We start from the raw sequence: 126,401 nt of genomic DNA, 5'->3' as shown, positions 1-126,401 counted from the left end.
TACCACCTCCCCCTCGGGGTTGTTTAGAAACACCTTTGCCTGAATCCATGTAGCACGGTTCTTAAGATCCACGGAGGGAACATGCGTCGCACTTGCGCTGTCCCCAACATCTGCTTTCTTCTGCAAATTTTTCAAGGCAACAACAACATTTACCCCGACGACCATCTCTCCTCGTTCAATAGCGACCACATTCCCATCGAAGACAGTCTCTACTGATACAGCAGCATTGCCTTGCCCAAGCCTTTGACAGTGTATAACAAAGTTCCGATCTATAGACACAAGGGTCCCTTTTGCAACTCTCTTCCCACCATTCAAAATGTAAACCTTTTCCCCAACCCTGAAGGCCATTCTGAAAGTGCAGAAAAGAAGTTAAGACCATACAAAAAATGATTGGAGAATGGCCTAAATCATAACATACCAAATAGCATGAGGCCACATGCCATTATTCAAACATGTTATTGACACCCACGTGAAATTTCGCATTCACAAAATTGGCATGAGGCCTCATGCCATCTTGATATACACACAGCTGCAAGCAAGTAAAAACATACATGACAATACGCTAGCCATGAAATTGCAAGGGCCCAAGATGGCATGTGGCCTCATGCCATTTCTAAATGTGGTCCTAAGCCATTCCATGGTGAACATACCAGGAAGCACAAGTGCCGAATATCAAGAGGAAGCGGTAGCCACACCAAAGACAGTGCCGCTCACAACACCGCAACTACTCGTAGCGCCGCTCGCAACACTGCAACTGCTCGTTTTGCCGCTCGCACAAACTGCCATTCGCATAAACTGCTGCTCGCAATGGCGCTCGCAATGCCGCAACCGCTTGTAGACGCATAAACCACAGCTCACAACGCCGCTTACACAAGCAGCGCTCACTGCGCTCAGCGGAACCAAGAACACGGCGCACAAAAATGATAGACCTAGGAATGAGTTCGAGAATTCAAAAATAACACACGCTTGAATGTCACATCAAATCCTCTGACAAACCAGATCTTATGATTCCTCTGACAAATTTCAAACTGAGTAGCTTCTAGACTTTGCTGTCGGAGGTTGAACTTTGTCACATCATGTCCTTGCCTCGATCCAGCTGTGCCATGTCAGTGATTCGAATTTTGCCATGCCGTGTCAGCGATCCGCGCCAAGATTATTCGCCGTATAAAGGAATAATTATGCTGTGTGTGTACGTCCATTTATGGCAATATAAAGCCACACACCATTCAAAGAATAATGCTAGTCGAGCATTTTTTGGTGCATTTTTGGGTTCAAAATTGCATGAGCCCACACGCTATAAAGTTTACCTGTACCAAAAATAGAAACAGCTTTATTTACTTGGGAATTTAAGTGGTTGAGGCATTTTTAAACTTACAAACACATGCCCTACTTACATTCCTTTGGTTGCTTAAAATTCAAAAATATTATAAACCTTTCTTTTTGCATTTTCAATGTTTTCAATTATGGTTTTTGATTTTCGCAGGACCAGCCTAGTAATCTATTTGCATCCCGTCATGTTTATAGCTAGCTTTCATTTGTCCCCTTCGCTAGCCTGAGATACATCTGCTCGGCATCTGCCTCTTACAGCATTTGCCCAGAAAGGGCATCTTTCTTCACGCAGCATTTGCCGCATGTTTAGGGTTTAGGGTTTAGGGTTTAGCAATTCAGTAGCTTGATAAACATGCAAATACAGAACTTGATGCAAAATCCTTTGATATGTCACAATGCCCCTAGGACCATAAACACATTTCAATAGAGAGGGTCCTTTCATTTCATAACTCCTTACGTAGATCTAGGTGAAACCAGAGTTAGTGAAGTTAGTTTCTTGTGATCCCACATCTGATTGTGATGTCCCTTTGCAGTGTCGATGGAAAGGTCAATGCACACCAAACTGTAAAATCTTGGAGCAAAATAACGGTCGGATCTATGGCAAATGCCCCTGAAACATTGTAAGGCTTGTGTGGTCTCATGTTTTGTCCGATCGAGATGCTTCTTTGCAGGGTCATCAACAAGGACATTGTATACCATTCTGTAAAATTTAGTTGCGATCTAACGGTTGGATCTCCAGAAAACTCAAAAACATCTCGCACATGTCAGAATATCCTAGGAATATACTCCTATGTGCCCCTGAAAATGGCATGCGGCCCCATGCCATTCAAGAGATAACACCAGATGATGCCGAGCATTTTTTGGTGCATTTTTTGGGATCAAAATTGCATGAGCCCACACGCTTGAACGTCACATCAAATCCTCTGACAATTTATTTAGCTGAACATCTGGCATTTTTGGAAATACAAGATGCTTTGGAATATCCAATCATGCATGGTATAAATATAGCGAGGGTATTAAATGATATCCCAATCATGATCTTTCTTTTGGATTTTGCGTGCATGCAGTCCGAGGAATGATGACGTTGTGGATTTCTTTTGGATTTCACGCATGCGCGCGGCGATTCAGAAATTAATGGTGGCGCCCAAGTCCGAGGAATGATGACGTGGCGGGATTACCAACCGTCGTGACATTTCGCGCGTATGAGGTTAGGTTTTGCATTTTGCTTCGTACTCGCGCTCGCATCGCGCTCCCACTCGCGATCACGCTCACATTCGCGCTCATCTACCTTCTCTACAGGTTTCTCGTGTGCATCGGCGTCCACTCACGCTTGCATCACACTCGCGCTCGCATCGCGCTCGTGTGCATCGGCGTCCACTTCAAGACACACCCAGTTTGTAACTTCGCCGCCAACTCCGCCACCCACATGCAGCCCACTTGGCGTCCCAGGAGATTTCAGCACCACTCTCCAACTGTAAGTGGCAGAGTAGCCTAGCTGCTACGATCCGCTGCACACACAGTGCACATTCGCCAGCGAGTCCGGTTGTCACGCCTCCATTCGGCTTCAAATGGTAAGTCTTTTAGGCCAAGTAGAAAATGGCATGAGGCCACATGCCATTCAGTAGCAACATTGGCATGCACCGATTGGGCTCTCGAGTGCAGTCCGTGTGTTGCGGTGACAAACTCCATTGAAGAGGTGACTTCAATGGAGCATATAATTACAGTTGCCAAAGAAAAACAGTATCTTCTCTACGAACCTGGTGAGTACGCACTTTAAGTTTAAATGTTATCTCACAAGCTCTGTATGCAGGAGCGTGGCCACCCCCAGATGCTGAAACGGCGTTAATAGCTACTATTGAAGATACCCATGTTGGGCCGAGCTCACAACCTGCACAAGGTAAGGTCACGTGAGGCCTCACGCCATTTTGATTATAGATCGTTGTGAATATTCAGACACGAGGACTGAAAAGCGCACTGGTGGCGCGTCGAAGAAGGACAAACAGACAAGCAATAGGAAAAAAGAGGTACAAATTATATTTGCAATAGCGTGTGGTCTCATGCCATTCCTTGCAGGAGACACTTCTTCAAAGGCAAAATGGGCAAGCACCAGCCAAGCTCAAACTAACAGTGGTCATAAAAAGCGAAAGCACATTGGACAGTCGTCGGGATCAGAGGTGTTTGATTCGAAAAGGAAGAAGGGCAACGAAAAGATGATAGGTAATGCCTCGCGGTTATGGCGTGTGTGCTCATGCCATTCATTGCAGATCAAGGGCTGAGTGAAAGCAGGCAGTCACCACCTCCTGACTCAGATTCCTATGGCGGACTCCCCTTCCCCAATCTCAATGGAGAGGTACAATGGATGAGGGATGCTTTTCAAGTCAGGGCCACGTTTTTCTCATCTCGTCGTCTTCGAAGGGTGCAAGAATGTGCAGAAACCATGTTAAGACAGTCGGGTGAGGATACGATCCCAAGTCACGCACTAAAACAGGCTATGGATGTCTTGTATTTTGAGATGGAGACTCGGCCAGATGATTTTCCCAAGATGGTCCTGGAAGAACAAGCCATCCAGCCTGAGCAGCCTATGGAAGAAATGCAGGAGGGGGATGAGGAGCCAGAGAAAGATAATGAGCAGGAAGAGCAAAAGGACGAAGAGGAGGACAAAGAAGAGGAGGATGAAGAGGACTTGGATGGTCCTCACAATGGTGACGATCACAATAACGACAACGACGATGATGACAACGATGGCCAGCCTGAGGTGGCCAAAGAGCAGCGGAGGAAGGTCATACAAGACAAACCATCAGGTAAATAATAGTACATCCATTCCTAACCTTTTACCATTTCTAACATTGTCCATGTAGGTCGCAAAGCAAATGGTAAGTAGAGATTATTCAGTTGAATTTACAAACTCTAGCCTTTAGTGTCAAGGAAGGATAGTGCCAAGCAAGGGTCAAAACGTATGTCCAATCCTTCAGAATCAGCAGTGCGCCCAATTGATATTGGTCCTAGTTCCTCAATAGCAGTTGATGGTAAATACAGTATAGTCGATTCAATGTGCTAATGAGTTTGTTTTTAGTAGCACGGGAGGATACCATCTCAATCGAAGGGAGATATTTGGACATGCATATGGATCCGCCAGTGGACTCTACTTGCCTGCAAGAGTCATCAGAGCTGGTGGAGGCTACTATCCATATCAACGCCAAGCAAGCTGACCACGCTCCACTTGATGCTGCCCATACCACTGAGTCAATCTTGTCCACGTATCCAACTGACGGTGACCAGGCGCCATTGGACCCGCATGAGGCCGCCCCAGCCGCCGAGCTGGTCGTATCCTCATTTCCAACGGACTCAACGTGTGCCCAATCGTCTGACTATGCACTGTTGGAACCTCCCTACACCGCCCCTGCTGCCTGTTCGGTCATGTCCACTTTGCCAACGGAGGCACCAGCTGAAATGGCGTGTGATCACACGCCATCGGAACCACCCCATGCCACTGTTGAGCCAGTTGTACCAGAGTCTACAGCTGAAATGGCATGTGCCCACACGCCATCGGATGCGATTGACCCCACATTGCAGAGGAGAGTATTTCTGCCCTTCACGTTTCCTCGACCAAAACCCTCTCAACGACCATCGGGAGCACCATTCGCTAATATTGTAGATGGTAAAATTGACTTGTACCATTTTTTATGCTGACGCATTTCATTTTAGAGTCACGGCGAAGGTACTGTATCGTTTTTTATCTGAACGGTGTCCTTTTCTCCCATGAGCGTGGCTCGTCCTCGAATGTCACTACACCCTCCAAAGCCTGCGGTCACAAGTTGGTCAAAAGAGACAGATTCACATTAATCACACGGGAGAAACTGCGGGATCTAATAATGACCATGCGACACTTAAAACAGAGGGCCGGGTTCAATTTGCAATTGGGAGTTTGGACATCCATGATGCGCCACAATGCATTAATGTTGCTACAGATGATGCACGATCAGACGCGAGTAATATTACCATTTGACTTTCTCCTAACGCAGGAGGATTGCTTGACTATTGTCCATGTGAGGGGTAGCAAGCCCATCTTCGTCAAGCCAGAGGCTGTAGTGATGAACCGGACTGCTAGGTCAAGTGAAATCCTCATCATCGATGACTCGCCGATTAAAACTGCAGCGAACACGCACACATATGCAGTGCACCCCATCTCTTGCAGTATGGAAACTAGGGAGAAGAAACCGTATGTTCTAGGGGACCTTGCAAAACGGCTTGGAGCGATGGTGATAGAGAACCGGCCAGTCCAGGAGGTGGCTGCAGAAATCAACCAAATGGCAGATGGAACGGTATATCAGAAGCCATTTGATCGGACAAACACCAGTCATCATTTATGGCATGTATATTGTCTAGCCAAGCACTATCTGCATCTCCATAATCTGCTCAACCGGATGGGTTCTTCGACCACTGAACATAAGCGTGGACGTATTAGAGAAGAGATGGCATTACTATTGGGTTTAAATCCTGATAGTGTGGAGAGTGATGAAATTCCAAGATTACTGTATAGGCGTTGGAGGCAAAAAATAACAGTCTAAGATGGCATGTATTTATTTAAAAATGTAACTTATTATGGCATGGGGTTCCATGCCATTGAATTAATATTAAAAGACAATTCTTTGAGAGGATTTGCATTATACTAGAAGTGTTACAGCATGTTATTGGAAGTCTACGAAGTTGTTTTATTAATAAGGGGAAAGTAAAGATTGAATGGGGACTTGGGCTCCACCTAGACTCGGAGCAACTGAGCCAATATTAAAAGGATGGAAAGAAATTGGACGACGATGACAAAGAGAAGAGAGAGGTGAAGCAGTGGCAGGGGGAGGAGAAGTGATTGAGTAGATATTTCCTTGTTTAAAATAAAATGGCATGTGCCTCAATGCGGTTGAATTTTGTTATATTTATATACTATATAAAGGTTTGGAAACCTTATTTTACAAGTGGGATAATGACAATTCCCACTTTAACGAAATTGAGCTTACTATGGCATCACATTAACACAACTCATTTCCCTTAGGTGTTCTTTCCACATGGTCACCTTGACCAAGCCACACCATTATTAATAATTCAAATCAACACTTTAAACTAAGAATCTTATTCTTTAACCTTATAAGAACTTTATCCTTATTTTAGTCATAACATCACCTAGTGATTTATCCTTGACACTATAGCAAGTTTGCTAATAGACACTAAATCTTCTAGACTTTTAAATTGTTGACCATGACCTAGGGGCATCCCCCATATATGGCAATGTGCCCAAACCAGCCCTTTAGTTATTCTCCTCCCATCTAGAGGGTAGTTTTGCACTTTCTACCATGCCTTAGCAAGTATTCCTAGGGATGAATCTATTAAATAACTTAGAGAGTGGATTTTCAATTTGAATATGCTCATTGTGTAATCCCACACACTAGGATTAATGTTGTTATGCATGGGTCTGTTTATGCCCATTGTTAGCCATGCCAAAATCTCCTTTGGCTTAGTCTAATTCGGACAAATTAACTTCTTTCTTGAATGTTAAATAGCACTTTCTATCCATTATTCGCTAGGGACTTAGTCCCTTGGGCCTTATGTAATGCCCTCATGATACTAAACACCTCTTCCTAGTGTTTTAGAGTGTTTAAGTGTCCTAATGATGACCTTCATTCTCAATGAGCATTTCCTTTTTCAACATTAACTTACTATACTACAATATAAGTAATTTATTGTAAGGAACCAACTCCCCGAGGTGTCAAAAACTAAAGGATCCCTAAAAGCATGATGAAAATAATAAAGAGTTCATCGAATGAGACCGAGTCCGAGACTAACTTGAAGAATAAGTTCATGACCAAGTTCGAGATCAAGTCTAAGACTGACTCCGAGGCCAAGTTTGAGACTGATTCCGAGGCCGAGTCTGAGACCGAGTTCGAGACCGAGTCCGAGATTTGAGGTCAGGTACAAGATCGAGCAAGATCAAGTTCTAGACTGAGTCTGAATACTAATACAGGTCATGTGTGTCTCCCGAGGGGGGGAGGGGGGGGGTGGCTATAGGGGGTTCCAAAAGTATAGTAGGGATAATGAGGTCTAAGAACCAATCTTGAAGGAACTCTCTAGTGGTGCTTCCAAATTGACTTGAAGTTGAAACTAGGGCTAAGGGGCCTTGGGTGGGAGTGAGCATGAACTCAGGTGGTGCCAAATGGGGCACCCAAGGAAGTGCTCAAGAGTAGCTCCCACTCCCAGAAGGGAAACTGACTATAGTGCTCCCGACTCATGTGGAATGGTGCCCCACTTGAGTACTTTGTGACTCATTGGTCCTCGCCCTTCCTAGGAGCTTGAGCCTTTCCTTCGGGATGGAAGTGGGGGAGTAAGGGTACCTATATTGGGCTGTTAGGCCACAATGTTTCCCCCTGATGTCTTGAAGCAAGTGTTGCACCCAAGGCTTGGGATTTAGAGGGTCCCATTATCAAGTCTTGTTGTACCAATGGATGCTAGGAATCTGGAGGCTTGGTGTGCTTGGCTGCTTGTACCTGTAGGGAGTGTAGCCGAACCTTAAGTCTAGTCTAACTTGGGAGGGGAATTGAGAGAGAATTTGGGAATTCGTGGATGGATGGCTAATACTCCATTGTTCGTGCAATAAGTTATTGAGACTAAGTAGGACCAAGTAGAAGTTGGTACAATACGTGGGAACCTTGACGAGGAAACTTAACTAAGGCCAAGGCCATGGTGGTCGGGTAGACAAGGTAAGCTAGTAAATTGGAAAGGAAAAAATTGTGGGTTACAATTTGGTATCGAAGCTTTTTCCTTAGTTCTAGGGAAGGATATGCTGGGAGATGGCAAAGGCAGGGTATAAAAGAACCAAGGCGGAGATGGAACCTCCTCCAGAGCTGGAGCCTTCGATTGAACAAAAGGCTAGGGATGAGGAATCCTTATATGAAAAGGACTCTAGTGAGGAAACTTCCAAATAGGAGTTTAGTGGTGAGGTTCGGTCGTTCAATATTTGATTAGATGTTCTAGAAGAAAAAGTGGCACAAACCAATGCCCTGTTGGAGATTCTCATACGTAAATTAAAGCGTGACAAGAAGCGGAAGAAAAAACAAAAGACTGTAGATCCTGGTAGTGTAGAAGGCATGGACCCTTTGGAGGGGACTGAGGTGAAATTGAACAAGGTTAAGCATACCGAAGTGGAATCAATCCCTCAAGCAGTTCCCAAGTACAAACCAAAGCCCCCACCGGTTCTCAAGGGAATGAATGACTATAATATGGTGAAGGATTGGTTTTATGATATGGAGGAATACTTCTGAGCATTGCAGTTACCAAGCTCAAAGAAGGTCCTATATGCAAAACTATACTTGGCAAATAATGCTAAGTCTTTGTGGAGAACAACAGAGGCCAACAAAGGACCAGTGACCACTTGGGAAATGATGAAGGTGAGGATCTACACAACCTACGATCCTCCAAATGCTACTATTCACCTAAGGGATGAGCTGAGTAGGTTGAAGCAATCTGGAACCATTCACGAGTATGTGAATGCATTTATGGCAAAGAGGATACTTGTCACAGACAAGGGTGATATGGATGTGTTCCATGCCTTCATATTAGGCTTGCAAACCTAGGCTCGTAGTGAGGTGATGCGTTAGAACCCAACCAACTTCAAGGAAGTGTTAAATGTAGCTATCAAGGTGCATTTCAATGATAACCTACGAAAGGGGAACATGACGGGGTTAGGATCCACATTTAGAAAAGGGGCCAAACCAAGGGCATATATGGCAAAGGGTCTCTAAAAATGAGTCTTTGGAGTTCCAAAATGGCAGATCTAAGGGCTAGCAAGCAAGTACATGGGGGAGTTAAGCGAAATGGGACAAACCCACGGATAAGAAGGTCAAGTCTGCTATTAGTATGGGAACAACATATACTTCAACTGCGGTGAAGCGGGACACTTTTCGAGGGAATGTCTCTACCCAAAGAAGGCTAGAGCTATGATGAAATCCAAACTAAAGTATGTGATCTAGTCCCTAGCTCAAAGTTACTCATTATACGAGGAACTTTAGTAGAGAGTCATTTGCAACATCTACTAGCCCTCCAAGGGAAGCTCAGAGGTAGCTTTCTTAAGATCTTTATTAACACGGGTGCTTTGGATGATTTTGTAGCTGTAGACATAATCTGGCAAGCCAGACTAATGGTGTAATGGTTGGGTGAGCCAAGAACTATAGAGTTTGTTTAAGGTAGCCAAAGCATCGATAAAGTACTTTGACAAACAAGAGTCAAAGTAGGGACATGGAAAGTAGATATGGATTTTATTGTATTGGACATAGTGGGATTTGATGTAATCTTTAGGATGGATTAATTCAATCGATTCATGGTAGTTCTACATGGACAAGATAAAAACCTTATGGTACTAGTGAATGCCCGAGGAGAACAATCCAAGGTGGAGGCCTAGGAACTAAGTTAGGGCAATGTAAGGCCAAAGACTCCTACTTGAACCTGGTGTCCACGAGAGGATAAGTCACTAAAGGAACCAAGGTAGCATTTTTGTACTTACTCTCGGTGAGAAGTGACAAAAAGACGGGAACAATAAAAATACCTTTAGTTATCCAGCAGGTGTTAAACGAATTCCATGATACCATGCCGGAGGAGCTACCAGCGGGGTTACCCCTTGAATATAAGATAGATAGAACATATGATCGAGCTGGTTGAGGGTGCTAAGGCAGTGGTTTGTCCTTCTTATTGGTTGAATGAAAAGGAACTCAAAGAGCTCAAACACCAACTTGAGGAGTTTGAGCAAGTCACTATATGGTGCACTAGTGTTATTTGTGTAAAAGAGAGATGGATCTATGTACATGTGCATAGACTACTAGTTGCTCAACAAGTATACAAAGAACAACAAATACACTTTACCAAGGATTAAGGACTTGTTTAATAGTGGGAAAGGCAAAATACTTCTCAAGGATTGACCTAAGGTCAAGATACTACTAAATCAAGGTAGTAGAGGAAGATGGTGAGAAGACAACCTGTCGGACAAGGTATGGGAGATTTGAGTTTTTGGTGATGCCCTTTGGGCTATGCAATATGCTGGCAACATTTTTGGCATTGATGAACCACATCTTTGTACCCTATTTGGATCACTTTGTGGTCATCTATATTGACAACATCTTGATCTATAGCGAAATGCTAGAAGAGCATACCAAACACTTGACAAAGGTGTTTGAAAAACTAAGGGAACACAAGGTATATGCTAAAGAGAGCAAATGTGACTTTGCTCAACAAAAGGTAAAGTTTCTCAAGCATGTGATGGGCAAGGACGGGCTCAAGGTGGACCCCGAGAAGGTCCAAGAATGGGCGCAACCATCGAATGTACATGAGTTGAGGGCGTTCTTGAGGCTATGCAACTACTATCAAAAGTTTATCAAACACTATTGGAGAGTAGCCCTACCCTTAACAGACCAAATGGGTAAAGGGAAGATAGTATAGACAGCGGAATGTGAGGTGGCATTTGTCCACATCAAAGAAAAGTTGAGGAAGACTCCTGTGTTAGCATTACCAAACTTTGATACAGACTTTGAGGTAGAAACGAATGCTTCAGACTTTGCGTTGAGCACAGTTTGAAGTAAGATAACCATCTAGTGGCATTCTTCTCGAAGAAGTTGGACAAGGGTCAGCAAAAGTGGCCTGCTCACGAGAAGGAATTATTTGCAGTGGTCAAGGCGCTCAAGGAGTGGTGACACTATGTTGGGAGGCACTTCAAAATTTACACGGATAATGTGGCAACGAAACACTTCTTGTCGCAGCCCAACCTAAGAGGGAAACAAGGTCAGTGGGCCAATGCATTGGCTGAGTTTGATTGCGAGATTCTGTATAAACCTGGGAAGAGCAACATCGTGGCAGATGCTCTAAGTCAAAAGCAAGCTTAAAATTGGTGATATGTAGCATAACAGCAACATTTTGGGATGATGTGCGGACAGCATATAAGAATGATAGTCTAGCACAAGAAGTGTTGCTGAGGAACCAAGAGGCACAAGAAGCTCATCAGAGAGGTGGGCTGCCAATAGAAGAGAAAACAAGTTATGTGGAACGCAATGGACTCATCTAAAAAAAAATGAGAATGTATGTTCCAGAAGGGGAACTAAGGAAGATATCCTTAGAAGAGTCTCATGACAGACCTCTTGTGGGACATGGCAGAGTGCCCAAGACGATGGGTTTACTAAGGAAGAAGTATCATTAGCCAAATATGGCTAAGGACGTCGAAGACTATGTAAAGACATGTCTAACATGTCAATAGGTCAAAGCCGTGACTAAGACTAATCGGGGCTTGTTACAAAGCATCTCAATCAAAATCATCCATACAAATACTTATGATGGACTTCATCACGGGACTCCCCCCAAGTGAGGGGATTGATGTGATATTCGTGGTGGTGGACTGATTTTCAAAGATGGCACATTTCATACCCACTATAATGGAAGTGGATGCGGAAGGTGGCAAATCTATTCTTTGAAGGCCAAAAGAGATTATCTTATATCAAGATAAGATCTTCACCAGTAGGCTCTGGAGAACTCTCTTGGAATAGTATTGCACCAAGTTAAAATTCAACACAGCCTATCACCAAGGAGAACAAAAAGAGGAAAAAATAAGTTGAGGCAACTAAACCAACTAAACCTAAACAACTGGACTTCTCTTCAAGTTTTAAGGACGATGAAGTTCTTCAACCACCCCTTGTTGCATGAGTTTCAAAGTTCAAACCTTCAAAACCACCTAATTTCAGAGGCATGTGGGACTATCAGGTTTTGGAAGATTGAGTCTACGATATGGAAAACTATTTCATAGTGGTAAATGTAGATGATCGTACGAAATTTGTGTGCACACAATCCTTTTTAGCCAATCATGCCAAAACTAGGTGGCACCAGGTGTGTGCTGAAAAAGGGCAAACTAGACAACTTAAGAGGTCTGAAAAACCTATTACCTATTGGCAAACCTGTTAAGGTGTCAAGATAAAATCATTATGTGATCTTATGGCTAAATAAGGACAAAGTCCTTGAATAAGGTTCCTAGTTTAAAGTGTTGATTTAAACTATTGATAATGGTGTGGCTTGGTCGAAGTGACCAAGTGGGAAGAACACCTAAAGGGAAATCAGTTGTGCCAATACAATAGTAACCTCTAGAAAAGACCCATGGGAGGGTTGCAAAGATGGGCTGTCAATAGAGCCCGATGCTAAAGAGATCTACTAGGGGTGAACACCCTCTAGACTTGGCAAAATAGAACCTTAGCCATGTAACCAAAAAGATATCTCAAGAATGGAGGTAGTGATTCTATGTTGCTTGGTGCAACAATCGACTGATGAGAGTAAAAGACTAGTGGCCAAGTGTGGGCCATGGAATTCATTAAAAGGAATCCAAATGGCAAAGTTAGGCAAGGAACACTAATGTGTTGGATGCTAATGAATTGCGGGAAAGGAAGTGTGTTTCCAAAGATGGATTCCCAAATGCTCCAATTTGGCAAGGGTGAAAGCTCCAATTTGGCAAGGGTGAAAGGGTGAAAAGTATAGTAGGGGGAGGACTCTAGTGGAGGCAATTTGGCCAAGAAAGCCCAGTTTGGCCTAGGAAAGCTGTACCCAGGTGTAGGGTGATGGGATAACCACTGGGAAGTCCAAGGCTAGAGTGAATATGAATCGACAAATGGGGTAACTTGGTGAAGTGTTCAAGAGCTAGTTTTGGTTCCCCCAGAAGATTGAATGGCTGATGCTCCTAGTCCAAGTGTGGGTGGCACTACCTACTTGGATATTTGGCATGGCTCCACGGAACCTCACTCTAAGCCCATGGCTAGAGCACCCAAAGGCAGAAGGCAGGGAGAGTACACATAAAGCTCGTGTAGGGCCACGGTGTTTCAAAATGTTGTCCCAAAGTCCCAAATTGTGGAAAGAAAGAGGAAAAGTCCTCCCCCTACTATATTTTTGGAGCTTATCAAACCTACCAAGAGATGATCACTATGGGCTTTCATCCTCAGCCTCGGAATTAGACTTGGACTCGGACTCGGACTTGGTCTCAATCTCAATTTTAGTCCCAGACTTAGTCTCAGTTCGAGTCTCTATCTTGGTCCCGATCTCGGTCTTGGTCCCTATCTCAGACTCCCTCTTGGACTTCATCTTGGACTCCACCTCAGACTCCATCTCAAACTCCATCTTAGACTCCATCTCAGATTCAATCTCAATCTCAATCTCGGTCTTCGTCTCAGTCTTAGTCCCAATCTTGGTCCCCACCTTGAAGTCCTTCTTGGACTCCTTCTCAGACTCCTTCTTAGACTCCATCTCAGACTTCATCTAAAAGTCCTTCTCGGACTCCATCTCGAACTCCATCTTAGATTCCTTCTTGACTCCTTCTTGAACTCTTTCTCAAACTTAGATTCAACACTTCTATATGTCATAACAATTGCCATATATCAGTGCTTCTCATGTCCCTTTTCTAGAGCCTTGCTTATTGATCTCTTCATGCTTGTTCCTTAAGCACTTCATTGGGAGTTCCACTCCCACTCTCGACTTTTTGAGTCAAAGATTGTAGTCCAAACATGGTATGCTCATTTGGTTTTTGCTTTAGCCACTACCATGTGACACCCCCTTGGCTCCACTTTGGGCTTAGAGATTTGTGTCTCACACTTCCCTTGGAGGGGTAGTTGATGTTACAAATGACTCTCTACCAAAGTTGCTCATGTAATAAGTAACTTTGATTTAGGGATTGGATCATGTACCTCAATTTGGACTTTACCTAACTTGATAGCCATATTGACTTTAGCCTTCTTTAGGTAGAGACATTCTTTAAAAAAGTGTCCCACTTCACTACAATTGTAGTATATATTATTTCCCACACCACTAACAGACTTGGCTTTTTTATCAATGGGTTTGTCCTTTTTTGCCTAACTCCCCATATACTTGCTCACTAGCCACTGGATCTACCTTTCCAAAACTCTGAAAACTCATTTTTAGAGAAACTTTTCTGAAATTTCTCTTTGCCATATGTCCCTCTTGGTTTGGCCCCTTTGTTAAATGTGGACCCTGACCCTATCATGTTCCCCTTTTGTAGGTTATTATGAAAATACACTTTAATAGCTACGTCCAATACTTCCTTCTAGTTGGGTTTCAACCCATCACATCACCTCGAGCCCTAGTTTGTAAGACTATTATGAAGGTATGGACTGATATGAACGCATTCATATCACCCATATCTATGACAAGGATCCTCTTGGTTATAAACCCATTCATATACCTTTTAATAGTTCCTATTTTCTTTAGCCTACTCAACTCATCTCTTAGGTGTAGAGTAGCATTTAGAGGAATATAAGTTACATGGATTTTTGCCTTCATCACTACCCAAGTGGCCACCATTCCTTTGTTGGCCTCTATTGTTTTCCACCAAGACTTAATGTTATTTGCAAAGTATGGTTTTAGACATGGGATTTTTTCCAAATTTGGTAACCACAATACTCAAAAATAATCCTCCATATTATAAAAACAATCTTCTACAACTTTATAGTCATTCACTCCCTTAAAGACTAGTGGGAGCTTTGGAACTACTTAAAGGATTGATTTTACTTCTATTTGTTCAACCTTATTTAGTTCTACCTCGATATTTGCAAAATGGTCTGCACCTTCTACACTGCTAGCATTTGCAATTTTTTTGCCTTTTTTCTTGCTTCTCATCACACTTTGGCTTGTGTACAAGGTTCTCTAGTAGGGCATTGGTCTGTGCCAATTATCCTTCTAGAACATCCAATCAAACTTTAAACAACTAAACCTCTGTTTAAAAGTTTTCTCACTAGAGTCCTCTTCATACAAGGATTCCTCATCTATAACTTCTTGTTTGACTAAAGGCTCTAATTCCGAAGGAGGTTCCATCTTTGCTTTGGTTCTTTTATGCTCTATTTAAGTCATCTCCTAGCAATTTGCTTTTATCCTTCACTAAAATTGAGAAAAAGGCTTTGATACCAAATTGTAAGTTATAAATTTGTTTTTTCCAATTTGCCAGCTTACTTTGTTTATCCGACCACCATTAGCTTAGCCTTTGTTAAGGTCCCTTACCAAGATTCCAACCTATTGCACTAGTTTCTACTTGGTCTCGATCATAAGAGAAGTTATGAATAAGGATAGGCTTCACATCACTATAATACTTTAAGTCTTGAGCAAGATGTTCTATTTAAATGAGTTTGTGCTTGGGCTCCTATGTGAGGCATATTAGCAACTTAAAGTTACATTTTGAGTTGGCAAGATTAATTTTAGCCTATAGGGATTAGACTATTGTTTCAAGTAGTCATTACCGCATTCTCTCATAAATTTTTTTTGGATTGAATTGAAAGCAATGCAAAAGCAAACTTGAGGTTTAGTTAAAGTAGAAGTCTGGAAAGAGAGTTGTCAGGGACAAAGGATCAAACATGTAAATCATCTTCTTTTTTTTTAAAGATGATTTGCAACATGTGAACGCATGAACTTGAGTGGAGAGCCATGTCCTCTCGACATGCTACTCCTCAAGGATAGGCCCACTCCTAGGACCTTCCAATGCCAACATCAATGGTGATATACTTGAGCACCAATAAAAGTCAGACTAAGGAACAGCTCCGATACCAAGTTGTAAATGACTAATTTTTCCATTCTACTTTAGTCACTTAACCACACCTCCGACCACTTAGAGGAGTCTCATTCACAACCTCCATCAGTCCAATTCAGGACTTGGGACTTGCTAGCCCCAAGAATGGCATCTATGCCACTCAACACTTGCACCTGGTCCAAGTGCTCCTCGTGTCCGGTCCCAAGACCGACACCCAAAGGTACCACTGACATATCGGCCCGTTACGCTAAGGCCATGCCCATTCACCTTTGCCGCACTAGTGGTCCAATACCACTTGCATCACAATCTCGTCTCTCCAAGACTGGGCCATCCGTCCACGAGTGGTCATCCTAGATCCACTCCTTAGCATCCTTAGAATGCCCACAAACCTGGGGAATAACCTTCCCCAAAGTCCCTTTGTCAGTTCCTACCAAGTCCCTTTTCTGTCCAGGGCTATGTTCGCCAACACTACCACTCGATCCAGGCCCATAGGCCTGACCACTAAGTCCCACGGTCCTCTGACTTAGAGTGAGGTTCCATTGAGCCACACCAAATATCCAAGTAGGTAGTGCCACCCACACTTGAATTGGCTCCACTAGAGTCCTCCCCCTTACTATACTTTTGGAGCTCACCAAACCCCCTAGGTCTGGGAGACAAACGCTTTGGGCTTTCACCCTCTCAGACTTGAACTCGAACTCGGACTCGGACTCAGACTCAGGCTCAGTCTCGGGCTCGGTCCGGTCCCAGTCCCGGTCCCGGTCTTAGTCTCGGTCTCGACTTCAGACTCCATCTCGGGTCCTTCTCGGACTCCATCCTTGATTCTATCTCGGGTCCATCTCGGACTCCATCTTGGGTCCATCTCAGACTCCGTCTCGAGTCCATCTCGGACTCCATCTCAGTCCATCTCGGACTCCATCTCAGTCCATCTCGGACTCCATCTCAGTCCATCTCGGACTCCATCTCAGTCCATCTCAGACTCCATCTCAGTCTATCTTGGACTCCATCTCGGGTCCATCTCAGACTCAATCTCGGGTGAACCCCTTTGCATGCTGGAGGTCCAGGACTCCCAAGGCTTTGACTAGCACTGTCCAATTCTTTCTCTCTCTCCCCTAAATGGTTTCCAGTGAATCTCGCTGGTCACTCAAACCCTCCACCATGTTGAAGTCTCCTACCACAAGACACTCATTTGCCACTCCTTGAGTGCTTTGCTAGATGTCTGTCCACATTTGTGCATGCTCCCTTCTTCGAGTGGGTGCATATACGTTGACAACCCCAACACGCCCAAAGTGTAGGTGTATTACCAATAGCTGTGCTTTCCCTGGGACCAGCACCCTGTGGTCACATACCTGCCTTGACCACTTGGTAGAGACGATGATCACTATTCCTCCTCCACAATGTATTCTCACTTGTGTGGTTAGATTCCATCAAATCCTCCTGCGCATGCCCAGGTTGAAGTCTGGAGCCTTCACCATCTTGTGCTCTTGAATGCACAGTATGTCGATCCTCCCCTCTAGGCCAATCTCCCGGATGTGGGACTTGAGCTGTAGTCTCTTGTTGAGTCTGCTGTCATCGGAGCTCAGTCCCCGACAGTTCCAAGTGAGCACTATGAGTGTAGTCATGGAGCAATGTATTTCCAAGAGAAAACCGTGTTGCTAGGCCTAGCCGTCCATTCTGTGGAGATGGTCTATACTACAGTGAGCCTCCCCTTGTACTTGGTCCAGAAGAAGCCCCGCACTGCATAGTCTGTAAAGCCTGTCCACTCTGTGATGGCACATTCCATTCGGGTCTGGTAATCACCAAGCATGATGACGTCTGGGAAAGCCATGTGTCCTCAGTACATCAGCCAGTCTCCCGCCTCTATGGTTGTCAGTTCTCTCCTGGGTGGGATCCATCTGACTGCCATGTTCACAGTCCGAGGAAGAACCTGCTGAAAGCCTTCTCCATATTTTTCAGCAATCGGGCTCTTGAACATTCTGGGCTGTGAATCAGGTCTAGAGAAAGGTGGTGCGCTTGGGAACCGGATGTGTGGAGCCTGCTTTGGAGGATGCTGCTTCAGTTACTTCTCCACGGCCTCCGGGAGTTCATAGGGATGTCCTGGAGCAAGCTTGGGCCGTTTGGTCATGCACACGTTCTCGCTGTGCCCGGACTGTAGGCAAAAACCACAGCGTGGTGCTGTGTTTTCCACCTGTATGCGAACGTACTGTCCCAGGACTGCTATCTCCGTAGGGAGTTCTACTGGGGATGAGACAAAGACCTTAAGTCTGACAGGGTCCAGAATGCCCTCTGCATCCACAGTGTCTAGGCCCAAGGCAATCTGCCCAATGCTTCCCTCAACAAGCTCTCTTATCACCTCTTTTATCCTCATCTCTATTGGGATGTCCCACAATGCCACGTTAAGTGGGACACTTCCCCCCTTCAGCCGTGCCTGGTCATCTGCCGTGAACCTTGGAATCCACGGGTGAAAGGACATTGCCCAGCTATCATCAATGAGTCCATGTAGCTCCTCTGCTCGAGCCCGTGCCTCCTCTGTCTCAAACACCACTGTGTAGCATCCACGTCCATGTGGGAGCAGGTTCTTGATTGTGATCTCCTGCTCTAGCGTAGCATTCAGCCAGTCCATGGCCATGCGGCCAATGGGAAACTTTCCCTTGAATACTGCAATCACTGCTCTATGTCGTAGTTCTTCTTCTCTGGCTGCCACCTCGTGGCTGAGTGCCTCGCCCAGCTTGACTGCCTTTGCCATCACCTTGGCATCTACCGCTATTCCAGCTTGTTTCCCTGACTCTCCAGTGCAAGGCTCCGTCTTAGAGGCTTCTGAGTGCAGGATTTCCTTTACCACCTTTCCTTGTGTAGAGCAGCCTTCTTGTTCTCACTCAACTCCCAAGTCACCTTGCTCCCTTGGGTTCTCCGGGCCTTGGTGTTGTGTGGTCCGACACTTGTCTTCCACCTTTTCCCACCCACGTCCTACTGAGGTTCCTTGTGCTTTTCCTTTAGTTGCACTATCCTTCTGCTGTTCCTGGTCCTCCTCAGAGCGCATTTCCTCCTCGTGGAGGAACTCCTCCACCTCTTTTGCCCATGCAAGGGCCTCCTTTGAGCTACTTTGGGTCTTTAACTTCCTGCGCGCCACCTTGCGTTCTTTCTTTTTCTCCATCTTATTCTTTTTGGCCTCTCTTTCCCTTTCCTGTCCCATTCGCTTCATCTCCTCCTCCTGTTCTTCCAGCAGTAGTGCCAGTGGCTTCACTCTTTTCCCCAGAATCAATTCCTCCTTTTGCTTCTCCACCTTTTTGCTAGCTTCCGGGATCTCCTTGTCTTGGTCCCTTTGTTGTTCCATTTCCTGCTCCTCTTGTTCCTTCCACGTGCTTGTCACTTCCTTTTGCACTTTAGTTTGTTGGGCCTCCTGACTGTTTGGGTACTCTTGCTCTTTTGGTGCGACTAGTGCCTCTGTCGCAAGATCGAGGGCTTCCCTAAGAGTGGGGCCAAGAGTTCGGTCTTCTCCCTTGGGGTGTGTCTCCTGGTGCCATACTTTAGCAGTGAGTATGTCTTGGTGGAGCTGTACTTCGTCTTGAGTGGCCTCCCGCAGAGCCTTTGCAAAGGTTCTGGGATCCCATTGCAGCAGTCCTTCTCCTGTCTGGCATGGCATACATTGTTGCAGCGCTGATAGCTGGGGCTCACAGTCAGGCTGATGACTGGGAGACGTCCTGCTCTTAAGTCGAGATCCCACCAACTTCACCGGAGAGCCTGGTAGAGACGTTCTCACTTTGTTGGTCAAATCCAAGAGGCATCTACGAGCAAAATTTTGGCTGAGTGACCCTCTCTTGGATTGGCCCTGGCTTTCACTTGTGGCCCTAGTGAGGCAGCGGCTCTCCTCTTCCCCTTGGACCTGCTCCTTTACCTCGGTCCTGTGTACCTTCGGCATTTCCCTGTGCCCTCTCATCTGGTCATTTGGCGTCCCCGAGCCCTTCTCTTCTTCTGGATCCGTCCTTGACTCTTGTGCATGACGACCTATTGGTATCTCCACAACCGTGGCTGCCCTCATCGCTGCTGCCACTGCCCTAGTGGTGACGCCGCTCCTGTTCTTACTTGGATTGGGGCATGTTTTGCCTTTGGTTTTTCCAGAGGCCGTCTTCCCCATGTTGAGAGCCACTCTAAGTCCCGTGCGCTCAGTGATGGGGGTGAGGAAGTTCAAATCCAGAGCTCTGCTTATGGCCACCTCTTCACGTGGTCCGTCACCATTGACTAGATCACCCGAGCCTAGGAATCCACTTGCTTCCTATACTTCCCTGTTCAGCACACAGCTTTGCTGTACGGGGGAACCCTGCTGTGTGGGTGGTGAGGCTGGTTGAGAAGTCCCTAGCCCAGGTCCCTATGCCCTTGAAGGCTTCTGCTCTCCTGCTCTATCACTGTTCCTGCGTAGCTCTTCTTCTAGTGACTTGTGCATCGTCACTCCTGCATTTCCAGGCAGGATCACCTTGTCCAGTGTCTCTTCCTCTCCCTGTTGGTTCCCAAGACGTCCTGAACCGGGCTCAAGGATTGTATCTGGTGTTGGTGACTCCTCTTTGGTGGCCAAGCTACCTTTGTGTGCACCACCATCCTGTTCCAGTGAGGCTAGCTTTTCCAGCTTATCCTTTGGTGTGTCCACCAGTTCTTTGAGAATTTGACAAGTGTGATGAGCCCTGATCATCATCTCCTTGGTTCCCTGCATGACCTCTTCATGAAGGTCCATGGCTGCACACTCTGCAAGGTAGTCACTTTCTGTGTGGTGTGATTTCTGCCTCGAGCCTGCTTGATCGCTGACAGTGTGCTCACTACTTCCTGCCGTGCCACTCGAACCTAGCTTCTCACTGTCCCCTGGAGAGCCCAGCGATGCCCTCCTTCCAGTGATTGGGGTTTTGTTGTTGGCGGCTCTTCCTTGTAGCATCCCTCCTTGGGGCAGTCGGATGCTAAGGCTGCGGCCTCTAGTGCCTCTTCCAAACGCAAATGGCTGAGGCTTGGTTCTTCCTCCACTACTGCTGGTTGCTGGACAACATTCCATCCTGGACACAGCAGTATAAAACAAAAAATAGAGAGATTTTAAAGTGATTCTTCCCTGAATCTTGCGGCGGATGCCCTCGGCATCGGTAGCAAGGGTGGGGAGATTGGGTGCTCTCCCCTTTGCACTCTCCCTCCTTTGGCTGTGCCTCCAATCATGGCAGCCATGGTGCTGGATGCTGTGCTCCTCCACGCCCTAACATGCCAATCATTTTTTTTTTTAGGTCCCCTAAAGTCCAGGATTGAGTCTGTGTGGCCAACTCCGAGACCGAGTTTGAGACCGAGTTCAAGACTGAGTTCGAGACAGAGTCCAAGATCCGAGATTGGGTTCGAAACCGAGTCCAAGATCAGGTCCGAGGTCGAGTCCAAGATCAGCTCCGAGGTCAAATCCAAGATCGGGTCCGAGGTCGAGTCCGAGATCGAGTCTGAGATTGAGTCCAAAGTCTAGTCTAAGATCGAGTCCAAGACCGAGTTCAAATACTAATACAGGTCATGGGGTGAAAGCCCAAAGCATGTGTCTCCCAGGGGGAGGGGGGGGGGGGGGGGTGGCTATAGGGGGTTCCAAAAGTATAGTAGGGATAGTGAGGTCTAGGAATCAATCTTGAATGAACTCTCCAATGGTGCTTCCAAATTACTCAAGGTTGAGACTAGGGCTAAGGGGCCTTGGGTGGGAGTGAGCGTGGACTCGGGTGGTGCCAGAAGGGCCAACTAAGGAAGTGCTCAAGAGCAGCTTCTACTCTTGGAAGGGAAATTGACTACGGTGCTTTTGGCTCATGTGGAGTGGTGCCCTACTTGAGTACCTTGTAGCTCATTAGTCCTCGCCCTTCCTAGGGGCTTGAGCCTTCCTTTTTGGATGGAATTGGGGAAATAGAAATACTTATATTGAGCCATTAGGCCATAGTGTTTCTCCCCAGTGTCTCAAAGCAAGTGTTGCACCCAAAGCTTAGGATTTAGAGGGTTCTATAATCAAATCTTATTGTACCAATGGATGTTAGGAATCTGGAGGTTTGGTGTGCTTGGCTGCTTGTGCTTATGGGGAGTGTAGCTGAACCTTAAGTCCAATCTAACCCCGGGAGGGGGATTGAGAGAGAATTTGGGAATTCGTGGATGGATGGTTAATACTCCGTTGCTCGTGTAGTGAATTGCTAAGACCAAGTAGGACCAAGTAAGAGTTGGTACAATAGGTGAGAACCTTGGCGAGGGACCATAGCTAAAGCCAAGGCTGTGGTAGTCAGATAAACGAGGTAAGCTAGCAAGTTGGGAAGGAAAATTTTGTGGTTTACACAATGTAAACATTAGTCCATTGATGTTTGTTAGAATTGAAAGCTGAGCAGATGTAACCTAAACACTTCTAATTTGTGGAAGGTGGGCAAGTAGCCAAGAAATTTATGAGTGATTATAAGCAACTAAAGAGAATAATTTAAGAGACGGTCCATAAAGGTTAAATATAAAGGGAAAGGGCTTATGAACAAAAGTGCATTTACGTTTTTAATTGGTTAAAATTTTTTGGATTTTGTGGGTTTGAGTAATACTAAACAAAGTGAACTCCTAGGAAGTCCAAACTCACAAACTTACATTTGATATCAAAGAAATCTTGGGTTTATGAAGGCATAAATTTGTAGGAAAGTATACTAGATTGTAAGCAACTAAAGAAAACAACTTGAAATTCTAATTTAAGAGTTTATAATGATGTTCTGATAAAGATATCCAAATGGAAAGAAAGATGAGATTTGGTAGTGTTAAAGATACTAGACTTTTAGATGGTATTTGGTATGAATTTCTTCAACAAGTATATTGAAGGAATATATAGTGTTAGATAAAGTCCTATCATTTTGAGGGTAACGGAGCAATGGACACATCATACTGTCACTCCCATTGAAGGGACTTTCAGGTGAGCCATCCACTCTTCAAACTATTTGTGACTTGAGCTGCTCTCGCAATTAAGAACTTAGTATCCCAAAACCCTTCATGAGTGCTTTTGCAACCAAAAGGACATATCAAGACATCAAAAAGTCACTAAGAATTAATGTTGAACCTTTGGGTTTAAGTGATGAAAGTTGAGGACCTAGTTCAAATCAATGATAGGGTCAATATTTCTCTCAAGAAACATTAATAAGTTATTAGCAAAGAATCAAAATATCCTTCTGAAGGATTTATTACTAACTGTGAGATCAGTTTTAGGTTCTAAACAACCTACAAAAGCTCCATACTATTTGAATATTAAAGAGATGGTTAAGCAACTTAAAAAGCTTCTTGACAAAGGTTGTATCCAATCAAGTAAGTTGCTTTATAAAGTCCTTTTTATTATGAAAAAAGATGATACTATAAAGATGTTATATTAGACTTCTCAAGAAGTCATACAACCCAATACTATTAAAACCTAAGGACACTGAACCTTAAAATATCCTTACACCCTTAACCAATTGGAAAAGCAAGTGTATACTTATTCATGGGTATTTTCCTTTTATATTTGAATTCATTTTAGATTGTCTCTCGAGTTATTTCTTTTAGTTGCTTACAATCCACCACCCTTCTCTGCAAATTCACGCCCTCGTGAATGAAAGCTGAGAACCACAACTCTCTAACCAAAGCTAACTAAACCTGCCAGATGCTAAACATGTGGTGTTATTCTCCTAGCCAACCAATAGAGTTAGACCTAAGACCCTTCTATTACCAAATGTAAATTTTTCCCTCTATATTTGAACCCCATGGATCATCTTTTTGTAAATAACTAAATTTTCCATTTTACTTTAGTCACTTAACTACACGTTCAATCACTTGGAGAAATTTTTTCTCATAACCTCCATAAATCTTTTTCCCTACTTGAAGACATATTAACCCTGTGAATGGCATTTATGCCACTCAGTCTTTGCGCTTAGTCCAACTGCTCCATGTGTCCAATCCTATAATAGACACCCCAAATATACCATTGACATATCAGCCCATTATGCTAAAACCATGTCCATTTACCTATAGCCATTAACACAAAAGGGGTTAATAAAAGGATCTAATTGTACCAATTTTTTGCTATTATGATAGTAAGGAGAGAGTGTTTATAAAGATTTACTGACAAATATTTTTTGATACCCGAAATCACATTTATGACATACATCAATAGTTTCATATAAATAGATGCCCCAAGGCAATACACGATAGAAAAATATTGTGTCAAGACCATAAATTTGACATGGTGTGGGAAACTTACTAACTAGAGCTCTATAGGTGACTCCACATTGAAACATATATAGGAATTAGCTCTAGTCACCTCCACAAAATATGCTCCAAACAAATACAGCCCAACACATCTTGACTAACTCAATAACCAACATCTCTTAGTTTACCATTTGCATAAGAAACCACCCACTTTATCATGTTCTTAGGCTATGAAAGAATCTGCCAAAGAAGCACTTCAACATCCGCAAGAGTCTTCATTGGGTACAGTTCCTTTCTAGCCTATACTTTTAAGATAATGGTGCAATGTATAGATCTAATGAGATCCTGCATTTTGTAACCTTCTATTGATTTGGCATTTACCCATACAAGAGCCTCCTCATTCATTGACAAACTTCCCACTCATATAGCACTTGCCATGTGGGTCATCTATAAGACTGTGTCATCAATAGCACACAAAACAATCTCTTGCACTGCAAAATTGGTCCCCATTCATGGAAAATAGCCAGAGCATAAAATCATTGTCATAGTCCTCACTTACAAGACTGCATGCTGCTAATGATCATCAAAAGTGCCACTCACACCATTAAAAAGACACTGAAATGAAGTGCCACCCGGAAACCTAAACCCATCACTGTGTTAATGTTTAAAATGGCTATGGTGCATTACATTTTCCATGTAGCATTGTTTTTTTCATATGTGGCATGAAAAAGGGTGTGGACATGCATGACCATGCCAAAAAAATGGCTTCAAAACATGTCTATAAGTTTTGAAAACTTTCAATGAAAATTATACATTCACATGTGTTTTTTAAGATTTAACTTGTGCCCACAGGTGTGTGCCAAGCCTGATTCCTCCCTGCTGAACCTACTGCCACCCAGGTTCAGGCTAGGCCCACCGTTTTCCAGCACAAGAAAAATTCAGTAAAAAATAAAAATAATTCCTGCATATACAAAGTAAACACAAATCTTTGCTAGAAATCAAATGTTTATTGCTGAATGTGCTGCAAAGCACTCTTAAAAGCTTTTCTACCAAGTGTTTGATTCTAGCAGAGTAATAAACGTATTATATCTGGAGCTCAGAGTAAAAGGATCTGAAGACGAGAGCTGAAGGAATTGCTTAACCTCTCAAGGTTATTTACCTCTTTTTTTCTGTTTTCCAAACACAGGTTATTCTATCATGATCCAGGTTTCTAGAGTCAGTCCTGGATATGGAGCTTGGCTGTGTTTACGGCTCTATAAAAATGTTTGTAAAACGAATATTCTGTGCTGTGTTTGAGGCAGACTCTTCTAGAGCTTTTCTCCTAGACGATTTGAAAATAGTTATACTCTCTGCGGTGCTGGGGTTTCGGTGACACCATCATAGCTGCGTAAATTCGGAGCAATCCTTTTGGCGTGACGCTTCACTTGCCTCTTAGACAAAGCCACCCTGACGTGGCATGTCAAGCGCCAGGCTGGGCTGTGTTTAATAAGGTAAATTTGGAAACAAAGCCCTTCTAGACCTTTTCTAAGCGATAGGCTTCTCGACGAGTTGAAAATAGTTATACTCTCTGCAGTGCTGTTGCGTCTCGAGGTTTTGGTGACACCATCATAGCTGCGTACATCCGGAGCAAATCCTTCCGGAGTGACGCTTCACTTGCCTTTCGGACAAAGCCACCCTGACGTGGCATGTCAAGAGCCAGGGCCTTGTGGTACTTGTAACGCCTCCATGCAAGCTGGATGTTTACAGCTGCCCAGGTCCGCCATCCAGGCGAGTAGTACCGGGTAGTGTGCCTCAGCTTCTCGTTGATGAAGGTGTGCTGAAAGTTCTGCGTCACGTACTTCAAGTCTTCGGCTTCAAGGCCAAACGCCTCCACTGATTCCAGGCAGCTGATGGTGGCAATGGAAGGTGGCAAACTCGCAATTGTGTCGGATGACCTGTATAGGCACCACGGTAGAAGTTCTTCCCCACAAAAGTTGCCAGGGCCCAGTGTGACAATGCTCATTTTGCTCTTGCCCACTCGATACACGCTCTCAAGTTGCCCACGGACCATAAATAGCATGCGTAGCACGGGGTCGCCTTCTCTCATAATCTGACGTGCACATTTTCAGAGCAGCCGGCGTTAATAAAAACAAAGACTACAGCGGAGCTTCTTACGATTTCGTCCTTGATATAAAGGATTGGCTTTACGCGGTCACAAATGTTGTCTAAAACCACTTCGTCCATCTGTCCAAACAGTGGGACCTGCATAATTTAACAGTAGGAATGGATATTGACTAATCTTTATCATTGCAGTGCTTGCCTGTCGAACAAGGTCGAGACAGAGGTGCCTCTTGATGTCTCGTTTGATGCCATCTGGCAAGTCACAAACCATGGCATGCTCGTCTACACCCCGGGTGGAAGCCCATTTCTGCCGCTCGTAATGTCGGACACGGTGCCTGAGGCGAGTTGGAAGCTGACGCCTCTTCATCCAGTGCTCCAGGTCCCTCATCTTAAGCTGCATTTCTTCTTTCTTTGAAGTCATAGAATAGAGAAACATCTGCCGTTTGACATGGTCGCTGTTAGTCCTTAAACATCAAATAATATTCTCAACACCTGAATGTTTCCAATGAGAAGTGTGAAGAGCAATAGGCCACAGGTGATGACAATGATGCTGAATGCAACCTCTGGTACATGGTTGGTGGGCTCCAAGTTTCCAAATGAGCTGCACATTGGCCCTGATTCAAATGGCTTTAAGTGAAGAGGCTCTTACCTTAATGTCATGAGACCCCAAAAAATTGGGTAGCTTATCCGTTCCAGCCAGTTCCTGGTGAGGGCCAGAGGTATTGTTGGCTGGTAGATTCCGTAGCTAAAAGTGTTGGTATAGTTGGAAATGCATGAGATGAAGGCGGCCGAGTTAATGCTGAGAGGTGATGTAGTTGATCCTTTGACTGGGGCATGTCCAAACGAGATAGGTTTATGGCAACCTAGCCATGAGGATCGAAACCCCTTCTTTTCGAGCTGAACATGCATACATGTCTCAATACGCTGAAGACCCAGTAGATACCAGCAAGCTCCTGCGACCTGGACGATACAGACCAGAGTAAGTAAATGTGAATGTAGTGAGTGAAGCTTACATGCGAGGCAATGAAGTAGGCTGTGAGATTGAGGACAAATCCCCACCATGCGCTGCTAAAAATGTAGCCTGTCACATGTTGCATTCTTCGCATGAGAAGAACCAAGTGTGACACCTTAGGCAGGTACTGGAGAATAAAAACGAAGAGAACGAGGCTCATCATGTGAATTCCCTGGTTACGCTTTGTGATCATCCCTGGAACTATCAGCCAGATCAGAACCTGCAGAATGTGTAGTCAGTGTTCGAATGGATCTCGTTCATTTTCAATTACCTCCATGATCGGCAGCATAACCAGAACGTCGCAGAGGAAGCCCTCACGTTGCTGAATGTAATGCAATGCTACCTTCTTACCGTCCCACACCAGTTTTCCCCTCCCAACGACAAGGCTCTTCTTAGACACGAATGCAAGTTTGAGCTGCAGCCGGACATGCCACAGCAGCATGACATCGATCGCTGCCCGAAGAATGGTCACCAGTGCTGCAAACCACCCGTCAACATGAAGGCAGGTGGAGTCCTCATCGATCGAAACGACATACAGGAATAGGGGATCGATTGCTAAGCTGAGCCCACGAGATACAAGGAAGAGCCGGTTCCAAGCACGGATATACCTGCTTCTTGGGTCCAGGACTTGACCAAAGATCCAGCTGCGGCTCTCACTAGATCCAGGCTCGGGTTTGTTGCTCGCTTCTGGCTGTGCGCCGCTGCTACTGCCGCTGGTGGTTGACAATGGCCGTGTAGTAGGACCGGATGACAAGCTTAAGTCAAAGCGATCTCTAGGCTTGTCTCCCGGAATCCTTTTCCACAAGTTGAACAAAGCAGCTACTCTTTGCACCACGGAAGACATCCTGCATCAAAAGAAGGGTGAGGCGGGGAGAAGTCATTTCGATGTGATCAATTACTTAGCCAAGCTAGTGAATTTGAGAGCCACCGATCGAAGTCACAAGGATACAGAGGATGGCCAACATCAGATCATCCGTTTCCCTTGCCTCCTTTAATTCTTCTTCTCCATCCAATCGGGCCAACATAACGCCATGGCATTTGGTTCATAGAGCTAAAGAGTGAACACTGAGCATCGCAGGTACAAGTTCGAAAACTAGCATCTCAAATTTCTTTGTTCAGCGCAAGAAACATTCGCTTCGCATTTCAAGGAAGAAAACAAGATACAAGTGCACCCTTTGCTGTTTCTACAAGGCCATCTTTTGCATTTTCTCTCTGTCGCGACTATCGAATTTTTTATTTCTATTTTTCATTGACAGGAAATAAGTGGCCTGTGGCCATTTTTTTCTTATCATAGTACAAGGCAATGGTGTTGTGTACAACGATATTTATAACATCAGCGTTGATAGCGACATCAGAACTAAAACGTCATTTAAAGACTTTAGAAGTGTGGGTGAAAGTAACAGCACTCGTGGACAGGATCTCATTAATATCAGCCACATGGGAAATTCCAGTAGCTCCAGCAAGCACGGCAGCTTTTGCTTTTCTGTTCGAATTTCATAAATTTGGAAGCTTGAAGTTGTTACATGGTCCTTGAAGCTGATTTTCAGTTTAATGTAGAGTCCATATTAGTTCCGTGGCAGCTGAATCCTGGGTTTAACAGCTTGTGAGCACCAACCAAGAAGAAGGTGAAACCGAGGTGCCGCTAGGATTGATGGAGTTTAAAAGTACATGTAATATACTCAAGAGATCTACTGGGGAAAAAGGGACAAGCCAATGCTCAACATGACACCAAAATGTAGCCATTCAGATAAATGCCGAGCGCGCATGCTATAACTGTAGGTAGGTAAACATGTTCTTGTTATTCTTATTACCTAGCTACAGCCGACCGAAATTGTTACAGAAGGTACTCTGCGGGTCTTGGAATTGTCCTCCATGGCCTGGTTCGTTTCTTTGTCGAATGAACCACTGCTATGTAGGATGTTCTTTCTCGCGGGCTTGCCTCTGCGCTTCTTGCGCGTGATTGCAATGGCAATGTCGTTCGGAAAGAGTGTCCTCCACACAAACGCATGGACGAGAGTGAAGACAAACAAAAGGAAGACAACAGTGACCGCCACGAATGAAATTACTGTGGCCAGGCCTTGCGTAAACAAGCCGGGTTCTCTCACTGCGTAGTGAATCGAGGCAATGGCAACAGCCGTGAGAGGGAATGTGTATGCCCACCACGTCAAAGAGAACCTGTAGCACAGCACAGCCGTGTTAGAGCAAAATGATGGAGAGGGCTTTAAAGTAAGTACTTGAAGCCACGAAAGATACTGACGCGAACAACCTGCATGTAAAAGCGGAGCTAGATGTTAGCAACTTGAGACTAAGCTTGAGCTTTTCTACCAGCGAGAAGAGCAAGAAGAGGCCGAGAAAAAAAACGAGCTTGGAAACGTATCCAAAGTCGCTGGTGATCTTTTCCCAGGCAACACTAGCGGTGCTGGGAACCGCGAGAAAGAGGAAGTAGACAGGGTGCATGTCCCGCGTCAGCAGCTCGTTGGTTGGCAATCGTTGGTAGAGCGTGACGAAGACGACGACATAGTGCGCGATGCCCACGGCCCAGAAGAAGGTTGCGAGCTCCTTCCACTCGACTGTGGCGCCCAGCAGCGACCCCACAAAGTTGCCCACAATGGAGACGTGCGTGGCGGGGTTGGCCACCTTGGACAGCCTCCGCTCCCCTCCGGACAACCATTGGCCATAGATCTTAAGCTCCAGCACCACCAGGGGCGACATGAAGACGAGCCAGGCGGCGGGATGGATGGAGGCGGCGATGGTGGGGGGCACCCCGAGCGTGAGAAACATGCCGCACACCCAGGGAGCAAAGAAGAAGTTGATGCGCACCGGGTGGTAGAACTCACGCCTCACAGCCTCAAAGTAGAAGATGCACTTGCATACATAAGTGAGGGAAATGAGGGTGTAGGCGCACAAGGCGACACACCACAGGACGAAGTTAATGTGGAGGGGGATGTGAAGGAAGCGCATCGAAGGCATGAGGGACAGCTTCTTCCACAAGATGGTCTGGCTGCCTAGACCCAGCACGATACCGAACGAGTTGATGGGGAAGCGGAGCAAAAAGGGCCACGTCTGGTCCGTTGGGAGCAGCAAGTCTTCACTCTCCTGCGCGCACGTTTAAAATTCAGCTCATCACCTTTTACTCTAGTGTAAAGTTACCTTGAGAACTTCCAGCTCGGGTCCCTGAAGCGCATCAAGGTATCGACCCGCAGGGACATTTGCCTCGAGTGGTCGTGGTGAGGTGGGATCGCCATTAACAGCAGCAGCGGTGGTGGCGGCGGTGGCGGCAGCAGCAGCAGCGGCACTGGTGTCGCGGTTCCTTGAGTTGAAACTGAGCCTAGACATGGGAGACCTTGTCTGGAACATGGTGTACGTATCCGGAGTGCGCCTCTTCCACGGAGACAGGGGCTCCTCCCGTCGCATTACACCCGAGAAGCTTCTCCTCCATCGGTGCAAATCCGGATTGGGGGTGCTGCCGAGCTGCGAGCTGAAGCGCTGGTAGTTTTTGGACTGTTTGCTGCCGACCGGTTCGTGCACTTGATCCATGAGACGGGGATCATCGTTAAACGTGTCCTTGGCTTCCAACTCCAAGACACGAAACGAGTCGGAGCGATCGGAGTGAAGCTTCTCCTCAGCCATGACCAAAAACAGGCGAGCCGAGCACACAGATCACATCCAGAGTGGTCTATCATCATCTACTTATAGGCCAGGCACCAAATGCATGGAGTGCCCAAGCCACGGGGAGCTAAAGAGGAAAGGGAAGAGTGCTCCCCATCAACTTTTTGGTGATCGATCGAAGATACTCGTCGATCGATCACTCGAGAGATTCGATGCTCCCATAACAATCACCCAAGAAGCCGTGCTCTGACTGCCTTACCAGATGGTGCGGTTCTCTTCCACATTCATCCATCCATCCATCCACCAAACTAAAAGCTCTTTTGACATCGGAGAGCGACCGAATTTCTTTTCTGAAAGGATTGCTGCTCGATCGAAACGAGAGAGAGAAAGAGAGAGAGAGAGCCATACCGATCCCACGGCCGTGGATGAGCCACGTCACGCGGTCCTCTCCCAACGGCTAGTGACCCAAGCTTGTTCTAGGTCAGTGTGGGCGATGGGCTCTGGCGGCTCTGGGAATCATCCGGTAGAGGTGGTGGGTCGCATTCGCGAGCAGCCCGATCCTAAATCCTGTCCGGCCGCTCTGTCGGCGGTGGGGAATGGGTCGTGTGTGCGCGTCAAGACGGATCAGGGCTACCGCGACTTCCTACTCGACGGTGTCTCTTTCTCTGCGCACGAGAAGCTGCCCGCCTTCTACGCCAGGTATGTCGAGTCGAGAGTGGACGATGTGCGCTGCGGTGGCCGCTGCACGATCATGATGTATGGGCCGACGGGCGCGGGAAAGAGTCACACCATGTTTGGGTCGGCCAAGGAACCCGGTGTTGCCTACCTCGCCCTTCGTCACGTCATGAGCAAAACCGCTGCTCAGGAGGTTAGCGCCAACGTCCTCGAGATCTACAACGAAGATGTGTACGATCTTCTGGCCGGTGGCAACACTCCGCTCTCAAGCCCTGGCCCAAGATGTGCTAAGTCCATCTCTGGACGGGTAAACTTTGACAAGAATGGCTATGTTGCCGCCACTCACGCTCTCATGCATGCAGCCCAAGCTGGAGGTGCGGGGCAAGAAAGTCAGGAATGCTACCAGTATCTCGAGCATAGATCCCACCAAGCTTGTCCAGGAAATCGCTAGAGTTGAGAAACGACGTGTTGTGAAGAGCACCAACAGCAATGACAGGAGCTCCCGGAGTCACTGCATGGTGCGTCACTCGCTTTCCCCTTCTTTCCTCCTGCAGAGCTTGAAAGTTGCACCCGTAGGTCGTGCTGAACATCCTTGGTGTGGGCGGAAGGCTGGTGCTCGTGGACATGGCCGGTTCGGAGAACTCCGAGCAAGCTGGATCAGAGGCAAAGATGCAGGTATCGCCCGTCTGGTCTTTCATTGAGTGCATACCATTGTCTGTACGTCTGGCAGACCGGAAGAATCAACCAAGGCAACAGTGCTCTCAAGAGAGTTGTGGAGTGTATTGCAAATGGAAACCCGTATATTCCCTACCGGGACAGCAAGCTTACTATGCTCTTACAGGCAAGCGAGTGCTCTAGGAACGATATCGTCTTATATTCCTTTTCTCCAGGACTCATTTGAGGTCGATGGATCGAAGATATTGATGGTTTTGTGCGCCAGTCCAGATCCAAGAGACGTCTACAAAACGATATGCACGCTTGAGTACGGAGCCAAAGCCAAGTGCATTGTTCGGCTTCCAACTTCTCCCCCTAGAGACGGCAGCAGTCAGAATAGCAGCGAGGCTGCCCTACAGGCTCGTCTTGAGTTCAAAGACGAGTGCCTGGAGAGGCTGCGTGCGGACTACGAGCAGAAAGTGAAGGATCACGAGGAGGAGATGGAGAAGCTGGCAGACAGAGAGATGGAGCTTTCCAATCTGAGGACGAATTTGGAGAGGGTGGAAGCGGAGTGGTCTGGGAAAATGGCGGAGTTCAGAAAGGAAATGGGTCGTGCGATGGAGCTCAAGAGCCAGGAATTGCGCATAGCGCTCGAACTTGAGGTGCGAGAGAGGACTCCCGGGCTGGACGTGGGTTCGTCTTCGGAACAAGAACGTTTAACAGAGCTGGAGCGAGTTGTGGAAGATCAGAAGCAAGAAATTGGGCGGTTGCGTCTGAGGGCCGAGACTGCGGAGGCTGAGCTTGTTCGCTTGCAGCAGTCAACGCGAATGGTAGCAAAGTCCCGGGAGAGAGCGGAGGAGGGGCTGTTGTGTCTGGACACGAAGCAGCTGACACAGGTATCCGCAGTCGAGAGCTTGAACTCGTGGGCATCGCACGCCGCTTCTCCAAGGCTGCTGTCGTGTGCCGCTGACAACGGGCCTCCATCTTCGGCACAGACAAACGCTGACTTCAATTTCAGCTGCGCGTTCCAGCAGAAAGCTTCTTCATGTGGTCAAGTGTCAACGTGTCCGGCCAGCCCTACAAGCCCCACAGCTTCGGCTTCGCCCAGCGCTGCAGCCGCCAGGAGAGCCCGGATCGAGAACATCTTCCAGCTGTGCGGGGACGGTCGCGAGAGGTGCAAGACGGCCAACTCCCCCAAGCCGCCCAAGCCCCCCGGGAACAAGTCGAGCCGTCCGTTGCGGGCGGTGGAAAATCAAACCGCCGCAGTCAGTCCGCCGCCACCATGCAAGCTGCGCAGGCACGGTGAAAACTTAGCGCCATTCCCAGAGGTGCCCTAACCTGCAATGGCTTGTGCGGTGGTGACCGGAGGCAGAGGGTTCCTGGGACGGCACCTGGTGCACAAGCTGCTGGAATCCGGCAAATGGGAGGTGGTGCGGATCATGGATCTGGCGGCTGGCCTGGCGGTGGACGCGGATGAGGAGAAGGCGTTGAGCGCGGCTCTGGAGAGCGGCAGGGCGCAATACGCTGGGGTTGATCTCCGCAATCTCCCCCAGGTGATTCAAGGTTGTATGCCACGAAGCGCTTGCGTGGTTGGTTGACACGCTACGCTCTCCTCCTTTTGACTTGACAGCTCTCGAGCATGCCACCGTTGTCTTTCACATGGCTGCACCCGATTCCTCCATCAGCGACTGGAAGCTGCACCACTCGGTCAATGTGATTGGTAAGTGGCTGGCCATCCATCCAAGCAATCAGATCCCGAGTGTTGGGTGTTGCAAGGCACGCGCAATGTGATTGAGGCGTGCATCGAGCAGGGTGTGCACAAGCTCATCTACACCAGCTCACCCAGCGTTGTGTTTGACTACATCAATGGGGTCAAGGATGCGGATGAGAGCCTGGCGTACCCAGCCAAGGTGCACTCTGTCTCTCTCTTTCACCCTCTCTGGCTTGTGAACTTGAGGAGCTTGTCACCTGCAGCTCATGGATTCGTACTCCGAAACCAAGGCGCAAGCCGAAGCACTCGTCCTGGATGCCAACGGTAGGCATGGGCTGGCCACCTGCGCTATCCGCCCGAGTGGGCTGTTTGGGCCGGGTGACCGGCTGTTTTTACCGTCGATTGTGGCAGCAGCCAGAGCAGGCAAGCTCAAGGTGTGCGCTTCTGGTGTCGATGGCCGAGACTCACGTGTGCCTCGACTGCTTCAGTTTCAGATCGGGAGCGGCGACAACAAGTTCGACTGGACCTATGTTGAGAACGTGGTTCATGCTCACGTGTGTGCCGAGGAGGCATTGGTGGATGCAAGCGGTGTTGCTGCTGGCAAGGTAAGGCCATTGTGTTCCTCCCTTCCCTGGAGGTCAGGTCGCTTGCTCGCAGGCCTACTTCATCACCAACTGCGAGCCGGTCAAGTTCTGGGAGTTTCTGTCCGAGTTCCTGGAGCGATTGGGATACCCGCGGTACGTGGGGCAAGCGTTGCATCGAGTGTATGAGCTAACTCTGGCTTCCTTGTGCGTTGTTCCATGATGCAGGCCCCAGTACCAGCTGCCAGTCGCCTTGGTTCTGCCCCTGGCCTGCATTGCCGAGTGGGCTTGCAAGCAGCTTGCACCGCTGGGGGTCCCGATGACGCAGTTCACCCCCGCCAGGATACGCTACATGAGCTTGTGGCGAACGTTCAGCTGCGACCGAGCCGCGACTCTGCTCAAGTACAAGCCGCTCTACACAGTGGAGGAGGGCATCCAGCGGACGGTGACGTCGTTCCAGCACCTGCGGGCTTCCCCAGCCGCCGGCGGCGATGGCAAGTCAGCGGCACGTTGGTGGTGGATGGTCCTTGTAGCCGTCGTTTTGCTCGCGGTATTTTTCCAGAGATTCCTCCACGAGGTAGCCTAGACTAAAGAAAGAAACATTTTGGTGCGAAATAGGCAGAGATTTAGGTCGTGGTGATGGCGGCACTGGTGCTGGGCGGAGCGGTCGTGAGTCGGACAGAAAGGCTGGTGCCGCTGTCTTGCTACGGTGATGCAAGGCGGCGCCATGAGCGGCGGCGGCGGCGGCAGTGGGATGGCAAGACGCAGCAGCAGCAGCAGCAGCAGCAGCAGCAGCAGGAGGAGGAAGAGAGCAGGGTGAGCATCACGGTGGAGGATCTCGGCAGCAGCGCAAGGGATGCCCTTGTGCGGATGGCACGAAGGGGCGACGAGTGGCGAGCAAGCCTCGTGTCTATGACTTGCTCGGCTGCTGTGGCCGGGCGATCCGCGTCCGCAGCAGACTTGATGGGCTTGGGGGCGCTGTGCCTGCTTCTCGTGGCTCTGGCGACCAAGGCTGTCATGGCCTTGGCGGCCAGGGGAAAGAGGAAGCTAGTGGTGAGGAGAGATCGGAGCTTGGGCGGCAGGGAAGTCGTAGTTGCCGCGCACAACAAGATACAGAGCAGGCCCCTGATCCCTCTCCACGATTCCCCATCCAACCTTGAGAGGCGGCAGCAGCAGCAACGGCGGCCAAGGAAGGAGGAGGTGCCTGCATGGTGGCGCCCCGCATCATCACCATCCGCCGGTGATTCGTTTGCTCAAGCCGAGGCCAATGCGCTTGTGCGAGGTAAGGAATATTATGGAGTGGCACATATGCTCTTGCTTGAGCCTCAGGACTTGTGCAGCGGTTGTCAACAAGCGTTTGGGTGGCGTAGACTTCGACGAGGAGGACGCTGTACAGGTAGAAAACACATACACATAGACACACGCGCGCATTTGAGCTCAACTGTTTGGTAAGGCTGGCTGTGTTGTGTGCTTGTGTTCAGCTCAGACAGATTTGCAGACACTCTGGTGCAAGGGTTGATTTTGGCACCGAAAACACTCGTGATTCCTTCTTCCGAGCGGCCGTCGGATTCGTTTTGTCTGCCTGTTCCAGGTAGTAGCTATGTTCGTCTCCATGCTTAGCTTAAAGCTGTGGTTTCCAGGCTAATAAGCTCCGGTGACAGCGAGGTGGAATACGGCGGGGAAAGCATGGTGTCTTTCGTGTGCGGTTTGGCCGCAAATATAGGCTTGGAGCCTGCGAAGGCAGCTTCAATTGTGAATGCTGCTGTTGCTGCACGCACTCGTGCAGGATTTTTGCAGGCGTGGGTAAGTAAGAATTTCTGAGTCCATTGCTGCCACTGAGGGGTTGGTTGCAGGCGAACGTTGCCCAAGAGAAGATGAGCGACGCCATGTCCGACATCAGGCAGCTGGTGTGCATGCACCGGGTTTTCCCTCCCGAGCCCAACTCGGTAAGCGAAGTGTGTGCACGTATGAAGTTTCCAAAACTCGTTTCCCCACAGCCTCACATGGAGATGGTTGGCCGTGGCTTGGAAGCACACCTTACTCCCCAGGAGCGACTGGAGCTTCTGCAAATCTACTCCAAGCTATCGGCACAAGGGGCTCGTGTGGCAGAGGAAGCTCTGTCACTTCCTTCTTCCTGGATCAGCCTAGGTGACTGACTAATCGATCCATCTGGTAGGCGAACCAATCGACAAGAGCCAATCAAGAAAGCTGCATGCCGTGGCACCGAAGTTTGTTGTGTTGGACCGTCCTTATCGGGTTTGGTTTCGAGCAATATGAGCTAGCGAGAGTGCGAGAGAGTTTAAAACGCAGAGTGCCTTGCAAGCCACGACGGCAGACAGGCAGGATAATGATTTGTTTAGCTGCAAAACAGGAGCGTACGTTGTGCGAAAACACCGCGATCAAAACTCATTCTCTCTAGTTCGCTCTCTCTCCTGATTCTCTCTCTCTCTCTCTCTCTCTCTCGGACACGACGGATTCCGTGATTTGCTCCAGTTAGCCGAGAGCTGATTTGGAGGCGGATCTCACGGGCTCGAGAGAGCTCATCAAGGGCGCTGGATGTTCCGATCGCAGGGCATGGGCAAGGCGCAGGCTTAAGGAGACCAGCCATGAGCAGCAGCAGCGGCAGCAGAGGCAATGCAGCTGCAGGCATTGGGCGTTCTGCTGGAGGTGCTGCTGCTGCTGGTGGGGACTTTGGGGCAACTGGATGTGGTGCTCACGCGCCGGCCCCCGCCGGCAAGCTCCCACACCAACGTCTCGTTCCAGTTTGATGTCTTGGATGGGAAAGGGCGCCATCCCTGTGCCACATTACCATGCTCCATTCGCTGCAGGGTGGGTTTAAGGCTGTGCGTTTTCTGCCTCTTGATGGTTTGCTTTCCCTCCCCTTCAGCTGGACCAACTCGCGTCGGAGGATTGCTCGAGCCGCGCGGGAGTGTCTTACAGCAACCTGCGAGACGCCAGGCATACGTTTGAGGTGTCTGTCAACACGTCGACTGGGCTCCGCGCCTCTGCGCACTACTCGTGGATCGTAGGTATATATGGATCTAAGCATCTCTCCTATTGGCTGATCAGATGCGATATGACTTTCACAGACACGATCGCTCCCACAGCCGCCATAGTTCCCAGCCAGACGTTCACCAACGGCTTCCATGTCGCTGTGCGTTTTGTCTTCAGTGAACCCTGCATCGCGCCCAATGGTTTGCAGTTCTCGTGCGCAAGCGAGTCGAGCTGTCCCGTAAGTGGAGAAAGGGTGGTAATCATTTCAAGTGATTTTTGTCCATGGCTTACTCAGCTGGTGGTGCGTGGTCCGGGAGCTCTGCTGCCCTCATCGTTCAAAGTTATTCGTGACAACGTCGAGTACAGCTTGAGCGTCTCCCTCTCCAACTCCACCGCCAAGGGCCGGATCCTGCTGGTCATGGCCAAAGCTCTGTGCTCCGATGCAGCCGGTAACGTGTTCGTCAGAAGCAGCAACTCGGTTGTCATTGTCCGCTTTGGTAGGTGGATGAGCTCATTACGAGTCTGATATCATCTCTCTCAATTTGCAGATCGCGGTGCCGTATTCGTCAATCTGTGGACGCCCGTCGCCGACTCTCTCCTTCTTGTGAACAACGTGGCGAGGACAGTCGAGACCACCAACAGGGTGGAGGATCTCAAAATCTACCTGGATTTTACGGAGCCGGTGCTGAACACAACGCAGCAGCTGTCCGCGTTGCTGCGCCCCAACCTTGGGGTGCTTGAGCCTACCAGACGAAAGAGTCGAGGCAACCGAAGGTTTGCTTTCTTGGTGGGTGAATACAATACTAGACCATTTATGAATGACTCATGCTTTCTTTGCAGCTCACGAACATATCAACTACGAGTGCTGTCATCACCGTGGAGCTGCAGTCGAGCCTTGTTATCAGCAGAGCTGGCTCCCGTGTGCAGCCCGTAGCTCCAGCCAGCTTCTTGTTTGGTGCGGACGTAACTGATCATTACGTTGTTGTCGAGGTGCTCACAAGAGAATTGTCTCGTTTCAGATCAAGTGAGGCCTCAAGCTCTTGTTAGCACGCTCTGGACGTCGCCAGCTAAAACGAGGAACCGTCTGTTTCCAGTGCTGATCCAGTTCTCGGAGCCGGTCTTTCAGTTTACATCCGCAGCTGTGTCTACAGAAGGCGGAAGAGTTTCCAGGTACAAAGATCAATGAGGTCTCGAGGTTTGATGCGATTTTCTTGTGTTAGTTTCAAGGAGTTGTCTGAGGCGACATATTTCCTGGAGGTTGCAATTACTCGGGAAGATGATGTTGTCTCAGTTTTTGTTCCAGAGAATGCTACAACTGACGTTGCTGGGAACACAAACTTGGCATCCAACTTGTTGCGAGTGAGGCATTGTACGATGTTTGCACGCTGCGTCTTGAAAGGCCATGACTAAAGATTGTTTCCGTCCGGTGAGCAGACACTGTACCTCCCATATCCGGCGCACTCTATTCCTTGATTTCTGCTGGCTTGCTCGCAACAGCGGTGTTCTCTGCAGCCCTCTCCATCTCATGTGCAAGCTTAGCAGCAGCCGGAGCTCTAACCAGCAGCACCGTCAGTGCTATTGTCACAGATCCTTCACGAAATCTGCTGGTAAGAGCATAAAAAGTGCATCTATCTGCCGCCTAAAAAGCGATTCGATTCCCAGGGAATGGTCGGTCACCTCCAGGTATTTGCTCTGTCCGAGAGACTGACGGTTAGGAGCGTGCCGCTCGAGTATTCTGAAAGCGTGAGGGGACTACGATGGCTCATTCCACACGTCAAAGTCCCATGGGAGAAGGACCGACCGGTGTCTGATGCGTTTGATATCGACTCGCAGCCCCCTCCATCTTTGGTCGAGACAAGGTGGCGGAGGCTGGACGCTGCCATGCCATTGCATGGACGAAAGCTTGGCTCAAATTCGTCTACTTTCGGACCTCCTCTACGAGCTGCCGAATACCAGAGCTACTTTGAGGTTTTGTGGAATAGATTGTTAATCCAATGGCACCTTTTTTGACTGCTGCTTGCAGAAACCGCAAGCTACTTCTTCTCTTCAAGACTTGCTGAGGCGCAAGTACACGGGGTAAGCCATCTTCATTTTCAACATTTGCTTCATTCCGAGTGGGCTATGAAGGTGGCACGATTTTGAGAGGAATGTGTTTTGGTTGGCGGTGGCTGGACTGGCTCTCACACTTGTTCACCTGGCTACGTTGACGTTTCTGAGATGGCGAACCAAGACATCGGTGCGGGGAGCCCTCACGGTTCCTAGATTCGAGCTCTTCTTGGCCCTGCTTTCCTTGCCTTGCATCACGCAAGCTTGTGCATTCGTTATATCGGGTACGTGGCTCATGAAAAATGCTGTACCACGAATTTACTTAATTGTGGGTGGCAGGAGGCAGCGTTGCTGGGATTGTGGTAGGCGTGATACTTCTGGGATTGCCTGCCGCGTTCATGCTGTGCGTCTCTCTCTTCCTGGCCGCAGGGGTGGGCAATGCGGCATTTGTACAGTACCAAGAGGTGAGTTTAGTGGGGAGGAAGCAGGTCTCGTGTCATGAAGCAGTGTTAGCGTCCGTGGTTGGCAAGCGGACTTTTGGGAGGTGGGTGCGCAAGGCCGGGCTGTCGTCTACGTTTCTGCCCAGGTATGGGTTGCTGTTTGAAGACCGGAAAGGTCCTCCCAAAGTGGTGGTGGTGGATGCGGAGCAAGAGGCGACGGCATGGGTTGACAGTGGCTCCAACGGCATTGGAAGGATGAAAGGGATCAACTGGGAGGGCGAGCAGGCGGAGCACGCTGCCAAATGGAGCAGGAGATGGTCTGTGGGAGCAGCCAGGACGGCTTACATCGTTGTGGACATGCTCCGCCGGGCAGCCCTGGGGATCCTTTTTGGCGCGTACCCGGCTGCAATTGGTGGTGGAACAAGCCAGGTTCTGAGTGCGCTACTCATCACCGCGTCCCAGCTGCTCTACTTGATGCTGCTCAAGCCTTTGATTCGGCGGGGCGTCCACGCGGTGGAGGCGGTGTCGCTGGCGTGTGAAGCGGGAGTCTTCGCGACTGCTCTTGCTCTGTCATGGCATCGGTATGGCAAGGCTAGTGCATTTGTCATGCTGGCCTTTCTGCTCGTCACCTTCATAGCGCAGCTTGTGAATGAGTGGTATGCACTCATGGGACTGCTGCTCCGCCTGCCATCCGCGGAGCAGCCGTCGCTCAGCCTGGGGCTCAAGATGCTGCTGCGGGGCTTGCTGCTGCCGTTTGTCCCCCGTGCAAAGTGGTCCAAGTTCGTCACCCCGCACGCGAACAGGCAGCCGGCGACTGGCCTCGCCCCGGTGGTGCACTTCACCAGTCCGTCACCAGACTTCCAACAAGCACGGTCCATACGGCCGGATCAGGCCGGAGTGGGGGTTCCGGCACCGGATCCACAGCTGCCGCGGTCGCCAGCGGGAGGAAACAAGAAACAGACGTGGAATGAGTGGGTGAGATCGCTGTCCTTGTCGTCGTCGGCGCGGCCGCAGGAGGAGACACTCAAGGTGTTGCGGGAGCTCGCCAGAGCCAGCTTCCCGGGAGGAGATGAAGAGCGGGGCAAGCAAAAGATTGGCTGTGGGAGCAGTGCGGAGGAAACCACGTCGTCGTCGTCGTCGGGCGGTGCTGTTGCCCAGGAGAGATGAATCCTCAGAAAAAACGCAAAATGAAAAGTTTTAGCTAGGGTTTAACTAGGTCTGGCTTTGATGCTGCGCATGATGCAAAGGCACCTGTGTACGCCTGCAGCGATTCCGGCCCCGACACGCGGCGCCGCCTGCCTCGGTCTCTCATCCGCCCCTGCATCCGTCCGCATCTTCTCCCCACGACCAAGAGCACAGGCGCTGAGGGCCGTGTCCGATATGGCGTTCGAGCGGATCAAAGTCGATAATCCGATCGTGGAAATGGATGGTTCGATTTCGCACTTACCAGCTGGGTTGCCTGACCTCGCATTCCTGCTTCTCGACAGGTGATGAGATGGCCAGGGTGATCTGGAGCATGATCAAAGAAAAGGTACATGGATAGCACACAGCAGCGGCAAAGAGCAATCATTCCCTTCTTTTCTTGTAGCTTGTTGTGCCGTTTGTGGATGTGGATATCAAATACTATGATCTTGGCATTCTCAACCGAGATGCCACCGATGACAAAGTGACTGCTGAAAGTGCGCAGGCTACCCTCAGGTACGTAGGATTTTTGCTCCTCTATAGAGTTCCGGCGGCACCATATTGACTTGTCACAGGTACAACGTGGCCGTCAAGTGTGCAACCATCACTCCTGGTTTGTTTTTCCGTTTGCTTGCAACCCAGCCTCGGGCTTTCATTGTTGTCGCGCTGCAGATGAGACTCGGGTCAAAGAGTTTGGGCTTAAGAGAATGTGGAAAAGTCCCAACGGAACCATCAGGAACATCTTGAATGGTAGATCAGCTCAATGCATTCTATCTCTCATCTCCGCTTCAGGTACCGTGTTTCGGGAGCCTATCCTTTGCAAAAATATTCCAAGACTTGTGCCAGGTGATTGATTTACTAAAATGTAAGCTTGGTGCCGAAGCAGTCTTTTGCAGGATGGCAAAAGCCAATTTGCATTGGCAGGCATGCTTTTGGGGATCAGTACCGAGCAACAGACATGGTGATTCAAGGTCCTGGAAAGCTTAACCTGGTATACGGTATGTCATCGAATGTCATTTGTGGTATATACCCACTTATGTCTTTTAACAGTCCCTGACAATGGAAAGCCGGTGGAACTGGAAGTATATAACTTCAAGGGCGCGGGTGGCGTGGGACTGTCCATGTTTAACACAGACGAGGTCCTTATGCCCGTACTGTTTCCGAAGCAATGCCTGACATCTTTGTAAACGTCGTCTTGAAGTCGATTGCAGCTTTTGCGAAGTCGTCGATGATGATGGCCTATGACAAGAAATGGCCTCTATACTTGAGCACAAAGAACACAATCTTGAAGAAGTACGACGGCAGGTATGACTCTAAAGTTCTCAAAGGAAACGTCCACCTTGTAATGGTTGATCTCTTCGCCTCCAAGGTTCAAGGATATCTTCCAGGATGTATATGAAGCCGACTGGAAGTCAAAGTTTGAGGAAGCCGGAATCTGGTAAGCATACAGCCTATTGACTATATGTCCATGGACAATGCTGGCGCAGGTATGAGCACCGGCTTATTGATGATATGGTCGCGTACGCTCTGAAGAGTGAAGGTGGTTATGTATGGGCCTGCAAAAATTACGACGGCGATGTTCAGAGCGATTTTCTTGCTCAAGGTACGCCTCGGTGTACAACGTTGTCTCTCATTTATTTCGAGTACCCCCAGGTTTTGGTTCACTGGGTCTCATGACTTCAATTCTGGTAAGTCGAGGCAATTGGACGGCCTGTTTAATATGTGTTTGATGTAGAGATGTCCCGATGGGAAGACCATCGAAGCTGAAGCTGCTCATGGCACAGTGACACGGCACTTCAGGGTGCATCAGAAGGGAGGAGAAACTAGTACGAACAGTATAGCATCCATTTTTGCATGGAGCCGGGGACTTGGCCACAGGTAAGACGTCAGGCTTGTCTCTCGCTTTGGCTTTAGACCGTGAGTGCAGGGCTAAACTGGATGGTAACTTAAAACTACAAGAATTTGCTGAGAAGCTGGAAGCGGCTTGTGTTGGGACTGTCGAAGCTGGCAAGATGACTAAAGATCTTGCGATACTTCTCCATGGCCCGAAGTAAGTTGGCAACAACTTTCTTTGTTTGCTCACGTTTTCTGTTTGCTACAGGGCTCCTCGAAACATGTATCTTAGCACCGAAGAGTTTTTAGATTCGGTCGCAGGCGATCTCAAGCGGCGACTGTCCCCTGCTACTTCCAAACTGTAACCAGACTTACTTTTGTGTGCTCAGTCATTTATATTCATTCCATTTGATAACAGGGAGGAGCCACTTCTTCAAGGCCGCTGAGAATCAAAGCACAATAACTTGCTTCTCCAAGCAAGAAAAGTTTGTACAGAACGGAAATAAAGACTGCGCTTCTACACAAGCCTCTTTCACTTAACGTCTTCTTCATCAAATGCACCCAGGGCCTTCATGTCCTCCAGAAAGGCGGAATAGGAGTCGTCGATGCTTTGAGGCTTGACAGCTAGAACGGGAGGCCTCGGTGTTATGGCTGGGGCAGCAGCGTGAGTTACAGACGGCTTAGGCTTTGCTTTCGGTGCTGTTTCTCTTCGAACTCTCACAGACGCTGGCACCTGTCAAGGGAGTCGCAAAATGAAATAAATAGGTAACTTTCGAAGTTACGTACCATGGCAGTCAGGCCCGGAGTGTGCTGTGCCAGGGGTCGCTTTGTCGCTGTTGGGGCCGCAGACTTGACATAGAATGGCTTATTGGTGGTGGTGGTTTTAGGGGGGGCTTCTTGTGCTGTTGCTCTTGGTGCTACAGCTGCTGGAGGAACACTGCCGTAGGCCATGCCAACGTGAGGAAGACCTGGCGGTGGTGGAAACGTGAAATGTGGCTGTGATATACCAGCTGGTGGTGCAACCATTCCAGGAGGGGCCAGCGGCAACCTTGGAGGAACAGGGGGCGGAGGTCTCATTGCTGGCGGTGGTGGTGGTGGTGGTGGGAGTGGTGTCATTTGCATTGGCGTTACTAAGGGTGGCCGGACCACAGCAGATGACGTTGAAGCAGCTTTTTCTCGTTCAGAGTCGGAGTCGTCATCGTCGTCGTCGTCGTCATTATCATCGTCTCCAGAGTCTTGAGGTGGTGTATCTGCCAACTACATGCCAACGAAGGGTCAACACTATGACAAGAAGCACGCTATACGAACCTCTGCTCTCGCATCGTTCCCTGCTGAGGTAGAGGGCTCCCCGGAAGGTGGAATATACGTCATAGTCGAAGGCTTGGGTGGCAAGCGAGGAGCAGGAGGCGGCGGAGGAACGGGCACAGAGAGCGGGTCCAACTCACTCACTTCCCTGCTCACAGGCAAAGGTGGCGGAGGAGGTGGCGGCGGGAGAGGCACAGCTACATTCAGCTCGGGCGCTGAAATCACATGGACACCAACATTCGGGACCTAAGAGCTGATATCGAGCGATCGCGACATGTACCTGATCCTGTGAATGGTCTGTACATTGGCGGCTTCCCAGGTGGTGGAACTCCAGCGGGATTTAGCGTCGTATGGTCATACGCAGAGTCCTGGAACTTGTTGTAAGCACAAGTACAATGGAGTGCGGGACCGTGTCACCTGAGGTGTGTATGGCTTGTCGTCGTCTTCGTCGCCTGGAGCTTTTGCTCGAGGAGCAGGCAAGTGGCTGTCATCCAATAGACCTGTCAGATGGTTTGGCACAAAGGCATAAAACCTCTAGCAACAAACAGCTTACCTGAACATAACCGGATCTTCTCCTTTTTCTTTCATCTTGTCCACGTACTCCTGGTTGCACCCAGCGTTTATGATTGGTACACACAACCTGGGAGGTTTCAAGAGCATACCTTTCGCTTCTTGAGAACGAGGTTGAGAGTGTCCTCGAGCTGCCGCTTCTTGTGCCGCCTCGTCTTGTCCAGAGCTCCGTCTGCTTCTGTATCTAAAACGTTTGCCGCGCACTGTTTGTCAGTGTTGGCCTAGAAATGCATGCGCGCTTACTCTGGGTGTCGAGCTTCTTGATCTGGTCCTTGAGAGCCTCCGGGTCCTTTTTGAGAATGCCCACCTCCCTCACCTTCTTCCTCTCCTTTTTGTTCTGCAAACATGGAATTGAGCGACAGGAAGAGCAACAGCAAGCGCAACTCACTCGTTTCAACTCCTTCTTGCGCAGCTCCTTGCGGTATGCGTCCGTGGGATTCATCGCCTTGCCGCCCTTGCTCTTCATGGCTCCAGCCCTTGTGCCCTAGAAAATGATAGGGCAGACTATTATTTAAACAATAACGAGCCTAGAATCTGGTGGAGGATGGGATCCGGGTCATTCCCGAGGGCACAAATCCCCGCTTCTTCCTCAGGTAGAGCACCGGCGAGAACACCGCCAGCAACCCCAGCATGATTCCCTGCGACCAAACAAGCGTGATGGGATGACACTCGAAAACAAATTGGGTCGCCCACCTCGAAGCCGACAACGCTGAGCCTGTCCTCGGGAATGGACGGCACGCAGCTCCTGTAAATGTGGAAGATGTTGCTGCTGCTGTCTTGCTGCCTCGCGCTTGCCGCCTTGCGGGGGGCTTCCTCCTCGTCCTGTCGGGTGACGCTCACGCACTTGTACTGCATGTAGTAGCCCGTGGCGGAGCAGTGGTAGACGTCATCGTTTTCCTGCCATGGCGCCCGTGGGGCATTAGGCGCAAGCAAGAGATGGTGAAAGACAGTCCCTGGGAAACCTTTTGAGCGAGGGCGCAGGGCACGCAGCGCTGGGACGCGATGCATTCGAAGCTGGAATTCCCCTGTTGCTCCGATATCACCAGAGGCGAGGATGACGACGATGCCGTGCTGGAGATACAAGCACACATGAATCCATCCATCCATCCATCCACAGGCCGAGGGAAGCTTACCATTGATGCGCAACCACGAGCAAGAGGCCAAGTGCCAGCCACCGCTGCGCCATTGCGCAACCTAACCCTAAAATCGGGCACCACTCCATGGCGGAAGCGAGCATTGCGCGCGTGCTGCGCAGCGGGGCCGCCGATGGCGAGCACGCGGCTGCCGTGATGGTGATCAACGCCGTCGATACAACAGCCGGGTTGGGCATCTTCAGGCATTTTGTGGAATCGCTGGCTGCCAACCTTGCGTCGGGAGCGGCACAAGCGAAGTAAGTGTTTGCTTTCGTCTCTCTAGTTTGGAATCTAAACGCGCTCGCTTGCAAGCCACAGAGGATTGGTGTTGGTCGCATCGTCTTCTAGTCCGCAAACTTATTTCTCCGTGCTGAGAAATGTGTCATCGTCCTGGTAAGGACATTTTTCTTGCGCTGAACTCTTTGTGACTCGAGACTTCTGTAAAGCTTTCAGGTTCTGGACTGTTTTTCGGATCCCCTGGGGTGGGATAGGCTGATCTCGCCAAACACAACTAGTCTGGAGGAGATGAAAGCTATCGACGTGAGGAACCTCAGCTCTCTTTTCTCAAAAATTCACGAGGCTGGCAAAGGTAGTCTCCCCTTCTTTCTTTTGTCCTGCTTTAGCGATCAAGCGTGTGTGTTTGCCAGTGTTCGCCGATAAGCAACCTAAAGGAAGATTTGCTGTCGCGATTGACTCGGTACCAGTTGTCCTCCTATCTCTGCTTTCTGATCATTGATTGTGTCCTTTGTATATCGCAAAACCAGCTGACCTTTTTGATGCGGCACCACTCTTTGGCCGCAGTCTCGAGCTTTATTTGCCAGCTTCGGGCTCTCGGTACGACTTTGTAAGTTTGTATGTCTTCTAACAGGGGCGATAAATGTGCAGATAGCGTGTCTGCAATCCTGTGGTTCACGGATGGTGGTCTGCATCAGGCCAGGGTCGTGGACGCACTGGAGTATAATGCAACAGCCACCGCTTTTGTGGAGCCGCAGTTGGATTTTCTTGACGCGAGAGGTGTCGGAAGGCTACGAATCCGGCACAAGCGAAGAAACGGGCGGGTCTCAGAAAAGGTGCGTGCTCTGGCTATTCAATTGTGTGTGTGACAAGTCGAAATCGTTTCTTCAGGTGGATGAGTTCAGGGTGGAGGTTGGGAGGTTCAACTTCTTCCCCGTGGAGCTTGGCACCAAAGTAGACAATGTTGATGCGATTCACAAGGTAGTAGAGCTCTCATTTTTTTCCGAGGCACATGGTGTTGTGTGGCATGTTCAGGTTCAGTTTAGACTGCACCTGTCAGACAAGGAAGTGGAAGACAGATCCAGAGTGAGACTTCCCTTCGAACACCAAGGTAGGAGACTTCATGCCTCTTCCAAGGAGCTTAGCCTAGTCCGTTCTGTGTTTCAGGGGACGGACAGGAGGTGCGAATATATGACGGTCGCCAGTCAGAAGCTGGAGTCGAAACAAAATCTTCCAGCGGCAGCATTCACTACCTGCGGGATTCCGATGACGAAATGCCAGATTCCGACGAAGACCCCGACGATGACTTGGATATCTGAGCAGGAACTCTGGCCACTCAACCATTATACAACGAGTTTAAACTTTACACGGAGACTTGCGGATTTTCAAGCGAACATATTTCACCTGAGAAATGGTGTGGAAGAACGTCTTCTCAAGCACTTCGTCTGGAATTCCGGATCCAAACATGGACTGAGCAACGAACTAGAGTCCAGGGAGGTGGGAGTTGAGCGTGACGATGACTTTGGCGTTGGTCTTCCCCACGCTCATCTGCCAGTGGATGAGACCCTCATGACTTCGCCCTTGGTGATCACTCTGGCATACAGCCGGCTGTCCGAGGTGATGATAGCGGCGTGGACGCTGCCTTCTTCGACGTAGACGAGCTCCGAAGCTCGGGGATGGGTGTGCGGAACGATGATCCCACCCAGTGCGAAGTCGAGCCTGCCAATGGACAGGCCCAGCCCCGGGAAGAGTTGGACTGTTCCAAAGGTGGCACCAGCTCGGTCCACGTTGGTGAATTTGGAAGAATTGACGAGGCCGCAATAGATGAAGTGGGCGTTGATATTCAAGTCCATGGTGAGATTAGCGATGCAGAAGTCCTGGAGGGGGGTCCGGGTCGGACGAAACAGCCGAGCCGACGAAGAAAGCGAACAACACCAGAGTGCAGGAGAGTCATACATACGATCGGTCGATAAGCTTGTCGAAGGAGTGGGGGGATGGCTGGATTTGATCACCGATGCACGGGGAGTTGCGTTGTGCGCACGCAACTCGATTCGATTCAATTCAAAGCTGCAATTATCTCTTTGGTAAGGAGTCATGTCAATCCATCACACCGACACGGTCCCAGTAGGTAACTTATCACTAGGGGAGAGGAAAAAGTTTGCTTACAGCTTGTTACTTGTAGTATCCGATTTCCGGATCGGCTGCAACCGGAGACTTTACCTCTAGTCTCGACAAAACTTCTGGAGCTCCTGTTGGATCTCTTACAACCTGGGGCAAAAACGGCATCGTTTCAAACAAGTGAAACAAGAGCTACTCACCAGCACTTCTTCGTCCAAGTACGAGATAAGCAACAGCCTCTCGTAACTCAAGCCTCCACCTGATCAGATAAAACTTCCTAGTCAGGCTCACAGATGTACTTTAGGTGGTTTACCAAGTGGAAGCTTGAGGCCGCCAGAGACGCTATCCTTGACAGAGTCCGGAAGCCTATGAGCGGCAGCTACAAACTGGTCGTAAATTCCTTGAACTTGGGGTGGAATGCTGCCTTCCTTGACAAGCGGAGGAGCTATAACACCATCCACGTACTGCTCTTTAAGCCGCAATGGCCCTTGAGCTGAAATATTTGTTGTCAATATGAAGCTCGTCTCAATCTGCACCTCATCAAATGAAATGAGAGAGAAAGCAAAATAAAGTTGGCAATTGAGACCAGCAAACTTACCGAGTTCAAGAATTTGAGATTGAGAGTAGCTCTCGCCATTCCGTCCATTACTCGTAGCGTGACTCCTTCGATAGACAGCAATGCGGGGAACGTTCTACACATTACACAAGACACTGAAGTACTTTTTCCAACTTGCCTTTAGGACACGATGTACGTTATCAAAACCTTGGATGCCATCAACCGAGCTCCCGCCCACTCGAGATTCCAAAGGCCCTCGAGAAGAGGTGACCTGGGGACAAAACCAGACTTGTCTTTGTTAGTCGCATCATGCGTCCCGCTTACGTCGTTGGACGTGGAGTTGGATTCAAGCGCTCCACAGCGAGCAGCTTCTCACATATGTCGAGGACAGCAGCATCGTTGCTCGCGTTTAGGCCTCCCGCATCTTTCACCTAGTAGCAGCAAGGAGCAAACAAGAAAAATCGAGACTGAGGATAATGCATGGACTCACGGCGAAAAGTAGAGCCTCTTTTGCTGCGACGCGCTCCATTTCTTTTGCAAACAGAGCCGTGGATGGATTGGCGGCCCTGGTGACGAGACGGCGGCGCAGGCGCCTGGGAGCGGGAATCGCCGAGATTGTCGAGACCGCGAGCCGGAATTGGGCTCCAGGGATTGGAAAAGCTGGAGCCGGAGCCGCAGGCGCCCCTCCAACTCTGATACTCGCCATAGCAACACAAAGTAAATTAGGGCTTTAGTGCTCTGTTTTAGGGCTTTTCATTTGTTTTCCCGATCCACAAGATTATCGCCAGGCACAGTGGCACAACAGCGAATGCGGCGTCGCGAATGACTGCCTCGCTGCCTTTGGATAGCACACCGATTCGCGACCAGTCGCCACTATACCTGTGAAGCGACCATGTCAATGACAATACATGTACATAACAAACGCACCCGGCGTCAAGGAATCCCAGCGCGAACACTCCCACCGAGAGCTGCACGACCAGAGGAGGCGGGCTCTTGATCGCATTCGAGACAAGCGCCCTGCGACGGCGGCATTTGCTACGAGTAGTACGACTGCCTGGAAATGGCGCCAGCGTGACAAGAGACAGCTCCATGACGAAGAAAGTAACCCTATCTTTAAAAAATATACACGCGCTGCTGCAATGCAATGCTGGTGGAGGAAGAGATCACCGCCTCACTTTGCATTGGTTGGAGCGGAATGTTTTGGACGACACAACTTGGAGAATGAGCTTCTCGAACCTCTTGGCTCCCGGGCCGGGACGAAGGACGGACGAATCGCCCACCGTCAGGCAAGGGTCCTCGCCACTGTCGGACGATCCCAAACACCAGCCTCCGGGCACAAAGCGGCCGGGAACGCGTCTCAGGAGCTCCTTGTCGATCTTGTCCAGCACCGGATCCTCCCGCGCGAATTTCCTCGCGAACGGGGCGCCGCTGCTGGTCATGTTCTTGAAGAGCTTGGACGTGAGCGTGAGCGGGTGCTGCTTCGGGGGGTTGTCCCACGCGATGTAGTGCAAGTCGTGGTTGACGGTGGTGTTTCGAAACTCCGGCGAGTTGCAGATGACCGTGTGGAAGTATCCCTCGGGCGAGGATATAAAGTTGGTGTAGTACATGAGCAGTGTCCTGGGAAGATTGTCCCATCCCATGACGGTATAGTCCACAAACGCTCGAGACAATCCCACCCACGCCGACCCTGACCAGAAAACCACACAAACAAACGTTGAGAATCCTGAAACCTCTCTTGCTTTGCTCTTGTGTAGATACCTGTGAAGAGTTTGAATGCGGTAGGAAGAGACCTCCTCTGGGTGGCCCAAAAAACATCGCTCTTTTTGTTGAGGTACAATCCGGGATCAACAATGAGTGGCTTCGCCCTCTGGAACCTGGAACCCCAGCCGCCAGGCCATGTCAGTCAGCATATAGAGGTAACAAAAAGCAAAACGTACTCTTTCCACCCGATGTCGCTGGTGTGGTCTATGAAGTTGAGATCCTTGGGCAAGTACGACAAGACATGAAGCAAATCTGGAGAAACCAAAGCCTGGTTGTCAATCGCACACCAAAAGCATAGGAATCTTTCAAGCCACGTACCGTCCTGGGTAACGAGGGGGTAATCCGAGGCGCTGAGGTTGATAAACCAGTCCCAGTCGGGGCTCTGGCGAAGAAGGATGGCGGCGGCATGGAGCGTGCAGGACACCATGGTCGGGCCTCGGTAAGTCACCAGGTTGGCCTTGCCGATCACATGCACGTTCTTGACGTCGCCGAAAGTTGGATCCATCTTGACATATCGCGCCAGCTCCACTCGCTCCCGAGGCGGCGCCTCCAGGTCCAGGTGCAGCACGTACTGGTTCCGCGGGTGGTAGAGCGCCTGCAGAACCCTCCGCATGCGGTTGCCATCGCCTTTGGTTCCCGAGATCAAGTAGGCCAGGCGCGGAGGTGGCGGGAAGTCGGACGCAGGCAGCTGGCGGATGGGGTCGCTGCCGGATTGCTGGGCGCGCTGTGGCTGCTGCTGCTCCACGAACAAGTTGAGGTGGGAGAGATTGGCTCGCCCAAAGTTGATGGAGGTGGCCAGGAACAAGGCGATGGAGACCAAGGTGCTGGCCACCAGTGGTAGCAGCCACTTCCTCTCCACAGCCGCCACCATCGGAGGGGTTGCCTTCTTCATGTCCGGGGCCCTCGCCAAAAGCTCATATGATCCTGCCTAGTAGCCCGGATTAGAATTGGAGAGAGGATTCGCGTGCTTGCCGCGGGAGAGAGACTAGGAGTGGATCGACAATCCAAGCAAGATCTGGCTCCAGCTCCACTTCGAAACCCTGATCGAAGCCTAAATTCTTGCACTAACCGCCAAATGCAGCATGGACGGACGCATCACGGATCGAGGACGCGCACGGAGACCACCCCGAGACAAAGCAAAGGATCCGGCGCCTTGCATTTGTTGCCCCCCTCTGCTCTCTCGTCTCTCGCCCGTGCGCTCGCCATAGGCCCAGAGGTTGCTGCAAACAAAATCCGGCCGCACACGTGGCACGGGGGAATCGCTCGCAGCCGTGGATTGTCAGCAGGATTTGGGTGTTCTGGGAATCATCTTGCTTGCGGGGCGCGATGGGGATGTTTTACATCCGCTCCGCAATAGCACTTGGAGCGTGACAGCCACCAAACACTCTTGTTCTAATAGCTCTTTGCTGTTTCATCAGTGGCAACAGAAGAGAGCAACAGAGAAAGGATTGGAATGGCAGCGTGGTCAGATAATTGTAGTCTGATTCAGGTCACCACTACGATTCGCGTCTGAATCAATGTATCATCACCCCACACACAGGAGAAGCGAGAGAGAAGAAGGCGGCGCCCAAGAAACCCTAGAGCGGACACAAGTAAATCTGGTTTTAGGGTTGAGGGTTTTAGCTTTAGGGATGTCTGGGCGCGGGCGAGGAGCATTTAGCCGCGGGCGTGGGCGGGGTCGCGGAGGAGGGGGGCGTGCCGGGCCGATCATCCGCGACGAGACAGGCGGGATTCTCACCGCGAGGAAGCTCGAAGGGCCGCCTCCTCTCTTTCCGGTTCGTCCGCCTTCCTTGCGGTTTAAGACGTTGATAAATTAGTTTTAGGCGGTAGAGACACTACCCGAGAGGCCGGATATCACACAGGGAAACAATGCGTTCCTTGTGGAGCGGAGGAGAACTCTCCACACATTTTGGAACGAGTCGGCCTATTACATCGAGGCTGTCGACAAAGACACTTGTAAGCGAGATCCTTGGCTTGCTACACCACACTAAGTTCTTTGTTTCTCCAGCTAGCGTGCCTTCGGATGTCGAGCGTTGCTTGAGTAGATCCAAGCCTGGCCCTCAGACCAAGCGAAAGTCCTTGTCGCTCTACCTTCAGCTCAGCTCCATGTTCTTCCCTGCAGAGTTGCTAGGAAACCGTAAGCCTTTTTCGTTTTCATTCCTTGCTCACTGGTGTTTTTCGGTAGAGAGAAAGAAAAGGAGGGAGAATGACGAAGAAGGTATATGGAATCTGAAGGGGAGCAGCAAGAGTGGTGAGTGTGTCATCATGTCCTGGCCAGTGTTTACGCTCCCATTCTTTCAGATCTTGGTCGGTTGGACAAGCTAGCGTCCCTGGAGCAGAAAGTTGGACAGGTTTGGAGTTTGTTGATCTCGCTGCTGCGGATGAACAGAGAAACGTTATATATTCCAGAAAGGCGATAAGGAAGCTGGCGAGAACAAGGAAGGGGAAGGTGCAGAAGAAAACGAGGAGGACCAAGACATAGCTTTTGATGACGAGGATGAATTCGAGGACGACTATGGGAAGGTGCGTGTTGCTCCCACCGAATTTTTCATTTTGTTTCCTGACTGTTCATCTCCAGAACGAGGAGTTCGATGACGACGAAGAGTACGACTTTGATGATGGTGGTGGCGATGATGGTAAGGCGTACAACTCGTTGCTTCTCAACTCCTGAATGGTTTTGTGTTCAACAGAAGGCCCTACGTACTGAGGAAGGAACAAATGAATGCATGAGGAAGAGAAGAAGAAAAAAAAAAGGGAAAAGCTTCATGATTGAGTTACAATTTCAGGTGGCACAAAGGTATGCCTAGCAATCGCTTGGTTCTCAGCTTTCATTGATCGATTCATAGCTAAGCTATAAATATGCACGCAGGCGCAATATCTTTCAAGGATACAAAAGGTGGACATATCTGTGAGCTCGGATGAGAAACAGTGCGGGGACTTCTAGTTGACGCTGATATCTCCGCTCATGCCAACGCCCTGATGGGGTTCGCAGTAGAAGCCGTAGGTGCCTTTGGTCTGCAAAGTCACTTTGTAGCTCTCACCCGGTGCATTCAACAGGTCGGGGTGGGACAAGGCGTCGGCATTGACACCCGAGGGAACCGCGTCCTCGTCGAAGATAATGTTGTGCGGGAAGCCAGCGTTGTTTTCGAAGATGACGGTGTCGCCGGCGCCAATGCTGATGTTCTTGGGGATGAAGGCGAGGGAGCCATCGTCGCCTCCCATCTTGACGGTGACGGACGCTGCCAGAGCCGAGGATGCCCCCAGGAGAAGCCCCGCTGACACTCCCACCATCACTTTGCCGGCTCTCTTGGCCACGCCCTCCATGGACGAGACGCAGACGAGCGGAGCTTGGTGCTGCACTGGCCTTGCATTGCGTGCGATGCTCGGCTTCACCACTTCCCCGGCCTTGAGCCCCACGAATGTGGGAACTGCGAGCTTTGATGCTGCAACCGACGACGCCATCTGATTGATAGCAAGCAAGCAAAACCAGTTACTTCTTCTTCCTCCCTGGCTTACTTCTTCTTGTTCTTCCCTAGCTTACTAGCTACTGCTATGGAGTCGATAAAATGGGATGGCGTTACAGGTGGCGCAATCGGAGCCAGGCGAACTGGATAGAGAGTGCTCCAGTGCCTTGCTGCCACGTGTAAAGCGTATCCCGTGCCGCAAATGGGGCTTTGCCACGTAAGCAAAAGGCCCTTTAAAACCATTAAGCTTGTACGAAACAAAACCCCGAAGACCTTTAAGCTTGTTCGAATCTCCCAGAAGCATATTCAAGGTGGTTCGCCATCATAAACGTGTAGTTGCCAGACTCTCCGTTTCAAGGGATTTCTTGCGGGCGGGCAGAGAGATTCGCAAAGCAATGGGGTTCTGTGCGATCGTCGTCGCGCTAGTTTGCAGCAACTTGTTCATCATCGCAGGAGCGCAGAGATTCGATTTCTTCTACTTCGTTCTCCAGGCAAGTCCAATGCTAAAAACAGAGTATCTGTGACAGTAATTCGTTGCTGCGCAGTGGCCAGGAGCATACTGTGATCGGGGTCAAGCTGCATGCTGCTATCCAACAACAGGCAAGCCGGCCGAAGATTTTTCGATACACGGCCTGTGGCCTAACAAGGATGATGGAACTTGGCCCCAATTCTGCGACCCCTCCAATCCCTTTGAGCTGTCCCAGGTCAGTAGTACTCGATTGCAGTAACTATAAGCTAAGATCTCTTCGTCCATCAGATCTCGGATCTTCGTAGAGCTATGAACCGGGAATGGGGATCACTTGACTGTCCCAGCAGCAACTCCGTCGAGTTTTGGGAGCACGAGTGGGAGAAGCACGGCACCTGCGCCTTCAGGGACGAGCACCAATACTTTGAGAGATCGCTAGCGCTGCGGGAGCAAGTGGATCCCCTCGGCTACCTGGCCAGCGCTGGAATCCGCCCAAACAATCGCCTCTACAGCCTCCAGAGCATCCAGCTTGCGCTGGAAGACGGGCTGGGCCACACTATCGGGATCGAATGCAACCGGGATTCGTCGCGGACAGCGCAGCTCTACCAGCTCTACTTTTGCGTCGCCTCCGACGCGTCTACCATCATCGACTGCCCCGTCTTTCCCAACAGCAAGTGCACCACGCAGGTGGAATTCCCATCGTTTGGCCGAGGTATCAAACGTGATCACGATCATGAGATCGCCACCTTGTGACCAGCACCCGATGAAAGTGGAAATAAAAAGAAGCGAGAGGGGACCGTTTCTTGTCCCGCTCACGCAAAGGGGATGAATGAACGTAGCAAATCAATTCGGGGAGCATTTCTTTCGCTGCCTGAGAAAACTAATATTTCCAACCTGGCCATGAATAAACTATAATGCTTGAAGCGGTCAATGCGTGCATGCACACGCACACGCACCGCTAGCTCGATCCATCGTCATCGCCATGGGCCGCACTGCAATAGCGGCGATCGCGATGGTGTTTCTGGCGCGAGGGATTCAGGGCTTCGACATGTTTCTCCTTGTTCTCGAGGCAGGCCAAGTCAAAAGTATTCTGCAAAGATCCTCGTAAGCTTTTCTTTTTTGGACGCAGTGGCCAAACGCCTTTTGTAGCATCAACCAGTGCTGCTACCCGCCGGGATTCGCTGCCAATTTTACGCTCCACGGTCTGTCCAACGCCACGTCTCTTCCGGAGTACTGCGACTCCACGCCATACAACGCCTCCCACTCGTGCTCCCAGAAATCGTCGCCGTTGCTCTGCGGGCATGTGAGAGAGGGCCACCGCGAGCGAAGCTCGGGCATCAAGTCGGCAATCTGTGTTGCCAATCGATCTGGAAGTATCATGCAAGCGCTGATCTAATACCAGCAAGCCCACGGAAGCTGCGCCTTCGCGGACGATCACGACTACTTCGCCACGACGCTGCGGGTAATCCCTGCTCCCGCTGCTGCTGCACTCGAGAATCGTGCGCGTGTGCAGCGCGCGGAGCTTCGAGTCGGCGTCGTAGCTGCTCCCGTTGGGCACGATCCCGGCCGCGCCCAGATCCGCCAGCGGGTGGATCATGTCCCGCAGCCGCAGCTGTGGCGTCCCGGTCGACGCAGTAGTAGATCCGGCACCGGATTCGTGGATTGCCCAGCCGTCTCGTCGGAGGGGTGTTCTTCGCGCGTCTCGGTTCTAGGGCTCGCCACTGAATGATTCGAAGAATATCCGCCTCTTTTTATTTTATAATAATTAATCAGTCTTTGGAGCTCTTCATTGCCTTGCGCAGCTTGTAGTCCTCGAGCTCGTCGAAGTAAATGTCCCATACGCACCTCTCGCAGCCACTCCCGCAGCAATCGCCTGGAAGCGGCTTCTCTGGAGGCGGCCCAAGATCCTCCTCATCCTCCTCCTCCTCCTCCTCTTTCTTGGCCGGCGGCGGCTGCTCCTCTTTCGATCCAGCCCCATCTCCATCAGCCTTGTTTGGATGATTGTCCATACCGTTCCTCGATTTCCTGGATGATCTAGCTCGATCGCCGGAATCCCTGCCCTCGTTGTCGCCGCCGCGGCAAGGGGAGAAGCCGATCCGCCGCAAGAATGAAAGATGTGTCAGGAAGAGCATTGGAGTGACGCGCAGCATAAAACCTCCTGCTTCATCTAAGTGGTTTTGCCCTAGCCCTAAAATGCCAGGCAAGGCAAATGGAGACGAGGCAGAAGAGTCGCGAGGCGCGATTCGGATGGAAGAGCTACGCTCTTGCGGCGCTTGTCGCTGGAGTTGCTGTAAGCGATGTGATTCCTCGGCTGATCGATCGACGTTTGGTGTTCTCTTGACAGGCGACCAAGTTCCGGAGACTCAGACGGCCCTCTTCGTTTAACCAGGTATTGCTCGGGGAGCTTTTGTTTTTCCTTTCTTATTCAGCTAGTCTCTGGGTTTTTTACAAGGAAGCCAAATGGTACGCACCGGATGAGTCGGATCTCCGGCAGAGTCATTTGGATGAGCTAGAACGGAGAGTAAGAAGCTCGCCTTTCCTTCGTTCTGTGAGGGCTTTCTTACACCTTTTCCTTCAGGAGCGTGTTGCTCGAATGCAGGGTGCCTACGACAGTTTGAAGTCTAGCTACAGGAATGTCCGCACGGCTAGATATCAGAAGTGGGAAGAGCATCCCCAACGGAATGAGGAGAAAGTTGATGAGGCCAAAACTAAAGAGCAAGCTGCTTCCAAGCTTAAAGAACGATCCAGGCTGCGGCACCACTACGCAGTGCTCGGCCTTGACCCGTAAGTTCATGTCTAGCTTGAGGTTCTTTCGCATTGACGACTCGTTTCTATATATCCAGATTCAGAGACGAAGCATTTTCCGAAGAGGAAATCAAGGTGAGACAAGTGCTTTACGCGCTAAAAGCTAACCTTGGTTGGTTTGTCTCAAGATGGCCTTTCGAGAGCGAGCTTTGCAATTCCATCCAGACAAGAACCCCGACAAAGGTAAGAAAGAACTTCTTGGTAGATTAAATGTGACGAGTTCACTTTTGTACAGTCGAGGAGATGAGAGGAAAATTTAGAGAGCTGGTAGACTCTTACAAAACAATTAAATCCGAGAAGAAGATTATTTGATGCCAAAGGTTCTTCTTCTCTTTGTTTTTAATTGACAAAGTTTTGTCCTCCTTTTGCCATTTTTTCCGCGTGAAGTATTTGACCAGGTTATTCAAACAGGCAAAGAAAAATGCTGTGGGCAAGCCTGCTTACATAATCCACTGAAGAGAGCAAGTTAAATTTCAAAGATGGCGGTGACTTGGTAAGTATTCTCCTGGCGGAGTTTTATTATGAAGTTGATTCTTCTTCACATGCCGCAATCGAACATTTACAGGGTGAACGTTTTGTCTACGAATTTCAATTTAGAATCTTTTACTATTTGGCTACCTGGACTTGAGGTGCAGAGCTTCTCTTGTTTTGCCGAGCATGCTCAAGGCTGTGGCAGCAATGTGCGAGGATGTGAGTCCAGCCTCTGCCATTTGGTCCTGAGGTGATCCGTGGTCAATGTAACGGTCTGGAAGTACAATAGGCCTCCACTGCAAAGTCACAGAGTCACTTCGTAAGCTTTCCATAATTTTCGAAGCCAGCGTTACTTACTTTGAGCTTTCCATCCAAAAGACCGTCGAGCGCTAAGAAGTGAACAACATGAGATCCAAAACCACCAATCGATCCTTCTTCCACGGTGATGAGAACTTCGTGCTCCTTTGCGAGCTGCCTTACTAGCTGCTGGTCCAGAGGCTTGCAGAATCGGGCGTCTGCAACTGTGACAGATAAGCCGTGTTCTTGAAGCAGGTTACGGGCCCCCAGGCAGTTTTGTACCATGGTTCCGTAGCCCAGGAGAGCAACGCGGGATCCTTCAACCAGTATCCTTCCTTTTCCAATCTGGCGTAAACCTCAGGGGTCAGTTGGATGCTCTCGACTTGGATATGCGGCTTACCTCAACCGGTGTTCCTTTGTTTCCAGCCGGAAGTAACGCTCCAATACCGTTCCCGCGAGGATATCTGAAGCACGATGGTCTGTCGTCGATGGCCGCTGCTGTAGCAATCATATGCATGAGTTCGGCTTCGTCAGCGGGTGCCATGACCACCATGTTTGGAAGGCAAGCCATGTAAGTGACATCAAATGCACCGCAATGTGTCGGTCCGTCTGCTCCAACGAGTCCTGCCCTGTCCATTGCAAATCTGACTGGGAGTTTTTGAAGGTCGACGTCGTGAACCACCTGCAAACCAAGTTGTTAGATGGCTGGTCCATAAACTCGTCTGTAAGCACGCACCTGGTCGTATCCTCTTTGGAGGAATGAAGAGTAAATTGCGCAGAAAGGCTTGATTCCTTCGCTCGCAAGTCCAGCGGCAAAAGTTACTGCATGCTGCTCTGCAATGCCAACATCAAAGCATCGCTCTGGAAACTGCTTCTGGAAGATGTTGAGGCCCGTGCCTCCACCCATTGCTGCGTGGATTGCTACGATGCTCTCGTCCTTCTGTGCCTCTGCAACGAGGGACTCTGCAAAGTATGTGGTGTATGCCTTGGTTGCTGGCTTTCCTTTTTGCTGCTTGCCAGTTGCAGGATCAAACTTGACAACTCCTGGAGGGTAACTCCTGTGTGTAAGTTCTCTATCGATGCAATCCTTTAGCTTCAAAACTCACCATGATACTTGTCTGCAGCTCTCTCTGCGTAAGGATAGCCGTGCCCCTTCTCAGTGACAACGTGAATCAGGACCGGTCCAATTGTCTCAGCTGCCTTAACCTCTTTGAGGATGGTGATAAGATCGTCAATCCTGTGCCCGTCAACGGGACCGATGTAGTACAGGCCGAGTTCTTCAAAGAAAGTAGCTCCGGTACCACTGATCATTCCGCGAGCATATTCATCGACCTTGGCAGCAAGCTGGTGCATGTGTCCTCCGATTTGCTTGGTAACTCCCTGGTAAGGCGTAGGCGGTTTTCTTAGAAGTTAGATTCTGATTTTCGTACCTTTGCCACTTCGCGCAGCTCTCGAAGCTTTTTGCTCGACTGTAGCCTGCTCAGAGCACTGCTGAGAGCTCCAACTGGTGGAGCCGGGCCGTCCAGAGTTGCTGTTGGTAGGGAGACTTGCTTGTTGTCGTTAAGAATGACAATCATGTTTGTGTCCAGGTATCCCGCATTGTTCATCGCTTCGTATGCTTGTCCGGCCGTCATGGCGCCGTCTCCAATGACTGCAATCACGTTGTTCTTCTTGCCTTGGAGGTCTCTTGCAACAGCCATTCCTGCAACGCGTAAAGGTCTCCAATTAGTTTTCGTTCCATCTTTCTAAAATTGAAGTTTTGACTCTACCCAGGCCAGCGGAGATCGTTGTCGAGCTGTGTCCGGCACCAAATGGATCATATTCGCTTTCAGAACGCTTGGTGAAGCCACAAATGCCGTCGGTCTGCCGCAACGTGTGCATTCTGGACCTCCGTCCCGTGAGAATTTTGTGAGGATACGTCTGCAACCGCACCGCACTCGAGCGTGTCAGTCAGATATTGCTGCATAGTGAAGGGACTTTTCGGATTCGCACCTGGTGGCCGACATCCCACAGAATTTTATCTTCCGGCGTGTTGAACACATGGTGGAGCGCGACAGTGAGCTCCACTACTCCCAGGCTGGATCCCAAGTGACCGCCAGTCTTGGAAACAGAGAAGATGGTCTCGTTCCGGAGCTCCTCAGCCAGCTGCTCCAGATCCTGCTTGCCGGAAGAGACATCTCATTAGCTGGCTGCAGGAAAAACAGATCGCGACTTACAGAAACTCCCAAGTTTTTCATGTGAAGTGGATAGTTGATGGTGTCCAGCAGTGGCGTCGGAGGCTTCTCGGAGAAGTATTCAGGTGCCTCGGACAGCGCTGAAGCTCGAACCACGACGGTACTCTGCTTCAAAGGGGAGCAAGATCACGTCAGTCAGATGCAGATGCAGATGAGCAAAAGGGACGAGTACCTGAGAATGTGGAGCAGTTTTAGCAAGCTTGGCTGCAGAGCCAAACTCTCGGATGCTTCCGGAAACATTGGACTTGAATGCCAAAGCCGCGGAGCTGCTGCAAGCAGGAGAATTGAGCGAGTCTCGGCTAAGCTTGGCCGATACTTGCTGGGAGCAGATGGAAGCGCAAGCCATTTCGTTAAGCCGACAGAGTCCGAGAGAGAGAGTTGACACTGAGTCTTGGGAGAACTGGAAGTGGGGGGACCTCTTTTATATTCAGCGATACCGCTGGGATTCTTCGAGGAAAACGAACAAGTGAGTACAGTTAAATGGAGCAACAGACGGTCTAGTCGAGGGGAGGACCGGGCGCAATGAAACGAAGTGGCGGACGTGGTGCAGTCAATCCAATCCAAATCCTTTGGACGGTTGCAGCGAGAGAATGCTTCTTCCACTCACAGGAACATAAACACCAGCAAGAGGGGCGGCGATGGAACAAATCTCTTTCTTCCTGTTGGATACGTGGTAACGCGAGAGACAACAAAAGGAGCTTTTTGTTACTAGTGCTCGTCGCGTTGTCGAGATGTGAGCGGCAGGCACTAGACTAAACAATGGAGATAAAAGACTCGGGGCACAGCTCATGGCGACACGCATATAATTTATATTCGGAAGAAAGACGAGACACAACAGATGTTCTTCGCCAGTGATAGACTGGGGAGTTAACGCATGGTCGCCCATCCAAGAAAAAGCGGGAATATTGCGTGCTCCGTGTGTAGATGGCTTTGCAATGCGACTAAGTCGAGTCGCCTCATAATTCAATCGCTACTGATCGTTCAACGCAGGCCTACTGCACTGCACTGGTTGGTTGGCGGATGATTTTCGCGGGTGGTGGTGTTCTAAGCTTTGAATTTCTTGCATCGAGGACGAGCTACAACTCAACCTTCACATCAGAGAAATAGAGGTTTCCAAGTCTTGAGCCACGTCTCTTATCCTTCACGGCCCATGCATGGAACACCTTTTCGATAGAGCCAACCAAGAATGTTTTCCATGCGCCAAAGACTGTCCACGAGTATTAAGTGGCCATGTCTAAAGGGATGATTTTCGAGGGTGGTGGCCCTCTAAGCTTGGATTTCTTGCATTAAAGACGAGCTACATCTGCGACCTTGAACAGGAGCTAGTCTTCTTTTTGATAAACAGAGCTTATAAACCAAAAACGTTTTCAAAGACTGTCCACGAGAATATAGATAGACTAGAAAAGAAAAATACGTAAGTGGCCATGGCGGCCTTCCTCGCTCGATGCTTGGACAGCACCAGGTGAGTCGTGAGGTTTGAGTCCAGACGGGAGTGACTCAACGCATTGTGAGTCAGATCAGCGAGGAGCCTGGCGGATGAAGTTCGCATCGTGTTGACGAGGAACAAGCTTGGTCGGCGAGCAGTCCACCACATCCTTACGGCTTCCGAAAGAAAAGTGAGTCTTCTATCGGGTCTCCTCCTGGGGCCGAAACAAACTACTGAATGTTTTCGAAGGCATTCGAGATTGCAAAGAGAAATGCTCACCTGGTGCGCTCGGCTGGAGCTCGCAAGCAGCCCCTGGCCGACACTTACTACAAGTACTGCCAAGCGCTCCAGTGGCCTTACATTTTCATCCATCGGGTAACACTCGTGTCGTCGCCATTGCCACTCCCCCGGTTGTTTTGTCGCAGGACAGCATTGGTGGGGATAACCTGGTTGTCGTCGACTTGAGGACTTTGGGACTGTCCGAGGGCCGCCTGGAACAACTAGTGACCTTGGTGGTCGCAACTCTGGGACCTCTAAATGACGAGTGCTGGCATCAAACACTACAGACTACATCTGAGATTTTTGTTGGCTTGCCTACGAAAGAACCGGATGACAAGCCGTTAGAATCTGGCAATGAAGATCAAGTCATACCCAGTTTGAGGGGAATGTTGCGCTTCCAGGGGACCTTTGGCGAGACGAAAAATATGTGCCGAGCATCACTGGACATCTGCCATTCGTTTCTGGTAGACAATGGCATCGAACTCACAAAGCCATGGTGGACAGTAGACTGAAAAACAAGAGAAAAGGATGGCCTTGTGCCGAGGGGGTAGCAACAAGTTTTAAGCAGGAAAAAAAGGTACAGCTCACGTTCTACCTAGTTATCAGACCTTTCATCCTGATACGGGGCAAACAAAATTGACGAGTTATGTCCCCCAAATCCGAAAGAGTTCGAGAGCGCAACTTTCACATCAAATCGTTGCTTTTGGCTTCCCACAATGTAGTCCATATTCTGCAGCGAAATTCTTTCAGGCCAAACAAAACATGGAAAGCAAATGACGGACGAAAACGCACCACATCTTTCTCCGGATTCTCGATGTTTATGGTGGGATGCAGCCAACCTGTTTTGATAGCCTGCATTGCGGTTGCGTGTCAGAAGGAATACGCAACACACTGCTTTTGAAAAGAGTACCTGGATAGTGGCTATGGCATCTACCGCTCCTGCAGCTCCTAAAAGGTGACCCATCATCGATTTCGTTGAATTGACTCTCAACTGCAACCGCAAGATCTCATGACACGTCCAGATGAGTCCTTCAAATAAATACCTCAGTGTTGTCGCCAAGGGACTGCATTATGGCTTTGTACTCTTGAACATCTCCAGACCTTGTCGACGCGGCATGAGCATTAACATAGTTGACATCGTCCCGTCTCACGCCGGATTGGTCCAGCGCCTTTTCAATGCAAAGAAGCATTCCAGTGCCTAAAGACAGGAAGAAAAATGTCACTCTTTTCTTTCCACGAACCTTTGAATTTACCTTCCGGATGAGCTGCAGTCACATGATACGCATCACATGTAAGGCTTCCGCCGAGAAATTCAGCATAGATTTCTGCTCCTCGTCTCTGGGAAAACTCCAATCATGTTCTGGAAAGAGGCTTTGCATTGTCACCAACCTTTGCATGCTCCAGTTCCTCCAGAACAAGGGCGCCTGCACCTTCTCCAAGAACAAAGCCATCCCGATCCTGGACAATGAAACTCAGATAAGTGTCCTACACGAGACAGAGAGAGAAAGTTACCCGATCCCAGGGACGTGACGCTTTACTGGGATCGTCATTTCGCTGTGACAGTGCTCTGCAAGCGACAAATCCTCCAAGACCTGAGAAAGGTGTCAAGACATCAGCACAATTCAGCGCACGTAATACCAATTGGAATGATCGCCGCATCCGACCCGCCGGAGACCATGACGTCCTGAGTAAAGAAAACATAAGCAGACGAGCGACAAACTTCAACGCCAGAGGTGCTTACCGCTTCCCCTCGAATGATGTGGTTTGCAGCACTTAATATACACGAATTGCTGGTAGCACACGCCGTCGAGATTGCATAGTTTGGACCCATCCATCCCTGTGCGGTTTTCAAAAGCCACATTAGTCAACGACGCAACGTCAAAGTTACCAGATCCATGGCCAGCATTGCTGACCCCATGTTAGTCGTAGCAAATGGGACACAAAACGGGTTCATCTTGCGGTACGAGACCCTCAAAGCTTCGATGGCATCGTTAAAGACCTGGAATTTTCGGATATCCATCAACTCCAAACAAACAAATGCATCCAAAGGCAGGAATATGTGAGGGATGTACCTGCATGCCTCCCATGGCGGACCCCATGAGAACTCCACACTTGCTCTTGTCAAGCTCCACTGAGCCATCGCCAGCGATTCCAGCATTGGCCACCGCTTTTTTGCCAGCGGTAAGGAGGTAAAGCATGAACTTGTCCATGCGTCTCGAAAACTTTGGAGCAACCCAGCCATCAGCGGAGAAGTCCTTGATCTCTCCAGCAATCCGCTGCAAAGAAAGAAAACGAAGAAACTCTTAATTGACAAAGTCTCCGGAAGTGTCTGCCTACCGTGGGAAACTCCTGGCAGTCGAAGTTTTGGATCTCCGAGATCCCGCTGTTTCCTTCAAGCAGGTTGTCGTAGAAGGTATCTGGATCATTACCAAGAGAGGAAACAAGACCCATTCCTGTGATCACAACCCTTCTGTCTCGAACGGAGGTGCTGCTCCTACTCTCCTCGCCCGCATCCTTTTCGGGAGCCACGAGCCGATCTAGAAAACAGAGAAGAATCCGGCTAAGAAAAAAAAACACGAAAAAAAGAGAAGATTCCTATGCATGCATCCGCATGCAAGCGCTGCATGCCCCAGCAAAAGAAGAGCTAGAAGGAATCGAAGAACACCAATTCTACCTGTGATCGCAGCGGCGCATCTCGTCTTGCTTGCCCTCTTTCGCTGAGGGGAGCCAAGAATCCGCGCTTCTTCCTCCCACAAGAACGATGACCACTTGGCATTGCGATAGTGAGGGCAAGCCTCGAAAGAGAGGCACGCGACCATGCTGCTCCCCATGGTCCCCGCCGCTGCCACAATCCGCTGGTGCAGCATGGCGGCGCTGCGAGATCTGGCGCTCCGCCTTCCGGATCTCCTGCTACTGCTCACCCTGCCTGTCAAGCCTGCATTGGCGCCCGGCTGCTGCTCCATTCCAGAGATCCCCGCCATTGTTCTTGTGTAGCATGCCGCGAGCAGCCAGCTACACAGCGGCGCGGAGACGGTGAGAGGAGTGCTCATCGCAACGCCCCCTTCGCTGCGGGTTTAGGGTTTAAAGAGCGAGGGAGCCATGTATAAAAGCTTTCACTGGATTGCGATGGTCCGCCACGTCACCAGTTCCACGTCGGCACTTCCAGGTCATCCGGTTTTAGGGTTCTTGGGGGCTTTGGCGACAAGCCAATGGATTCCAAGGTCTCGCAGTACTTGGCGGCACTCAACAGCGAGGCAGAGGAAGCTCTCAAGGGATCCGAGACGGATTTAGGCGTGATCGTCGACGATCTATCGGGCTTTTGCAGTCAGCTGGTGTCCGATGAGGATTTCGCCTTCGCCGCCTCCGCCGTCTTCGACAGGGATACAGGGATTTTCTGCGTCGTCGACAGGCTCAGGATCTCTCGGGAGAGGAGCGTCCACAAGGCGCGGGAGAAGTGCCTGGTGTTTCTGGGGGAATTTGTGCGAAATGTCGGCCCGGAGCGAGCCTCCTTGTATTGTTCCTTGATCAAGGTACGACTTTTGGAATGCAGGCCACTCTCATCTTGTGTTTTTGTCTTCCAGGAGAATGCGCTGAGAATACTTCGCATTGACGAGACGCGATCGGTGCAAGCAGCTGCGCTGGCTCCGATCATTTCCTTGCTTGAGATCGGGGTTCTTCGGGCTGGCAACGCTACGAGCGACGGATTGATGGACTGGAAAGTTGCTGAAATGCTGCTTGCGGAGTTCCGGAAAGCTAAAACTTCTGGTTCTTGTAAGTGGGAACACTTACACCTTGTTTGCTTTTGCTCACTCGTCTTGATTGGTGATCTTTGCAGTGAGAGCAAATATACTCATCACACTTGGCTACTCAATCGAGCTCTTTCCATCTCTTTATGATGATGGCAATGTGAGCGCTGTTCTCCGCCTTTGTTTAAATACCCTGGAAGAACAGCTTAAGCAGTCCGGGAAAGATGTCACCTTCGTGCTCATTGCGGGTGCCGTCAAGTGCCTTGATTCGTTGCTTCAGTGGTTCGATGACACAGTGCCGGCTGGTGGTACGCGACTTAATTCTGTCGAGCATTACAATACGTTCTTGTCTCTGACTTCCTTTCTAGGAACTATTGAGAATTCGAAGAGAGCGTATGCTTATCTGGAGCAAGTTCTCTACTACAGGGAAGACATGAAACGATACGAAATGATTCGAGGTAACTTGGTCATTACTAGGTGCTGTGGTAGCCATGGCATTTTGCAGCTGGATTACGGCTTCTCGCAAGACATGCATGGCGTTTTCGACTTGCGCTTTTCAAGAACAGTGGAGATTTATTGAAGTGGCTGCAAATATATTGGTATGTTGCATTCTCTTTCTTTCTTTGTTAACATTTTCGTTTCTACTAGCCTACATGGCAATGCTAGTTTAAGATCGGCAGCCTTACCTGCATACGACCAGTTTGTATCACAGGTCTTGATTTTGCTCCCTTTTCCTATCAATGACGACGCTTTTGCTTTGCAGATCTCGAGCTGCTTGATATCTGATGATCGCCGAATAGAAGATCCGGACCGAACCTACAAGGTTACTCGTAACTTGCGTTTCCGATCACGGCTTTGATGAGCTTTTCCTGCAGGCATTAATGAAGCACATGCTTGACACACTTGAGTTCAGGCAAGATAACCCGAAGCTTGTAGCGCTGGCTATTCGGGGCATCGGAAAGCTTGCAGGACCTATCGTAAAATATTCTGGGAAATCTGATCTTGAGAAAGCCTTTCAAAGACTAGTCCCTTTTGTTGGAAGTTTCTCCAGGTTTATGCATTGTCTATCTCTTTTATGTTTGTCTAATGTCATCTATCTTTATGCAGAGGTGGTGATAGTCATGAAGAATTAGGATACGCGGTGACCGTAGTAGGTGCATTTGCGAATATCGTTGTATATATTGACCGGGTGGAAGATTTCATGGTTTCATTGATTACCGAGGTGGGTTTGTTTTGGTAATATGGTCATTCTTTATGGTTTCTTTTCTTCTTGTTTTGTGCAGGTTACTGGTCGTATATTTTTCCAGTACCCTTCCTTATTTCCTAAGCAACGGGTGGCAATTCATAGCACCATCAGCAGTCTTTTAAAGGCTTTGTATCCGAAGGGGAATCTTTTTGTCATGTTCCTGATGAATGTTGGTGAGTACGCTGTGTAAAAGCTGACGTGAATCGACTTGTGTTTTTATCCTTGCAGTATGGTCTTCTCTTGATCGTGCAACAGATACGGATCCGGCGTCAGATTTCTTGTGGAAGAGCTATTGTGACCTTTGGTGCCAGATCCTGACGAACATTTCCGAGCCATCACATACGGAAAACTTACAAGATGATGATGGCATTGTGGGCGTCGATCTCGCGGTGTTAAGCGTGAATGTTTCCGATCTTAAAACTACAATTTTCGACTCGTTAATCCGTAGTATTATGAAGCTGATGATGGAGCTCAACTTAAAGTATAGGGTCAAAGACCTGAACAAGGCAAATAGCTCGGAATTTTCAGGTACGCATGGTTGCCCGGCATTTCCTCAAAACTTATTAAGTAACAGGACAAGAGCCGGAAGCTGAAGCTCCTATAGAACCGTTGGACAAAAATCAGATGCTGAAATATCTGAACTTGGTATTGAACTACCTGGGAGGTTTTTTTGTCCCGCTGACTCTTGTTTCTTATTTCTTTGTAGGTGGATTTTGTTCTTCGTCTGTTCGCAAGGTATTTACTTACTTCCTCTGAGTTCCTGGCGTTTTATCTTTTTCTTATAGTGACCATGCGTCTTTGATGGAAAAGTGGATTTTTCCGTTCTGTCGATGTTTGATCGATCTCTCAAGGAAATATCCTCTTATAAGCGGATTCTACAAGCTTTTGGCTGCTGTGATTAGTATTGGTGATCAGAAAGGCTACTTCGAGAAAGACCAGGTACCGCTAAATCTCTGTTCTGGGCTTTATTCTCAGGTTATTTTCTGTGCAGTCTTCTCATGTAATGATCCAAGAATTCTTACACGAGGTCCTAATCACTAGCAGGCGCTATAAACTCGAGCTTCTTGGTTCTTGTCTTCATCTATGTCTCTCGTGCCCTCCGACCCTTCTAGATCTGGCATCAATAGTAAGGCCCTTGAAGCTGGCATTAAAAATTGGACTCAGATATCCTTTTTGAGAATTTTCTTTCGATCAGTCTTTTGTCCTTAACTTCCAGCCACATATCATCCTTTGGCAAATATTGCACTGGATTCTCTCCAGCGGTGGTATAACTTGCATCCAAAAGAACTACAAAAGCAGTTACAGGACATAGTCCCCTGTCTACGAGACTATTTGTTTGAAGTAGCGGACTCCAGAAAGAAGACCATGGATTCTAAAACACTGAAGCTTTTAGAAAAAGAGAAAACAAAGGTACTTGCTTCTTTGCATAGTCGAGATTTAATTTTTTTTGTAGGTTGTTACATTCGAAGATATTCAAGTTCGCGTTCAACGTTTTATTGGTCAAATAGGGGCATATGGTCATTTTCTTGTTCCTGACGCGAATCTTTTGCAATCTAGCGGGACGGGAGGATTGTCCTGGGACGTGGTGGATCGTATTAAGTTTACAGTACCTTTAAGAGATGAGAAGCTGGACATTTGGCTTGGTAAGAATAAAAATTACTGGGTATGTCATTAATTGTGCTCGTAGACTGTTTGCTTCCCAGGATTGTGGAATTGGCCAAATCTTCCAGCGACCGGAAAATTAAAGTACTCTCGTCTGAGTTGCTGCATGCAATGTGTTTGCTTATGCTGGGAAATGCTGCAAAAGGCCCATTACGAACCAGAAATGACGAGACAAATCTGGTAAGCGAACATAGTAAATCGTCTCTTTCCTTATCGAGTTTCTTGTTCAGGGAAACTATGTGCAACTTTATAGAAAGCTTTTTCCTTCTGTCCTTTGGCTTGCGACAGATGTTGAACCGGTAATAACTCTCTAGCTTGTATAGTTCGAAATTTAATCACGATATCGTTCCAGGTTACGCAACAACTTTTCAGTGAGTTCGCTATGCAGTTGATTCATTGGATGACAAGCAATACTCAAAAGGAAAATCCGGAAACTATGGCCCTCTTAGACGCTATACTTGAAGGACTTGTCGACGCTGAAAACGGTTCCTTGAGGTGTGTCAATAAGTGTTTTGCTTTTTCTTTTAATTCATATTGTCCTCCTTGCAGAGAATTATGCTCTCGATGTTTTAGCGAGTTCTTGCGTTGGTCAATTCGGCATGCTCCTCCAGAGGTTTGACAGTTTTTAGCAGTTTGAGACATGATTGTGTTTCGTTTGTTTCAGGCTAGTAACTTTGTGAATGTGACGTCTATGCTACGTCGCCTGTACAATCGCATGGACCATCCAAGTCCTTACCATCGACTTGGTGCATCTATGGCTGCCTATCAAATTTATCCTATCCTGCGGCAGAACTCATCCATTGTGGACCGCTATATTTTTGAGCTTGCATTTTTCCTCCTGAAATCTTTACGCGTGGGTGATACGGATGCTGAGCAGATTGGTAAGGGAAAAATAAGAGAAAGCCTAGTTTACTTTGCTTTTTGTGACAGGAACAATAAAGCAAGCATATAAAGCTCTGGATGGCATTGAGAAGCTTATTGTGCGAAATATTAGTTTGCTTCAGAAGAATAAGAAGGACAGAGTGCTATTCTGTACCTTGGAAGACTTCATGACGTGGCTGTTCGAGCAAACAAAACTTAGTCACGAGAGGTGTCGCACGAAATGTATGGCCTTGTTATCTGCGGTCTGTTCTGCCTTGCCGGGTATGTAACATTTGTTGTGAGTGTTTTGCTGAGACATCTTTAATGGCTTTGCAGGAGGATCGTGCGTGCACTGGTTTCGCGAGAGGTTCACTGGCACCCAGCGCCTTCATATGTTAGCAGGTTTATTCGAGAAACTGCCTTCGAATATATTCACTGCAAAGTCAATGCCTGAGCTTTCGACAGCTTTACATTCTCTACACTGGTACCTAGGAGCTCAAATGATAGGTTTGGAGGAGATTGAACCGCTCAGAACGCAGATATTTTCTCGGATCAACCAGTTTGTAGAAAAGCTCCCTGCAAGGTGCATTCCTCTGAAGGAAAATGATAGTGCAATTCTGCATCTGATGGCTCTTTTCAAGGACATTATACAGATGGGAACAGGGGCGAGCGAGCCTTCATCAGTTGAAACACCTTCTCGTGATGACAAAGAGAAGCTTCTAGCTGAGATCCTGCCGCTTCATTATGACAAGCTACAGCACCTATTATGCCTTTTGCTATTTAAGCCATCAGAAATGACGACTTTCACACCAGAGTCATCGGGTGCAGAAGAGCTTCGCATGCTTGTTTCGAGCGTTCTTTGGTCATTGACACGTATATCGCCTGGCTTCAAGGATGGTTTAGTACAAGTTCTTCGGGAGATGCTCAACACGTTCTCGGAGTTTGATATCTCAACGCTTGAACTTCATCAGATCACGGAAGGCAGACTCTCTCAAAGTATGAACCTCGTAAAAGCGTATCAGCATTTGCATACTGTGGGAGCCTTGGTTCCCACGCTGGGGAAGGAGAGGTCGGAGCAGCTAAGTGAACGGCTCTTGCATACAGTATACACCATCAGCAAAGAACCAGTATCACCGTTGGCCGAGCCACTTTACGTGGAGATTATACGACTGTCTGTAGCATTACGGGTAGTAGTGGACCAACTTCTTCGTATTGTGTTGGACAAGAACGGGGACACAGTCGACCGTGGCACCGACAGTGTAACTCCAGGAGGTAGATTTTATTTAAGCTTTCGAAAGGTGGTGATCCAGCAAGTGAAGTTCTTCTACAAGAAATGCCTACCCGTCCTGATGAAGGAGTCCGTGAGGAATGAAACGGCCAGGCTAATCCTTCATGCTGTTCTGGACGAGTATCAAGGTGAAACGATAACAAGAGGAAGCTTTGTGGGGGAATTTCTCTTGCACCTTACGGAACTGCGACCATGCTATTTGGATGGTAGCTCTGTCACGGACAAACAGTTTATTGCGGGTATTATTCACAAGCTCTTGGTGCTGGATAAAGCTTCAGTTGTCGGTGGCTCTCAACCGGCGTTCCAATTTATTCTGGAGGTGCTGTTCGCGTTTTTAAGTGCTACCACACTTGGAGTTTGGAGCGAGTGCGCAATGCTGAGGAAGAGTGCTCTATTGCTCGTCCCTTTTTTCCTGGAGGAGTCCATGGACTCAAGCCTCCGTACCCGGCTGATCGGTAGCTTGACATCTCTTGTAACCAGCCATCTTCTGGTAAGAGAAGCTGATCTTCCTGACGGTTCTATGGAGAGAACAGACTATCTGGGGACTCTCGACCTGCTGATCGGTGCGATAGTGTCGTCGAGAAACTTAGACGCTCTGGAGGTTCTATTTCCGCTTCTTCAGAACCCGACAGGCCTCACAACGCCACCACTTTCTGAAGCGCTGCGAGCTTATGCACAGAATATTGGAGACAAAAGAGTTACTGCGTTCAGCTATTGTATGGACGTTTTGAAAGATGCAACCAAACTTCCCAGGCTCAGAAAAGCAGTGCTGGACTACTTCTTCGTTCCTCTGATCTGCTTGTCTCCGGTTGACACGCTTACGGGCTGGTTCACGCCTCGTGTACCCGAGCTCATGGATTCTCTCGGTCGGACAGTAATGAGTCCAGACGTGGAAACGGAACAGGAGCTTTTACTTGCAAAGATATACAGCTATACACTTCTGGAGCTGCTGTTTACTCAAGTTGACAAGGAAAGGATCACATTCTCTTATCAGCAGTTGATGAAGTTTGCATCGAATGACACCCGTGGGAAGAACGATCCTAGAGTCTATCCGTTTCAAGAGAATGTGAGCGTTTGGCGTGATCTACACGTATCGGCATACACCTGCTTGGCGGCCGTGGTAATGTGCACGCAGAAAGACGAGAAGATCTTCAATCTGCTGTTCAAAGACGCTGGAAATCCTCTGTGGCAACACCTCGTCGACTGCAGCAAAGTTTACAGTTCTTTTCCCGTTCAAACGAGCACACTGGTTGAGAGCCATGCTATCGTGAAGGGAATCCGAGCCATGATCAAGGGACACGGGCTACGCCGTGGAACGTCTTCCATGACACTCTCGTCGCAGTATCTTGTTGGAATGAGCACGAGCCAAGAACCGACTGTGATCAGCAGCTTTGTCGGGGACAACAGTATGGCATCTTTACCAGAGACTGATGAAAACGTAGAGCAAGCAGCAAACGAACAAACGGAGGAACACGTCGAGTTTGTGGCTCTGGATCAAGACGATTTCGATCAGCATCCGTGCATGGGAGTTATCCTCAGGCTTATCGATCATTTGCATTCGAGATTTGGAAGTCCAAGCAGCCAACAGATGCCCGAGTGGATGAAATCTATCCATGCAACGCTGGAGAGCAGTTCAACTCATGCAAACGTTCGGTTGTTTTTGGGGAAGGTGGTGGTGAAGGCCAGGAAAGTCTTTGCCAGGTTCTCAGACACGTTCTTCCAGCCGCTAGTGAACGTCATTCTTCACGACCCGCCAACTACAGGAGGTTTCTCCTTTCACTACGTCCTTCGTGACATCTCAATCACAATTCTTCATTGGGATGTCAAGGAGCCGACGGATAGGCACACTGCTTCGAGGTTTATTGATCACTTGATGGCAGTAGCAGCGCACGAGTCAAGCCAGGTTTTAAGAGCGAATGTGGAGATCATCAAAGCATTTATACAGCTCTGGAAGGACCGCGTCAACATTGACGGAAGGCTGATTCTAAAGTATCTTCAAGCTGGAGGCAAAAGCACGAACACTTCAGACAGGCAGCTCGCTATTCAAAAGTCCGTGGGGCTGCAGCTGTTTGCGACAGTGGTGTCGTCCTCAGGATCAGTAAACCAAGGACTCGAGAGGCTCGCTGTTGGAAGCGAGGATGTCTATGAGACGCTTCTGAGCAATCTAAAGCTAAAAGCGAAGGAAGTGTTTGCGGCTTCCGCGGACGTGCTTGGGATGGTATTAAGAGACAAAAGCGAGGATACAGACTTATCCGCCGTCGAGAACAAGTTCAAGCAGTTTTTCATGTCAACCTTCAAGGAAAGAAACTACAGCAAGTGCCTCGTCATATTGGACCGCTTGACTTCCAAGTACCCTCCTTATGTTGGAGCTTACATTCATGTGCTGATCGACTTGCTGCCTCGATTGCATGGTCCTTCAAAGACAGTTGCGCTGGATATCCTACTTCGAGATCCGGCCACAGCCAACAGCTACTTCAACATGATCGTCTCTTTTCTCTCAAAGCTTCTTCGTCACCGCGATCCAAAAGGTCAGCTCCGGTCGCTACAACTTTTGGCGGAGGTGGTGAAAGGGGAGGCCGACCCGAATAGCACTCAAAAGGTCGTTTTGGAGACTTGTGATGCATTCGTGCATTACGAAACAGAGGAATGCCGCTTGCAGTTCTACCAGATGCTTATGTTTCTTTATGAAACCAAGAAGCTGCCGCACGATAGCAGGATCGCTCGATTTTTGGTTCTGGGATTGTGTGATGTGGCGGACGGCGTGCGACAGAGTCTACAATCGTTCTGGGATGCCCATCTTCCGGAAAACATGATGGAGCGTTTCAGTCACGTCCTCAACAACATGCACCTTCCGGATATCGAGAGCCACTGGACTCCGTTTACAAACGTTTTGCTGCTCAAGGTTTGTCATTTTGCCATTCGCGATCTTGTGACTAAACCTTTTCAAACTTGCAGCTGTGTCAGAGATCAGTGGACTACCGACGTCCTATCTTTAATGCTCCTCTCTCCGATTGTGAGTTTCAGGAGCGACAAATTGATTCCTCGGCGGTGGGGGGCAGCTTGCCAATGACTCCCCTATTCTCGGAAGCAGGATCACTTCGCTCTATGAAAGAAAGTCAGCTTGCCGAGGCTAATGCATCACTGGCCATTGTCAACCATGGTCGTGGAGGATTGATCCGAGCAACGGCATCATACACCCCGTCAATGACAATACTTGAGGGCAGTGACGAACCTGGACAGACTCAAAACGCAGCGGACGGATCTCAAAACGTGGCGGTCGTTGATCCTGTCACAAGGTTGAACCGGCGTTTGTACCACGTCAAGGAATCCCGCGCTGGAACGCTGAGAAACGTTTTTAATGCAACAAGGAAACGCAAGGCCTTGCAGTCAGCTGAAGCTTTTGAACGTGCCAACAAGGTCCAGATCATGAGGCAATACCGTACAGGTGCTTGAATCTTCGTGTTGTAACTTACTTCATTGTTCTTCCGTGTCTACAGGTGAACTTCCTGATATTGAGATTAAACACGAAGACATTATCGGCCCCATGGGGTCACTAGCTGAGCGGGACGCAACTTTTGCTAGACTTTTACTATCGACTATTTTCGGGGCCTTCTGGCAGAACGATGTTACGACAGTGAAGACTGAAATCAGGACAGGCTTTGAGAACGCGCTAGAACGAACTCACAGCGAGAGCACATTGGTCGGGACAATCCAGGATCTCTGTTTAAAAGATAGAGACGCCTGGATAAAGCCAGAAGTTGCCGGTTCCGCGAGCTACAACTCACAGAATTTCCATTCCGGCATTCTGCTTCTGGAAAAGCAAATTCTTCATGGGACAAGACCGAACCTCAACGCTGCAAAAAGACACAGAGGGCCATCGGGCCAAACCTCTCAAGATAATGCAGTTACAGAAGAAGCATGGCTGGAACTTGCACGTCTTTACAACGCGATTGGAGAGGACGATTATGTTTTATCGCTCTACCTGAACCGCCTCACGACGCAAAGTATCAGCCATCAGGCGCTGGAGTCCCAGGTTCGAGGAGATACTGATCGAGCTCTAGTGCTTTATGACAAGGCTATCAACGGTACGTTATGTTGTTGTTTCTCCTTTTTATATATATTTGCTTCGTATGCAGAGACTCCAGAAGGCACTGCTTCCAAAGTCGAGGAAGACTTGTGGTACAATCAACGACTGGCGTGCCTCGTCGACTTGACCCGCTGGGGCGAAATCATGGAAGACGCTTTACTGCAAGTGAAGAATGATGAGACCGATGAGTATGACCTGGAGAAGCTCTGGCATCCGAAGCTTCAAGACCCGTACTTGGGACTCTTCGTGAAAGGAGCGTTAAAAGTTCCTACACATCAATCTTTGCTGACGAAATTCCTGCAAACGTCTTTGGAGGATTCCACCAAAAGGGACGTCCTTCTGCAACGATTTGGCACACAAGTCGCGGCATCTGCGGTTTTCAACGACGAGATCGATCATGCTAGATGCTACTTGGCCGAATGTTACAAGACTTTCAGGAAAAGGTGGTCCGCTCTGCATCCTCTCGCGATTGGCGCTAGGCGACTGCAAGTTCGTATCCTACAAAGGGCTGTGGAACTGGAGGAGTTTGTCGATTTTTCTTCGAGACCAGACCGGTCGAACATTTCAAGGTATATTTCATTCCGTGATTTTCTGCTTGCTAAAATGTTTTGGCAGGCTATTGAGCAAATGGCGCCAGCGTTGGCCCTCAACCAAGAGAGATGACGTCGAAGCATGGGATGATATACTTCAAAACCGACTGGTGTTTCTACAGAAGCTCCAGGGCCTGTTTAATACTACACCAGAGGCTAAGGCTGACCAAGCCAGGCAGAACTTCACCAAACAGCTTGACGAGGAGCGTGCCTTTGGGTTTCTTCAGGCTTCCAGGGGAGTGATGAAACAGGGAGCCTACTGCGTTGCACAGGTGAGGAACTAATATACCTTTCGATTTTTGTCAAGTATGAATTCTGATCATGTTCTTCGTAGAAATATATGGACGAATACGTGGCCGTGGCAGAGAAAACAAGCTTCAATCCCACCGTTTTTAAACGGCTGGTCAAGCCTCGTTGTCTTCAAGCACTTCGCACGTCGGAAAGGGATCCAAAGAGCACCGCAGCAATGCTAGAACAGGTTCTTTGCTTTCTATCGAATTTTCTTTTAAAACGTTTTTTCTTTTGTGCACCAGGTGCTGGACTACGTTCGTAAGCAGGCAAGTAAGCCCAGCATATCGGGTTGTGATGACTGGCGCAGAGTCACTATGCTGGTGGAGAGCGACACTTCCGCGCAGCTCGGCCGAACGAAGCTGGACCTTTTGATTGACAAGGACTTGGATACGAACGCTCTAAGCCAGTCCATGGCTCTCCTTGGTTCTGCTTACAAGACGTACTCAGAGTTGCTCCGCAATGCCGACAGCGTGCCACCGTCTCGTGAAATGGCCAGGACATCGTTCAAGTTTGCATGCTTCTGCGATGATCTTCTCAACACGGCAGACGACTCCAAGTGGAAGAGTGAGGTCAGGAGGAGCATTCAAGACAGCAGGCAGTCGTTTGGAGTGACAAGCTTTTCGGTGTTTCGGGAAGCTATGGTGACGAACATGCTGCGGACATTGTCGATGGATGCTTCAGTCGGGCCTCAGCTTGCAGTAGCCAGGCTCATATCAATGGCTGGCCACCAAGAGATTCAGGCAATCTTCTCGGCCCGGATTGACAAGGTTCCAAGCTGGATCTTCCTAGGATGGTTGCCACAACTGCTGGCTTTGATGGACTCGAGAGAAGGCGGCCTTTTCATTGGGATACTGGAAAGCATTGCGCAACACTTTCCACAGGCTCTCTTCTTCCCGTTTCACGTCAGCAAAGATCAGTATGGAACTGTCGGCTTGGACAGGACTCGGAAGCTGGCAGCCACTCTGAAAAGTCCTCTCTTTGAAGGCCTTGTGAGAGCTCTCGAAGACCTTACCTTTCCCGAGAAGCGGCTGTTTGATGGTCTCTGCGAAGTGAAGAGCTGCCTCATGTCTGGCAATCGTACCAAAGCTCGGGAGACATTTCGAGCAGTCTTCGCGGACTGTTTGGACGTGGAAGCCATGCGCAATGAGACCAGACAGGCCGGAGAATACAACGTCAAGTTTGCGAGGGACTACTCCAAGCCGGTTGTGAAGGCTCTTGGCGAAGACGGTAGCAAGCTCCTACAGATGGACGAGAAGAAGTTTGCGACAGCCATCGCTGGAGTCCTGACGAGCTTGCAGAAAGCTATCAAGGACTTGCCCGGGGGGAAGTTAAGCCTGGCTTCCTTTTCAAAGTGGATGGCAAACTTCGATCAGCCAAGAGGACGCGGCAGCAGCAGCGATGACTTGATCGAGATACCTGGACAGTATGATGGTTTGCAGTGCCCCGACGTTTCATCGCACATCACACTAGTTGGATTCGACGAGACTCTGATCAGCTTGAGCTCCAAGCAACGCCCAAAGATCTTGACGATGCGGGGATCCGACGAGAAAGAGTACAAGTTCATCGTCAAGGGTGGCGAGGACTTGCGGCTGGACCAGCGCATCGAGCAGCTGTTTGCGAAGATGAACAGCGTTCTCAGGGAAGACGGCGCGTGTGCCAAGCGAGAGCTCTCGATGAGGACGTACGCCGTCATCCCCGTCTCCCAGCAGTGTGGGCTGCTCCAGTTCGTGGACAACACCTGCGTTCTCGACGACGTGATCAAGGATGGAGTGGCCCAGCAGCTGGCGGCCGCAAAGCGGAAGGAGAAAGCGGGCGATCTCCTGGTGGAGCTGAGGAACCAGTACCACCAGTGGGTGGAGAAGAAAGGCGGCTCCAAGAGCGTCCACGACTGCTACAAGAATCTCTACACCAAGGTGAAGGCGGGGGAGATGGAGGCGAGGATGAACGCGCTCGTAGCTCAGGTGCCGTGGGATGCTCTCAAGACGGGGCTGTACAAGCGGACGAGCAGCGCCGAGTCCTTCTTGGCGATGCGCTCCCAGTTTGCTCGAAGCCTTTCGGTGATGAGCATCTGCGGATACATTGCCGGAGTTGGCGACAGGCACCTGGCCAACACTCTGATCGACATGCAAACAGGCTCGCTCGTTCCCATCGACTTTGGCTACAGCTTTGGCACCGGAGTGATCCTCCTCCCCGTCCCGGAGCTCATCCCCTTCCGGCTCACGCCGCAGCTGACCAACGTTTTGCTGCCACTCGACTCGCTGGGACTGCTCAAGAACGACATGGTCCGGGTCTTGAGCGCGCTCCACAAGAGCCGGCAGATGATATGCGCGGTCATGGACGTGTTCGTGAGGGAGCCGCTGGTGGACTGGAAAAAGGAGGCGGCGAGAACCGCGAGCATCCGGGGTGGCGAGGAGGAGAGCCACGAGCAGCAGCACGTAGAGCTCAAGATCGAGAACGCGCAGAGGAAGCTCGACCTGTGGAACCCAGCGCATGTCACGCTCGGGGAGCTCCAGAGCTCGGTTCACGCCGGGACGCCGTGGATGCCTGCGATCGAGGCGGCGGTGCTGGGTGATCCAGTTAAGAACACGAGGCGGCGGATCGACAGGAAGATCTGCGCGTCGGTGGAGGAACAGGTGGATTGTTTGGTTGATCAAGCCACCGATCCAAATCTCCTGGGGCGCCTCTGGGTGGGATGGCAGCCATGGATGTAATATTCTCGACTGGTACATTTTGCCACATATAATGCAAGAATTGCTCTATCTCGGTAAAGGAGAGAGGTACGCATATGCTTTTAGGGCATGATAAACTGCCGTAGGAACGAGCATTGGGTCCGAAGGCCAAGGAAGCGAAGAAGCAAATCGGGAAGAGTGGCCGCAATGGGACGCGCTTGCTCTTGCTCTTGCTCTCTGGAAAAATATGTGATTAGACCAGAGATCCTAGTCCCAGCTTTGGATGTCTTCTAGGGCTTGGCATTTGCAGCAGAGCGAGGCTAGAGCCACTAAAGACACGAGTTCATGCACGGGAAGCTACTACATGCGGGTTTCATGTGCAAAAGAACAGCTCTCAATAAAACTCCCCAAAGAAGCACTTTATGTTCACTGAAACGTAGTTATGTAAGAAAACGGACAAAAACGGCCTCTTAGTTAGCTTAACCTGGAGAAATTCCAGGTGAGAGACGCATAGATATAAAGGAAGAATGCCTCTCCTCCATCCGACTCGCGAGCCAAGGATCAAGGATGCGACTCGCTCGGAACTGGGCAATTGAGAGTTTGGGAAGGATTGTGTCGTCTGCTCCTAAAACCTGGGAAGCCAAGGCACCTTTGATCGTCGTTGTGCGCTGAATCTCCCCCACGACTATCTTCCTGCTGCGCCATGGCTGCGTCGAGTGGCCTATCATCGCTCTCATCCCAACTCAAAAGCTAAAGAAAAACATAGCCAAGGTGGTCAAAAGTCCATTCACTACATAATTTTTCCCTTTCCTTTCTCAGAGACACCTCTTCATCTCTGCTTGCCCTATTCGCAGGATCTAAGCATAAAAAGAAAAATAAATTCATGATGAGTTTGTGGAACTCACGCTCCGTAAGGAGTTGGAAACCTTTGAGACAGGCGTGCTGTAAACGCTGTGATTACGGAGTTGGAACTGATCCTCTTCATCCGAGCTGCAGCATCGAAATCGCTGCGCGATCCAGTTTTTAGTTAAACTTAACATGGGAATCTTTTCAACTTGCCAAGGATATCCGTCTTTCGTACGCCTCCGTACTCTACTTGGTGTGCCACGCGGACTTGCCCTTTTCTACTTCGGTGTTTGCCCGAGGAGCGAGCGATGGCGCCGCGGCTGGCGATGTTAGGGTTGGCGGCAGCGGTGGAGCTGCTGCTGCTGCTTCACCTCCAATTCGCCACCGCCTTCTACCTCCCAGGCGTGGCGCCACAAGATTTCGCCCAGGTAAGTGGATGCTTTCTTGTGGCCCAGATCTGGGATCTCTGGCATTCTCTGGCCTAGATCCATGCTTGCATAGGGTGTGATTTGGTAAAGCTTGCCTCATGTATGCTACACAGGGTGCGGAGCTCCAAGTCAAGGTGAACAAGCTCACATCTATCAAAACTCTCCTTCCGTATGAGTACTATTCACTGGGCTACTGTCGGCCCGAGAAAATTCTCAACAGTGCCGAGAACTTGGGGGAAGTTCTTCGTGGGGATCGGATCGAGAACTCTGTTTATTCTGTAAGCATGTTTCCGCTGATAATATTTGTTTCTAAAAGTTTTTGCTTCGCAGTTTTCCATGAAGGAAGACAAGTCGTGCATTGTTGCTTGCAAAGGCGAAAAGCTGTCCGAAAAGAGTGCCAAGAATTTCAAAGAGAAGATTGACGAGGATTACCATGTTAACATGTAAGTCTGGTGGTAATAATGCTTTGAAGCTTTTAACATGTCATCGCCACAGGATTTTGGACAACCTTCCTGTAGCTATCGCTGCACCTGGTAACATGGACGGCAGTCATCTCAAACTTTACGAGCGAGGTTTTCCTGTAGGATTCAAGGTTAGTACCAGATTTCGTTTTTTTCTTTTTTTCCCTTCTTTCTTTCTAAACTCTAGTGACCTTAAAAAATTCGCAGAGTGATGATGGGAAGTATAACCTTTACAACCACCTCAAGTTTACGGTTTATTTTCACAAGGATCAGGATCCGGATGTCTCTCGCATCGTGGGCTTTGAGGTGTTCCCCTTGAGGTTTGTGGCTCATTTTTTATTTTGATTTGACTCGGAACTCGGAACCTGATACTGGTTTTTGTGGTTAGTGTGAAGCACACCTACGAATCATGGAACAAAAATAATCCGAAACTACAGACTTGTAACCCCGAAGGCAAACAGTTCGTTGAATCTTCAAAGACACCACAAGAAGTTGAAGTCGGGGAAGAGATCGTTTTCACTTACGACGTCAAATTCGAGGTAACTGTTACCTGCCTGTCTTTTATCCTTCTGTTCTCAACGTGCCTGTTTGTTTGCAGGAGAGCGCCACGAGATGGGCTTCCCGATGGGATATGTACCTTATGATGTCAGACGACCAAATCCACTGGTTTTCTATCATCAACTCCCTCATGATCGTTCTCTTCCTCACGGGAATGGTGGCCATGATCATGATGCGTACACTGCATCGCGATATATCCAAGTACAATCAACTGGAGACTCAGGAAGAAGCACAGGAAGAAACTGGGTGGAAGCTGGTGCACGGTGACGTTTTCAGAGCTCCGGAACACGCTGGAACGCTGTGTGTGTTCGTGGGAACAGGGGTGCAGTGCCTGGGCATGACAGTCGTCACCATGATCTTCGCACTGCTGGGATTCCTATCGCCCTCGAACCGTGGCGGGCTTATGACTGCTATGGTGCTGCTGTGGGTGTTCATGGGGCTGGTGGCCGGGTATGCCTCAGCGCGCCTCTACAAGTCTTTCAAAGGCAGTGACTGGAAGAAGATAACCATGAAGACGGCACTCATCTTCCCGGCCGTCGTCTTCTCCATTTTCTTCGTGCTCAATGCCATCATCTGGGGGGAGAAGTCGTCGGGGGCTGTGCCTTTCGGGACGATGTTCGCGCTGGTTTGCCTCTGGTTTGGCATCTCGGTGCCGCTGGTGTTCGTCGGCAGCTACTTGGGATACAAGAAACCAGCCATCGAGCCCCCGGTCCGGACCAACAAGATCCCGCGACAGGTCCCAGAGCAGGCGTGGTACATGCAGCCCATCTTCTCGGTGCTCATCGGCGGCATCCTTCCATTCGGCGCCGTTTTCATCGAGCTCTTCTTCATCCTCACCTCCATCTGGCTGCACCAGTTCTACTACATCTTCGGCTTCCTCTTCATCGTCTTCCTCATCCTCGTCGTCACCTGTGCCGAGATCACCATCGTCCTCTGCTACTTCCAGCTCTGCAGCGAGGACTACTACTGGTGGTGGAGAGCGTACCTCACGTCGGGCTCCTCGGCCATCTACTTGTTCCTCTACGCAACCTTCTACTTCTTCACCAAGCTGGAGATCACCAAGCTGGTGTCGGGGCTGCTCTACTTTGGCTACATGACCATCATCTCGATTGGCTTCTTCGTCCTCACTGGCACCATCGGGTTCTACGCATGCTTATGGTTTGTTCGCACCATTTACGCCTCGGTCAAGATCGATTGAGACGAAAAGAAGGAAAATTATCGTCGCCATCATCGGTTGCTGCTGCTGGTGCTGCTACTGTGAAAAGTTTTGATTGTTTTCTTAATGGCCGCATAGCAATAGCATAGCTAACTTAAAAATCTCTGGTGGGATTCCTGGCTCCACTTGAAACAAGGAAAGGCAAGGAAACGTAGCTGCTAGCTAGTAGATATTCACCGGTTGACTCGATCAGATCGATCTCCTCTGACGTAGAAAATCTCTTTTGCTTGAATGGCTGATTGACCATTCGGTCAAAGTTTAGTCAAACTAAAGTCAACTCCAGAACTAAGCTCGGAATGAGATTCGAACCTATCCTTCGTTTCTAGGGTTCTGCGCTAACCCTCTCTGCCTTGGCGGTGAAGCAAGCGTGCCTGAGCGAGAACAACGCCAAAACCATGGCGACGAGTAAGTTTTGGTTCATCTCTAGCTGATCGATCGACTGGGGCCTTGTTCCAGGGGCGCAGTTTGAGAACAGCAGTGACATTGGCGTCTTCTCCAAGCTCACTAATGCCTACTGCCTGGTAGCGATTGGAGGATCAGAGAATTTCTACAGGTGAGAGTTTTCGATCCGTTACTTGGATTGATCTTTGTGAATTCTTTGTCGCAGCACCTTCGAGTCGGAGCTAGCCGACCACATTCCCGTAGTAAAGGTGTCCATCTCTGGGACAAGAGTGATTGGAAGGATGTGTGTCGGTAAGAATTATCGATAGAGATCTAGGACTGAAAATGTATGTCTCATTTTGCACAGGAAACAAAAACGGCTTGCTACTCCCAAACTCGACGACTGATCAAGGTAAGTCTCGAGTTAAATTTTTCTCTTTTCTTCGTTTTCTGCCATAGCCGGAGGTGATTGTGTGATTTTCCAGAGCTTCTTCACATTCGGAACTCTCTTCCCGACCGTGTTGTGGTTCAAAGGGTGGAGGAAAGGTTGTCTGCTTTGGGAAACTGCATTGCAACGAATGACTACGTTTCTCTCGTTCACACGGACTTGGACAAGGTAGACGTTTTCTCCATCCAGTCTTTGTTTCTTTGAAGCAATCAATGTGTCTGTTCCTCCAGGAAACCGAAGAGCTCGTGGCCGATGTGCTTGGAGTTGAAGTTTTCAGGCAGACCATCGCCGGGAACGTCTTGGTTGGAAGCTACGGCGTCTTCTCAAACAGAGGTGGACTGGTAAGAAGATCCTTGTCTGGTCTTTCTCGTGAACTTTTTTGAGGAACTTTTCTGTTGTCACAGGTGCATCCTCACACATCGATCGAAGATCTGGACGAGCTATCGTCGCTGTTGCAAGTCCCGCTGGTTGCAGGCACTGTCAACCGCGGGAGCGACGTGATCGGCGCTGGGCTGATCGTGAACGACTGGACAGCCTTTTGCGGCCTCGACACCACCACCACCGAGCTCTCGGTTGTGGAGAGCGTTTTCAAGCTCCGAGAGTCTCAACCCAGTGCCATTGTCAACGAGATGAGAGCTTCGCTCATCGATACGCTTGCCTGAGAACTTAAAAAAATAAAATAAACAAAGCTTTGGTTTTCATGGGTTTTTTGCGCTTTGTTTGATCTTTTAGGTACTTGGAAAGCTAGCTATGGGTACTCTGGGCTGGGACGGCGCTTGGTTTTACAAGCAAAGGTTGGGTTTTGATAGGAAAAGCAGCAAAAGACGAGCAGGGAAGAACAGCAGCGGCAGCACTAGTAGTTCTAGCGGAAGATTTCCATTCAAGCAAGCTATGGTGGCTGGATCTTTAGCTTTGACAGGCGATACCATTGCTCAGCTTCGTGGGCGATGGAACCAGCACAAGAACAGCGACGCTTGGGAGGTAGGCTAGCAGTGTTGGCGTGGCTGTGATCTTCCTGTTCTTCCAGAGGGAGCTATGGAATCACGATTGGGTGAGGGCGTTGAGGATGGCCAGCTATGGGTTCTTGCTCTACGGGCCAGGATCGCAGGCTTGGTACGAGCTCCTCGATTGGTACTTCCCTGCCAAGACGATGAGAAATCTATCCATCAAGGTGAGATTCTTACGCCAAGTTTGTGTTGTTTGCTCACGAATCTCGCTGCGACGCGATAGATTGTTTTGAATCAGCTGGTGCTCGGCCCATGCGTGATTCTCGTAATCTTCGCGTGGAATAGCATCTGGCAAGGCCAAGCTCGCGAGCTCCCATCAATGTACAGGAACAAGGCATTGCCTACGCTCGTCGATGGTAGAATAGAAGAATCAAAATCTCTTCTTTTTCACCGATTTCTCGATTCTTTGGCAGGATGGAAGTTTTGGATTCCTGCCAGCGCGCTCAATTTCAGTGTCGTGCCTCTGGATGCTCGAGTTGGATTCATGTCGTGCTGCTCGATTTTTTGGAACTTCTACCTCTCCAATGCCATGGGAAAACGCTGAAGATCTTCCCTTGGCTCGTCAATAAACTTCTCTTTCACCGGCACGTGGCAGTGGGATACCGGCTCTGCCAGTAAAAGCCCGGGAAACTTAGGGCAGCGCCCTAGCTGGAAGAAGAGCAGTCATGGCGGCTACGGCTAGGGTTTGTGAGCGCCAGGATCAGCTCCCTTTTCTGGAGCGCCGGATCTTGTTCCATCCCGCCAAAGACACTGCATTGCTCGCGGCATTGCCTCCAGGTATCGAGCCGCTCAATCACGGATTCAATGCGGCGACTCCTCCTCCTCCTCCGAGCCTTTCCAAGTCGCCCGATGGCAAAGGGATCAAGCGATCGTGGGAGGAAGCGAATGGCGAGCCGCAGAAGGATTTTGGCGAGAATGTGCTACCCGAGCTGGGAGCTCCCCTCCGGATTGTGAGTTTTTGTAGGGGTTTTGGGAGGTTTACTCTAACTTTGTGCTTGATAGGGAGCCGGGCTTACAAATCTCGGTAACACTTGCTTCCTCAACTCTGTCTTGCAATGCCTTACGTACACGCAGCCCTTGGCGGAGTTTCTCAAAAGCGGCCAACACAAGCTCTTGTGTAAGTCTGTCTAGTAGTGTTTTCTCTTTACTGCAGTTTATCGCTTCTATTTGTCGCAGGTCGAAAGTCTGGATTTTGTGCAATGTGCGCTCTGGAAGGGCACGTCAAGAATGCGTTGCAGTCATGGGGAAAGGTGATAGCTCCCAATCATATGGTGAAAAACTTGCGCAGTAAGTCCTTATAGATTACCTATAGATTTCTCGCGTAAACTATTCGAATGCAGGCATATCACGTGCGTTTCAACCTTGGAGACAGGAAGATGCGCATGAGTTTTTAAGATATCTCATGGAGGCTTTGCAGAAAGACTGTCTTCCTAGCAAAACGCCGATGAACTCTCCGGAACAAGAAAAAACTCTTCTGTACAAAATCTTCGGTGGTCGTCTTCGAAGTCAGGTATTTGCCTAGTTACACTGTGTAGGAGCTGAATTACGAGCATTTTTTTGCAGGTGAAATGCAGTAATTGTCTGGAACGTTCAGAAACTGTTGATCCTTTTCTAGACCTGAGCTTGGACATCACACGGGCAGACTCGCTGGGCAAGGCCCTCGCATGGTTTACAGCCAATGAGATACTCGATGGTGATAACAAGTATCACTGCGAGAAATGCAAGAAGAAAGTGCGTGCCATAAAGCGGTTTACGATCGAAACCGCGCCAAACGTCCTAACAGTTCAGTTCAAGCGTTTCAGCAGCACTGGCTTACATGGGCAAAAGATAGACAAGAAGGTTCACTTTGGAAGAAAGCTAGACATCACTCCTTTTATGAGTAACGCCAGGGTAAGCCAGGGTAGCTGCTTCACATTTTATAGCTAACGCTGCCCAGCAGGATGGTGCGGTTTATGACTTGTATGGTGTGCTGGTGCACGCGGGGTGGTCAACCCGTTCTGGACACTACTATTGTTTTGTACGCACTTCCTCCGATATGTGGCACGTCTTAGATGACTCTCGGGTATGAGCGTCTTTACCTTGTGTGCTTATTAAAGCTATTTTACATGCAGGTTCAACAGCTGAGCGAACAAACTGTTCTGAACCAAAAGGCTTACATACTCTTCTATATTCGTAAGACGCCAACACAGAGACTCCCCTCGGCGCCTGCTACAGAGATTTCAGGAAAGAAGATTGCTACCACAAAGACTCTTCATATGCCGGATGCTGTGCCAGCTGCTAAAATCGAGGAAAGGGAAACAAGTTTACGAGAGCAGGAAGTCCCCGCTGCTGGTATAACCAAGGAAAGAGAAGAAAATTCGCCAGATAAAGTTGTTACAGCCAAAGCAAAGGAAACTGTGCCAGCTGCTACGGATGAGGAGGGAAAAGCAATTTCGGAAGAGGACATCTGTTCTCCTCTCTCCCCTGTAGCTCCTTCCGCGGAAAAGCGTGCTAGTCCTGAGCCAGAATTGAAAAAGGAGGTAACATTTTGAGTCATTGTTTCTGTTTATGTTGCTTACTGTGTTGTCTACAGGGAACTGTCCCGGCAAGCAGAATCGAGCCCGAAAATCAAGCGCCTTCGATGGTGGACAAGGGGTCAACTAAAAAGCTGGACAAACGTGATCCGGAAAAACCTGAGAGAGAATTACCGAAAGGCCAAATCTCCCTCAGGAAGTTCGACACGGATCCGCCAAGAAGACCTGAGAAGGGCTACCTGAAGTTACTTAAAGCTATGCCCAAGAACAGGCGCTTGTTGATGGAAAAGGCTCTTGAAGGTGGAATTGCTGAAGGGACGGCTGCCTCCAAAAGCAAAAAGCTCGTGGAGAACGACGATCCCAAGAAGAAAAAGAAGTGCAGTCCGAATGAGCTGTTTGGAACTGGAGGTAAGTACTTTTCTCCAATTTCTGTACAAACAGCGAGTGACTCTGTCCTGCAGTTGCACGATGGGAGGGCGTCGACGGGAAAGAAGTCGATGGCTTTCTCAGCCAAGAACACAAGGTCTCAACAAAGAGACCCGATGAGTGGTATGAGAATTTAGTTCTCTATCTGTCTTACATCTCTTTTGTTTTCCAGGGATGAAGAGTATGACCGTGGTAGACTTAAAAAGCTCCGACGAAGTGCCGGAGGTGGAAGGCTCACTCCTCTGAAAAGCTGCGAGAACGCGAATCCATTCCAAGTTCTTACTTCCAAAAAGAAGAGCTGAAGTTTCTTCATAACCGCGAGTGTAAACTAAAGAGGTATGGAAGTGTCACAGCACAAATAAGTGGTGAAACTCCGACACGTTTTTCAGGGAAGAATCTAAAATTTTTTAAAATCTACTGCGCGCGAGAAAGATATGCCACCGCAGGACGGAATATACGACCACAGTGGAGCCATCTCGTACAGTCGTGGTGGCGGCTTCCGCGAGAGAGGAATAAAATTACAATGGCGACGATGGAAAGTTCTATCCCAGGGCTTGGAGGCTGGAGTGGCCAGCAAGTTTAAGAACCAGATGGTCCAATCTCCTCTGGCAAACGCGAGTTCTTGGCGATGGCGGCGGCGCGGCTCAAATGCGTGACCCTGGATGTCACTGGCACGCTCATGGCGTACAAGGGCGAGCTCGGCGACTACTATTGCATGTCCGCCAAGGCGCTGGGGCTGCCGTGCCCGGATTACAAGCGCGTCCACGAGGGATTCAAGGCTGCCTACGCGGAGATGAGCAAGAAATTCCCATGCTTCGGCTATGGCCATCTCTCGGATGTGGAGTGGTGGAGGCGGTGCGTGCGCGATTCTTTCATCAGGGTACGTGCTATAGCTCCTCTCTCGATGCATTGGTCTCATGTTTAATCGGCCAGGCGGGCTATTCCTTCGATCCGGACACCGGGGAGCAGATTTTCAATCGAATCCATGCGATGTTTGGATCCACGGCGCCATACACGATCTTCCCGGACGCGCAGCCATTCCTCCGCTGGGCTCGCGCGAGTGGATTGAGCGTTGGGATCGTGAGCAATGCAGAGTCGCGCTACCGGGATGTGATTCTCCCGGCCCTGGGTCTCAATCAGGTATCAAAAGTATCGATCTTTCGATTTTCCTGCCAATGGGGCTCACGATCGATCATGGTGTCGCCAGGGATCGGAGTGGGACTTTGGTGTCTTCTCGGGCCTCGAGGGCGTGGAGAAGCCCGACCCAGGAATCTACAAGCTCGCATTGGAGAAGGCGGGCAATGTTCCTCCCAGCATGGCGCTCCACATCGGGGATAGCTTGAGGAAGGACTATCTCCCGGCGCAGAGCCTCGGGATCCATGCGATACTCCTCGATCGATTCAAGACGGCCGAGGCCGCGCGATTGAAAGAGAGTGGAGTGATCGTTCTGCCCGATCTCTCCGCCGCGCAGCAATGGATTCTCCACAACTGTAGCGTCCAGCAAATAACGAAAGGGCTTGATTAACCTAGCGTACGAAAGTGTGTTGCCGTACATTTCCGCGTTAGGTGTCCGTGACCGTACATTGTCAAATTTAGGGTTCTAGAGCAAAATAGTTTTTGGCCGGCGGCGGCAATCTCTCCGTTCTCGTGCACGCTGGAGGTGCGGCGTTGTAGCCGGCTCCTGTCCATGGCGCGGCGATGCTAGATTGCTGCTAGGATTCTCTGCTGATCAATCCGAGGCGGAGAAGGAGAAGAACAAGAAGCACGGGGATCACTCTGCTAAAGACTAAGTCAAGAACAAGGAGCAGTGCTCAAATAACCAGTCGGCGCGGCTTGTGATGGCGGTGCTGGTGAAGCGAGCAATCTCGGCCAAAGGTGAGCGTCTAGTGCTTTCAATTCGCACCCTGGCGACCAGAACCATAGAAGAATTTGGCGCAGTGGCTTGTCTTTAGTGCTGGAACTCCTCCTTCCTGTGCTGCGTGTGTGTGTGGAGACGTTAGCAAACTTATTTATATCTCGAGCGCGAGTGTTTTTTCATTTCCGTCCTGCCAGCTATGGCAGGAGGTAGCGATTCAAGATCTCTAGAGTTAACTCCTACATGATCGTGTGTACGTTGTTCGTTGTTGTTTCACTGATAGGAGAGAGACCATCTCGGACAAGTAATTCTTTCCGGTTATCTTTCATTCTCTAATAACCTTATCGGACTTGGCTTGGCAGTGGCTATCCAGAACAAAGAGGAAACCACTCTATGGTTTGTTTGTTCAAGCTGATGCAATGGCAAATGCTTGTTTCAGAGTTGATGTCCATCTCTCTCCCCATCACCATAACTACGTCTTACGTCAAATCGTCCTTTTTTAGATAAGCAACGCATGCCTTTGTCACCTCCCATCCTCCGGGAAAGGGCCTGTAAGTCAGTTGCCAAATTCGTCAAGGTGTTCTTTTATTTGACAAGTGTACTTTGGCAGCATGCCAGTTCTCATTCTCTCAACCTCGAAAATGTTGCATATCTCGAAACTGGAGTTCAATGGCGCATATCGAGCAGCCAAATGGTAGGATTCTTAACGATCATCCGCGCTATTGCAAAGTAAGGAGAACTCAGTCAGCTCTCACCTAGCCACGTGACCCATCCAGAATTGAGCGCCACGATAAACATCGCGATCGCGAACTGCCAGGTAATTAAGCATTGCTTCTCAAAGTTCCCCGGAAGAACACTGAGCTTTGTTTTTCGTGCTTACTTTCCCTGTCACTCTGATTTGTGGCGAGAGCATTGACGATCCGGCCAAAGTAGTACATGTTGATCGGAAGGACGAGGCTGTGCACGATGGCTGCCAAGCTTCCGGTTGCCATGAGCAAGCAATCGAGGCACCTGCATTTCTTTTGGATGGAATGGGTGGGAGCTTTAAAGTGACACACTAATAAGAATTTAAAAGAGCATCATTGGGACATTAAAACACAAGCTCTGCGTTACAGGTTTGTGCTAGGCTGATTTTGTCACAGTTAGACAAATGGTGGGACGAAAGAAGATGGTGGATATCATCCAAGAATGTCCATTCCGACAACAGTGAACTATCTCGAAAATCCGCCGCTGAACTTTAACAATAAGGTTTGTTTGCACGTAAACTATTTTATTCGTTATTAAAGTTCTTCCAGATATAATTATAGCTTATGGTTTTTACTTTTTTATATTACGCATTGTGTGGCCATTTTACAAGTCAATTGCTGGTATGGATCTCCACACATTTGGCGAGTCCCATCCTCAAAGAAACTGGAAGAAAGAGCTCTCTCGGCACTCCATCTCTCCTCCGGCTCCCAAACCAGCATGTTGTCCAGGAGCTCAAGAATATCTTCGTCGCCAATCTCCCTGTGGAGCCTCTCCTTGATCTCCTCCACCACCCTGTAAAGCTCTCTGGCGGCGTGGCTCTCGCGTACAACGCTGAAAGGGTTGTACCCTAGAACCAGCTCCGCGAGGATCACTCCAGCGCCCCACACGTCCACGCCACTTCCCAGCTCTTGGGTGTCGCCCAGGATGATCTCCGGCGCGTTGTAGGCCAGCGTTCCAATCGTTTCTGGGTCTCTTGGGGGCGTCGTCACCCTTCTCGCGTGATCAAAGTCGCACAGCTTCACCTTGGTGCCCTCCTTGTTGATCAGGACGTTGGCGGTCTTGATGTCCTGATGAACGATGCCATGCTCGTGCATGTAGGCTAGGGCTTGAAGGATCTGCTCGATGATCGTCTTGATCTCCTCCCTGTTGAGGGTTCTCTTCATAAGCATGCCCAATCTCTTCTTGAACTTGTAGAGATCCCCAAACATGTGCTCGAACACCATGTACGTTTTACCTCCAATCGAGCCCACGTCCAGAAGCTTGACGATGTTTTCATGTTGACATTCTTGCAGAAGACCATAGACCAGCTTCGTTTCCTCGTGTAGATTTAGATGCTCTACCATCTCTTTGATGGCGACCTTCTCCATAGTGTCGAGATTTATCCCCTCTCTCACCGTTCCACCGGTACCACGCCCCAGCCTTGTCGAGTAATCGATTGAGTATCGCGTCATCTCTCTTACTTCGTTGTGACGATAAAAATTAAGGGTGAGCTCATTAGCACGACGCTTTAGTACAAAGTTTTCCCTTTTTGACTAACTAAATGAAGCCCTCCTTTTTTTGTTAAAGAATATATTTAAATTACTTATTAAAAGTTAACAGATATCTTGAATATCTCCACCTTGTCAGGCCTTTGTGTTACTTGTAACTCGCTCTCTACTCTGGCACTGCTCGTAGCTCCTGTCCAAAAGAAGCAATCGTGCTGCGGTCTATGGTGCTCATGTCCATCACGCTGCTGTGATCTTTGTTTCTCTTCTTTGCTGCCTTCTTCCAGTTGTGAATCGAGTCCACTATGTGTTCTTGAAATATCGCTCTCTTGTAGTTGGACCCCATCTACGTACAAGCATTGTCGTCAGTATACATGCGCTGAGATTTAAAACTTTGCTTACCTGTGTCACAAGAGCATAGAGAGGTAACGCATAGTATTTGCACCAAGAACCTGATCACCAGACAATGTTACCGCTACCTGATTCACGCAAAACTTTCAAACTTACCCGGTGACAACTCGCAAATACGAGAAGATCCTATTTTGCATCAAGCAGGAGTCCCAACCGAATTGCTACTGAAAATGCATTCCAGGATTAATTAACGTCCTTACAACATTTCATTATAACTTACCCAACCCAAAGAAAAGTGGCCAATTCAAAAGCGTCCTGTAAAAACGCAAGAGATGTCACTGTGGTGCCAATTCAAGCCAAACCAAACCTGGAAGAGAATGAAATGGATCAGATGTAGCATCAATCGTGGTTTGTTGAACCAAAACAGTGTGTCTCGAGGTTTTAAACCTGCTATCCGTGGTCCAGACCCAGAATCTTCCAAAGCCAACTTGGCGATTCCATACTGGAGTTTCGCTCCGACCACTAATGGCAAAGTTTAGAAGAGATAAATTAAAACTAAAGAAAGAAAAGAAAAGAAAAACACCATACCACGATGGGAACAAGTGACATCCAGAAAAATAAGTTGACACCTGAAAAAGATTATGTTACAAACAAGAAGCGGAAAGAGAAAAACTGCTAACCATGAACATCGAAAAAGAAAAAACAAACAACAAACTTCCAGAAAATGATGTTGCAAGGAGCAAAAAAACAAAGAAGAACGTGGCATTAGCATTTTACCAACCACAACTAAATACCTTATTCCAACTATATCTTTGTACTCATCCTCCAACGATCAAATCATGTCTGAGGCGTGTCTCATGCTTCTGCAACAACTCAGCGTTATTTTTTGTGATCAACTTACCGTCACAAAGCCCATATGCAAGGCCAAATAGTCGGATTTGGTTACCGACTGGCCAAATTGAAGGAAGAATCAGAGGAGTTTATCAAGAACTGCTCGCTCCATGATCAGAGAATACTAACCACACCAAGCAAGAGGCTGTTCCTGCTCCACAAGGTCGATGCGCAAATGTTGGTTTTCAAAGTTTTAGTTAAAGAGGTTCAAACCGTAAGTAAAACTACGAGGTTCATTGACGATCCTTCAGAATAGCGAAGAGCATAGTCAGACACGAGTATAAAATGGAAACCATGGAAAGAACATATCAGTTCCAATCGAATCTTCTCAGTAAGAAGCAACTCCCCAACTTGTTTAGAGATAGTTTCGTCAGTAGCTTTACAAGGACAGATATCAGATTAGAGGACTTATACATTGAAATGCCTTGACAACGTGTGGAGACGCAGGGTCCGCCAGGCATGGTGCTTCCTGCATTGAAAAGTTTCTTCTGAAAGCTCTGGTATGCAGGTTTTGGATTTGCTGCTCTGCGATGCAGTGAGTGGTATTGAAACCTGTAACCTTGAAGACGTCGACGTTGGTTTTCCTAAGTAGAGCTGTTTCAAAAGCCTGGAACTGTGGTTATGTCCTGTTCCAAGGAAGTGGGAAGGTTTGAAGACGGAGCGAGTGATAGTAGCTGGATAAAGCTCGTCTGTATGATACGCTATTAGAAGCATGTCACTTATTATAAGTATTTAATAATTGATTCAATCCTAATATAGATCAAATCGAAACAAAACTAGGAAAGGCCATCAATTGATAATGTGGATAAAAAAAAACAACAGAGGAAACAATTAAACAAAAAAAAAACGAAACAAACAAACAAACAAGAAAAAGCATGAAACAATTGTTAAGCTTATGATCATACTTACTGGCAAACACCCGAACGAAACGAACTAAACTGATGCGAACCTGTTCAAACGTGGTACTTTTGATTGCAAAGAAACCCTAAAAAAACCCTAAATATATGTAAAAGACCACATGGTTTCCATTGCAAAACTTGCAGGTCCAATAGCCTTGCTCGTAAGTTACACTGCAAATAATGAATCAATCCCACAAGGAGTTTCATTTTTTCCTTGGACAATCAGAAGAGGTGGCTCGGCAAGCCATTGCACCAGCAATTGCCTCCCACCCACGGAAAGAAACATAAAGATTGTAAAAGACTCTGGTTTAACTTGGAATATGGCAACCCTCTGCAAATGGAACGCAAATACGTATGCAAGGTTTTTACAAAACAAACACATTTTCCAGTAAGTATGCTTATAATCTTAGTCACCTGCTTAAAATTACAGGAAACAGTGAGAATACACCTGTTAAAAATGTCCATCAAGCAAAAGAAATTTTTGTATCTTGCAGATTGGGATCTCCATTGTCTTGTGGTCATATTGTGACAATTCTTTACCCAGGAGAAGGCCATGCTGGTCCGATGGTGTCAAGCAGGGCTTCTCAATCACCTTCACTAGGCCAGCTATTTAACATGTCCGAATCAGCCGGTCTAGATATCAAGCTCAAGCTTGTTAGTAGTGTTGCCCTTCCTTGAAAAAGCTATAGCAGAAAATATGTATGCACAAACGTACTGGGAACCCTGAAAACGCTTGTCAAAGAGATATTAGAGACATACTTGATCTTTTGCATTTTAGAGTTGTCAAAAAACTCTGAAAGATGCCACAGTGGTATTTACAACCAGGATTCAGGTTGCAGGACCTCCTTGATACACATCGTAGCATGGTAGCGCATCCTTTAATGATATTTTAGCTAGGAATGTGGCTCCTGGAAAAAAAAAGGAAAAGAAATAAAAAGACACTTTGGGGATCAAGGAGGTTTTTTGGACACACGTCCACCTCTACTGGTTCAATAATGACTAACATTGGATCAGTGACCTTATTGACAATGGGGTACTTCTGCCTAAGTTTTTCAACCTTCTTATCAAAGCAGTCAATTTCATCCCCATTATAACCTGTCAAAAAGTCTACAATTTAACTTTCTAAGAAAAGAAACAATCCCTGAGCTACAAAGTTTAAGAATGGTTACCTTTTTAACAAATGACAAGTCCAAGGTTCGAATCCTAAGAAGCTCTGACAACTTTGGCTTTTTCATGGTTCCGGAATGCTTGTGAGTTCGTTCTAAGTATGAAATCCTCAATTATGTATTCACTCCAGTGACAAGGATATTTCATGTCCTTTTGAAGGTCTTCAAGAATCTTAGAAAGCCTAGTAAAAAAAATGTCAAATGAAAAATAAATACCCGAGCATTTCTTGAATGGTCCAAGACTGGATTTTTACAAGAGGGATGGGTATTTTGACTTACTAACCATCCTTTTCATTGATGGTGGCTGAACTAGAAAAATTTTCAACCAATTCATTAAAATTATTATTAAACATTATTTCAATAATTCCTCCATAGATAATATAGCATGCTCAAAACATACTTTGAATTGCACCATATTTTTTGGAACAACTATTACTGAAACCCTAAAGTGAATATTTATTTAGGGTTTAAAGTGAATGTTGTCATGCACAATGTAGCGTTTAAAAATGGACCGTGGACAAGAATGACTCTTAGGTGAAACAAGGATGACAACCCAAGAATTTAACCTCATCTCAGATTGAGCATGAACACCCCATGCGCACAGAGCACCAGCCCTCTCTCAATCCTCACGTTCACTACTCGTCAATCCCCCCAAAACACTTGTCAAGAATCCCCTCTTTCCAAGGACCCCTACTATGTCATCTCCTTGCTGCTTAACCTACTTGGTAAAGTCCATGAGTACGAGTACAGGTGAAATAAACAAGAGAGCAAACCCTAGGCCAACCTCCCAACCCTTAAGGCGTTACAGCCTTAAATCCCACAGGCCATAGAATATTCTCAGAATATTCCCATGGTTCATGTCATTCTCCCCTCCCTCATGACCCAGCCACATACGGCAGCCTCGAGAAGCCAAACAAGCCTCACATGAAGGGAGTCCAAGGCAATACGGCCATGGAGAAAAGATGTGCAAACGGCAACACCAACGTCGCGACAAATGGCCACGAAAGAAAGAAAGCAATACGGCTTTCTCACATGATAATACGGTCATGGAAACAAGAGAATGAGAATAGAACAAATGGCTCAAATCATATAGCAATATGGCTATAGAACTCAATTCTCCCCTTCCTCAGGAATGTCATCCAAGTCATAACCAAAACTTGGAAACACTCTTTTCACGTCATCCTCAGTTTCCCATGTAGCTTCGTCCATGGAATAACCATTCCACTGAACTAACAACTCCCTAGTTGTTTTCCAGTGTGTTTTCACCAATCTTTGAGCAAGAATATTGGCCGGACCAGCATTTTCTGCATCAATCTCTGGAACCTGGATGATGGACTGATCCACGATATCACCAGAGTGCAAACACGCTTTAAGCTTGCTCACATGGAATGTTGGATGAATCTGTAAGGAACCGACTCCCCGAGATGTCGTAGGCTAAAGGATCCCCAAAAGCTTGATCGAAATGACAAAGAGTTCATCGGATGGGACCGAGTTGAAGATCGAGTCCAAGACCGACTCTGAGACCGAGTTCGAGATAGAGTCCAGGATCGAGCTGAGGCCGAATCGGAGACCGAGATCGAGACCGAGTTCGAGACGGAGTCCGAGACCCAAATCGGGTCCGAGACCGAGTTCGAGGTCGAGTCCGAAGTCAAGTCCGAGATCGGGTCCGAGATCGAGTCTGAGATCGAGTCCGAGACCAAGTCCGAAGTCGGGTCCGAGATCAAGTCTGAGATTGATTCTAAGACTAAGTCGAGATTGAGTCCGAGATTGATTCTAAGACTAAGTCCACATACTAATACAGCTCAAGGGGTGAAAGCCCAAAGCGTGTGTCTCCCAGGGGGGGGGGGGGCTGCAAGGGGTTCCAAAAGTATAGTAGGGATAGTGAGGTCCAGGAACCAGTCTTGAAGGAACTCTCCAGTGGGGCTTCCAAACTGACTTGAGGTTGAGACTGGGGCCGAGGGGCCTGGGGTGGGAGTGAGAATGGGCTTAAGTGGTGCCGGAGGGGCCACCCAGGGAAGTGCTCAAGAGCAGCTCCCACTCCTGAAAGGGAAACCGACTGCAGTGCTCCCAGCTCATGTGGAGTGGTGCCCCACTTGAGTACCTTGTGGCTCATTGGTCCTCGCCCCTCCTAGGGGCTTGGGCCTTCCCTTCAGGATGGAAGAGTGGGGGGGGGGGGTAGAGGTACCCATACCGGGCCGTTAGGCTATGCCCCGATGTCCCGAAGCAAGTGTTGCACCCAAGGCTTGGGATTTAGAGGGTCCCATGATCAAGTCTTGTGGTACCAAGGGGTGTTAGGAATCTAGAGGCTTGGTGTGCTTGGCTGTTTGTGCCTGCGGGGAGTGTAGCCAAACCTTAAGTCTAGTCTAACCCGGGGAGGGGGATTAGGAGAGATTTGGGAATCCGTAGATGGATGGCTAACACTCCGTTGCTCGTGCAGTGAGTAGCTGAAACCAAGTAGGACCAAGTAGGAGCTGGTACCATAGGCGAGAACCTTGGCGAGGGAACTTAGCAAAAGCCAAGGCAGTGTTGGACGGATAGACGAGGTAGGCTGGCAAATTGGAAAGGAAAAATTTGTGGCTTACAATTTGGTATCGGAGCCTCTTCCTCAGTTCTAGCGAAGGATAGAGGCGGATTGCTGGGAGATGGCAAGGGCAGGGCGTAAGCGAACCCAGGTGGAGACGGAACCTCCGCCAGAGCTGGAGCCTCCGGTCGAACAAGAGGCTATGGATGAGGAATCCTTGCATGAGGAGGACTCTAGTGAGGAAACTTCCAAACAGGAGTCCGGTGGCGAGGTTCGGTCGTCCAAGGCTCGATTGGACGTTCTAGAAGGTCAATTGGCGCAGACCAATGCCCTGCTGGAGACTCTCGTACGCAAGCTAAAGCGTGACGAGAAGCGGAAGAAAAGGCGAAAGACTGCGGATGCTGGCAGCGCAGAAGGTGCGGACCCTTCGGCAGGGACTGAGGCAAAACCAGACAAGGTCGAACAGACTGAAGTGGAATCAGTCCCTTAGGCAGTTCCCAAGTACAAACCAAAGCCCCCACCGGTCTTCAAGGGAGTGAATGACTATAAGGTGGTGGAGGATTGGTTTTACGATATGGATGACTACTTCCGAGCGTTGCGGTTACCAAGCTCGGAGAAGGTCCCATGTGCAAAACCATACTTGGCAAATAATGCCAAGTCTTGGTGGAGAACAACGGAGGCCAACGAAGGACCGGTGGTCACTTGGGACATGATGAAGGCGGGGATCCGCGCAACATATGTTCTTCCGAATGCCACTCTGCATCTGAGGGATGAACTGAGTAGGCTGAAGCAGACTGGAACCATCCAGGAATATGTGAATGGGTTCATGGCAAAGAGGATACTTGTTACGGACATGGGGGATATGGATGCGTTCCATGCCTTCATATCAGGTTTGCAAACCTGGGCTCGCGGTGAGGTGATGCGCTGGAACCCGACCAACTACAAGGAAGCGTTGGATGCGGCCATCAAGGTGCATTTCAACGATAACCTGCGAAAGGGGAACACGACGGGGTCGGGATCCACGTTTAGCAAAGGGGCCAAACCAAGGGGAACATATAGCAGGGGGAAATTCAAGAAGAGTTTCTCTAAGAATGAGTCCTCGGGGTTCCGGAAAGGCAAATCCGGTGGCCAGCGAGCAAGTACGTGGGGGAGTCAAGCGAAAAGAGACAAACCCACGGATAAGAAGGTCAAGTCGTATAGCAGCGTGGGAAACAACGTATGCTACAACTGCGGTGAAGCGGGACACTTTTCGAGGGAATGTCCCTACCCGAAGAAGGCCAGAGCCAATATGGCCATCAAGTCGGGTGAAGTCCAAAATGAGGTATGTGATCCAGTCCCTAACTCAAAGTTACTCATTACACGAGCAACTTTGGTAGAGAGTCGTTCGCGACATCTACTAGCCCTCCGAGGGAAGCTCGGAGGTAGCTTTGTTAAGATCCTTATTGACACAGGTGCTTCGGATAATTTTGTGGCTGCAGACATAGTCCGGCAAGCCGGACTAACGGTGCAGCGGCTAGGCGAACCAAGGACTATAGAGTTTGTTCAAGGTAGCCAAAGCACCGATGAGGTACTTCGACAAGCGAAAGTCGAAGTAGGGACTTGGAAGGTAGACATGGATTTCACTGTGTTGGACATGGCGGGATTTGACGTGATCTTCAGAATGGATTGGTTCAATCGGTTCGTGGTAGCCCTACGTGGGTCACCTGCTTCCGACTCCAAGGGCAAATGCGTTGTCGAGTACAACTGCGGCGGACTATTCTTTCGAGCCGCACTACTCAAGGGTGTCCCGTGTGTTGCGGTGACAAACTCCATTGAAGAGGTGACTTCAATGGAGCATATAATTACAGTTGCCAAAGAAAAACAGTATCTTCTCTGCGAACCTGGTGAGTACGCACTTTAAGTTTAAATGTTATCTCACAAGCTCTGTATGCAGGAGCGTGGCCACCCCCAGATGCTGAAACGGCGTTAACAGCTACTGTTGAAGATACCCATGTTGGGCCGAGCTCACAACCTGCACAAGGTAAGGTCACGTGAGGCCTCACGCCATTTTGATTATAGATCGTTGTGAATATTCATACATGAGGACTGAAAAGCGCACTGGTGGCGCATCGAAGAAGGACAAACAGAAAAGCAATAGGAAAAAAGGAGGTACAAATTATATTTGCAATGGCGTGTGGTCTCATGCCATTCCTTGCAGGAGAAACTTCTTCAAAGGCAAAACAGGCAAGCACCAGCCAAGCTCAAACTGACAGTGGTCATAAAAAGCGAAAGCACGTTGGACAGTCGTCGAGATCAGAGGCGTTTGATTCGAAAAGGAAGAAGGGCAACGAAAAGATGATAGGTAATGCCTCGCGGTTATGGCGTGTGTGCTCATGCCATTCATTGCAGATCAAGGGCTGAGTGAAAGCAGGCAGTCACCACCTCATGACTCAGATTCCTATGGCGGACTCCCCTTCCCCAATCTCAATGGAGAGGTACAATGGATGAGGGAAGCTTTTCAAGGCAGGGCCACGTTTTTCTCATCTCGTCGTCTTCGAAGGGTGCAAGAACGTGCAGAAACCATGTTAAGACAGTCGGGTGAGGATACGATCCTAGGTCACGCACTAAAACAGGCTATGGATGTCTTGTATTTTGAGATGGAGACTCGGCCAGATGATTTTCCCAAGATGGTCCTGGAAGAACAAGCCATCCAGCCTGAGCAGCCTATGGAAGAAATGCAAGAGGGGGATGAGGAGCCAGAGAAAGATAATGAGCAGGAAGAGCAAAATGACGAAGAGGAGGACAAAGAAGAGGAGGACGAAGAAGAGGAGGACGAAGAGGACTTGGATGGTCCTCACAATGGTGACGATCACAATAACGACGACGACGATGATGACGACGATGGCCAGCCTGAGGTGGCCAAAGAGCGGCGGAGGAAGGTCATACAAGACAAACCATCAGGTAAATAATAATACATCCATTCCTAACCTTTTACCATTTCTAACATTGTCCATGTAGGTCGCAGAGCAAATGGTAAGTAGAGATTATTCAGTTGAATTTACAAACTCTAGCCTTTAGTGTCGAGGAAGGATAGTGCCAAGCAAGGGTCGAAACGTATGTCCAATCCTTCAGAATCAGCAGTGCGCTCAAGTGATATCGGTCCTAGTTCCTCAATAGCAGTTGATGGTAAATACAGTATAGTCGATTCAATGTGCTAATGAGTTTGTTTTTAGTAGCACGGGAGGATACCATCTCAATCGAAGGGAGATATTTGGACATGCATATGGATCCGCCAGTGGACTCTACTTGGCTGCAAGAGTCATCAGAGCTGGTGGAGGCTACTATCCATATCAACGCCAAGCAAGCTGACCACGCTCCACTTGATGCTGCCCATACCACTGAGTCAATCTTGTCCACGTATCCAACTGACGGTGACCAGGCGCCATTGGACCCACATGAGGCCGCCCCAGCCGCCGAGCCGGTCGTATCCTCATTTCCAACGGACTCAACGTGTGCCCAATCGTCTGACTACGCACCGTTGGAACCTCCCTACACCGCCCCTGCTGCCTGTTCGGTCATGTCCATTTTGCCAACGGAGGCACCAGCTGAAATGGCGTGTGATCACACGCCATCGGAACCACCCCATGCCACTGTTGAGCCAGTTGTACCAGAGTCTACAGCTGAAATGGCATGTGCCCACACGCCATCGGATGCGATTGACCCCACATTGCAGAGGAGAGTATTTCCGCCCTTCACGTTTCCTCGACCAAAACCCTCTCAACGACCATCGGGAGCAACATTCGCTAATATTGTAGATGGTAAAATTGACTTGTACCATTTTTTATGCTGACGCATTTCATTTCAAGGTCACGACGAAGGTACTGTATCGTTTTTGATCTGAACGGTGTCCTTTTCTCCCATGAGCGTGGCTCGTCCTCGAATGTCATTGCACCCTCCAAAGCCTGCGGTCGCAAGTTGGTCAAAAGAGACAGATTCACATTAATCACACGGGAGAAACTGCGGGATCTAATAATGACCATGCGACACTTAAAACAGAGGGCCGAGTTCAATTTGCAATTGGGAGTTTGGACACCCATGATGCACCACAATGCATTAACGTTGCTACAGATGATGCACAATCAGACGTGAGTAATATTACCATTTGACTTTCTCCTAACGCAGGAGGATTGCTTGACTATGGTCCATGTGAGGGGTAGCAAGCCCATCTTCGTCAAGCCAGAGGCTGTAGTGATGAACCGGACTGCTAGCTCAAGTGAAATCCTCATCATCGATGACTCGCCGATTAAAACTGCAGCGAACACGCACACATATGCAGTGCACCCCATCTCTTGCAGTATGGAAACTAGGGAGAAGAAACCGTATGTTCTGGGGGACCTTGCAAAACGGCTTGGAGCGATGGTGATAGAGAACCGGCCAGTCCAGGAGGTGGCTGCAGAAATCAACCAAATGGCAGATGGAACGGTATATCAGAAGCCATTTGATCGGACAGACACCAGTCATCATTTATGGCATGTATATTGTCTAGCCAAGCACTATCCGCATCTCCATAATCTGCTCAACCGGATGGGTTCTTCGACCACTGAACATGAGCGTGGACGTATTAGAGAAGAGATGGCATTACTATTGGGTTTAAATCCTGATAGTGTGGAGAGTGATGAAATTCCAAGATTATTGTATAGGCGTTGGAGGCAAAAAATAACAGTCTGAGATGGCATGTATTTATTTAAAAATGTAACTTATTATGGCATGGGGTTCCATGCCATTGTATTAATATTAAAAGACAATTCTTTGAGAGGATTTGCATTATACTAGAAGTGTTACAACATGTTATTGGAAGTCTACGAAGTTGTTTTATTAATAATGGGAAAGTAAAGATTGAATGGGGACTTGGGCTCCACCTAGACTCGGAGCAACTGAGCCAATATTAAAAGGATGGAAAGAAATTGGACGACGATGACAAGGAGAAGAGAGAGGTGAAGCAGTGGCAGGGGGAGGAGAAGTGATTGAGTAGACATTTCCTTGTTTAAAATAAAATGGCATGTGCCTCAATGCAGTTGAATTTTGTTATATTTATATACTATATAAAGGTTTGGAAACCTTATTTTACAAGTGGGATAATGACAATTCCCACTTTAACGAAATAGAGCTTACATGGACAAGGTAGAAACCTTGTGGTACTGGCGAATGCCCAAGGAAGAAGATCTAGGGTGGAAGCCCAGGATCTAAAGGTAGGGCAAAGCAAGGCCAAAGAATCCTGCTTAAACCTGGTGTCCACGAGAGGACAACTCACTAAAGGAACTAAGGCAGCTTTTTTGTGCTTACTCTCGGTGAAGAGTGACAAAAAGGCGAGAACGGAAGAAGTGCCTTTAGTGATCCAGTGAGTGTTGGACCAATTCCAGGATACCATGCCGGAGGAGCTACCGGCGGGGTTGCCCCCTGCACGACCGATAGAACATAAGATTGAGCTGGTTGAGGGCACTGAGGCGGTGGTTCGTCCACCCTATCGTTTGAACAAAAAGGAACTCAAGGAGCTCAAGTGCCAACTAGAGGTGTTGGTGGACAAAGGGTATGTTAGGTTGAGCAAGTCGCCGTATGGGGCGCCGGTATTATTTGTGAAAAAGAAAGATGGATCTATGCGCATGTGCATAGATTACCGGTTGCTCAACAAGTATACCAAGAAGAACAAGTACCCTTTGCCAAGGATTGAGGACCTGTTCGATAGGTTGGGAAAGGCAAAATACTTCTCGAGGATTGACCTAAGGTCAGGATACTACCAGATCAGGGTAGCTGAGGAAGATGTCGAGAAGACAACCTGTCGAACGAGGTATGGGAGCTTCGAGTTTCTAGTGATGCCCTTTGGGCTGTGCAATGCACCGGCAACGTTTTCGGCGTTGATGAACCACATCTTTGTACCCTATCTGGATCACTTCGTGGTCGTCTATATTGACGACATCCTGATCTATAGCGAGACGCTAGAGGAGCATGCCGAACACTTGGCGAAGGTGTTTGAGAAACTAAGGGAACACAAACTGTATGCTAAAGAGAGCAAATGTGACTTTGCTCAACAAGAGGTAAAGTTTCTCGAGCATGTGGTGGGCCAGGACGGGCTCAAGGTGGACCCGGAGAAGGTCCAAGCGATCCAGGAATGGGAGCGACCATCGAATGTACATGAGTTGAGGGCGTTCCTGGGGCTATGCAACTACTATCGAAAGTTTATCAGACACTATTCGAGAGTAGCTTTGCCCTTAACGGACCAAACAGGAAAAGGGAAGATGGTATGGACAGCAGAATGCGAGGCGGCATTCGTCCACCTCAAAGGGAAGTTGAGGAAGGCTCCCATATTGGCATTACCAGACTTTGGTAAGGACTTTGAGGTAGAAACGGATGCTTCAGACTTTGCGTTGGGCGCAGTTCTGAAGCAAGACAACCATCCGGTAGCGTTCTTCTTGAAGAAGCTGGACAAGGCTCAACGGAAGTGGCCTGCCCACGAGAAGGAATTGTTTGCGGTGGTCAAGGCACTCAAGGAGTGGCGACACTACCTTGGGAGACACTTCAAGGTTTACACGGACAATGTGGCAACGAAACACTTCTTGTCACAGCCCGACCTAAGAGGGAAACAAGGTCGGTGGGCCAATGCCTTGGCCGAGTTTGATTGCGAAATTCTGTACAAGCCTGGGAAGAGCAACATCGTGGCGGATGCGCTAAGTCGAAAAGCAAGCTTGAAGTTGGCAATATCCAGCGCAACAGCAACCTTCTGGGACGATGTGCGGACAACATATGAGAACGATGGTCTAGCACAGGAAGTGTTGCTGAGGAATCTAAAGGCACGGGAAGCTCACCAGAGAGGTGAGCTGCCAACGGAAGAGAAAACGGGCTATGCAGAACGCAACGGACTCATTTATTACAAGCAAACGAGGGTGTATGTTCCAGAAGGGGAACTAAGGAAGGTGGCCTTAGAAGAGTGTCATGACGGACCTCTTGCGGGACACGGTGGAGTGCCCAAGACGATGGGCTTACTCAAAAGGAAGTACCATTGGCCAGATATGGCTAAGGACGTCCAAGACTATGTAAAGACATGTCCAACATGTCAGCAGGTAAAAGCCGTGACCAAGGCTAGTGGGGGCTTGTTGCAAAGCATCCCAATTCCAGATCGCCCGTGGAAATGTCTTACGATGGACTTCATCACGGGACTCCCCCCCAAGTGAGGGGTTTGATGCGATATTTGTGGTGGTGTACCGATTTTCGAAAATGGCACACTTCATACCCACCACAACAGAGGTGGATGCGGAAGGTGTGGCAAAGCTGTTCTTCGAACAAGTGGTTCGAGTGCGGGGAAGACCGGAAGAGATCATCTCAGATCGAGATAAGATCTTCACCAGTAGGTTCTGGAGGACTCTTCTGGAACAGTATCACACCAAGTTGAAATTCAGCACAGCCTATCACCCACAGACAGGTATGGGGTATTGAGTCAAGTTGTTGGCACTAACACTTCTTGACAGACGGACAAACGGAAAGGGTGAATAGGCAGCTGGAGGATTATTTGCGATGCTATGTCTCGAGAGACCAGACCGATTGGGTAAGTCATTTGGGACTTGCGGAAATGTGTTATAACAACTCACCACATTCGAGTATCGGGGTGAGTCCATGGGAAGTCATCAATGGGCGAGCTATTTGTAAGCAACCAAAGGGAACGACTTGAGAGACGGTCCATGGGGTTCAAATATAGAGGGAAAGGGCCCATGAACAAGAGTGCACCCCCTTTTCCAAACGGTTAAGGGTCTTGGGATACTTGGGGTTAAGCGTCCTTGGGTTTGAATAGTACTGGGCTGGGTGACCTCCCGGGAAGTCCAAACTCAGGAGCCTTACATTTGGTATCAGAGGGTCTCGGGTCCGACTCTGTTGGTTGGCTAAGGGAATCACACCACATGTTGATTGACATCTGGCTGGTCCAGTTTGCTCCCGCTGGGCTCGACCCGAGGGGTAGGGTGTCAAGATGGCTGGTCCAGTTTGCTCCCGCTGGGCTCGACCCGAGGGGTAGGGTGTCAAGAGAGCGGGGCTCTCGGGAGAGCTGCGGCTCTCAGCTTCCGTTCACGAGGGCGTGAACTTGCAGGGAAGCGTGGTGGATTGTAAGCAACCAAAGGGAACGACGTGAGAGACGGTCCATGGGGTTCAAATATAGAGGGAAAGGGCCCATGAACAAGAGTGCACCCCCTTTTCCAAACGGTTAAGGGTCTTGGGATACTTGGGGTTAAGCGTCCTTGGGTTTGAATAGTACTGGGCTGGGTGACCTCCCGGGAAGTCCAAACTCAGGAGCCTTACACTATTGAAGGTCCTGTGGAACTCGGCGTGGCCGAGTATCATGGAGAGTTGCCCGCAGTGGAGGCATTCACGGCGGAAAGACTCAACATTTGGAATCTAGTGAGGGATTCCTTGGAACGGGCTCAACAAAGGCAAACCAAATACGCGAACCAGAAGCGTCGGGATGTAGAGTTCCAAGCTGGGGAGAAGGTGTGGCTGAACACCAAGAACCTCAGACTACCAAGTGGGATCAGCCGGAAGTTGACCCAAAGGTAAAAATGCATGTATTCCTGTAAATGAATTGATCTTGAGTTCCTTAAGCAGGTTCGCGGGGCCTTACGAGATTGAGGCACGAATCGGTAAAGTGGCTTACCGACTCCGACTTCCTCGAGAGATGGGGAAATGCACCCAGTGTTCCACATGAACTTACTTAAGCTGTACTTTGAGGATCCACTTCGCAAGGACCAAGTAAGACCTTTACCTGAGGTTATCCAAGGGGAAGAGGAATACGAAGTCGAGGCCATCCTCAATGTGCGCAAGAGCAAGCAACAAGGACGCGAGGTGAGAGAGTTCCATGTGAAGTGGAAAGGATTTCCACACTGCGAAGCAACATGGGAACTGGAGGAGAACCTAGCGAACGCGCGAGATCTAGTGGAGGAATTTCTGCAAGGCAGAACTCTATGTACTTATGCAAAGTTCAATTAAAAATATCAATTTGCAAAGTTGAGCACGTGGCATATGTTAGGACCCGAAGGTGCGCCAAAGGTAAGCTAATTAGCATGGGTTGGATAGGTCGACCAGGCGTAGGGCACTACGCCCGACTCCCCGCGGGGATGTCGAATCCGTAGACGTATTCTACGGAGGTTGGGTTCGAGTCCCAACCCCCTAGTAAAGCAAGGCTGGGTTCAAGTCCCGACCCTATACTAGGGCGTGGTGAGGTGAGGAGTATAGGGACACCTATATTCCGTTGTCATGGGCTCTTGGCCGGGGAGGCTAACTTAGGCACACCGCTAAGTGGGGGGATGCCCCCGGAGACATGGACAACAAGTCGTAGGATAAAACGAGACGTTCGATGTGGGCATCGAACTTCTTCTATGGGTGGTGGAGTTGTAAGGAACCGACTACCCGAGATGTCGTAGGCTAAAGGATCCCTAAAAGCTTGACCGAAATGACAAAGAGTTCATCGGATGGGACCAAGTCGAGGATTGAGTCCAAGATCGACTCTAGGACCGAGTTAGAGATAGAGTCTGGAATCGAGTCCGAGACCGACTCGGGGACCGAGTTCGAGTCCGAGTTCGAGACCGAGTTCGAGATGGAGTCCGAGATCCGAAATCGGGTCCGAGACCGAGTCCGAGGTCGAGTCCGAGGTCAGGTCCGAGATCGGGTCCGAGATCAAGTCCGTGATCGAGTCCGAACCCGAATCCGAAGTCGGATCCGAAATCGGGTCCGAGATCGAGCCAGAGACTAAGTCCAAATACTAATACGGGTCAAGGGGTGAAAGCCCAAAGCATGCGTCTCCCAGGGGGGGGGGGCTGCAGGGGGTTCCAAAAGTATAGTAGGGATAGTGAGGTCCAGGAACCAGTTTTGAAGGGACTCTCCAGTTGGGCTTCCAAACCGACTTGAGGTTGAGACTGGGACCGAGGGGCCTTGGGTGGGAGTGAGCATGGACTTGGCTGGTGCCGGAGGGGCCATCCAAGGAAGTGCTCAAGAGCAGCTCCCACTCCCGAAAGGGAAACCGACTGCGGTGCTCCCGACTCATGTGGAGTGGTGCCCCACTTGAGTACCATGCGGCTCATTGGTCCTCGCCCTTCCTAGGGGCTTGGGCCTTCCTTCGGGATGGAAGTGGGGGGCGAGAGGTACCCATACCGGACCGCTAGGCCACGGTGTTTCGCCCCGGCATCCCGAAGCAAGTGTTGCACTCAAGACTTGGGATTTAGAGGGTCCCATGATCAAGTCTTGTGGTACCAAGGGATGTTAGGAACCTGGAAGCTTGGTGTGCTTGGCTGCTTGTGCTTGCGGGGAGTGTAGCCGAACCTTAAGTCCAGTCTAACCCGGGGAGGGGGATTGGGAGTGATTTGGGAATCCGTGGAAGGATGGCTAACACTCCGTTGCTCGTGCAGTGAGTAGCTGAAACCAAGTAGGAGCTGGTACCATAGGCGAGAACCTTGGCGAGGGAACTTAGCAAAAGCCAAGGCAGTGTTGGACGGATAGACAAGGTAGGCTGGCAAATTGGAAAGGAAAAATTTGTGGCTTACAGAATCCTTGCATGAGGAAGACTCCAGTGAGGCAACTTCCAAACAAGAGTCTTCGGTCGTCCAAGGCTCGATTGGACGTTCTAGAAGGACAATTGGCACAAACTAATGCCCTGCTAGAGACTGTCGTACGCAAGTTAAAGCGTGACGAGAAGCGGAAGAAAAAGCAAAAGACTACGGATGCTGGCAGCGCAGAGGGTGCGGACCCTTCGGTAGAGTCTGAGGCAGAACCAAACAAAGTCGAACAGACTGAAGTGGAATCAATCCCTCAGGCAGTTCCCAAGTACAAACCAAAGCCCCCACCGGTCTTCAAGGGAGTGAATGACTATAAAGTGGTGGAGGATTGGTTTTATGATATGGAGGACTACTTCCGAGCGTTGCGGTTACCAAGCTTGGAGAAGGTCCCATGTGCAAAACCATACTTGGCAGATAATGCCAAGTCTTGGTGGAGAACGACAGAGGCCAATGAAGGACCGGTGGCCACTTGGGAAATGATGAAGGTGAGGATCCGCGCGACTTACGTTCCTCCGAATGCTACTTTGCATCTAAGAGACGAGCTGAGTAGGTTGAAGCAGACCGGAACCATTCAGGAGTATGTGAATGGGTTTATGGCAAAGAGGATATTTGTCATGAACATGGGGGATATGGACGCGTTCCATGCCTTCATATCAGGTTTGCAAACCTGGGCTCGTGGTGAGGTGATGCGGTGGAACCCGACCAACTATAAGGAAGCATTGGATGCAGCCATCAAGGTGCATTTCAATGATAACTTGCGAAAGGGGAACACGACGGGGTTGGGATCCACGTTTAGCAAAGGGGCCAAACCAAGGGGAACATTTAGCAGAGGGAAATTCAAGAAGAGTTTCTCTAAGAATGAGTCCTCGGGGTTCCAGAAAGGCAAATCTGGTGGCCAGCGAGCGAGTACGTGGGGGAGTCAAGCGAAAAGAGACAAACCCACGGATAAGAAGGTCAAGTTGTATAGTAGCGTGGGAAACAACGTATGCTACAACTGCGGTGCAGCGGGACACTTTTTGAGGGAATGTCCCTACCCGAAGAAGGCCAGAGCTAATATGGCCATCAAGTCGGGTGAAGTCCAAATTGAGGTATGTGATTCAGTCCCTAACTCAAAGTTACTCATTACACGAGCAACTTTAGTAGAGAGTCGTTCACGACATCTACTAGCCCTCCAGGGGAAGCTCGGAGGTAGCTTTGTTAAGATCCTTATTGACACGGGTGCTTTGGATAATTTTGTGGCTGCAGACATAGTCCAGCAAGCCGGACTAACGGTGTAGCGGCTAGGCGAACCAAGGACTATAGAGTTTGTTCAAGGTAGCCAAAGCACCGATGAGGTACTTCGACAAGCGAGAGTCGAAGTAGGGACATGGAAAGTGGACATGGATTTCACCGTGATAGACATGGCGGGATTTGACGTGATCTTCGGAATGGACTAGTTCAACGGTTCGTGGTAGCCCTACATGGACAAGGTAGAAACCTTGTGGTACTGGCGAATGCCCAAGGAAGAAGGTCCAGGGTGGAGGCCCAGGATCTAAAGGTAGAGCAAAGCAAGGCCAAAGAATCTTGCTTAAACCTGGTGTCCACGAGAGGACAACTCACTAAAGGAACTAAGGTAGCATTTTTGTGCTTACTCTCGGTGAAGAGTAAAAAAAAGACAGGAACGGAAGAAGTACCTTTAGTGATCCAACGGGTGTTGGACCAATTCCAGGATACCATGCCTGAGGAGTTACCGGCGGGGTTGCCCCCCGCACGACTGATAGAACATAAGATTGAGCTGGTCGAGGGTGCTGAGGCGGTGGTTCGTCCCCCCTATCGTTTGAACGAGAAACAACTCGAGGAGCTCAAGCGCCAACTAGAGGAGTTGGTGGACAAAGGGTATGTTAGGTTGAGCAAGTCGCCATATGGGGTGCCGGTGTTATTTGTGAAAAATAAAGATGGATCTATGCGCATGTGCATAGACTACCGGTTGCTCAACAAGTATACAAAGAAGAACAAGTACCCTTTGCCCAGGATTGAGGACCTGTTCGATAGGTTGGGAAAGGCAAAATACTTCTCGAGGATTGACCTAAGGTCAGGATACTACCAGATCAGGGTAGCTGAGGAAGATGTCGAGAAGACAACCTGTCGAACGACGTATGGGAGCTTCGAGTTTCTCGTGATGCCCTTCGGGTTATGCAATGCGCCGGCAACGTTTTCGGCACTGATGAACCACATCTTTGTACCCTATCTGGATCACTTCGTGGTTATCTATATCGACGACATCCTGATCTATAGCGAGACGCTAGAGGAGCATGCCGAACACTTGGCGAAGGTGTTTGAGAAACTAAGGGAACACAAACTGTATACTAAAGAGAGCAAATGTGACTTTGCTCAACAAGAGGTAAAGTTTCTCGGGCATGTGGTGGGCCAGGACGGGCTCAAGGTGGACCCGGAGAAGGTCCAAGCGATCCAGGAATGGGAGCGACCATCGAATGTACACGATTTGAGGGCATTCCTAGGGCTATGCAACTATTATCGAAAGTTTATCAGACACTATTCGAGAGTAGCCCTGCCCTTAATGGACCAAACAGGAAAAGGGAAGATGGTATGGACAGCGGAATGCGAGGCGGCATTTGTCCACCTCAAAGGGAAGTTGAGGAAGGCTCCCGTATTGGCATTACCAAACTTTGGTAAGGACTTTGAGGTAAAAACGAATGCTTCAGACTTTGCGTTGGGCGCAGTTTTGAAGCAAGACAACCATGCAGTAGCGTTCTTCTCGAAGAAGTTGGACAAGGCTCAACAGAAGTGGCCTGCCCACGAGAAGGAATTGTTTGCGGTGGTCAAGGCGTTCAAGGAGTGGCGACACTACCTTGGGAGACACTTCAAGGTTTATACGGACAATGTGGCAATGAAACATTTTTGTCACAGCCCGACCTGAGAGGGAAACAAGGTTGGTGGGCCAATGCCTTGGCCGAGTTTGATTGTGAAATTCTATACAATCTTGGGAAGAGCAACATCGTGGCGGATGCGCTAAGTCAAAAAGCGAGCTTGAGGTTAGCAATATCCAGCGCAACAGCAACCTTCTGGGACGATGTGCGGACAGCATATGAGAACGATGGTCTAGCACAAGAAGTGTTGCTGAGGAATCTAGAGGCACGGGAAGCTCACCAGAGAGGTGAGCTGCCAACAGAAGAGAAAACAGGCTATGTGGAACGCAACGGACTCATCTATTACAAGCAAACGAGGGTGTATGTTCCAGAAGGGGAACTAAGGAAGGTAGCCTTAGAAGAGTGTCATGAGGGACCTCTTGCGGGACATGGCGGAGTGCCCAAGACGATGGGCTTACTGAAGAGGAAGTACCATTGGCCAGATATAGCTAAGGATGTCCAAGACTATGTAAAGACATGTCCAACATGTCAGCAGGTAAAAGCCGTGACTAAGGCTAGTGGGGGCTTGTTGCAAAGCATCCCAATTCCAAATCGCCCGTGGAAATGTCTTCTCCCCTTAAGCGAGAGGTTTGATGCAATATTCGTGGTGGTGGACCGATTTTCAAAAATGGCACATTTCATACCCACCACAACGGAAGTGGATGCGGAAGGTGTGGCGAAACTGTTCTTCGAACAAGTGGTTCGAGTGCAGGGAAGGCCGGAAGAGATCATCTCAGATCGGGATAAGATCTTCACTAGTAGGTTCTGGAGGACTCTCCTAGAACAGTATCGCACCAAGTTGAAATTCAGCACAGCCTATCACCCACAGACAGGTAAGGGGTATTAAGTCAAGTTTGGTGGCACTAACACTTCTTGACAGACGGACAAACGGAAAGGGTGAATAGGCAGCTGGAGGATAATTTGCGATGCTATGTCTTGGGAGACCAGACCGATTGGGTAAGTCATTTGGGACTTGCAGAAATGTGTTATAACAAGTCACCACATTCGAGTATCGGGGTGAGTCCATGGGAAGTCATCAATGGGCGAGCTATTGAAGGTCCTGTGGAACTCAACGTGGCCGAGTATCATGGAGAGCTACCCGCAGTGGAGGCATTCACGGCGGAAAGACTCAACATTTGGAATCTAGTGAGGGATTCCTTGGAACGGGCTTAACAAAGACAAACCAAGTACGCAAACCAAAAGTGCCGGGATGTAGAGTTCCAAGCTGGGGAGAAGGTGTGGCTGAACACCAAAAATCTCAGGCTACCAAGTGGGATCAGCCGGAAGTTGACCCAAAGGTAAAAATGCATGTATTCCTGTAAATGAATTGATCTTGAGTTCCTTAAGCAGGTTCGTGGGGCCTTACGAGATTGAGGCACGAATCGGTAAAGTGGCTTACCGACTCCGACTTCCTCGAGAGATGGGGAAATGCACCCAGTGTTCCACATGAACTTACTTAAGCTGTACTTTGAGGATCCACTTCGCAAGGACCAAGTAAGACCTTTACCTGAGGTTATCCAAGGGGAAGAGGAATACGAAGTCGAGGCCATCCTCAATGTGCGCAAGAGCAAGCAACAAGGACGCGAGGTGAGAGAGTTCCATGTGAAGTGGAAAGGATTTCCACACTGTGAAGCAACATGGGAACTGGAGGAGAACCTAGCGAACGCACGAGATCTAGTGGAGGAATTTCTGCAAGGCAGAACTCTATGTACTTATGCAAAGTTCAATTAAAAATATCAATTTGCAAAGTTGAGCACGTGGCATATGTTAGGACCCGAAGGCGCGCCGAAGGTAAGCTAATTAGCATGGGTTGGATAGGTCGACCAGGCGTAGGGCACTACACCCGACTCCCCGCGGGGATGTCGAATCCGTAGACGTATTCTACGGAGGTTGGGTTTGATGAAACGTGTATGTACATTCCCCAATGTCCCGTAGGGACTAATACAAAAACCGGGCATGCTGCCCGAATCTCATGCTACCTAGTGGGGTCTCCCTCATCTAAAGTGGGACTAGGCCTGCAGTAAAAGCGGCTGCGGTCGTCTCCGTCGTATCGCATCCAGATCCACGTCCCCCCTTCGTGCTGACCGCAAGATCGACTCCGGGGGGTGCCATCTCCAACGAACCTCCTTGTGATCTCCTCTACCAAAACATGGCATCCATGCTTTCTGCCACTCCTCGAGCCTCTCAAGCTTCCCCCTATCCCGGAGGATAGTATGGTGAAGCCGTACTGCCGCCAATGTAAGTCTCCACCACTCCGCCAGCACCTGTGATACTCTGACCTGTGTCACGGAGGTTGGGTTTGAGTCTCAACCCCCTAGTAAAGCAGGGCTGGGTTCAAGTCCCGACCCCATACTAGGGCGTGGTGAGGTGAGGGGTATAGGGACACCTATATTTCGTTGTCATGGGCTCTTGGCCGGGGAGGCTAACTTAGGCACACCGCTAAGTGGGGGGATGCCCCCGGAGACATGGTCAACAAGTCGTAGGATAAAAAGAGACGTTTGATGTGGGCATTGAACTTCTTCTATGGGTGGTGGAGTTGTAAGGAACCGACTCCCCGAGATGTCGTAGGCTAAAGGATCCCCGAAAGCTTGACCGAAATGACAAAGAGTTCATCGGATGGGACCGAGTTGAAGATCTAGTCCAAGACCGACTCTGAGACCGAGTTCGAGATAGAGTCCGGGATCGAGCCGAGGCCGAATCAGAGACCGAGATCGAGACCGAGTTCGAGACGGAGTCCGAGACCCAAATCGGGTCCGAGACCGAGTCCGAGGTCGAGTCCGAAGTCGAGTCCGAGATGGGGTCCGAGATCGAGTCTGAGATCGAGTCCGAGACCGAGTCCGAAGTCGGGTCCGAGATCGAGTCCAAGATTGATTCTAAGACTAAGTCCACATACTAATACAGCTCAAGGGGTGAAAGCCCAAAGCGTGTGTCTCCCAAGGGGGGGGGGGCTGCAGGGGGTTCCAAAAGTATAGTAGGGATAGTGAGGTCCAGGAACCAGTTTGAAGGGACTCTCCAGTTGGCGTTCCAAACCGACTATGAGGTTGAGACTGGGACCGAGGAACCTTGGGTGGGAGTGAGCATGGACTTCGCTCGTGCCGGAGGGGCCATCCAAGGAAGTGCTCAAGAGCAGCTCCCACTCCCGAAAGGGAAACCGACTGCGGTGCTCCCGACTCATGTGGAGTGGTGCCCCACTTGAGTCCCATGCGGCTCATTGGTCCTCGCCCTTCCTAGGGGCTTGGACCTTTCTTCGGGATGGGGGGGGGGGGGTGGAGGTACTCATACCGGGCCGTTAGGCCATGGTGTTTCGCCCCGACGTCCCGAAGCAAGTGCTGCACCCAAGGCTTGGGATTTAGAGGGTCCCATGATCAAGTCTTGTGGTACCAAGGGGTGTTAGGAATCTGGAGGCTTGGTGTGCTTGGCTGCTTGTGCCTGTGGGGAGTGTAGCCGAACCTTAAGTCCAGTCTAACCCGGGGAGGGGTATTGGGAGAGATTTGGGAATCCGTAGATGGATGGCTAACACTCCGTTGCTCGTGCAGTGAGTAGCTGAAACCAAGTAGGACCAAGTAGGAGCTGGTACCATAGGCGAGAACCTTGGCGAGGGAACTTAGCACAAGCCAAGGTAGAGTTGGTCAGATAGACGAGATAAGCTGGCAAATTGGAAAGGAAAAATTTGTGGCTTACAGAATCTTCGAACTAATTGGCAAGTCCGAAGTGTATGCAAGATCCCCTACACACTGTAAAATTGTCCAAGGTCCACAATACCGTGGAGACAACTTGGCACTGCCACCTCCTTTTAGAGACCGTTGTGCATCCGACAGCTTAAGGAAAACCTTGTCACCAACTTTGTACTCTTGATGACGATGATGCTCATTAGCCAATCTTTTGTCTTGTTCTTGAGCTTGCCTCATGTTCAATTTTGCCAACTCAAGCTTGTCTTGCATATCCTCCAGGAAATCACAAGCATGAGGAACCCGAACCAAAGCCAAATTCAAACTCACATGAGACCTAGGCTCATAGCCATACATCGCCATAAAAGGGGACATGCCAATAGCTGATTGATGAGCACTATTGTAAGCAAACTGAAGTAAAGGCAAGTATTTCTCCCATACTCCCTGTTGAGTCAAGTTTCCCACAAAAGACCGTAGCATATCTTCTAATAGCTGATTCATGCACTCTGTTTGCCCATCAGATTGTGGATGCTCACCACTACTCATGCTCAGTTTAGTTTTTAGTTTCTCAAAGACCATTTGCCAAAACTTGGACATAAACTTAGGATCCCGATCACTCACAATGTCACCTGGCAAACCATAGAGACTGAATAAACCGGTCTACAAACAACTGAGCAAGTTCAGAAGTTTTTATCGTTGTCTTCACAGGGAAGAAGTGAGCCATCTTCGTCAAACGATCCACAACAACCCAAATAGCATCATTTCCTCGAAAGGTTTTGGGCAAACCAGTGATAAAGTCCATCGAGATGCTATCTCACTTATTCTCGGGTACACGTAAAGGATGATAGAGGCTAGCAAGCTTCTGATGATCAACTTTGACCGCTTGGCAGGTCAAACAACCACGTACGTACTTCTCAACATTTGACTTCATCCCAGGCCAAAAGAAATGCCTCTTCACCAACATATACGTTCTCAATACCCCCGGATGCCCAACACTTGGCACATCATGACACTCAACAAAAATCCGTTTGATGAGTTTGTCAACACGAGGAACCACTACACGTCCCTTCTTCACCAGAATTCCATCTCGTATTTCGAATGACGCAAACTTGTCACCCTTCAAATCCGTAGAGGCGTCCCTCAACAAAACCTTTGCGCGAATATCAGTGATAAAGAAGTCGAAGTCAGCAAACTCCTTAAGCTCATCCAAGAGATCTCTGGATAGCTTCACGAATGAGATAGAATTTACCATCCTAGATAACGCATCAGCCACCTTATTGTCACCTCCATGCTTGTACCGGATCTTAACAGACATTTCCTGCAGGAACTCTTGCCAACGAGCAAGGCGGCCTCAAAGATCCACATCTGGAGAGATTGATGATTTGAATCTACATAGAAGTCCGATCTATATAGATAATATTGGCATTCTCGAGTAGGTCAATTCCATTGTGTGGCATCAAACTTGTGGCTCATGAATGCGAGACAATGCCTAACTTGAAGCAATACGGCCCCAAAAGCACTATCACTCACATCATTGCCTATAATTTCCACCACAGTCACATTATTATTCTTTGACCCCTTCAGAACAATCCTTGCTTTGATGTCTAGCTCTATAGCAACGAAAACAATTGCCCTCCACTTTGTCCTTCTCTCGCTGGTCCAAACGAAGTTTCTTAGCCTCACTACCATCTTCATGCTTCGAGCCATAACAGAACAACGGTTGTTTCTTCCCCGAATATGAAGCATTGGTGAGCTGGTCATCACGTTGACTACTCCGTAGACCATCTCGTTGACCATAGTTGACCAAGTTGACTGACGGTTCGGGCGAAAAGATCTAGCCTTAGTGATAGCATCAGTCAATGTTGCTGGAAAATCCTTCTTGACCTTCTACTGCACATCCACCGAGCTCAATCCTTTGATAAAACATTGCACCTTTAGCAGCTCATTATAGATGCCTGTGAGACTAAGGCAAAGATCACGGAACTTGTGGGCATACGCATCCAAAGACAGAGTCCCTTGCCGGATCTCTAACAACTAATTCACAAGATCAACTTCTTCAAACTTCTTGACAAACGAAGCGCGGAAAACCTTTGTCAAATCAGTCCAAGAAGTCAGCTTCAGATTAGCTTTGATGTAGTTCTTCCACCACGAAGAAGCATGGCCCGTAAGCTTCATCACAAAGAAATCTATTTTCACCTTATCCTCACAAGGATTGTAAGACCAACGACTTTCCCACAATTCCAACCAAGAATCAACCTCTTGACTATCACAAACATCTGGTGATGATTTCCATTCCACGATACCATAATCCTTGGCATGCTTGACGTACCAATGGTAATCACGGACATGAAATTGATTCAACCCTTGAGGGTTCATGCGAAGCAAGAAATCCGCAGCCGCTTTTACTGCAGGCCTAGTCCCACTTTAGATGAGGGAGACCCCACTAGGTAGCATGAGATTCGGGCAGCATGCCCGGTTTTTGTATTAGTCCCTACGGGACATTGGGGAATGTACATACACGTTTCATCATGCGAAGCAAGAAATCCTTAATGAGATTGACGGAATCCTTAACCTCCTTTATGTCGCTCTAAACCTTAGAAATCTGGCATCCTTGCCGCACAACAACATCATCAAGAGTCTCTTTCGCATCGTCATGGCTATCATCACTAACGCCATACTCCTCATCAGGATCAATGTCTTGCTCACCCGCCATCCCCAAAAGAACGTGCTGCTCCAATACCACTGAAACGAACAAGAGAGCGAACCCTAAGCCAACCTCCCAACCCTTAAAGGCATTACGGCCTTAAATCCCACAGGCCATAGAATATTCTTAGAATATTCCCGTGGTTTGTGTCAACAGGGCTATCCCATTGTGTGACCAAATTGATTTAAATACTTATCTTTTACTCTAGCCAAAATCCCCATCTTAGTCAAAATCAGTACGACACACAGTAATTACATATAATTCATCTCATCACAGCATCATAGTCACTCCACACTCACATTTCTCTTCCCAAAACCAAGCTAACTCATGTCTCATGATTCACAATCTCTAAATATTAGTGAACATCAAGCTTTTTGGCCATGATTTTGTCATGCTATGCTAGCCTAGTTTATACAATTTTAGAATCACAATCAATTTTAAAATTGACCATGGACAGAAATGACTCTTAGTTGAAACAAAGATGACAATCTAGGAATCTAACCTCACCTCAGATTTACCATGAACCACGTCAGGGGCCACAGACCCGCTACAACGGGATAGAAAATTGTGCCGTACATGTTGCAACAGGCTTGCCGTACTGAATAACTGTACAATGGGGGTCTATTGCCGTACATTGTCACACTTAGGGTTTTAGCGAAATATTTCTTGGCCATGGCGGGTGTAGTGATTTCGGGCGCCCCGGCAGCGCTGGAGGCGGCGGCGGCGGCAGCAGCGATCTCGCCGTTTTCGTGCACACTGGAGGTCCAGTACGCGAGCGAGGATTCGGCGCGGCTTGTGATGGCGGTGCTGGCCGTGGACGCGGAGCTTCAGCCCGACAAAGTGAAGCGAGCAATCTCGGCCAGAGGTGAGCGTCTGGTGGTCGCATTCTCCGCCACAGAGGCCAGATTCCTGAGAGCGTCGTTGAGTGCTTTCATGGATATTCTCACCCTGGCGACCAAAACTATAGAAGAATTTGGCGCTGTGCCTTGTCGCTAGTGCTGGAAGCCTTTCGCTCCTCCTTCCTGTGTCTGTGGAGGATATGTGGCCGGCCGGCCACTCCCAACACGTTTTCGTGTGGATTTCTTTCTCGACCAAACATACTTATATCTTCGAGCGCGCGTATGTTTCATTTCCTCCCTGCGTATTAGATAGAGCTATGGCAGGTGGCAGCGCTTCAAGATCTCTAGAGTTAACTCCTACATGGTCAGTAGCGATAGTGTGTACGTTGTTCGTTGTTATTTCGCTGCTAGGAGAGAGATCTCTACACCATCTCGGACAAGTAATTCTTCCCGATTTCGTAACGATCTATCGTTCTCTAACAATCTTATGTGACTTGGATTGGCAGTGGCTCTCCAGAACAAAGAGGAAACCACTCTATGCCGCACTGGAGAAGATCAAAGAAGGTTCGTTTGTTCAAGCACGCTCTGATGGCAACGACGAATGCTTGTTTCAGAGTTGATGCTGCTGGGATTCATCTCACTTCTTATCACCATAACCGCGTCTTACGTCTCAAAGATCTGCATCAAATCGTCCTTTTTTGATAAGCAACGCATGCCTTGTCACCTCCCATCCTCCTCCAAGAAAGAGGCTGATCACTTGCTCGTAAGCAATCGGCGGAGGGAACTCGCTTCACTAGAAAACTCTTGCACGGAGGTTTGTAAATTCATTCAATTGGCTTGGTCTTGTTTTCGTAAGATCCTGTTCTTTGTCTAGGGCCACGAACCATTTATCTCTTTCCTGGGCCTTGAACAACTACACAGGTTTCTATTCGTCATGGCTGTCACTCACATTTTATACTCATGTCTGACTATGCTCTTGGCTATTATGAAGGTTCGTCAATGTGAACCTCGTGATTTTACTGACGGTTTTAGTGTTTTATTAGGTCCATACTTGGATAAAATGGGAAGAAGAAGCTCACACTCATGTGGACAATCAGGAACAGCTAGCTGGTAAGACTAATGCTCGTATTCAGAAAAGAAATCAACTTCTTTAACTAAAACCTTGAAATTGCCAGAGTTAACTAAAACCTTGACTCTAAAGCGTCAATCAACATTTGCTGCTTACCATGCATCTTCCTTGTGGAGCAGGAACAGCCTCTTGCTTGGTGTGGTGAGTAGTCTCTGATCATGGAGCGAGCAGTTCTTGATAAGCTCCTGTCTTTGCAGCTCTGTTTCTTCCGTCAATTTGGCCAGTCGGTAACCAAATCGGACTATTTGGCCTTGCGTATGGGCTTTGTGACGGTAAGTTGATCACAAAGTCTCTAAGAAATAACACTGAGTTGTTGCAGAAGCATAAGACACGCCCGAGATATGATTTTCACAGCTACATGATTCGATCATTGGAGGATGAGTTCAAAGATATTGTTGGAATAAGGTATTTAGTTCTGTGCTTGGTACAATGCTAATGCCACACTCTTTTTTTTCTCTTTGCTCTTTGCAGCGTCATTTTCTGGACGTTTGTTGTCTGTTTTTTCCTTTTTGATGTTCATGGTCAGCAATTTTTCTATTTCCGCTTCTTGTTTGTAACATAATCTTGTTCAGGTGTCAACTTATTTTTCTGGATGTCACTTGTTCCCATCGTGGTATAATGTTTTTCTTTTCTTTTGTTTCTTTTTGGTTTTAATTTATCTCTTCTAAACTTTGCCATGTCAGATGGTTTTAGTGGTCGGAGCGAAACTCCAATATGTAATCGCTAAGTTGGCTTTGGAAGATTCTGGATTGTCTGGCCCACGGATAGCAGGTTTAAAACCTCGAGACACACTGTTTTGGTTCAACAAACCACGATTGATGCTACATCTGATCCATTTCATTCTCTTCCAGGTTTGGTTTGGCTTCTGCCGCTTGAATTGGCACCACAGTGACATCTCTTGCGTTTTTACAGGACGCTTTTGAATTGGCCACTTTTCTTTGGGTTTGGGTAAGTTATAATGAAATGCTGTAAGGAAGTTAAGTAATCCTGGAATGCATTTTTCAGTGGCAATTCGGCTGGGACTCTTGCTTGATGCAGAATAGGATCTTCTCGTATTCGCGAGTTGTCACCGGGTAAGTTTGAAAGTTTTGCGTGAATCAGGTAGAGGTAACATTGTCTGGTGATCAGGTTCTTGGTGCAAATACTATGCAGCTATAGCACGTTACCTCTCTATGCTCTTGTGACACAGGTAAGCAAAGTTTTAAATCTCACCGCATGTATACTGACGACAATGCTCGTGCATAGATGGGATCCAACTACAAGAGAGCAATATTTCAGGAACACATAGTGGACTCGATTCACAACTGGAAGAAGGCAGCAAAGAAGAGAAACAAAGATCACAGCAGCGTGATGGACGTGAGCACCATAGACCGCAGCGCGATTGCTTCTTTTGGACAGGAGCTACGAGCAGTGCCAGAAGTATCATCAGTAGAGAGCGAGCTACAAGTAACACAAAGGCCTGACAAGGTGGATATCGAATCTGGATATTCAAGATATCTGTTAACTTTTAATAAGTAATTTAAATATATTCTTTAACAGAAAAAGGAGGGCTTCATTTAGTTAGTCAAAAAGGGAAAACTTTGTACTAAAGCGTCGTGCTAATGAGCTCACCCTTAATTTTTATCGTCACAACGAAGTAAGAGAGATGACGCGATACTCAATCGATTACTCGACAAGGCTGGGGCGTGGTACCGGTGGAACGGTGAGAGAGGGGATAAATCTCGACACTATGGAGAAGGTCGCCATCAAAGAGATGGTAGAGCATCTAAATCTACACGAGGAAACGAAGCTGGTCTATGGTCTTCTGCAAGAATGTCAACATGGAAACATCGTCAAGCTTCTGGACGTGGGCTCGATTGGAGGTAAAACGTACATGGTGTTCGAGCACATGTTTGGGGATCTCTACAAGTTCAAGAAGAGATTGGGCATGCTTATGAAGAGAACCCTCAACAGGGAGGAGATCAAGACGATCATCGAGCAGATCCTTCAAGCCCTAGCCTACATGCACGAGCATGGCATCGTTCATCAGGACATCAAGACCGCCAACGTCCTGATCAACAAGGAGGGCACCAAGGTGAAGCTGTGCGACTTTGATCACGCGAGAAGGGTGACGACGCCCCCAAGAGACCCAGAAACGATTGGAACGCTGGCCTACAACGCGCCGGAGATCATCCTGGGCGACACCCAAGAGCTGGGAAGTGGCGTGGACGTGTGGGGCGCTGGAGTGATCCTCGCGGAGCTGGTTCTAGGGTACAACCCTTTCAGCGTTGTACGCGAGAGCCACGCCGCCAGAGAGCTTTACAGGGTGGTAGAGGAGATCAAGGAGAGGCTCCACAGGGAGATTGGCGACGAAGATATTCTTGAGCTGCTGGACAACATGCTGGTTTGGGAGCCGGAGGAGAGATGGAGTGCCGAGAGAGCCCTTTCTTCCAGTTTCTTTGAGGATGGGACTCGCCAAATGTGTGGAGATCCATACCAGCAATTGACTTGTAAAATGGCCACACAATGCGTCATATAAAAAGTTTCATAACAAAAACCATAAGCTATAATTATATCTGGAAGAACTTTAATAACGAATAAAATAGTTTACGTGCAAACGGACCTTATTGTTAAAGTTAAAGATCGACGGCGGCGGAGTTCACTGTTGTTGGAATGGAGATTCTTGGAGCATATCCACCATCTTTCGTTCTTATTAGTGTGTCACTTTGCAGCTCCCACCCATTCCATCAAAAAAAAATGCAGGTCTCTTTCCGGAAGCTCTTCAAGTATGCCGATGGCCTCGATTGCTTGCTCATGGCAACCGGAAGCTTGGCAGCCATCGCGCACGGCCTCGTTCTTCCGATCAACATGTACTACTTTGGCCGGATCGTCAATGCTCTCGCCACAAATCAGAGTGACAGGGATGCGGCGGGATCGGCTGTGTTGAAAGTAAGCACGAAAAGCAAAGCTCAGTGTTCTTCCGGGGAACTTTGAAAAGTAATGCTTAATTACCTGGCAGTTCGCGATCGCTATGTTTATCGTGGCGCTCAATTCTGGATGGGTCACTTGGCTAGGTGAGAGCTGACTGATTTCTCCTTGCTCCTTCTCTCTTGATCTTGTTGGCCCGAGCAGAAGTTTGGTGTTGGCTGTACACGGGGGAGCGACAGTCGAGCCGGATCCGAGTGAGATACCTGGAGTCACTGCTGCACCAAGAGGTTGCGTTCTTCGATACTGAAGCAAACACGGGAAGCATCGTTAATCACATAGCCAGTGATATACTTCTAGTTCAAGATGCGATGGGCGAGAAGGTACCTCAAGTTGTAGACAGACTCGCAGAATAAACGTGATGATGAAAACAGGTTGGTGGATTCATACACAACATGGCGACTTTCATCGGCGGAGTCGTAGTGGCGCTTTTCAATGGCTGGCAAATAGCACTCCTGGCGATTGCTACGGTACCACTGCTTGCCGGAACTGGGGCCGTGTACACCCGGTTGTACACCGCAATGTTTACACGGAGCCAGGCGTCGCATGCTCAAGCAAGCTCCATTGCCGAGCAGGTAAAAGGATTCGTCTCGCCGTGGTTCTTCTCACCGTTACATTGTTTCCTGCTAGACAGACAATATCACAGATCAGAACGGTCTACTCTTTCGTTCAAGAGTCTCGTGCTCTCACCTCCTTCTCTGATGCGCTACAAGCCGCTAGGAAAATCGGGGAAAGAGGCGGGTTGATCCGAGGGATGGGACTTGGACTTACGCTTGGAATTGTCAACTGTTCTTGGGCATTGGAGCTCTGGTGCGGTAGCATTCTCGTCTCCAAAGGACACATCGACGGAGGGAAGATTCTGACTGCGGTGTTTTGCATCGTCTTTGGTGGCATGTAAGCTGCAAGCACATCAGTCAGAGCAGATCATGAAGAACTTATGTTAAATTTTTACGTACCAGGGCCCTTGGACAGACAACTCCAGAGTTGCAGGTATTCTCGAGAGGCAGAGTAGCAGCTTACAACATCTTCAATATCATCGACCGTGCGTCAAAGATCGACAGCAGAAATATTGAGGGCGAGGTCCCTGAAAAGCTGGATGGATATATCGAGTTCGATGAAATCCACTTCCACTATCCAGCACGCCCGGACGTTACAATATTTCAAGGCTTGTCCCTTGAAGTACCCGCTGGAAGTTCTGTGGCGTTGGTCGGTGAAAGCGGCTCAGGGAAGAGCACAGTAATCTCTCTTCTTCAGCGATTCTACAATCCAATTTCAGGTACTTTTTTAAATCACCTCTTGAAGCTCTCTGAGAAAAAACGGAAAACACAAAATATCAGGAGAAATACGACTAGATGGAAGGAATATAGCGCACCTACAACTCAAATGGTTGAGAAAGAACATTGGCGTGGTAGCACAAGAACCCGTCCTGTTTGCCACCAGCATAAAAGAAAACATCAGACTTGGAAAGATAGATGCAACTGATGAAGAAATTGAAGCTGCTGCTACAGCATCAAATGCAATCGGATTTATCATGCAGCTGCCTGAACGTTTTGAGACTCAGGTAAGAGAGAAGCTAAATACCTGTTGATGTTCTCAAGAATCGTCGGCGGGAAACTAGGTGGGATATAGTACTGCGCAGCTCTCTGGTGGTCAAAAGCAACGAATTGCATTAGCGAGGATGATCGTTAAGAATCCTACCATTTTGCTGCTCGACGAAGCAACAAGTGCACTGGATATCGAATCGGAGCATAAGGTGAAGGACGCTCTTGACGCTGTCATGGTGAATCGCACGGCGATAACTGTTGCACACCGACTCTCCACGATTCAGAACGCCAAGAAAATTGCAGTTTTCTCAAAAGGCAAGGTGATTGAGCTTGGAACTCACGAGCAGCTTCTTCAAAAGGAAGGAGCATATGCTACACTGGTGCGTCTACAAGAAAGGAACAAGGACAACCATAAACAGTGAGTAATCACGAAAGTTTGTGCTCTGAAAATTCAGCTGCTTACTTGTGGTGAACAGGCCAGAGACGTATTTTCAACCTTCGAGCTTGTCTCCCTACAGACCTTCTCTAGACCGCACAGGCAACTCCCCGCTTCTTTCACAGGAACCAAAAAACCAACAGTCCGAAATTGAGCTGCGTCGCTGGAGTTCGCTGTGGCAACTTTGTAAGTTGGCAGGGAGAAACTGGCTTGAGTTATCAACGGGCAGTGTAGCAGCTCTGGTTACAGGCTGCATCAATCCGCTATTCGCTCTTTTCCTCATCGAGGTAGTCCAACTTTACTACCAGCCCGGGTCCATGCACAAAGTGAACAGATGGTGCGCAATTATCACTGCGCTGGGAGCTACTGCCATCTGCACGAACATTTTTCAGCATTATTTATATGCTAAGGCAGCGGAAAGCATCAGTCAAAAACTCGAAGAACATGCTTTTACAGGTAGGAGCAACACGCCACAAACATCGCTCACTCTCGACTTGTTGACAGCCATTTTGGAGAACGAAATAGAGTGGTTTGACAAGGAAGAAAATACAAGCAATGCACTCACGGCTCAACTTTCCTCGAATGCATCAAGCGTCCGAACAGCAATGAGTGACAGGGTGTGCTTGCTACTTCAATACACCACATCAATCTGCTTGGCTATGGCACTCGGGTTCAGAATAAAATGGGAAATGGCAATAATAACCATTGCTACGTTTCCGTTTTCAATGGTCGGCGGGTCAATGAAGGTATGCATGCTTTTCATCCCAGTGCACAATAGACATAACCACTCTTGCAGCAAGGATTCCTGCAAAAAGGCTTCGCAGGAGACCTGGAAAAGCTACATGCAAAAGCAAGCAACGTCGCTGGCGAAGCAGTCAGCAACATAAGAACTCTAGCATCATTCTGCGCTGAAGCCAAGATCCTCGGTGTGTTTCAGGACCAGTTGAGTCAGCCACTCAAGCAGAGCTTCATACGTGCTCAGAAAGGTGGCATCCTCTTCGGACTCTCGCAGTGTGGACTCCACCTTGCGAATGCAACCGGACTGTGGTACGTCTCGCTGCTAGTTAAAAAAGGACGCAGCAACTACGCGGACGCTCTCAAGGTCTTTCAGATACTGGCATGGACAGGCTACGTTCTCGCAGAGGCTCTCAATCTCTTCCCAGACATCACCAAGGCACTTCACTCAGTCGCTTGCTTACAGAAAATTACCAGAAGAAAGACACAAATGAGACCAGATGAACCACACAGCAGGAAGTCAGACGACATACTCGGAGAAGTCGAGTTCATCGAAGTCGACTTTAGCTATCCCAGCAGACCACTGGTACCAGTACTCTCAAAGTTTAATCTTCACATGAGAGCCGGAATGACTGTCGCGCTGGTAGGCTCGAGCGGATCAGGCAAGAGCTCAGTCATCCAGCTAGTGATGAGATTCTACGACCCAACCGCTGGACGCGTGCTTCTAGACGGCCACAACCTCAGGAACTACAACTTACGATGGCTCAGGAAGCACATAAGCCTCGTCAACCAGGAACCATCTCTCTTCTCGACAAGCATACGATCAAACATCACATACGGCAAAGACAATGCAACGGAAGAAGAGACAATCGCAGCAGCCAGGATCGCAAATGCTCACGGGTTTATCAGCAGCTTACCTCAAGGCTACGAAACGAGCGTTGGAGAGCGCGGCGTCCAGCTCTCGGGAGGGCAAAAGCAGAGAATCGCCATCGCCAGGGCCGTGATCAAGGATCCAGCAATTCTTATGCTGGACGAGGCGACGAGCGCGCTGGACTCGGAATCTGAGAGAGCCGTGCAGCAAGCTTTAGACGAGATCCTGGAGAGGAGGAATCGCACAACCCTAGTGATCGCTCACCGATTGTCCACCGTGCGGCATGCGCACGCCATCGCCGTGCTCCAGCAGGGCCGAATCGTGGAGCTGGGCAGCCACGACCACCTCATGGCGGATCCGCGCGGCGCCTACGCCCGGATGATCCAAGAGGGCTAAAGACAATGAAAATGGCGGGAAATCAAGGGAGCGTTTAAAAACAGCCGTTGGATCTGGGGATGGAATATACCGTTCTTCGGCCAAGTTTCCTTCGTATTTCTAAGACATCAGGGCTTCTTCTAGTAGCCTTTGTTTCCTTGAATGCGAGTTCTCATGTCCACCTGGTAGCAAAGACAAATTCCTCCATTGTGAGCTGTGAGCGATCGATTGCGTAAAATCTCGCAAATTCACCTGGCCGCGCTTGCATTTGGCGTAAGTTTCTCGCAAACCCACACAGGCAGGAGCGATCTTGGGAGGATGCTCCCCGGCGCAATCCCGCAACGATCGCTTCTCCTCCTAGAGCGATCAATCAATCAATCATTCACTGCGAATCGGCCCATAGAACCCTAACCTGGTAGCACACAGACTCGCCCAAGCACTTGACGAGCTCCCTGGCGAGCCCTTTGCACGACTTGGCCATCGCGCATAAACCCTAGCTGCTACGTGTCACGACTGTGGCCGCATATCGTCGCGGCTAGGATTGCAAGTAACAAATCCCTCCACGTTTTTTTTATTTTTTACCTCTACCTAGGCTCTTTTGCGCGTGTGTTCTTGCGGGGATGATCTTGGCGTTCGCTTTGCTGTTAGGTCTTCGCGGATGATCGCGGCGAGGTAGAATTTCGGCGAGGAGCTAGGCGCCGCGCTCCAATTCCAACGGGAAGATCGTCGCCCGAGCTGGAGGATTTGATGTTGGAGCGGCTGATTGCTGCTGGTACCTGGTAGGGCATGGGTTGTGTGATCTCGTCGAGGAAAGGTGCGTCTCGAGCTTGGCATGGAAATTTTCGCTGATTTCCTGGTTCCAATCAGGGCATGACAAGAAATTGAAGAAACCTAAGCCGTGGAAGCATCCGGAGGCCATCACCAGAGGCCAGCTCAAGAAAATGCGCGAAGAATTCTGGGACACTGCACCA

The 126,401-nt window shown here is 49.0% G+C and overlaps 32 protein-coding genes and 1 non-coding gene across 38 annotated transcripts in view; 20 read left to right on the top strand and 13 right to left on the bottom strand.

The window, feature by feature from the left end:
• Positions 1-25,524: 25,524 nt before the first annotated feature.
• On the bottom strand, positions 25,525-28,419 carry LOC9634929 (cyclic nucleotide-gated ion channel 2). Of its 2 annotated transcripts, none has more exons than XM_024670348.1 (8): positions 28,112-28,419; positions 27,484-28,057; positions 27,214-27,432; positions 26,850-27,160; positions 26,693-26,801; positions 26,400-26,636; positions 26,255-26,341; positions 25,525-26,189 (listed from the first exon to the last, which is right to left on the bottom strand). In XM_024670348.1, exons 2-8 carry the CDS (start codon positions 28,054-28,056, stop codon positions 25,659-25,661), a joined length of 2,067 nt encoding a protein of 688 aa, XP_024526116.1. In that variant the 5' UTR covers position 28,057; positions 28,112-28,419; the 3' UTR covers positions 25,525-25,658. The 2 variants fall into 2 exon arrangements, with proteins under 2 accessions (XP_024526116.1, XP_024526117.1); XM_024670349.1 differs by lacking the exon at positions 28,112-28,419 and having other exon boundaries at positions 27,484-27,689; positions 27,749-27,862.
• A 573-nt stretch (positions 28,420-28,992) lies between these two features.
• Positions 28,993-30,832, bottom strand: LOC9652027 (guard cell S-type anion channel SLAC1). Its single transcript, XM_024670352.1, has 4 exons — positions 30,363-30,832; positions 29,538-30,308; positions 29,447-29,478; positions 28,993-29,387 (listed from the first exon to the last, which is right to left on the bottom strand). The coding sequence occupies exons 1-4, from the start codon at positions 30,747-30,749 to the stop codon at positions 29,024-29,026; spliced, it is 1,554 nt and encodes a 517-aa protein (XP_024526120.1). The 5' UTR covers positions 30,750-30,832; the 3' UTR covers positions 28,993-29,023.
• Positions 30,833-31,314: 482 nt separating this feature from the next.
• On the top strand, positions 31,315-33,808 carry LOC9652026 (kinesin-like protein KIN-10A). The gene is made up of 5 exons (XM_024670351.1): positions 31,315-31,803; positions 31,859-32,014; positions 32,073-32,171; positions 32,227-32,337; positions 32,387-33,808. Exons 1-5 carry the CDS (start codon positions 31,315-31,317, stop codon positions 33,485-33,487), a joined length of 1,956 nt encoding a protein of 651 aa, XP_024526119.1. The 3' UTR covers positions 33,488-33,808.
• Positions 32,706-35,057, top strand: LOC9652025 (3beta-hydroxysteroid-dehydrogenase/decarboxylase). Its single transcript, XM_002965959.2, has 7 exons — positions 32,706-33,713; positions 33,781-33,870; positions 33,927-34,060; positions 34,125-34,295; positions 34,350-34,466; positions 34,519-34,598; positions 34,671-35,057. The coding sequence occupies exons 1-7, from the start codon at positions 33,494-33,496 to the stop codon at positions 35,026-35,028; spliced, it is 1,170 nt and encodes a 389-aa protein (XP_002966005.1). The 5' UTR covers positions 32,706-33,493; the 3' UTR covers positions 35,029-35,057.
• Positions 35,038-36,860, top strand: LOC9652024. The gene is made up of 6 exons (XM_002965958.2): positions 35,038-35,724; positions 35,783-35,838; positions 35,924-36,033; positions 36,083-36,245; positions 36,296-36,388; positions 36,440-36,860. Exons 1-6 carry the CDS (start codon positions 35,082-35,084, stop codon positions 36,596-36,598), a joined length of 1,224 nt encoding a protein of 407 aa, XP_002966004.2. The 5' UTR covers positions 35,038-35,081; the 3' UTR covers positions 36,599-36,860.
• A 111-nt stretch (positions 36,861-36,971) lies between these two features.
• Positions 36,972-41,137, top strand: LOC9652023. 2 transcript variants are annotated; one of them, XM_024670344.1, is made up of 13 exons: positions 36,972-37,271; positions 37,330-37,471; positions 37,532-37,674; positions 37,732-37,885; positions 37,985-38,223; positions 38,277-38,391; positions 38,456-38,606; positions 38,657-38,805; positions 38,871-39,043; positions 39,099-39,404; positions 39,460-39,512; positions 39,564-39,766; positions 39,822-41,137. In XM_024670344.1, the coding sequence occupies exons 1-13, from the start codon at positions 37,077-37,079 to the stop codon at positions 41,087-41,089; spliced, it is 3,291 nt and encodes a 1,096-aa protein (XP_024526112.1). In that variant the 5' UTR covers positions 36,972-37,076; the 3' UTR covers positions 41,090-41,137. The 2 variants fall into 2 exon arrangements, with proteins under 2 accessions (XP_024526112.1, XP_002966003.2); XM_002965957.2 differs by having other exon boundaries at positions 37,732-37,933.
• Positions 41,046-43,462, top strand: LOC9634928 (isocitrate dehydrogenase [NADP]). The gene is made up of 16 exons (XM_002965956.2): positions 41,046-41,351; positions 41,410-41,453; positions 41,511-41,620; positions 41,680-41,717; positions 41,777-41,854; positions 41,897-41,950; positions 42,001-42,102; positions 42,155-42,243; positions 42,306-42,409; positions 42,474-42,542; positions 42,592-42,707; positions 42,758-42,792; positions 42,840-42,982; positions 43,032-43,154; positions 43,206-43,298; positions 43,356-43,462. Exons 1-16 carry the CDS (start codon positions 41,150-41,152, stop codon positions 43,381-43,383), a joined length of 1,428 nt encoding a protein of 475 aa, XP_002966002.2. The 5' UTR covers positions 41,046-41,149; the 3' UTR covers positions 43,384-43,462.
• Positions 43,309-45,386, bottom strand: LOC9652022 (WW domain-binding protein 11). The gene is made up of 9 exons (XM_024670353.1): positions 45,201-45,386; positions 45,056-45,149; positions 44,905-44,996; positions 44,796-44,845; positions 44,660-44,726; positions 44,523-44,610; positions 44,246-44,457; positions 43,724-44,194; positions 43,309-43,670 (listed from the first exon to the last, which is right to left on the bottom strand). The coding sequence occupies exons 1-9, from the start codon at positions 45,276-45,278 to the stop codon at positions 43,470-43,472; spliced, it is 1,353 nt and encodes a 450-aa protein (XP_024526121.1). The 5' UTR covers positions 45,279-45,386; the 3' UTR covers positions 43,309-43,469.
• Positions 45,387-45,952: 566 nt separating this feature from the next.
• LOC9634927 (elongator complex protein 5) lies at positions 45,953-48,267 on the top strand. The gene is made up of 9 exons (XM_024670355.1): positions 45,953-46,202; positions 46,264-46,338; positions 46,392-46,534; positions 46,593-46,642; positions 46,710-46,779; positions 46,831-47,015; positions 47,071-47,160; positions 47,215-47,290; positions 47,347-48,267. Exons 1-9 carry the CDS (start codon positions 46,033-46,035, stop codon positions 47,496-47,498), a joined length of 1,011 nt encoding a protein of 336 aa, XP_024526123.1. The 5' UTR covers positions 45,953-46,032; the 3' UTR covers positions 47,499-48,267.
• Positions 48,268-48,304: 37 nt separating this feature from the next.
• Positions 48,305-49,641, bottom strand: LOC9634925 (probable plastid-lipid-associated protein 13, chloroplastic). The gene is made up of 7 exons (XM_024670356.1): positions 49,344-49,641; positions 49,178-49,284; positions 49,050-49,124; positions 48,896-48,989; positions 48,611-48,827; positions 48,498-48,556; positions 48,305-48,447 (listed from the first exon to the last, which is right to left on the bottom strand). Exons 1-7 carry the CDS (start codon positions 49,557-49,559, stop codon positions 48,352-48,354), a joined length of 864 nt encoding a protein of 287 aa, XP_024526124.1. The 5' UTR covers positions 49,560-49,641; the 3' UTR covers positions 48,305-48,351.
• On the bottom strand, positions 49,576-49,959 carry LOC112344852. Its single transcript, XM_024670359.1, has 2 exons — positions 49,781-49,959; positions 49,576-49,732 (listed from the first exon to the last, which is right to left on the bottom strand). Exons 1-2 carry the CDS (start codon positions 49,942-49,944, stop codon positions 49,597-49,599), a joined length of 300 nt encoding a protein of 99 aa, XP_024526127.1. The 5' UTR covers positions 49,945-49,959; the 3' UTR covers positions 49,576-49,596.
• Positions 49,944-51,537, bottom strand: LOC9652021 (beta-glucuronosyltransferase GlcAT14A). Its single transcript, XM_002965601.2, has 4 exons — positions 50,933-51,537; positions 50,791-50,866; positions 50,612-50,727; positions 49,944-50,540 (listed from the first exon to the last, which is right to left on the bottom strand). Exons 1-4 carry the CDS (start codon positions 51,504-51,506, stop codon positions 50,017-50,019), a joined length of 1,290 nt encoding a protein of 429 aa, XP_002965647.2. The 5' UTR covers positions 51,507-51,537; the 3' UTR covers positions 49,944-50,016.
• A 536-nt stretch (positions 51,538-52,073) lies between these two features.
• Positions 52,074-52,150, bottom strand: LOC112345021. The gene has a single exon (XR_002991926.1). It is a non-coding gene; the product is annotated as a small nucleolar RNA Z155 (small nucleolar RNA).
• On the top strand, positions 52,115-53,367 carry LOC9634924 (DNA-directed RNA polymerase III subunit rpc31). The gene is made up of 8 exons (XM_002965954.2): positions 52,115-52,389; positions 52,438-52,570; positions 52,623-52,751; positions 52,800-52,865; positions 52,916-52,965; positions 53,024-53,137; positions 53,193-53,250; positions 53,305-53,367. The coding sequence occupies exons 1-8, from the start codon at positions 52,132-52,134 to the stop codon at positions 53,319-53,321; spliced, it is 825 nt and encodes a 274-aa protein (XP_002966000.2). The 5' UTR covers positions 52,115-52,131; the 3' UTR covers positions 53,322-53,367.
• LOC9652020 (plastocyanin) lies at positions 53,358-54,185 on the bottom strand. The gene has a single exon (XM_002965600.2). It carries the CDS (start codon positions 54,074-54,076, stop codon positions 53,555-53,557), a length of 522 nt encoding a protein of 173 aa, XP_002965646.1. The 5' UTR covers positions 54,077-54,185; the 3' UTR covers positions 53,358-53,554.
• A 193-nt stretch (positions 54,186-54,378) lies between these two features.
• Positions 54,379-55,378, top strand: LOC9634923 (ribonuclease 1). The gene is made up of 3 exons (XM_002965953.2): positions 54,379-54,569; positions 54,624-54,782; positions 54,836-55,378. Exons 1-3 carry the CDS (start codon positions 54,474-54,476, stop codon positions 55,295-55,297), a joined length of 717 nt encoding a protein of 238 aa, XP_002965999.1. The 5' UTR covers positions 54,379-54,473; the 3' UTR covers positions 55,298-55,378.
• Positions 55,379-56,273: 895 nt separating this feature from the next.
• Positions 56,274-56,745, bottom strand: LOC112344851. Its single transcript, XM_024670358.1, has one exon. The coding sequence runs from the start codon at positions 56,692-56,694 to the stop codon at positions 56,314-56,316; it is 381 nt and encodes a 126-aa protein (XP_024526126.1). The 5' UTR covers positions 56,695-56,745; the 3' UTR covers positions 56,274-56,313.
• Positions 56,729-57,709, top strand: LOC9634922 (dnaJ homolog subfamily C member 7). The gene is made up of 7 exons (XM_002965952.2): positions 56,729-56,834; positions 56,889-56,933; positions 56,997-57,065; positions 57,123-57,328; positions 57,388-57,424; positions 57,478-57,532; positions 57,585-57,709. Exons 1-7 carry the CDS (start codon positions 56,754-56,756, stop codon positions 57,659-57,661), a joined length of 570 nt encoding a protein of 189 aa, XP_002965998.1. The 5' UTR covers positions 56,729-56,753; the 3' UTR covers positions 57,662-57,709.
• Positions 57,710-57,835: 126 nt separating this feature from the next.
• LOC9652018 (probable 1-deoxy-D-xylulose-5-phosphate synthase, chloroplastic) lies at positions 57,836-61,310 on the bottom strand. Of its 2 annotated transcripts, none has more exons than XM_002965598.2 (10): positions 60,524-61,310; positions 60,334-60,459; positions 60,110-60,274; positions 59,887-60,037; positions 59,548-59,819; positions 59,224-59,497; positions 58,854-59,161; positions 58,518-58,799; positions 58,178-58,462; positions 57,836-58,116 (listed from the first exon to the last, which is right to left on the bottom strand). In XM_002965598.2, exons 1-10 carry the CDS (start codon positions 60,695-60,697, stop codon positions 57,964-57,966), a joined length of 2,190 nt encoding a protein of 729 aa, XP_002965644.2. In that variant the 5' UTR covers positions 60,698-61,310; the 3' UTR covers positions 57,836-57,963. The 2 variants fall into 2 exon arrangements, with proteins under 2 accessions (XP_002965644.2, XP_024526113.1); XM_024670345.1 differs by having other exon boundaries at positions 60,334-60,456.
• A 304-nt stretch (positions 61,311-61,614) lies between these two features.
• LOC9634921 lies at positions 61,615-62,797 on the top strand. 2 transcript variants are annotated; one of them, XM_002965951.2, is made up of 4 exons: positions 61,619-61,813; positions 61,868-61,967; positions 62,027-62,152; positions 62,203-62,797. In XM_002965951.2, the coding sequence occupies exons 1-4, from the start codon at positions 61,776-61,778 to the stop codon at positions 62,566-62,568; spliced, it is 630 nt and encodes a 209-aa protein (XP_002965997.1). In that variant the 5' UTR covers positions 61,619-61,775; the 3' UTR covers positions 62,569-62,797. The 2 variants fall into 2 exon arrangements, with proteins under 2 accessions (XP_024526125.1, XP_002965997.1); XM_024670357.1 differs by having other exon boundaries at positions 61,615-61,813; positions 61,868-62,152; positions 62,208-62,648.
• LOC9652017 (3-oxoacyl-[acyl-carrier-protein] synthase II, chloroplastic) lies at positions 62,016-65,117 on the bottom strand. The gene is made up of 13 exons (XM_002965597.2): positions 64,731-65,117; positions 64,394-64,593; positions 64,129-64,332; positions 63,945-64,055; positions 63,798-63,893; positions 63,695-63,740; positions 63,569-63,648; positions 63,446-63,514; positions 63,310-63,394; positions 63,100-63,254; positions 62,967-63,047; positions 62,849-62,908; positions 62,016-62,786 (listed from the first exon to the last, which is right to left on the bottom strand). Exons 1-13 carry the CDS (start codon positions 65,104-65,106, stop codon positions 62,652-62,654), a joined length of 1,698 nt encoding a protein of 565 aa, XP_002965643.2. The 5' UTR covers positions 65,107-65,117; the 3' UTR covers positions 62,016-62,651.
• A 123-nt stretch (positions 65,118-65,240) lies between these two features.
• On the top strand, positions 65,241-78,596 carry LOC9652016 (DNA-dependent protein kinase catalytic subunit). Its single transcript, XM_002965950.2, has 30 exons — positions 65,241-65,586; positions 65,638-65,827; positions 65,892-66,110; positions 66,171-66,260; positions 66,308-66,401; positions 66,451-66,514; positions 66,566-66,625; positions 66,678-66,853; positions 66,910-67,024; positions 67,086-67,221; positions 67,277-67,576; positions 67,623-67,693; positions 67,755-67,783; positions 67,834-67,987; positions 68,040-68,212; positions 68,269-68,458; positions 68,502-68,691; positions 68,736-68,890; positions 68,941-69,009; positions 69,063-69,205; positions 69,260-69,323; positions 69,375-69,591; positions 69,641-69,853; positions 69,908-73,761; positions 73,815-74,304; positions 74,357-74,944; positions 74,996-75,515; positions 75,562-75,808; positions 75,871-76,014; positions 76,070-78,596. Exons 1-30 carry the CDS (start codon positions 65,266-65,268, stop codon positions 78,536-78,538), a joined length of 11,745 nt encoding a protein of 3,914 aa, XP_002965996.2. The 5' UTR covers positions 65,241-65,265; the 3' UTR covers positions 78,539-78,596.
• A 1,023-nt stretch (positions 78,597-79,619) lies between these two features.
• LOC9652015 (transmembrane 9 superfamily member 7) lies at positions 79,620-82,173 on the top strand. Its single transcript, XM_002965949.2, has 7 exons — positions 79,620-79,770; positions 79,884-80,048; positions 80,101-80,213; positions 80,266-80,362; positions 80,439-80,551; positions 80,620-80,770; positions 80,830-82,173. The coding sequence occupies exons 1-7, from the start codon at positions 79,651-79,653 to the stop codon at positions 81,985-81,987; spliced, it is 1,917 nt and encodes a 638-aa protein (XP_002965995.2). The 5' UTR covers positions 79,620-79,650; the 3' UTR covers positions 81,988-82,173.
• Positions 82,174-82,297: 124 nt separating this feature from the next.
• Positions 82,298-83,541, top strand: LOC9652014 (eukaryotic translation initiation factor 6-2). Its single transcript, XM_002965948.2, has 7 exons — positions 82,298-82,410; positions 82,462-82,558; positions 82,613-82,698; positions 82,754-82,798; positions 82,872-83,002; positions 83,065-83,175; positions 83,239-83,541. The coding sequence occupies exons 1-7, from the start codon at positions 82,401-82,403 to the stop codon at positions 83,494-83,496; spliced, it is 738 nt and encodes a 245-aa protein (XP_002965994.1). The 5' UTR covers positions 82,298-82,400; the 3' UTR covers positions 83,497-83,541.
• Positions 83,542-83,545: 4 nt separating this feature from the next.
• Positions 83,546-84,428, top strand: LOC9652013 (protein SYM1). The gene is made up of 4 exons (XM_002965947.2): positions 83,546-83,815; positions 83,862-84,005; positions 84,065-84,197; positions 84,255-84,428. The coding sequence occupies exons 1-4, from the start codon at positions 83,585-83,587 to the stop codon at positions 84,383-84,385; spliced, it is 639 nt and encodes a 212-aa protein (XP_002965993.1). The 5' UTR covers positions 83,546-83,584; the 3' UTR covers positions 84,386-84,428.
• Positions 84,429-87,313, top strand: LOC9652012 (ubiquitin carboxyl-terminal hydrolase 17). 2 transcript variants are annotated; one of them, XM_024670347.1, is made up of 11 exons: positions 84,429-84,791; positions 84,844-84,958; positions 85,018-85,128; positions 85,182-85,351; positions 85,405-85,731; positions 85,781-85,903; positions 85,953-86,360; positions 86,414-86,762; positions 86,816-86,903; positions 86,953-87,116; positions 87,170-87,313. In XM_024670347.1, exons 1-10 carry the CDS (start codon positions 84,507-84,509, stop codon positions 87,080-87,082), a joined length of 2,106 nt encoding a protein of 701 aa, XP_024526115.1. In that variant the 5' UTR covers positions 84,429-84,506; the 3' UTR covers positions 87,083-87,116; positions 87,170-87,313. The 2 variants fall into 2 exon arrangements, with proteins under 2 accessions (XP_024526115.1, XP_024526114.1); XM_024670346.1 differs by having other exon boundaries at positions 86,953-87,195.
• Positions 87,314-87,371: 58 nt separating this feature from the next.
• Positions 87,372-88,314, top strand: LOC9634920 (haloacid dehalogenase-like hydrolase domain-containing protein 3). Its single transcript, XM_002965945.2, has 3 exons — positions 87,372-87,660; positions 87,714-87,920; positions 87,988-88,314. Exons 1-3 carry the CDS (start codon positions 87,409-87,411, stop codon positions 88,303-88,305), a joined length of 777 nt encoding a protein of 258 aa, XP_002965991.1. The 5' UTR covers positions 87,372-87,408; the 3' UTR covers positions 88,306-88,314.
• Positions 88,315-89,456: 1,142 nt separating this feature from the next.
• Positions 89,457-90,833, bottom strand: LOC9652011 (cyclin-dependent kinase 2). The gene is made up of 2 exons (XM_002965596.2): positions 90,019-90,833; positions 89,457-89,646 (listed from the first exon to the last, which is right to left on the bottom strand). The coding sequence occupies exons 1-2, from the start codon at positions 90,831-90,833 to the stop codon at positions 89,457-89,459; spliced, it is 1,005 nt and encodes a 334-aa protein (XP_002965642.2).
• Positions 90,834-117,191: 26,358 nt separating this feature from the next.
• LOC9652010 lies at positions 117,192-117,648 on the top strand. The gene has a single exon (XM_002965944.2). The coding sequence runs from the start codon at positions 117,210-117,212 to the stop codon at positions 117,531-117,533; it is 324 nt and encodes a 107-aa protein (XP_002965990.2). The 5' UTR covers positions 117,192-117,209; the 3' UTR covers positions 117,534-117,648.
• Positions 117,556-120,049, top strand: LOC9652009 (MLO-like protein 11). The gene is made up of 15 exons (XM_002965943.2): positions 117,556-117,816; positions 117,883-117,940; positions 117,991-118,190; positions 118,251-118,367; positions 118,420-118,486; positions 118,552-118,646; positions 118,703-118,777; positions 118,825-118,910; positions 118,977-119,026; positions 119,078-119,118; positions 119,189-119,356; positions 119,418-119,453; positions 119,511-119,578; positions 119,634-119,694; positions 119,751-120,049. The coding sequence occupies exons 1-15, from the start codon at positions 117,577-117,579 to the stop codon at positions 120,021-120,023; spliced, it is 1,635 nt and encodes a 544-aa protein (XP_002965989.2). The 5' UTR covers positions 117,556-117,576; the 3' UTR covers positions 120,024-120,049.
• A 2,174-nt stretch (positions 120,050-122,223) lies between these two features.
• On the top strand, positions 122,224-125,459 carry LOC9636054 (ABC transporter B family member 19). The gene is made up of 6 exons (XM_024670756.1): positions 122,224-122,279; positions 122,429-122,745; positions 122,807-123,030; positions 123,088-123,431; positions 123,490-124,066; positions 124,246-125,459. Exons 1-6 carry the CDS (start codon positions 122,224-122,226, stop codon positions 125,449-125,451), a joined length of 2,724 nt encoding a protein of 907 aa, XP_024526524.1. The 3' UTR covers positions 125,452-125,459.
• Positions 125,460-125,509: 50 nt separating this feature from the next.
• LOC112344798 (mitochondrial protein pet191 homolog) lies at positions 125,510-125,978 on the bottom strand. The gene is made up of 3 exons (XM_024670140.1): positions 125,843-125,978; positions 125,683-125,787; positions 125,510-125,612 (listed from the first exon to the last, which is right to left on the bottom strand). The coding sequence occupies exons 1-3, from the start codon at positions 125,909-125,911 to the stop codon at positions 125,571-125,573; spliced, it is 216 nt and encodes a 71-aa protein (XP_024525908.1). The 5' UTR covers positions 125,912-125,978; the 3' UTR covers positions 125,510-125,570.
• A 54-nt stretch (positions 125,979-126,032) lies between these two features.
• LOC9636053 (ubiquitin domain-containing protein 1) overlaps positions 126,033-126,401 on the top strand; it is a 1,014-nt gene continuing 645 nt past the window's right edge. The window contains exons 1-2 of the mRNA XM_024670139.1: positions 126,033-126,244; positions 126,298-126,401. The exon at positions 126,298-126,401 is cut by the window's right edge and continues 19 nt beyond it. Of these exons, the coding sequence (XP_024525907.1) occupies positions 126,217-126,244; positions 126,298-126,401 (132 nt within the window). The 5' untranslated portion in view covers positions 126,033-126,216. The remainder of the gene's footprint in view (positions 126,245-126,297) is intronic.

Source organism: Selaginella moellendorffii, unplaced genomic scaffold, assembly GCF_000143415.4.
Source record: "Selaginella moellendorffii unplaced genomic scaffold, v1.0 SELMOscaffold_6, whole genome shotgun sequence".
Classification (NCBI taxonomy): domain Eukaryota; kingdom Viridiplantae; phylum Streptophyta; class Lycopodiopsida; order Selaginellales; family Selaginellaceae; genus Selaginella; species Selaginella moellendorffii.
The sequence above is the reverse complement of the archived record's forward strand: the minus strand, read 5'-3'. Positions and strand labels throughout refer to the sequence as shown.

Bases quoted from the DNA above. Each gene is read 5' to 3' on its own strand.
- LOC9634929 (XM_024670348.1), bottom strand. From the start codon at position 28,056: ATGTCTTCCGTGGTGCAAAGAGTAGCTGCTTTGTTCAACTTGTGGAAA. The intron at 26,802-26,849 runs GTAAGAGCCTCT...GCCAATGTGCAG, and splicing joins TGGGGTCTCATGACATTAAG to CTCATTTGGAAACTTGGAGC. The intron at 26,190-26,254 runs GTAAGAAGCTCC...TGTGCACGTCAG, and splicing joins TTTATATCAAGGACGAAATC to ATTATGAGAGAAGGCGACCC.
- LOC9652027 (XM_024670352.1), bottom strand. From the start codon at position 30,749: ATGGATCAAGTGCACGAACCGGTCGGCAGCAAACAGTCCAAAAACTAC. The intron at 29,479-29,537 runs GTAGAAAAGCTC...TTTTACATGCAG, and splicing joins TCTTCTTGCTCTTCTCGCTG to GTTGTTCGCGTCAGTATCTT. The intron at 29,388-29,446 runs GTACTTACTTTA...GCTGTGCTACAG, and splicing joins AGTATCTTTCGTGGCTTCAA to GTTCTCTTTGACGTGGTGGG.
- LOC9652026 (XM_024670351.1), top strand. From the start codon at position 31,315: ATGGGCTCTGGCGGCTCTGGGAATCATCCGGTAGAGGTGGTGGGTCGC. The intron at 32,015-32,072 runs GTGCGTCACTCG...TTGCACCCGTAG, and splicing joins GCTCCCGGAGTCACTGCATG to GTCGTGCTGAACATCCTTGG. The intron at 32,338-32,386 runs GCAAGCGAGTGC...CCTTTTCTCCAG, and splicing joins AGCTTACTATGCTCTTACAG to GACTCATTTGAGGTCGATGG.
- LOC9652025 (XM_002965959.2), top strand. From the start codon at position 33,494: ATGGCTTGTGCGGTGGTGACCGGAGGCAGAGGGTTCCTGGGACGGCAC. The intron at 34,296-34,349 runs GTGTGCGCTTCT...CGACTGCTTCAG, and splicing joins CCAGAGCAGGCAAGCTCAAG to TTTCAGATCGGGAGCGGCGA. The intron at 34,599-34,670 runs GTACGTGGGGCA...TCCATGATGCAG, and splicing joins GAGCGATTGGGATACCCGCG to GCCCCAGTACCAGCTGCCAG.
- LOC9652024 (XM_002965958.2), top strand. From the start codon at position 35,082: ATGGCGGCACTGGTGCTGGGCGGAGCGGTCGTGAGTCGGACAGAAAGG. The intron at 35,725-35,782 runs GTAAGGAATATT...GGACTTGTGCAG, and splicing joins GGCCAATGCGCTTGTGCGAG to CGGTTGTCAACAAGCGTTTG. The intron at 36,389-36,439 runs GTAAGCGAAGTG...GTTTCCCCACAG, and splicing joins TCCCTCCCGAGCCCAACTCG to CCTCACATGGAGATGGTTGG.
- LOC9652023 (XM_002965957.2), top strand. From the start codon at position 37,077: ATGCAGCTGCAGGCATTGGGCGTTCTGCTGGAGGTGCTGCTGCTGCTG. The intron at 38,392-38,455 runs GTGCGGACGTAA...GTCTCGTTTCAG, and splicing joins TCCAGCCAGCTTCTTGTTTG to ATCAAGTGAGGCCTCAAGCT. The intron at 39,767-39,821 runs GTACGTGGCTCA...TGTGGGTGGCAG, and splicing joins TTGTGCATTCGTTATATCGG to GAGGCAGCGTTGCTGGGATT.
- LOC9634928 (XM_002965956.2), top strand. From the start codon at position 41,150: ATGCTGCGCATGATGCAAAGGCACCTGTGTACGCCTGCAGCGATTCCG. The intron at 41,855-41,896 runs GTAGATCAGCTC...TCTCCGCTTCAG, and splicing joins CATCAGGAACATCTTGAATG to GTACCGTGTTTCGGGAGCCT. The intron at 41,951-42,000 runs GTGATTGATTTA...AGTCTTTTGCAG, and splicing joins TATTCCAAGACTTGTGCCAG to GATGGCAAAAGCCAATTTGC.
- LOC9652022 (XM_024670353.1), bottom strand. From the start codon at position 45,278: ATGAAGAGCAAGGGCGGCAAGGCGATGAATCCCACGGACGCATACCGC. The intron at 44,997-45,055 runs GTAAGCGCGCAT...CAAACGTTTTAG, and splicing joins CAAGAAGCTCGACACCCAGA to ATACAGAAGCAGACGGAGCT. The intron at 44,611-44,659 runs GTGACACGGTCC...AACAAGTTCCAG, and splicing joins ACAAGCCATACACACCTCAG to GACTCTGCGTATGACCATAC.
- LOC9634927 (XM_024670355.1), top strand. From the start codon at position 46,033: ATGGCGGAAGCGAGCATTGCGCGCGTGCTGCGCAGCGGGGCCGCCGAT. The intron at 46,643-46,709 runs GTACCAGTTGTC...TCGCAAAACCAG, and splicing joins TTGCTGTCGCGATTGACTCG to CTGACCTTTTTGATGCGGCA. The intron at 46,780-46,830 runs GTACGACTTTGT...ATAAATGTGCAG, and splicing joins TTGCCAGCTTCGGGCTCTCG to ATAGCGTGTCTGCAATCCTG.
- LOC9634925 (XM_024670356.1), bottom strand. From the start codon at position 49,559: ATGGCGAGTATCAGAGTTGGAGGGGCGCCTGCGGCTCCGGCTCCAGCT. The intron at 48,990-49,049 runs GTACATCGTGTC...TGTAATGTGTAG, and splicing joins GCATCCAAGGTTTTGATAAC to AACGTTCCCCGCATTGCTGT. The intron at 48,448-48,497 runs GTGAGTAGCTCT...TTTTTGCCCCAG, and splicing joins ACTTGGACGAAGAAGTGCTG to GTTGTAAGAGATCCAACAGG.
- LOC112344852 (XM_024670359.1), bottom strand. From the start codon at position 49,944: ATGGAGCTGTCTCTTGTCACGCTGGCGCCATTTCCAGGCAGTCGTACT. The intron at 49,733-49,780 runs GTGCGTTTGTTA...GTCGCTTCACAG, and splicing joins CTGGGATTCCTTGACGCCGG to GTATAGTGGCGACTGGTCGC.
- LOC9652021 (XM_002965601.2), bottom strand. From the start codon at position 51,506: ATGAAGAAGGCAACCCCTCCGATGGTGGCGGCTGTGGAGAGGAAGTGG. The intron at 50,728-50,790 runs GTACGTTTTGCT...CTGGGGTTCCAG, and splicing joins AGCGACATCGGGTGGAAAGA to GTTCCAGAGGGCGAAGCCAC. The intron at 50,541-50,611 runs GTATCTACACAA...TTTTCTGGTCAG, and splicing joins CGCATTCAAACTCTTCACAG to GGTCGGCGTGGGTGGGATTG.
- LOC9634924 (XM_002965954.2), top strand. From the start codon at position 52,132: ATGTATCATCACCCCACACACAGGAGAAGCGAGAGAGAAGAAGGCGGC. The intron at 52,571-52,622 runs GTAAGCGAGATC...TTGTTTCTCCAG, and splicing joins GGCTGTCGACAAAGACACTT to CTAGCGTGCCTTCGGATGTC. The intron at 52,966-53,023 runs GTTTGGAGTTTG...TATATATTCCAG, and splicing joins TGGAGCAGAAAGTTGGACAG to AAAGGCGATAAGGAAGCTGG.
- LOC9652020 (XM_002965600.2), bottom strand. From the start codon at position 54,076: ATGGCGTCGTCGGTTGCAGCATCAAAGCTCGCAGTTCCCACATTCGTG.
- LOC9634923 (XM_002965953.2), top strand. From the start codon at position 54,474: ATGGGGTTCTGTGCGATCGTCGTCGCGCTAGTTTGCAGCAACTTGTTC. The intron at 54,570-54,623 runs GCAAGTCCAATG...GTTGCTGCGCAG, and splicing joins TCTTCTACTTCGTTCTCCAG to TGGCCAGGAGCATACTGTGA. The intron at 54,783-54,835 runs GTCAGTAGTACT...TTCGTCCATCAG, and splicing joins ATCCCTTTGAGCTGTCCCAG to ATCTCGGATCTTCGTAGAGC.
- LOC112344851 (XM_024670358.1), bottom strand. From the start codon at position 56,694: ATGCTGCGCGTCACTCCAATGCTCTTCCTGACACATCTTTCATTCTTG.
- LOC9634922 (XM_002965952.2), top strand. From the start codon at position 56,754: ATGGAGACGAGGCAGAAGAGTCGCGAGGCGCGATTCGGATGGAAGAGC. The intron at 56,835-56,888 runs GTAAGCGATGTG...TTCTCTTGACAG, and splicing joins CGCTTGTCGCTGGAGTTGCT to GCGACCAAGTTCCGGAGACT. The intron at 57,425-57,477 runs GTGAGACAAGTG...GTTTGTCTCAAG, and splicing joins TTTCCGAAGAGGAAATCAAG to ATGGCCTTTCGAGAGCGAGC.
- LOC9652018 (XM_002965598.2), bottom strand. From the start codon at position 60,697: ATGGCTTGCGCTTCCATCTGCTCCCAGCAAGTATCGGCCAAGCTTAGC. The intron at 59,820-59,886 runs GTAGAGTCAAAA...TACGCGTTGCAG, and splicing joins AACGATCTCCGCTGGCCTGG to GAATGGCTGTTGCAAGAGAC. The intron at 58,463-58,517 runs GTAAGCCGCATA...GGTTTACGCCAG, and splicing joins ACAAAGGAACACCGGTTGAG to ATTGGAAAAGGAAGGATACT.
- LOC9634921 (XM_024670357.1), top strand. From the start codon at position 61,776: ATGGCGGCCTTCCTCGCTCGATGCTTGGACAGCACCAG. The intron at 61,814-61,867 runs GTGAGTCGTGAG...ATTGTGAGTCAG, and splicing joins CGATGCTTGGACAGCACCAG to ATCAGCGAGGAGCCTGGCGG. The intron at 62,153-62,207 runs GTAACACTCGTG...GTCGCAGGACAG, and splicing joins CTTACATTTTCATCCATCGG to CATTGGTGGGGATAACCTGG.
- LOC9652017 (XM_002965597.2), bottom strand. From the start codon at position 65,106: ATGAGCACTCCTCTCACCGTCTCCGCGCCGCTGTGTAGCTGGCTGCTC. The intron at 64,333-64,393 runs GTAGGCAGACAC...CTTTCTTTGCAG, and splicing joins ACTGCCAGGAGTTTCCCACG to CGGATTGCTGGAGAGATCAA. The intron at 62,787-62,848 runs GTGCGTTTTCGT...ATTTCGCTGCAG, and splicing joins AGAATCCGGAGAAAGATGTG to AATATGGACTACATTGTGGG.
- LOC9652016 (XM_002965950.2), top strand. From the start codon at position 65,266: ATGGATTCCAAGGTCTCGCAGTACTTGGCGGCACTCAACAGCGAGGCA. The intron at 66,515-66,565 runs GTCTTGATTTTG...TTTGCTTTGCAG, and splicing joins ACGACCAGTTTGTATCACAG to ATCTCGAGCTGCTTGATATC. The intron at 67,577-67,622 runs GTACGCATGGTT...ATTAAGTAACAG, and splicing joins AAATAGCTCGGAATTTTCAG to GACAAGAGCCGGAAGCTGAA.
- LOC9652015 (XM_002965949.2), top strand. From the start codon at position 79,651: ATGGCGCCGCGGCTGGCGATGTTAGGGTTGGCGGCAGCGGTGGAGCTG. The intron at 80,552-80,619 runs GTTTGTGGCTCA...TTTTGTGGTTAG, and splicing joins TTTGAGGTGTTCCCCTTGAG to TGTGAAGCACACCTACGAAT. The intron at 80,771-80,829 runs GTAACTGTTACC...GTTTGTTTGCAG, and splicing joins CTTACGACGTCAAATTCGAG to GAGAGCGCCACGAGATGGGC.
- LOC9652014 (XM_002965948.2), top strand. The intron at 82,799-82,871 runs GTAAGTCTCGAG...GTGATTTTCCAG, and splicing joins AAACTCGACGACTGATCAAG to AGCTTCTTCACATTCGGAAC. The intron at 83,176-83,238 runs GTAAGAAGATCC...CTGTTGTCACAG, and splicing joins TCTCAAACAGAGGTGGACTG to GTGCATCCTCACACATCGAT.
- LOC9652013 (XM_002965947.2), top strand. From the start codon at position 83,585: ATGGGTACTCTGGGCTGGGACGGCGCTTGGTTTTACAAGCAAAGGTTG. The intron at 83,816-83,861 runs GTAGGCTAGCAG...CTGTTCTTCCAG, and splicing joins AGAACAGCGACGCTTGGGAG to AGGGAGCTATGGAATCACGA. The intron at 84,006-84,064 runs GTGAGATTCTTA...GCGACGCGATAG, and splicing joins TGAGAAATCTATCCATCAAG to ATTGTTTTGAATCAGCTGGT.
- LOC9652012 (XM_024670347.1), top strand. From the start codon at position 84,507: ATGGCGGCTACGGCTAGGGTTTGTGAGCGCCAGGATCAGCTCCCTTTT. The intron at 84,959-85,017 runs GTAAGTCTGTCT...TATTTGTCGCAG, and splicing joins CGGCCAACACAAGCTCTTGT to GTCGAAAGTCTGGATTTTGT. The intron at 85,129-85,181 runs GTAAGTCCTTAT...ATTCGAATGCAG, and splicing joins TATGGTGAAAAACTTGCGCA to GCATATCACGTGCGTTTCAA.
- LOC9634920 (XM_002965945.2), top strand. From the start codon at position 87,409: ATGGCGGCGGCGCGGCTCAAATGCGTGACCCTGGATGTCACTGGCACG. The intron at 87,661-87,713 runs GTACGTGCTATA...TTAATCGGCCAG, and splicing joins TGCGCGATTCTTTCATCAGG to GCGGGCTATTCCTTCGATCC. The intron at 87,921-87,987 runs GTATCAAAAGTA...TGGTGTCGCCAG, and splicing joins CGGCCCTGGGTCTCAATCAG to GGATCGGAGTGGGACTTTGG.
- LOC9652011 (XM_002965596.2), bottom strand. From the start codon at position 90,833: ATGACGCGATACTCAATCGATTACTCGACAAGGCTGGGGCGTGGTACC. The intron at 89,647-90,018 runs GTGTGGAGATCC...AAAGAAATGCAG, and splicing joins GAGGATGGGACTCGCCAAAT to GTGCCTCGATTGCTTGCTCA.
- LOC9652010 (XM_002965944.2), top strand. From the start codon at position 117,210: ATGGCGGGTGTAGTGATTTCGGGCGCCCCGGCAGCGCTGGAGGCGGCG.
- LOC9652009 (XM_002965943.2), top strand. From the start codon at position 117,577: ATGTGGCCGGCCGGCCACTCCCAACACGTTTTCGTGTGGATTTCTTTC. The intron at 118,191-118,250 runs GTTTGTAAATTC...TTCTTTGTCTAG, and splicing joins TAGAAAACTCTTGCACGGAG to GGCCACGAACCATTTATCTC. The intron at 119,357-119,417 runs GTTTGGTTTGGC...GCGTTTTTACAG, and splicing joins TCCATTTCATTCTCTTCCAG to GACGCTTTTGAATTGGCCAC.
- LOC9636054 (XM_024670756.1), top strand. From the start codon at position 122,224: ATGGGACTTGGACTTACGCTTGGAATTGTCAACTGTTCTTGGGCATTG. The intron at 123,432-123,489 runs GTGAGTAATCAC...TGTGGTGAACAG, and splicing joins AACAAGGACAACCATAAACA to GCCAGAGACGTATTTTCAAC. The intron at 124,067-124,245 runs GTGTGCTTGCTA...CCACTCTTGCAG, and splicing joins GAACAGCAATGAGTGACAGG to CAAGGATTCCTGCAAAAAGG.
- LOC112344798 (XM_024670140.1), bottom strand. From the start codon at position 125,911: ATGGCCAAGTCGTGCAAAGGGCTCGCCAGGGAGCTCGTCAAGTGCTTG. The intron at 125,788-125,842 runs GTTAGGGTTCTA...TGATCGCTCTAG, and splicing joins GCGAGTCTGTGTGCTACCAG to GAGGAGAAGCGATCGTTGCG. The intron at 125,613-125,682 runs GTGAATTTGCGA...CTTTGCTACCAG, and splicing joins CCAAATGCAAGCGCGGCCAG to GTGGACATGAGAACTCGCAT.